At 39.0% G+C, this 144,179-nt stretch overlaps 6 protein-coding genes across 13 annotated transcripts; 4 read left to right on the top strand and 2 right to left on the bottom strand.

Moving 5' to 3' along the window:
- Positions 1-21,121: 21,121 nt before the first annotated feature.
- LOC109040351 (U-Asilidin(1)-Mar3a) lies at positions 21,122-21,932 on the bottom strand. The gene has a single exon (XM_019056255.2). It carries the CDS (start codon positions 21,814-21,816, stop codon positions 21,598-21,600), a length of 219 nt encoding a protein of 72 aa, XP_018911800.2. The 5' UTR covers positions 21,817-21,932; the 3' UTR covers positions 21,122-21,597.
- Positions 21,933-24,970: 3,038 nt separating this feature from the next.
- LOC109040352 (uncharacterized) lies at positions 24,971-136,730 on the bottom strand. Its single transcript, XM_072304469.1, has 12 exons — positions 136,577-136,730; positions 93,511-93,554; positions 81,097-81,160; positions 80,439-80,537; positions 59,505-59,758; positions 55,289-55,438; positions 53,898-53,972; positions 44,809-44,998; positions 43,310-43,465; positions 32,233-32,334; positions 30,613-30,765; positions 24,971-29,500 (listed from the first exon to the last, which is right to left on the bottom strand). The coding sequence occupies exons 1-12, from the start codon at positions 136,674-136,676 to the stop codon at positions 29,358-29,360; spliced, it is 1,530 nt and encodes a 509-aa protein (XP_072160570.1). The 5' UTR covers positions 136,677-136,730; the 3' UTR covers positions 24,971-29,357.
- LOC109040356 (uncharacterized) lies at positions 104,937-110,395 on the top strand. 2 transcript variants are annotated; one of them, XM_019056266.2, is made up of 4 exons: positions 104,937-105,090; positions 105,641-105,904; positions 106,667-106,895; positions 107,856-107,993. In XM_019056266.2, the coding sequence occupies exons 1-3, from the start codon at positions 105,031-105,033 to the stop codon at positions 106,892-106,894; spliced, it is 552 nt and encodes a 183-aa protein (XP_018911811.2). In that variant the 5' UTR covers positions 104,937-105,030; the 3' UTR covers position 106,895; positions 107,856-107,993. The 2 variants fall into 2 exon arrangements, with proteins under 2 accessions (XP_018911811.2, XP_018911810.2); XM_019056265.2 differs by lacking the exons at positions 104,937-105,090; positions 105,641-105,904; positions 106,667-106,895 and adding exons at positions 107,167-107,305; positions 110,114-110,395 and having other exon boundaries at positions 107,856-108,116.
- On the top strand, positions 111,856-118,792 carry LOC109040358 (uncharacterized). Of its 3 annotated transcripts, XM_072303929.1 has the most exons (5): positions 111,856-112,010; positions 112,328-112,588; positions 113,364-113,595; positions 116,689-116,949; positions 117,813-118,792. In XM_072303929.1, the coding sequence occupies exons 3-5, from the start codon at positions 113,590-113,592 to the stop codon at positions 118,032-118,034; spliced, it is 489 nt and encodes a 162-aa protein (XP_072160030.1). In that variant the 5' UTR covers positions 111,856-112,010; positions 112,328-112,588; positions 113,364-113,589; the 3' UTR covers positions 118,035-118,792. The 3 variants fall into 3 exon arrangements, with proteins under 3 accessions (XP_072160030.1, XP_072160032.1, XP_072160029.1); XM_072303931.1 differs by lacking the exons at positions 111,856-112,010; positions 112,328-112,588; positions 113,364-113,595 and adding an exon at positions 115,909-116,049 and having other exon boundaries at positions 116,689-116,887; positions 117,813-117,948; XM_072303928.1 differs by lacking the exons at positions 111,856-112,010; positions 112,328-112,588; positions 113,364-113,595 and adding an exon at positions 115,910-116,049.
- On the top strand, positions 119,194-125,118 carry LOC109040357 (uncharacterized). Of its 2 annotated transcripts, XM_072303927.1 has the most exons (6): positions 119,194-119,336; positions 119,698-119,958; positions 120,710-120,941; positions 122,469-122,587; positions 123,520-123,664; positions 124,523-125,118. In XM_072303927.1, the coding sequence occupies exons 1-4, from the start codon at positions 119,277-119,279 to the stop codon at positions 122,501-122,503; spliced, it is 588 nt and encodes a 195-aa protein (XP_072160028.1). In that variant the 5' UTR covers positions 119,194-119,276; the 3' UTR covers positions 122,504-122,587; positions 123,520-123,664; positions 124,523-125,118. The 2 variants fall into 2 exon arrangements, with proteins under 2 accessions (XP_072160028.1, XP_018911813.2); XM_019056268.2 differs by lacking the exons at positions 119,194-119,336; positions 119,698-119,958; positions 120,710-120,941 and adding an exon at positions 121,206-121,356.
- LOC109040354 (uncharacterized) lies at positions 125,355-130,539 on the top strand. Of its 4 annotated transcripts, none has more exons than XM_019056264.2 (6): positions 125,355-125,509; positions 125,883-126,143; positions 126,580-126,811; positions 128,168-128,245; positions 128,980-129,253; positions 130,198-130,438. In XM_019056264.2, exons 4-6 carry the CDS (start codon positions 128,189-128,191, stop codon positions 130,203-130,205), a joined length of 339 nt encoding a protein of 112 aa, XP_018911809.2. In that variant the 5' UTR covers positions 125,355-125,509; positions 125,883-126,143; positions 126,580-126,811; positions 128,168-128,188; the 3' UTR covers positions 130,206-130,438. The 4 variants fall into 4 exon arrangements, with proteins under 4 accessions (XP_018911809.2, XP_072160027.1, XP_018911806.2 ...); XM_019056261.2 differs by having other exon boundaries at positions 125,356-125,509; positions 128,980-129,321; positions 130,198-130,539; XM_019056262.2 differs by having other exon boundaries at positions 125,358-125,509; positions 128,980-129,315; positions 130,198-130,539.
- Positions 136,731-144,179: the final 7,449 nt, after the last annotated feature.

The following is a 144,179-nucleotide window of genomic DNA, read 5'->3' as shown; positions in this document are numbered from 1 at the left end:
AATTTAAAATATCTGAAAAGTTTAAGGAAAAATATGCATAAATTTCGTCAAAAATATATTTTTTACCAAGGAAAATTTGGCAACTCTCGAATGTTCATACGGCGTTCTTCCTTAGTATGGCAGAATACATAAGCATCTTAAGGTGATTCGATGGACGCCATATTTTGTGTCAGAACGGCATGCGGTATATCGCATCAATTGGTTCCATCTTTTCAGCTACTCGTCATTTTTCTCCAATTTTGAGATCGCAATTCTGTTGTCACACTGAGGCACTCACTTACCAATTTTAACAAATAAATTCAACGTAATAAAGGCGTGGTTTTTTTAGAGAGAAAATATAGCATTCGAGTGCAGTTTCGATAGCAGTATCAAATGCGATGTTTTCTCTCTCTAAAAAAAAAACACGCCTTTATTACGTTGAATTTCTTTGTTAAAATTGGTAATTTAGTGTTTTAGTCTCCTGACAACAGAGCTGCGATCTCAAAATTGGAGAGAAATGACGAGTAGCTGAAAAAATTGAACCAATTGATGCGATATATCGCATGCCGTTCTGACACAAAATATGGCGTCTATTGAATCACCTTACCAGTGGCCAGGCTTGAACGATCGATAATCGATAGTTCTCCATTTGAAGGTAAGGGAAAGAATCGATTAGTAAAGTGTTCGTTGCGAACAGCTTGTTTATCGATCCTTTCGATCCTTTTCCATAGCTTTAAAAGGCAGAACAATCGATATATCGCAAAGCGCGCCACGTCACTGCATCTTAACTCCATACCAGATTTTATTTTATACGTAATTGGACCATGTTGAGCTGGAAGGAATCAAGCCACTTTAGCTGTTGCCACATTGAATTGGGCAATTTAATTATTTATATGAAAACGGCTGTGCGGATTTTTGGGGAAATTACAATGAATTGCTTGCATAGTACGAAGGGAATTCCTTAACATTTTCAAAGGAATCCGCTTAAAAATTCCTCTTTTAAAACATTAAATTTCCCAGTTAAATTTGACAATAGCTGATGTGGCTTAGTTCCTTTCTGCTAAACGTGGTCCAATCGATTGCTAATGTAAGAGAATGCCCGCTTTTTAGATCGCAACGTTGTAAGCCTCCATTAATGCTTCATTATTTGGAGAAAAACTGATCAACAGTTTGTATTGAAATCATCCATGAGTCATCTTCAGTTATCTAAAAAATCACAAAGGAACGGAAAGAAATATCTAGATCATAGTTCTTTTTTTTAGAAAATAAAGCTTTAGTCATCGATATAGATAATGTCTACTGCTCGGAGAAAGAGGATTCGCAGCTCTTACAAGGCTTAACTTGTATGCAAGGTCTATCCTACATTCTCAGAAGTATTACCACAAAAGTAGCATTGTAACTATAAGTAGAAAAGCAAGTTGAACACGAAATTCACCACGAGCATTGTGCGATCAACGTTTTTTTTTTATTTATTTATTTTTCCGTGCTTAAAAAATGTACTACTTAATTGCGTGTTTCACTTTATTGCTCGAGTGTCCAAAGATTACAATACAAAGTCATTCTGAAATTACCGACGACCAATTCATTGAATTTGATGTCAGAAATCTAGGTCTGGATACTTGTTTTCCTAGTTTTATCATCAAATTTGATTGAGTATGGTGAGGCTAACTTCGAGGCTTATGTGGAGGGTTAACCTTTATTTTTGCAAAAAATCCACCGGATGGCATATACCACATGTTGATACTCATTATTTTTTTAAAACTGTAAAAACTTGGCATCCAGATTCACCTTGATAGAATCTTGATTGCTTCACTGCTGCAAGGTCAGATTCGTCACATTTTAAACAAAAAGAGTGTAATTTTTTAAAAAATGCCGTTTGTAGCCATTTTCACACGGATAGCGAGACAAATACGGTGCAATCGTCTATCAGGATATATTTTTACCGAGGGCTGAATGTCCTCTTAATCTTGTGAAGGGGGAACCAGCAGCAATTCTTAAATTCGAGCTATATTGTGTGATAGTCTCTAGCTTCGGCACCTTGATTCACCGGGAAAAAGTTGATTTTTAAAGCGCAAGCACCTTAATTCATTCTAAAATTTTAGAACCCTCAAAAATATTAAAAAATCAATGAATCTATGTTTTTTTCTTTCTTTTTTTTCAGAATTCATCACTAGGTTTCCGAAAGGTGGCCCCTCACTTATAGGTCACTTTAACTTTTTGCACTAATTATATAGCGATCAGAATTTGGAGTTGCCTTTTGGAGACAATTTAATGTGTTAATTGGGCATCACCTAAACTATCAGCAACATTGGTTGGTGAGAGTGTGAAATAGCCTGCCTCATTAGCATTAAATATTTCACCCATTTTTTCACATAAACAACGACACAGAATTTTATTCTAATAAAGACATCTTCAGGTTTTTTACGCAGAAAATTTACCCACGTATAGGTTAGGAGTTCAAAAAACTTATTGAGAAAAACTAACATGTGTGACTGTTCATCAACAAAATCTCTCCGTGTTGTATTGCTCGAATATTATGAATTGCGTATCAATTACATAGGGCTAATAAAGCAGTGTCATGCACCGATAAAGTTAGACTTTTACGCGGTGGAATCGGAAATTACGAGTGTTGTCCCGATGGAGCAAGAATTCCTGAATGCGGTGCAAACTTGTTAGGGCCAAAATATTCAAAAGAAAAGAATGAGATAAGGTTTCTAAAAGGAAAAAATCGTAAGTAGATAGGCCATTTTGGAATGGGCGAAAGTCGAGTTTTTCCAAAACTACTTTTCTTGGATAAATTTTTTTTTAGGGATAGGTAAGTTTTAGCAAGAGAGAATAGGGATGGATTTTCGAAGGAAGTCCTCTAAAATGCGTCTCAACTATAACATTAGAAACATTGAAGTTTTCAAGATTAGTGTGAATAGATACGCCATGAGAAGTTCCAGAAACTTGTCAAGTCGAAGCTGCATCTATATACTTGATGACTACGTAACGTCAGCGTAAAACCTATAAATGTCCACAGATGAAGAGAAATAACGAATAATTTTAATAATAATAAGAGATGTAATAGAAGTGAAAAAAGTGTGACAAATATAATATAATAAATTAAATAGATTCTGTGTTTTTAGTTATTAAATTCTACTAAAAAATTTCATTGCTTCTAGGTAGAGTATACTTTAGGACACTAATACACATTAGCAAAAATAGAGGGTCCGGGAACATTGCCCCTCCCCCACTTCCAGAAATCTACTTTGCCCCTCCAAGAGGAATGGAGGATTTTGCTAAATGAGCGCATGACATATCTTTCATCTTGAAATTAAAATCGGATCGATTTTTCGGTAAGAAAGGGCTGAAAATTACTCCTGTGAATGCTTAATTCTTCCAAATATCCTGGAGAATGACCCCGAGACCCCCCTGTAAAGTTAGGAATTCTTCTTTGGAGCAAGAAAAATTCCACAAACGCAGGCAGACTCACCTTGTTTGAGTGTTTTTTTGAGCCCCTCCTAAACCCCCTCTGATGAGATATACCCTTCTGCCCCCCACAAAAAGTTCCAATTTCCACCCATGCTCACATTCTGAGCGAACGACTGAGCTAGAAATAGGTTCATCTGTGCATTTGTGCATCTAAGCATTTGTTGTATCGTCTGTGGTATTCTCATACCGTGCATCCCAATAATTTTTCACCTATTAGAAATTAGTATCGTTTAGCCGACTTCACACGCTGAAAATGGAGTCCTGAAAATGGTTCATCGGTGTCGACGTTGAATGTTGACCCTCGAGACCCATTTTCAGCTATTGCCCCGATATCTCATCAATTGCTGAAAATCACGTGTTGTGACTGCAACTATACAGCGAGAGTATAGACAGGTTGAAGCTCCCAAAATCCATCAGGCCTTCACCTATGCCTCTACGAACTAACTTAGTGCCATAAAGGGCAGCCAACCAATAAATTCAAATTATTCAGAACGATTTGTAATTATAATTGTCACAACCTGCCGTTTGCAATGCACGTATTTGACTTAGTTTTAGCATAAATTTTCTAATTTTTGCAGAAGAACTCACATTTAGGAACATTCTTAGCCTGATTAGTTTGATTGGAATCCGAAGATTGGCAGTGAAATGTTATGTGTCAAATGGCTGACTACCCTTATGGGCCCTAAGCCTTCCATGAAACAAGCTGTACATACTCACGCTATACAGGTACTCTAGTTTGTTGTGGCCCACTTTTCAGGCATCACTCAACAATGCATCGGTGCCGTCAATTTTTAGCTCCCAATTTCTGCGTGAGATGTGAGCATTTGAATCCAGAGTTTTCGTCCTTTGGGAGCTACTGTTGTGTACCAACTAAATCGGTGTTAACCATAGTTGGTAGTAAATTGGCGGTTAGTCTACGACATCAGCTAGGGTTTAACTAATCGACAATTTTCGCTCTTACTTGAGGGCTACGAAGCGCCTCGTGTTTCAAGCGTTATGCGGCACCTCCATGATTAATACAAGGTGATCCAGGGTTAAACGGCCAGACTGCAGGAGCGTCTTCTATGGGTCAAAATAAAACTTTTTTGTGGTATACAGTTTTTTTTCCCCAAAGTACCCCCAGTCAGAGCTATGGCCCCCCCAAAATTTCGGAATGTAAATAGTTTTTCCTGAATTTTATCAACGGTGGTGAACCAAAATTCATGGAAATCAGGGTTTCCTGTAATTTTACACTCTGCATATTAATTCAGGGGATCACTTATGATTGATCAAAAAAAAAATCGAAATCTCAATTTAAAGGGGGGTTGGGGGGGGGGGGTGTTTCGGCCCCTGCAGCGTGGCCGTGGATCATCCTGTGTTATGGAGTAAGATTTGTTCAGTATAACACTTTCCCCCGAAAAATTGATTGGAGCCAAATCGAAGGTAATGGTAAACATATTTGTGTACTTAAATGCACTGCCGTGCAAAGGAAAAACGCCGTACGTACCTTCAGACGTTGCCAAGTTTCCTTCGATAAAAACCGAAATTTCTGGGAAATTTGTGAATATTTTTCCCCGAAAGAGGGTTATTCAAAATCGGCGATTTTACCCAACGCTTGGATTTTGCCCGAGTTGGATATGTTGTTCCCTATCACAAGACACGCCTTTTTCCGGCATTGGCAAGTTCACCCGAAATTTTTCCCGCGCGCTACAGCGTTGCCAAGTTGAAAACAGGCAAATTCCGTAAGTGGCATCAAAATTGAGCTATGAAGTTGCGGTTTTAACGAAAATTCTCTAAAAATTACGCACTTTTAGGATATGACCATGTTTTTAATGTCGCATTAATTTTAACATGCATTATTGCCAAATTTCCGATTTTTAAATTCGACAAATGCTACATATTCGCAAATACCCAAAAAAGCTATCTTCAAATTTGAATAAAAAGTTGTCTAATCGATAGTTCGTTCGATTCCGCATCCATCGATATATTATAGCTCGCTGGGAAACTTTTGGTTCGCGAGATATCATCATTTTTGTGAACAGCTTTATGGAGCGACGACGCTTTTTGAGTCCGGGCGGATAGAAATTTTAGCCTCCAAAAACACCGGGTAGCATTAATTCCATGGTTTCCTATGTAATTTTTGGCGCTGAATCCGAATTTGACCATTTCATAAAAAAATTGTCACCAAGATGTTGCCAAATTTGGCAAAAATTGCTTAAAATCGGCCTTTTTGGCGGATTGTAGCCTGTGACTTGCCAGGAGTTGATCAGACGACAAAATTGGTTATTTCCACAGTTAAAACTCGTTAAACTATCTACAAGCTGAGTCAAATTCTTTCTGCTCACGGTAAAATTAAACGCGCGACAAGCAGCAAACTGAAAAAAAGACACCAAAATTGGCGCTTTTTGCGGTTTTTGTCGTAAGTTTCTTGTTTTCCGATTAAGAGAATGTTTCTTAGGAAAATCCTAATTACGCCGAGTGTAACGACAAACTATTGTATTGTTACATATATAGATAAAGAGCCGCTTTAACAGCGGTCTCTCGGGCCCCGCGACGCCTAACCGCCATTGTCCCTTGTCCACCCACAGGTCCTCAGTAATTTAGAGCGCCCTTGTTCCTTTTTAAGCCCCTTATTGTCCTTTCCTGGGCGTCTTCTTCAGTTTGGTGTCGTTACTTTTTTCTATTAAACTCCATTATCTCAGAATTATAAAATAAAATTGTATTCTAAATATAGGGTAATGAATAATAACGGTCAAATACCGCCAAAATTCAACGATTTGTACGTAATTTTGGCAATATTGCAATGCGTCTTGTCTTGTTTTAATGAAGTCTGTCTGAGGAGTACATTTTATTCATTAATTTTTAACAGAAAATTTTCCATTATTGTTTCAAAATGTGGTTTATTGACACGATTCGATAAAACTCACTATTTTATGAATTTTTCCTCTCTGAACTAAATACCCTAGTTATTAGTATATATCTAAGTTGAAAATTAAATTATTCTACAGAAGTGTATTATTTTGCAAGAGAGATACATTTATAAAATTTAAAAATAAGAGGTGAACAAAGAATATAGGACAATAATATCGAAAAAACCAGCGAAAATTAAAGTATTTTGTTTAAGCTTGGCAACATTGGATATGTTCGATCTTATTTTATTGTTCAATTTTATTAAATTCTGCTCATGTTGTTCATTAGTATAGTCAAGAAACATTCTCTTAATCGGAAAACAAGAAACTTACGACAAAAACCGCAAAAAGCGCCAATTTTGGTGTCTTTTTTTCAGTTTGCTGCTTGTCGCGCGTTTAATTTTACCGTGAGCAGAAAGAATTTGACTCAGCTTGTAGATAGTTTAACGAGTTTTAACTGTGGAAATAACCAATTTTGTCGTCTGATCAACTCCTGGCAAGTCACAGGCTACAATCCGCCAAAAAGGCCGATTTTAAGCAATTTTTGCCAAATTTGGCAACATCTTGGTGACAATTTTTTTATGAAATGGTCAAATTCGGATTCAGCGCCAAAAATTACATAGGAAACCATGGAATTAATGCTACCCGGTGTTTTTGGAGGCTAAAATTTCTATCCGCCCGGACTCAAAAAGCGTCGTCGCTCCATAAAGCTGTTCACAAAAATGATGATATCTCGCGAACCAAAAGTTTCCCAGCGAGCTATAATATATCGATGGATGCGGAATCGAACGAACTATCGATTAGACAACTTTTTATTCAAATTTGAAGATAGCTTTTTTGGGTATTTGCGAATATGTAGCATTTGTCGAATTTAAAAATCGGAAATTTGGCAATAATGCATGTTAAAATTAATGCGACATTAAAAACATGGTCATATCCTAAAAGTGCGTAATTTTTAGAGAATTTTCGTTAAAACCGCAACTTCATAGCTCAATTTTGATGCCACTTACGGAATTTGCCTGTTTTCAACTTGGCAACGCTGTAGCGCGCGGGAAAAATTTCGGGTGAACTTGCCAATGCCGGAAAAAGGCGTGTCTTGTGATAGGGAACAACATATCCAACTCCGGGCAAAATCCAAGCGTTGGGTAAAATCGCCGATTTTGAATAACCCTCTTTTCAGACAATTTTGTGCGCAATTTAATGTAAATTATCTGAACATTTCAAAGACAAATTTGCATAGATGTCGTCAAAATACATGTTTTATCAGGGGAAATTTGGCAACTCTCAAATGTTCATACGGCGTTCTTCCTTAGGACGGCAGTGTAGTAGTTTCCATTTTGGATGGACCGTATGGACTCTGAGGAGGACTTGTTTAAATAGTTCACAACCGAGCCGACGACGGGCCGGGTTCAAAGAGGTCCCGGCCGGAATGTGCCGCATGGGGGGGGGGGGGGGGGCACGGATCCAGGGGGCGAAAGGGGGGCCCTCTCAATGCTCAATTATTTGGACTGATGTCATTCGCATCCAAGCACTCGCTGTCCAACTCGGCGACTGACCAATCACCACGCTTTGACCATTACTCATCCCCAGTGTTGCCCAGCTCACTGGAAAAAAAACACATTGGATCTAGAGCTCAGACTTTTGAAAACATTGACAAGAAAAAATACTCTTGATTCAGTCGGATTTTTGCTTGAATCAAAACGGAATCCGCTTAAATTAAGAGGCTTGGTTCTTGATTTAAGCTAGATTCTGATTGAATCAAGATTATTTTTTCTTGTCGATGTTTTTAAGAGTCTGGACTCTAGATCCAATGTGTTTTTTTTCCCCCAGTGCTGAGCGGTAAAATGAGACATTGAAAAAGATAGGATAGGATAGGATAGGATAGGATAGGATAGGATAGGATAGGATAGGGATAATAGAGATTCGAATGTTATTCATCCATGAGACTGAGCGTTATGGATAAAATCAAGCAACTTTTCTCGAATTCGAGGTATTTTTTCTTGACTTCGAATCTTTGACAGGAGAAAATACATGATTATTCGAATTCGAAACTATTCCTAACTCATTTTTCTCATGAAGATGAGAAAATGATAATGGTAAATTTCTGTTAAATTTATTCCTAGAGGGCTCCTGGAAAATGGGAGGATTTTAGACCCATCTCTTCGTCTCTTGGATGAAATAACGTAACCACCTTTCAGCGTTGCAATATTTCCACTCATAAATAGAACAATAATGAGAAAACTGATGAACGTTTTGAATTGACAATTTTACTGATTTTCCTCTGATTACTTGCCGGAATAGCAACATTTTTTAGAAAATCTGCACTTTTATACTCTCGTAGAAATTTCAATCGTTTTAGCCAATTTTGAAACCTCACAATGAAATTAAGGTCTTCTCGTCTAAGATATAACGTTTTTTGACCGTCCAGGGGATTAGGAGCTTTAACAAAACAGGAAAATAGAATCAATAAAACCAAGGAATTTAGGAATTTTTACAAACGTTTTGCGACAAGAGCACCAAAAATTTGCAAACTAAAATACAGTAAGGGTGGTGTGAAAATTTCAGTTCGACACGACATCAAATTCTAATTTTTCGGACCAACTCTACAGAAACCTACAAAGTTTTACCAATGTATATTTTAATTACTTAAAACGTAGGCGGCTACATTCAAAAGCATGTATTATTTGACAAGTAATACTACACCGAGAAAAAAGTGAAGTTGATGTAACATTCTGGATTCAGGAAAAGTGTGCGAGAAGTTATAAAATGCTAAATTACCCGCCACAGCAGTTAATTTTACATATTGGCATTGCTAAAGTAACCGCTGTTGCGGGTGATCAGCATTGTATAAGTTCTCGCACACTTTTTTACATCCAGAATGTTCAATCAACTTCACCCTTTTTCCGGTGTATGGTAAAAGCAATTATTCATTAAAAGCCTTAGACTTATCTTTGCACCTTCATTCACTGGATTCAAAACCACCTTCTTGACGTTAGAACCTTCACTCAAAGTGGCAACCCTGCTTTTATATTTAGTCCCATCACTGCGCAAAAAATTCGACTAATTAAAAGGGTAAAACTCTTCCTTAATGTAACAACTGGTCATCATAATTCTTTCATGTAGCTTACTAAGTTGCACCATCATGTTTCTTACAAACTTATATTTGTATCCTCTAGATAGTATCCTATAGAATCCTCAAATCCTTCAAATGTTACAAAAAAATATTAACAATGAGACGTTTTTTCTTTAACCCTCGAGACATCATTAACCGTGCTTTTTTTTGTTATTATGCCCAAAATAACCCAATTCGATGAAGTTTTAACGATTGGACTTATGCTTTTTTACAAAATAAATGTCTTTTAACCAATGCTTTTTCCACAACCATTAGTTTTACAGAAAAGCTTCTATCTTACAAATAATTCTCAAAATTATACATGTTTGTGGTAACATAGGAAGCATCGTTGCCAGATTGGGCTAGAAAATCAGCACTATTCTTCATTTAAACTCATATATGTTAAATATCTAACTTTAATGGTTCAACCTGGCAACTTTGATAGGAAAGAAAAGGACTCATCTTCAGTAGGAATAAATGTGTTCCGGGCTCAGAGCGCGGAGCTCATAACAACATGAAATATGGTGTGTGATGCTGCTTGTCTGATTGATTCTCAGCGTTGGATCCATGAGTGGACTGAGCACTTGAAGTCAGATTGATCGTGAGAATTTTAGTAAATTCATTCTCAAAATAGATCAGAGCTGAGGATGAGTTCAAGCGTCACAGAGAAAAATACCATAAAGTTTGATCTACCTACTACGATAGTTTAAAGCTGGGAGAAATGTCGTAGTTTTAAAGCTGTAAAATGTAACTGATTTTAGCGAGCACGGATGAAATCTACATCGAAAGTTCTCATACGGCCGATATGAGAAAAAGACAGATCATTATAAATAAGACAGCTCTAATAGAATCAGTCTACCTGAATTTCACGTAGGTGTACGCCGCCTTATTTCTCCTATGTTCATGATGGAAAAATGCCAGCGGGACTCAAACAACGTAAAGTGGCGTTCTATCCACTCTGTTCTATCTAGCCAAATGTCATATGGCACTACCCGGTGAGGAGCGCCTTCAACACACTGTGTAAATTCAATGTGAAATCGCGATACCACTATACGTGCTTCGCAACAGTCATTTTGCATAGCCGTCAATTTGAAGGCGCATCTTTGGTTTCCGGTGGACCAGTAGACAAGTTACGAATTTAAGCTTTCTGATACATGATTCTTGATCAAAATGTTATGTAGGATACGATTTGCAGAACGATAATTACTGAAATCAACTCCTAACTGAAGTATTGACGTTTTTAATTCACATTGGTCACGGGAAATTCGAATTCCCCACTCACGAGAGAAACAAAAATCTACTTGAATCAAACCGCGCACTGCAACGGTTTTGAAAGGCTTCTTAATGGAGCAATGCTCTCTCCCCACCTCGTGTTGCTCAAAGTATTAACAATGTGCAACCGCTGAGCCGAAGCGCTGAGATTTAGATTGCCATATATTCATGCCGCAGACACTATTTTGGTTACGTTTAGTGCGCAGTTTGACTCTCGTAGACAATAATTTTTTCATGAGTGGGAGGTTTGAACATACGCGTCAAGAAAGATTCAATATCTTGACTTGGAGGCCTGCGCGAATCCTATAGTACCTCAAACTTCGGTTCGGAAACATGTATCAGTCTGTATGTTGTCTACTGGTCCATTCACCTATGAGTACCACAAAAGGCATACTCAGCCAGATGAAGGCGTTTTAAACTTCCATGTTGAGCAAGAGAAGGCGCGCCAAAAAGGAGACTTACTGAAGTGGTTCTTGTTCGGCGAGGAAGCAAACTTGTTCTTGGATTTTTGTTTTGGTGGTTAGTTCTATCTAAAATTGTGTAACTCAGCGACCTTTAAAACATGCCTAACACCCTTTTTGATGCATTTACTCTCCGCCCTGATTTCAAATGTAACAGACAAAGTTGAAAAATCAATTTTATAATCGTTTGAATATAGACTTATTTTGTGAACTGTACCAAGGACTAAGTACGAGCCACTGGTGTGCCCCAAGGGGATCCTAATCAGACGATTCATACTTGAATCTAACTTTCAAATTCGCAGCTTTATATAGCGTGTGATTTTGAAAAACATAAGAAGTAAGAAAGCTTGTTTCGAAACCTCGCTGTCAGGTAGCTTCCAGTTAAATCGAGTACATACTCGCTTTCTACGCAGTTCTTTAGAAAAAACCTTGATCATGAAATGAATTTTTTTACGCTTTGACGTGCAACACTATTCAAATGGCTTGCGCCAGACTTTTGCGCAGTTTTTGACGTCAACCTATAAAAAATGACAGCTATCCTGGCTGGAAATTTTTCAAGGTTGTGAGACTTTTACGCGAATACGCTTCGAACTCAACCGAACCCCATAAAATAGGCACGTACCTCTCAACGCCACGGAAAAGCGTGATGGGCAATCCTCCATTGTGATGGATGACATGCATGGGCATTTACAATTGAACATATTTATGCAAAAATGAACTACGTCTCACGCAAATTCTATGCACATAGTTCCTTTTAGCACAAATAAGTCCAATATATTGTGGCAGTACCGCAACTCAAGTTGGGATAGCACCGCAACATTTGGGTCTGTACCTACTTAAAGGGGTAATACCACAATTAATTTGAAATGCCCAAGTTGGGTTTTCACCCCTTCCCCCTTTTTTTCCGTTCCATGTATGTAGGTATATGCCATTATTTTGAGGGATTTTATATTATGACATCAAACTTTTAGAGGAAAAACCTTTTGATATCTTTTGAATCTTGACGTATATTAATCGTTGAAACCCCTGCGGACACCCTGTTTATCGATCCAGGTTTAAATGGCAGATCAATCGATATATCGCAAAGCAAACCACGCCACTGATTATCATTTGACGAAAACTAGCGTTGAATCCCGAATTTAACTTTTACCACACTCAATTATACTGCCGTGCTGAGGAAAAACGCCGTATGGATTCTCAAGAGTTGCCAAATTTCCTTCGATAAAATGTTTATTTTTAAGGAAAGCTATGCATTTTTTCCCCTGAAATTTCCAGAAACCTTAGGTGAACTTGCGAACACAATTATATGAAAAATCGGAAGACAAATATTTACAAATTTTCCCGAGAATGCGTGCTATACTAAAGAAAATTTAGCAACAACTGAAGGTTAATACGGCGTTTTTACTTGGCACGACACTATATTACTTAAATTTATTGTCGATGCGAGGTCTTTAAAATATTATCTCTGCTCGAACCCTTCCTCACGAGCCCCCGGAATCAAATCCGGCAACATGGCATGACCTAAAAACAGTGCTGCCAGACAGGAAGAACATAAATCCCTATCAACTATGAGCCCGAGGGAACTCAGATGGGATTTTGCACGGTTTAGCAGGCATGCTCGAGAATCAACAAAGGAGATTGTGCAGGATATCATCAGCACGACACTCGGTGGCTTCCTGTCCAGTGAAACGTGTAAAGGAGCGCGCTGGTGTGTGTAAGTATGCGAGTGTGTGAGAGCACCACTCGACAGGAAAACAGAGGAACTATAGAGCGTTAATGGCCTGATAAATGCCTCCTCCTGGTTTCGGTTCATTCGTCGGTTCCAGTGGCGTGGCGTGCTTTGCGATACATCGATTGTTATGCCATTTTAAGCCTATTGAAAAGGATCGATTAAGAGGGTGTTCGCAGCGAACGCCTTCATAATCGATTCTTTACCATAGGTTTAAATGGCATAACAATCGATACATCGCAATTCACGCCACGCCACTGGTCGGTTCCCGGTGAAGCTCGGAGTGAAAATGGATCCCTGCGAATCGTAGCTTTGCAAATCCCACCGGTGAAAGTACAAAAACGCACTGGAAAAAAAAGCTTGGATCTAGAGCCCAGACCCTTAAAAACATTGAAAAGAAAAAGTACTCTTTATTCAATCGGAGTTTTGCTTTTATCAAAAGGAAATCCTATTAAATCAAGAGGCTTGGCTCTTCGATTCCAGGAAAAATCCGATTGAATTAAGAGTATTTTCTCTTGTGAATGTTATTGAGAGTCTGGACTCCAGATCCAAGTGACTCTTTTTCCAGTGATGTTTCCCCATATGTGATTTTTCAAAAACTTATCGATGGTTATACAGGGCGATTTAGGGTTAAACGGCCAGACTGCAGGAGCCGAAACTCGCCCTCAAACCCCCTTTTCAAATTAAGAGCTCGATTTTTTTTGATCATTTATGAATTCAGGGCATAAAAGTACAGGGGAGTGATAATTTTCATGATATTTGGTTCATAACCGTTGCCAAAATTCAGGAAAAACGATTTACTTTCCGAAATTTTGGGGGGCCGTAGCTTCGACTGGGGGCACTTCTGAAAAAAAACTTTTACAATAAAAAAGTCTTATTGTGACCCATAAAACACGCTCCTGCAGTCTGGCCGTTATACCCTGGATCACCCTGTATGCATATCTGTGTCGCAGCCTTTGTAAATATTCGACTAAGTTTTATTTTTTTGAAAAGGAATCCAACCAAGATATCTATTTTAAATTTTCTTTAAATATTTTGGAGTGAGTTAAAAATATTCAAAGACAATTTAAAGGAAAACTGCTTATTAATTTTCGTTTAAAAAGGAAACATAATCAACGATTTATAGCGTCGCAATTGGAGGAACTGCTTTTTCAATATTAGCTCTCTATGGCTAAAGGCGCAGAATGCATATCTTTGGTTGCAACATTGCAAATCTTCGCTCAGGTTTTAATTTGTTTTACATGAAAACCAAAGAACATTTGGACTACATTTTGCAATTTGGAACTATAGATTCTAGCCCGGTTTTAAAAACAACGCATGTGCCATTAGTTTCCCTATTCACATAAGTGTTTTTCCTGAAGAGCCAGAATTTATAGTTCCAAATTGCAAAATGCAGTCCATTTGGATTTCATTTTGCAAAAAGGAGCCTGAGATTGCAAATATTGCTAAGATTCATCTTTTGCAATAAAATTACTGAAATTATGAATAGATATGAGATTTACATGGTGATTGCTGTCTTACATTTACAGTTTACAGCGAGTAAAATAGAAACTGTTAATGGATAATTAGGTTTTTCTTCCAAGACCAAAGAAGTTCCACAATCTTAGCAACATTGCAATGCTCCTGGTTTCTTTTTGCAAAATGCAATCCAGTTCTACTGCAATTTTTTTGAATTTTTTCCTTTAATGAAATAAGTTCATAAAAAATTTCATAAGATATTCATGTTAGTTTTTTCCACCAAAAATATACAAATTATAATCGGAAATTTTGAACATTGAAACTGTATTTTTCGACTCTTATTTGTCTTTCTAATTGTCATTTTATTCTTCTAAAAGAAAACCGACTTTTTTCCTCAAGTAAGTATAAATTATCTTGAGTTTCACTTCGAGTTCACCTGATTTTGGACCCAAGTCGACTTTTAGTAGGTCATGAAAATCTTGGTATACTCTTGCTTCAGAATAATGAAGTATCTGATTAATTTCATCCAAAAGTTAACCAGGAACATAATGACTAATTTTTTTTTTATTTTTCTAAGTTGAAACACTTTTCAGTGTTTCCACTTGATGAAGTAGAAAGCTGTAAAATTAACATTATTTCATTTTAAAAATACATCCTCCTATAGAGGTTTTTATGCAATCTTCATGCAGAAGACGAGAGTTCTCTTAAAGAGGAGTTTTCTGTAAAAAAAACTAACATTTCAATACTTTGCAAATGTTTGGTTCTGACATCAACAGACTCACATGATCTAAAGCAATCATGCAACTCTGATAACGTGACCATTCTCAGCTTTCCAAGTGCAAGGACCGTAATCGAAACTAAAATCGCCTTCAAACCATCAGGATGTGGACAACTCACTCGATAAACTGTAGCTGTTATTGCCTATTGGAAGGTTTGAAGGAGTTTTTAGTTTTCACTACATAACGTAATGTGAACGTTGTGAATCTCAACTCTCAGTATAGCATGCTCCTTGGAATGGAGTTTCGTTCCTTCGGCCAGGAGACAAAAATATGTCTGGTTGCCAAATTCTAAAGAAACGTAGTTATTACTTTAAATTTTCTTTTCGGTGGTGCTGCTTATATACCAAGAAATATTCAGTTTTCAGTCTGAAATTCTGGATTGAAGTCGAGGGCTATAAACCAAAGTTTCGTAAAATCTGGATTTTCATCATTTGACTCATTCACACTCTTTACGTATCGTGATTCGCATTCCGGTCCAATTGGGTCTTGAAATTATTATTTCAAACTCTTATTCACTTTTTTTCGCCCGATGAAAGAGTGAGTAAATAAGTTTCATGATGCAACCAGATCAAGAAAGTCAAAACATATTATTTTAAACTTCTATTAAACCTAGGTAGTGATTTTGGGAAACCTGAAGGACAGATCAAACATAACGCTGCGTCATCCCTTGTCACTCCTACCACTATCGCACAATGGATCAGTTCAATGGGAGAGGTGGGACAAAATGTGGAAACTTTAAAAGCTTATAACTCCGTTCATACAAAACTTTGAGGTATTAAAAGTGGTTTCGTTGGTTTTCTCGTGAACTTTTCTTTTAGAAACACCTTTTTAAATTTGATAGGACAAATTAAACATCAGAATTAGCAGTTTTCGTCAAAAATTTCATGTCCGACCTCTCTAATTGATTTGATCTACTGTAGTTACATGGTAGCGCTGCTGGACTTCCCCGTTTTATTGAGAACCCCTTACACTGAAAAAAAAAATCTCGGTGTATTTACTAAGAAAAGGGTAAAATTACCAAGAATTCAGGGTTCTATTCGATCCCAGTTTTTTCTCGGTAAAATTAACATTTATGGAATCAGTAATTTCACCGAGAAATCTCTGTAAAATTATTGAACTTTCTTGGTAATTTTACTGGACCTTGGTAAAAACGCCAATATTTTTTATCGACTGTGGTAGAATTACCGAGATAAAATGGCAAAGTTACCGGGACTTTATTACCAACAAAAGTGGTATTCTTACCTGAAAAAAGTAGTAAAAATACCGGTTTTTAGGTAAGCTTACCAGTCTGTCTTGGTAAAATTACCAATAATTGGTAAAAAAAGTGAGATGGTAAAGGTACCAACGGACCTTGGTAAAAACGCCGAGAATTTTTTTCAGTGTACAAAAATTTTAGATGTTTCCGTATTCATGGAGGCCTTCATTAAGTAAAGCACAATCTGCCCTTTAAGAGTATTTTTCTGGCCTTCATTAACCGACCAATCCACGGAAAGCCGGCCCAGAATCTTAACTCTGAATGCTAGTATCTCGAAATAATTGTCGCGGGTCTTCTCTTATACTTGCGAACAGTTGTATCATTTTAGAGAAGTCATGCAAAGTGACGAAGGAGTACGTCGCATGAAGGTTATGATTACAAGGGCACAAGGTCACGTATTCTAACTGCAATAGAACCGGAAAAAATTATACCTTTTCTGTGGAATGACTAATTTTTTTCATCTAAAGCAAAAATTACGGCTCAGGAGTAATCAAGATTAATGATTAATAGATCTAAAAATTTCAAAAGTCTACAGAGTTTAACATATTCTGTTGATTTTTTAGTTGGAAAAAAGTATTTATAAACTTTTGACCGTATCTTTTTCCACCGTTAGTAAACACCATTTGGATATATACTCTATAAATCATAAAGCGTGGCGGTGTAATGCCGAACATTTTTTGGAGGACGTATAAGAAATATGGAATTAATAGCAGGGCCAGATTAAGGGGGTGGCCACATGGGCCGCGGCCCATGGCTGCAAATTTTGCAATTTTTTTAGATGTAGGTATACAAAAAAATCGGATGTAGAAAAAAAAAAATTGCAACCGAGAAAATGCTACAAAATCTATCATTTCCTGAGAGTATAGTAATTTCTAATTTTGTCGTCTTTCAGTGATACAAGAGACAGCACCTTTTATTAGTCGAGTTGAGAGAGAAACCAAACACACAATTTGGCCTGGAACGGCGCGAATTAGGGAGAAATGATGACGAGGACTTGAGATGAAAAGGAGAAGCCCTCGGCGCGGCAATTGGCATGTAACACATATTAGCGCCTACAAGACAGCACGCATACTTCACACATTGCATCAAACACAGTGGGGTTATTGTGGTCAGCGTGAAACGGATAGCGCCTACAAGAATGCATGAATACTTCACGTATTGCGCCAAACACAGTGCGGTCAGCGTGAAACGCATAGCGCCTACAAGACTGCGTGAATACTTCACGCATTGCGTCAATCACAGTGCGGTCTGCGAGGCACGGCGGCGCGGTGGAAGTTAAAATCATTAATCCACATTTATGTTTGTTCTTTCATAATTTTTTCGTTCATTTCTTATGAATGGAAGGCCTTGTCCACACAGAGATAGGTTTACGAAACTTGACTTTCGCGCAAAGTTCCGTGACCTTTTGCTAATAGTTTTGACAGGGCTTTCCCAAAAAATGTGTCCAACACGAGTAAACGCGTCTTATGCACCCCTCCCCCGCGAGCACGTTCACTTAATGGTTTTTATTGATGTTTCAAAACGAATGAGAAGGAGGCGGCAAAATACAAGGGGTCCATGGGCGGCAAGTAAGAAAATCCGACCCTGATTAATAGTACTATAAGAGTCTCAAACTTAACTTTTCGATGAAATCAATTTTTTTAGACCCCAAAAATTTCAAAATTGTGTGGAGTCAATTCCTCCTTAGACCCTCGAGACATAATTGCTTGCTCAATTGTAATAAAGGCAAACCTTTTCTGTATTTCATTCTTGCTATTGTGTTAAACGTAACTACATCAATAGGTGCAAGTTAGTCAATTTTATTCGAACATTAATTTTTGTTAAGAATTCATATGTCAAGCAAAAAACGCTCTTCGCAAAAATACACTGGAAAAAAAAAAAAACCACACATTGGATCTAGAGTCCAGACTCTTAAAAACATCGACAAGAAAAAATACTCTTGATTCAATCGGATTTTTGCTCAAATCAAGAACCAAGCCTCTTAATTTGAGCGGATTTCCTTTTGATTCAAGCAAAAATCCGATTGAATCAAAAGTATTTTTTCTTGTCAATGTTTTCAAGAGTCTGGACTCTAGATCCAATGTGTTTTTTTTCCAGTGCATTGTGTAAATGTGAGGAGCTAAACTTTGTTCATTTAAACTCTAGTTAATTTTCAAATTATTGGCTACTATAATTTTAATGACCAATTATCTCAATATTTTAACAACTATACGAAAATTAATTACAATTTGTGAAAAATTTACGTCCAAATAAGAAAGTGAACTTTAAAATATTGTATTCGTGATTTCCATCTACTCCTCATTTGAGTGAGTACTCTAGAGAAGGCAACAATTAAGATCCAAAATTCTCCCTCCACTTTCTGATCTCCATACCATCCTTTCAAAGTATTTTCCTGAAATCCCTCTCTTTTTCAAAAAAAATTAATCTCCAAATTTAATGTATTCTTTCCTTGCCCTAACTCTTAATTTTGTACAACCTTTTGTGACCCCTACTTTTTAAATTTTTAATTCTGTACTACACCATTTTGATCTCTCCTCTAAGGTGTTAATGGCTCAATTGTTAAAAGCAGCAAATAAACGTATCTACCAACCAACCAACCATCCTCAAATTGTGCACTCGCACAGCCGCAACCTACGCTCCATCAGAATCTCAAGAAGTGGAACTTCCTGACACCATCCAAGACTGGAGAGAGAGGCAAGTGTTAGCATCCTGTTCTGTTCCTAAGTACTCCGTGCCGCAGGAGTGTGTTGTGAAGGCTCCTGCTGTTCAAGTGCTTATCAATGGGAAGGTGTCGACAACTTCAACTAGCCTCTTCTTCCAGCCAGTCATCAACCAGCCTTCTGCCAGTCTTCAGGCAGCCTTTAACCAGCCCTCAGCCAGTCGTCAACCAGTATTCAGCTTTCAACACCCTCAGCCAGCCTTTAAATAGCCGATTTTACCCTAATTGGCATTTCAAAACGGAATTGGCTCTTCTTGCGGTCGTCATCAAAACGGGAAACAACCAGAAGCAAACTCGGCTTTTTTATAAATGGACGGAGCTTAACAGAAAGGAACCAAGCCACATTGGGATCGAACCGAGAAAAAGAGGTTTAAAGTTTGGCTCCTGTATAAGACTCAATGTAAAACATAAACTTCAAGCTCAATTTCTGTAAAATTTGCTCCAACAAAAACTTTGAATTTTTGGCGATAGATAGTAGAGGAGTGGTCGAGTTCAAAACCACTCATAACTCAATTTTTTCCAAAATGTGGGTTGGTTCCTTTCTGCTTAACTCAGTCCAAATAAGAGTTCATAAACTACGTACATTTCTGTGGAGGGGTGGGGGGTGTCACGGAGCTCACTGCTTACGCTGTTCTGTTTTACATGTAATAGGATAAGGACCTACGGTACAAAAGTCTTACAAAAGGTAGCTGGGCGAAGATATCTCAAATGTTGTGTTACGTATTTCGATGAACGGCCCAAAACTGGGGCTTTACGTAGTTAAGTACCTATATGCGCATTTTCTATTCATAGAATTTCTTTAAGTTGATCATCCATTTATATTATAGTTTTTAGTTTTATGGATGTTCTTCTTTTCTTCTTTGTAATTTATAGTAATAAATAACCATCCTGTCGTTGCTTACCCTATACTTAATTCTTAACTTAAGATAATTGTTTATATTTCTGTTATCGGAAGCTAACAATAATAAAACTCTTTAAAAAAAATCATAGAATGGAGGATTTTAGGGGTCTGAAATTGTATTAAGTTCATTTGCACAGTAATTAGAGGATATCAATGTTACGCAAGTGAGTAGTGGTTGCAGAAACACCTAATTAGTAGAACTGCCAGTGTATTCAAGAATTATTTGATAAAGCTTTTATTGACGGATCAGAAAATCGATGATTTCAGCCTTTGAGTAAAAGTTTCAAAATTTGCTGGAGTTAACTTAAGAATAATAGGCACCATTCAATATGAACTGTTACCTTATCCTTCAAACAAAATCCCAACCACACCGAATTACCAAAAAGGAATCAAATGCATGAGGCACGCTTGTAAAGTTATAATTTTTAAAGGAAAATCAATGGCAGATGTGGCATTTCTTAACAATTCAGAAAACTTCGCCTTTTTAAATGAAATCTCGGTTTGATCCAGATGCATTGCTAGCTCGTTCAAAGGTAATCTATAATAAAAATTGTAATTTATACTCCTCAAAAGATTTTACTTTTCATCACATATACTGAATTCCTAGTAAAAATAAGTCGTCTCCAAGGACTAAATCGTCCCTGGAGAACAATTTTTGTCCTTGCAGGACGATTTTTTCATCAGAGAACTTTGAATTTTAACTGGAGATTACTCTTTCTAGGTATTTGTAACCAATATTTAAAAGATTTTGTAAAACTAGTAAACTCATGATTTCATGAAGTGAAGGTCGTTAATTATGAGTTGGCGAAATCACGTTATGTTATTTTGAAGAAAGCAATGTATTTTCTTTGGAAGTTTTAAGAAAGTCTGTATATAAACAAGTATGAGGAAGTTTACCTGTTATATTTACACTGTTTAGGAAAAACATCTGAAGAGCTCACCATTACCTCTCAATATCTACTCTTTTTTTAGAAATGTACCTTACGCAAGGTGATAATACATTGATTTTTTAACATAATCTTTTCCTGTGAATTTTTCGATGTAGGGTGTGCGTGTGCTAAGCACACTGTGCGTTAATGATTAAGACAAATGGATATCATGTAATAATTATTTTATATTGTGGCAGACGAACATGCAAATAATACATATCTAGCTCTTTATTTGGAAAATTTTTAACAACAATTATTAAACAAATTGAAAAAGCCTAGTAAACATCCATGTTGATTTTATTTAGTTTAAAAATTGCGAAACGAATAATTTTAGGTGTACATCTGCAAATGTGAAAAAAGTTATCATGTTGAGGACTGTTACACAGGATGTTTCACAAAAAATTTGTCTAAATTTTGAAAACATATACCTTTGCGATTCATCGCATTTTGTGGAAATCCACTATTCTTTAAAAATCTCGAGGATTGCTTCTCAAGAATAAACTTTCACACAAATGTGTATCAGTTTGTTTTTTTTTTTTAAATTTCAAAAAAATTATTTGTACAGTATTCATCTCCTTTTGTGTAAATTTATCCGGAAGAATGATGGTCTGTTCTTCTTTGTAGTCTGCATAACCTATTGATTAGCCCCGCTTAGTGTAACACTTCAGCTTCTTATCATTATCGAAGCAACCTCCGTAGGCCCTGTAACCCTGCTTCTGACAGCACAGCTCCCGATCAGCTATGGGTTTCTTGCAGATATCATTACACGCTTTCACCTCCTCGGAGGCAGCTTGTGTTTGAGTTATCACAGCACACACGACTAAAAGTAACATGAAGCAAAACTTAATAAAAGCAGCCATTTTGTTAGAGTAAAACACTTTAAAAGGCGATCAGAAAAGAGTCACTTTTGAAATACAGAGAACTGCGGATTCGGATGATCTGTGCTCGGTTTGGACGAACACGATAAATTTCGTGGAGTTGATAATTTTGAAGACGATAGGAGTAATGCGGTTACTTGGCCTTGTTACTGAAGAACGACGTAAGTATATAGATAGTTCTTCGTCTGATACGCGGTTTATAGGGTATGGACTGATAACGCCTCTGTGACCTTTCTAAAGAGAGGAAACGAGGGCAATTTGATAAATTGACGTATTTATTATTGCTTTTTATGTTTCTGATCAAACGATGCTTTCTTTAGCGTATTTGCGTTTCAAACTGGCTACATGATCGTGGACCGATGGTGAAAGTACATAGACTTGAATCTCGATTGCGGTGTTTCCACATCTCAGCTCTTATTTGGATTGCATTTTGCAAAAAGGAACCACTAGCATTGCAATGATGCTAAGATTGTGCAACTTCATCCTTTGCAATACAATTGCGGAAATCGTGAAAAACTATGAAATTTAGATGGTAATTTTTGTCTTAAATTCACAGTTTTTAGCGAGTAAAATAGAAACTGTTAATGGATAATCGGGTTTTTCCTCCAAGACAAAAGAAGTTGCACAATCTCAGCAACATTGCAATGCTAGTGGTTCCTTTTTGCAAAATGCAATCCATTTTATCTTTTCAAGAAACTTTTCTTTTTCTTTCTTTTTTTTTTTCTTTTTTTTTTATCTTTTTTTTTTTTTTTTTTTGCGTGGCGCGTAGTGGATCGAGTTTATCAAAGAGGTCGGACATGAAATTTTGGACTAGAACTGCAAATTTTGATGTTTAATTCGTCACATTTCAAATTTTAAGAGGTATCTCTAAGAGAAAATTTTACAAGAAACCCATTTGGAACCACTTTTAAAACCTCAAAGTTTTGTATGAACGGAGTTGTGAGCTTTCAAAGTTTCCAAATTTCGTCCAAGCTCTCCCATTGACTCGATCCACTGTGTGGCGTTGTGTTTCTACGAGACGTTTTTAGAGCATATTCTTGAATGATTCCAGGGAAACCACTCGCAATTTTATGAAATATCCATAGTAGGAGTCCTAGGCAGATCCAGACACTTTGAACGGGGAGGGGACGGAAGGGGGGTCTAGGACCCCCCTTCCGGGGAGGCTTTAATATATTGTAAAGCTTTATAAAGTATAGCTTCTATCTATGAAAAAGTAACCAGTTTTACTAAAGTTTTGGACTAAATAAAATAGAGTTTGGTGGCTTGAAATTAGTCCACCAATTAAATTTCACTAGAATAAAGAGTTAGTAAAACAGAGAATAATAATAATAGAATACACAGAATAATAATATCTCTCTAGAAAATTTTCGATATTTTAAATGATCTATTATGCAGTTTGAGTCAATTTTGTCATTATTATTTATTAAATATAAGCGTCTTTTCTTCTCTTTTCCTCAATTCCTTCCTGGGTGTCACGCTTCTTTTTTTTTTTTTTTTTTTTTTTTTTTTTTTAATACTACTATAACTTCCTCTGTTCCCCTTTTTATGACAAACCCTGTAACCTAACAACAGAGGTATATCCATGGCCATAGGCTATACTACTACGGCTCAATCTACTTACACGGCTCTTTGATACCACTATTCGTGTTGTACGGATGTGCTTGAAGTATTTTTCTACTTGTGCGAGAGAGCTATCCCCCATTTTCGAATATATCAACGGCATATCTCTTTGCGACGTTGTAGATTTCCTATTGCATTTTTTGATTTTCCGACAGACACTTAACCGTGACGGACACTTACTCCAGTTATTAAATTTTGTGTTTTTATGCGGTTTTGAGAGTGAAACTATTTTTCTCAAATCATATCCGTGAAATCATCCGAATTCTTCCAGTAAATGCATAATTTGAATCTGAAGATTATCTTATTACTAAAATAGCCAGCCATGGTATTAAATGCTATACATTTTAAGAGTATTAACACTAATCAATATCGACGGTGTAAGTCCGCAACCACGGATCTTAGTTTGCGACGCGCCAAACTTCCTGCCATACTTCATTTTTTAAATGGAAAACTACTCGATGGCAATTCCTAAAAACTGCCGTGATTCTTCCTCTGAAAAAAGAAAATTCTGCGAAAACTTGAAGGAATGATGTCGCTTTGTTCTCCTAAAAAAAATGAAATAAGAGCGGAGATTTTCAAATACCGCAAACGAGATACGTCGTTGCGGAATTACAGCGCTGATATGTAATATATTTGGACGTATTTCTGCCAAACGGAACTATGTGCATTTAGACATGAGCCCTGAGGCCCATAAGAATACATGCTCAACAGTGCTCACGGCATAATGCACATAGTTCTGTTTGACAGATAAACCCGTAGGAATGAGTAAAGGGAAATCAAATTCTTATTATTGGGGGGATGCCCCGATTGCCTATTGGGAAGAACATCTCCATAGCCAAACCTGCTGGATTCCCCTCTGTCGAACCGAGAGGTATGCTGTCGTGCTAAGGAAGAACGCCGTATGAACATTCGAGAGTTGCCAAATTTCCGTCGATTAAATGTTTATTTTTGAGAAAAGTTGCGCATATTTTGCCTTGGAATTTTCAGACACTTTACACACGGAGAAAAAAAACTCGTGCGTGGGACCCGAAGTTTAGGTCATATGGATCTCTGAAGTTTTCAGATTGAGCATCTGAACACTTTAGGTCTAGCTGCCGAGGTTCGGATCATACATCTGAAACTTCAGTTCTTACATCTGAAGTACTTCAGATGTGAGAACCGAAGTACTTCGGATGTGAGAATCGAAGTACTTCGGATGTGAGAACCGAAGTACTTCAGATGTAAGAACTGAAGTTTCAGATGTGTGATCCGAACCTCGGCAGCTATACCTAGTGTGTTCAGATGCTCAATCTGAAAACTTCAGAGATCCATATGACCTAAACTTCGGGTCCCACGCACGAGTTTTTTTTCTCCGTGCATCAAATTACAAACAAAAAATTATCTGAGAAATTGGCAGAAAAAAATTAAAAAATTTCCTGAAAATTAGTGATTTGCGAAAGGAGATTTGGCAACACCTGAAGGCTCAAACGGCGTTTTTCCTTACCCAAGAGGGTGAGAATTAAGAGTCAGAAGCCGGTTGGAAATAAAATTACTTTATCTTTAGTTAATATACCTCTTAACATCAACATAACAATGCTTATAAATATCTTAAACCTTGTAACATGTAGAAAATTTACACTTAATACAGAACATTAAAAAAGTTTAAATTAAGTTATTCATCAGAAAAGTCTTCAAACGTAAAATAAATTCGAGATCACACCTCTTCCTTCCCGGTTGAAATCCACCTACAAAAAGTGAGTGAATCAGACATGTCACAGGACTCCAGCCCTACCACCACCAGAAACGGAAGCCTGACATAGAAAAGGTTCTATGAAATTTAGTGTTCGACTTAAAGAGAACAAATAGAAAACCGAACGAAAGCACGGAAAGCAAAAGCTCCACATATGATTTAATTGACCTTACCATTAATCAAGAGACATGTCCGTGTTAGTATTTTATATTAGTCGTGATATAGAATGGTAACTATACTATCAATGGACCTGTTGCAAACTTTTGCTAGAGCAAAAATAAGAGTTGTTTCTTGTAGATAATGCCTCAAAAATCACGATGAGCGCATCGGCAAAGTCTGAAATGCACTCATAACTTCACAATCTGCGTAAGAAATTTGCGTTTTTTTAAGCTTCCCGCTTCAAAAACGATACTACGGCACAGGTGAACATTTTGTTAGAGGAGTCGCTCCATCGTCGGCGATATTCATCATGGCCGACGCTTGCGCGCAGTTCCGCGCGTAATTCGAGGAGAGTTCAAGGTCAATCAATTCGGGCGTGGAAAATATGAAAGTTAACACACCGATTATTATCTGGTCTAATCCAGTTCAGGTGTTATCTCGTCCCATCAAACGTGTTTTGGCGGATTGGCGTCGGCCATGATGATTATTGCCGACGATGGAACGACTCCTCTTACAAAATGTTCACCTGTGCCGTAGTATCGTTTTTGAAGCGGGAAGCTCAAAAAACCGCAAATTTCTTACGCAGACTGTGAAGTTATGAGTGCATTTCAGACTTTGCTGATGCGCTCATCGTGATTTTCGAGGCATTATCTATAAGAAACAACTCTTATTTTTGCTCTAGCAAAAGTTTGCAACAGGCCCATTGTCTTTCTGCCATGATTCATCATGGCAAAATGGTTCTGATGAAATAAGTATAATACATGAATACAATTGTTAAGTGCCTGTTTAATTGTCTTGTAGCAAGAAAGAATCCTGTGACTACTATCGAAATATTTTCCAACTGTACTTGAATGATTTAGGTGAGACATCTCCGAACATTTCTTGCAAAAATTTCTGAAAAAAGTTGATAACTAATTGTTTGTAAGTTTTTTGAGTGAAAAAAAATGGAAAGTGTTCATGTCAAAAATTTACTTCAAAAATATGACACCCATCCCTTTCTACAACCATTAGTGCCAGAATCTCAAATCTAAAATTAGTTTCTTAATCTAAAGAATAGCTTGTTCTTGATGGGAGGATCATATTACGTGTTGTGAATAATTGTCCGGAAGAGAGTTTTTAACGTATGTATTCTAGACAGACATAACGATATTTTACAGTTAGTTGATTTAAAGCTGATGTTAGCTATTGAACTCATTGGAATTTTTTTAGTTCAGCAATAGAGTGCCGTTCTAATGATTTTAACTATCGGTATTTTTAAGATGAATTACACAGAGTAAATTTTTTACCGGTTCGAACGTGCGTTCCTGAACGCGATCACTGGTCGATATATGGACTGCATTTTGCAATTTGGAACTATAAATTCTGGCCCGGTTTAAAAATAACGTGCGTGCCATTAGTTTCCCTATGCACATAAGTGTTATTTTTTCAGATGAGCCAGAATTTATACTTCCAAATTGCAAAATGCAGTCCATATGTAAAGTCAAAAATGCTGCATGATGCATAGAAGAGATAATTGATAAAGTTCTATAAATTTGAAAACGTATTAAAAAGTTGTTCATACATTTTCAGCATGAAATCTACTTACAATCGTGACATAAATATTTCTAGAACTTTCACTCAAGTTGCACCCAGGAAATTTCTGAGAGGTTTCAGCGATTTATATAAGAGAGTGGAAATATATGTAACAGAAAAATCCATAGCTTTAGACCAAATTGTAACGTTAGACAAAGATATTTATTTCCCAAATTTTCGTCGAGAATACGTGGTTTGAGATTGGTCCTGATCTTAATATTATCTGCACGGAGGTCTGAATAAAATAAAAGTCAAATATCGAGGCGTAAAAAAATATCAATCAAGTAATTAAAAATTATATACTTTTCTATTTCCCCATATAATATGCGAGTTCCTCCAAAAATCATTCGCGTCCTTGTTTACTTTACAAATAATTGAGACAACATCGTACCCTGTGCCAGACCATTTGTCACGAAAGAATCACTTTCAATGTTTGGGAAGCTTAATGTGAACAATTGATAGGGATTTCGGTTTCTTGATTGAAAACAATAGCAAAAAAAAAAAAAAAAAAAAAAAATATGTTGGAACCTGATTTTTGGGGAAATTTTGAACAAATTGTCAGTCAAACTAGACTAAATGATATGAGTATTTTTGTTTTATGATCGTGAGTTCATAGTATTAGCACGTATCTTATGAATTCTCTACTTTCTACACAACACTTGGAATAGTGTCTTACACTTTTCATTACTCTTTATCCCGGAGGAAGTAATCTCAATGCCACAAGGTAAAGACAGTAGACGAACTCCTCAACCGATGGATTTCTAATCCACATTTCACCCGATCCTGGAAAAACATTTCTACCGCTCTGCCTGAGAGTTTAATTAGAAACAAAACTTCATTTTTATGCAATCCCTAATGAAGCAACCACCCTAGAAATGTGAATTTTAGGTATACGTCAACTAATAACATTTTCTCTCATGCATTCTTCCACATAAACGGCGATGATTTTTTCTCCCATGTTTAGAATACAAAACAACGTACAAAAATTATCTGTAAGTATTTTAGATTAACGAAATTTGATTTGATAGTTTATATTCGGATGGTAGTTATGGGAGGGGGTTCAAAACTTCACGCTCCTCTCCCAAAATCAGACACACAGTGAGAAAAAAAACGAGGGTTCACCTCCTGACCGCAAAGAGGGTCAACCGACTAGACCAAACGACACTTGGTGCCCTTTGAGGTAGCCTCGTCTTACATCGCACAACTGATAAAAAAAGTTTTCAGATTTTACCATAAAACAGGATAATTTGATTTTTTTTTTAGATTTTGACTCCTGATTCCTCCAACAAAATCAACGCATCGTTTTTGTTCAACACATTTTGGTCTCTATGATTTTTCTGTGGAAAAGGCGATGATCAATTTAACAAATGCAATCCTTCTCTACATAACATGATAAATTAGGTTCGTGAGAAGGGCATAAAAAACTGGTTCGAATTGCATCCTGATCATTTTTGTGATAATGATTAATGTGATCTCATCTACAGTTTTTTGTCTGCCTGTAAATTTTTCATGAACATGGAATTACGAAGTAAAACCAAGTGAAGATTTTTCAGATACATACTACTTGAAAAGTCGAATAGAAAGACCTTCACCGTGACACTATTTGAAATATGTGACAAAATTTCTTGCGGGGAATTTGACATTGGTGTCACCATTTTCCGTGACGTCGCGAATGAAGGTTCTTCCTTCCACACCAGTGGCGTGGCGTGCTGTGCGATATATCGATTGGCCTGCCAATTAAACCTAGAATAAGTATCGATAAACGAGGTGCTCGCAACGAGCACCTCAATAATCGATCCTTTACCACAGTTTCAAATGGGAAACTATCGATAATCGATCATTCACGCCACGCCACTGTTCCGCACGTATATGACTCACTTTAACCACATGTATTTCTGATTAAGAAATCTTCCTTTGGACCAACTGATGCGGTCTGAAACTGAAAAAAAATCTCATCAATGTAAATGCTTCCGGACTTGGATGGAAGGATCAGGAATTATCTTCTTTTAAGGAAAATTAAGCTGTGAGCTATTGCTCCCCCCCCCCCTCTCTGCCCCCTCAAAAACGCATGACTCAAGAAAAATTACAAACAGATGCAAGGCTTCAATTTTAGTCTGATTTTGGGGAGTGGACAATCCGCTAGCGTTGCTCCTTCCGAGAGGCTGCGTCTCTTGAGAGTTTGGCTTCAGTGGCGTGGCGTGCTTTGCGATATATCGATTGATCTGCCTTTTAAACCTATGGGAAAGGATCGATTGACAGCGCAATAAACGAACACCTTAATAATCGATTCTTTACCATAGCTTCCAATGGGAAGATATCGATAATCGAACTTTAACGCCTCGCCACTGTTCGGCTTCTTGTACAAGATCCCATCCAAATCCTGATCATGTAAGAGACAGAGGGAGATAACGATGGATTAGGTTAGAGATCACTAGGGGTGCGTTTACACCTTCTCTCCATCCTCAATGCCGGAAGTGTGGATGTTCCGTTTCTTCATGACCATGTCCAAAGGTTTCTTGGCGCTGGTCTCGTGGACTTTCCCTTTCTGCAAGGATTTCGGACTTTCGGCCAGGCTAGACTTCTCGCCTGAAAATGAACATATTTCAAATTATGAGTTGATGGCAACGAAGGAATATTTATAAAGGGATGATCTCTGTTTATAATCCCTTGAACATACTTCAAATGTTTAATAATGGGTGAACCTTTGCTGCGGCCTGATTGTTAAAATTGATAGACAAAACGATGGACGAAGAAGACATAGGGAACATAAAGCGATCCTATTTGTTGATATGGGTGGTTGTTAGGGATTTAATGGGAAAATGATGGACTAATTATGGGGTCTCCGGCGGGTTGCCGTTATAGTTTGTCTATATTACTTACCTTACTTGTCCATTGCTACCACCCGCTTCTACCAAAACAATTATTTAAATTTAAGTTTTTCTTCTTTATCTATTGCTTTGTCTTTCAATTTTAATAATTCACCCGCTAGGGCAAAAAGAAAGAAAGAAAAAAAATTAAGTTCTATGGAAAATGGCTCACAAATCGATACGAAAATTTGGAGCGCCGAAAATACGAGTAGAAGGCTGTAATTTTTAAAGGCTCCTCAAAATTATTTGTATTTTAAGCTGTAACCTTTAATACCATTCTTCGGTTTACTGTGACATTATGCGCGCTTTTCCTTCTGTGTCCATCACCGTGTGCAGCGCGCAGCGTCGAAAGCTGAATTTTTAGTTTTGTTAGGCCAAAATTCGCCGTGGTCGGTCTAATATATATTTTTGCCAAACATTTTTCGGAGATTTCATAGCTTCTTTTAAGCAAAAACACTTTTTATTGTTTGACTGCGATCAAAAATTTCAGGGTCCCTCGTTATTATCTACGTCGTCCTCCGACACATTGGTGCCGTTAATTTTGGCATATTGATGACACTAGCGTTTAATTGATTTACTTAAACGCATTTGCTCTCAATGAAACTGGATGCAAATTAAGAAGATAGAATGAACGATGATGCAGGAAGGTTTTATGTAGATAGGTTTTTTTCGTTTGATTCATTTGTGCGTAGCTCCTTTTGGCGTGTAAAACGTCCATGCATTAGTGGTATATATTTTTTTAAATCCTGGTCCTCTTGCTACACTGAGCCTGTACTAAAACTATTTTTATCGATATACGTTGTCAAGTGTTTTAAGATTTTGGGAACTTACTTGATTTTGAACTCATACTGTTGCTGTTGCGATAAAATGATTGGTGAGAAAATCCCGAGTCCGGTGAATTGTCTCTTCCAAATCCCTCTCTTGCTGCAGAGGTCAATTCTGGATGTTCGTTCAAAGTGTCAGTCAAAGCAGCGACTAAAACATCTGGGGACAAATTGATGAATTGATTAAAATTGAAATTCATAGATGATGATCGAATAACGCTGTATTGAGAAAATTGCATATTTTTCGCATGGGAAACAATGAGATACCAGACAAAACTGCCATCCACAGGAAAAACGTCGTATCTCTAATTAACACCTGGCATTTTTATTCCGCACATACTGTACTATTACGAGAAAACCTGATCAGTAAGATGCTTTATTTTGTGAATTTGAATTCTCAGTGGTATGACACAGTTATTTCAGAACTGAGAAGGATGCATAATTGTTAATTTTTCGGTAATAAATCATTTTTTCGGTAAAAATCTGAAACAATTTAGAATGGAGTTACGATGATTTTGCTGGGGACGGCAGAAAAGTCCTTCGTCATGCACCCAATATCTCTTCAGAAGCTAACGTAAAAAAATGTTCAAACGATGAGGAGTTCAAAATCAATATCTGGAGAAGGTATAAGAATTTTTAATCAATAGTAATTTAATTCCATAAATACAAATATTTGTACTATGTGCGTATTTTTGGATCAGTATTAAAGATCAGTGTGTATTTTGATATGAACTGATTTCCGAACTTTCTGTTGCGCTAATGACTGTCTACAAGAGCGAGGCATAAATGATCGATTTTCGATAATTTCCCATTTAAATGGTGAAGAATCTATTATTAAGGTGTTCGTTGCGAACACCCAGTTTATCGATACTTTTCAAGGAAAAAGGAAAAAAGAAAAAAGAAAAAAGAGAAAAGAAAAAAGAAAAAAGAAAAAAGAAAAAAGGAAAAAGGTAGTAGTAGTAGTAAAATAATTTTATTTTAAAGCGGTGCTTTAGCATCTAAGGCCATTTCAAAAAGAAAAAAGAAGAAAGAAAAAAGGAAGTAGTAGTAGTAAAATAATTTGGAAAAAGAAACAAGAAAAAAAAGAAAAAAGGAAAAAGAAACAAGGAAAAAGAAACAAGAAAAAAGAAAAAAGGAAAAAGAAACAAGAAAAAGAAAAAAAAATGCAAAATGTAAAAGGAAAAAGAAAAAAGAAAAGAGAGAGAAAAGAAAACAGAAAAAAGAAAAAAGAAAAAAGAAAAAGAAAAAAGAAAAAGGAAAAAGGAAAAAGAAAAAAGAAAAAAGAAAAAGGAAAAAGGAAAAAGGAAAAAGAAAAAAAAAGAAAAAATAAAAAAGAAAAAAGAAAAAAAGAAAAATAAAAAAATAAAAAAGAAAAAGAAAAAACAAATATGCAAAAGGAAAGGAAAGAAAACAATCTGATACGGAGATTATTTAACAAGGCGTCCTGGGAAAATTGTCTCTGTGTGCGGTATAGAAACTTCCTCAGAATGTGTGGAACTGGAGAAAGATGGAAGAAAGACAACCCCCATCAATTTTCCATGATGTTCGGACGTCACCGATTTCAATCATACGTGATCACGAAGAGCCGAGATTCCAATAGAAGCGGAAAACTTTGAGTTGTTCTTACCGAGAACTTTCTTTTCCAGCGTCCGGGAAATCCTGCCCTGCTCCGCTTCGCTTTCCAGGAAGTCCGTGAACTTTTGTAGAGCTTCCTGGGCTTCGGCGCTACCTAAAAAGAGACAAAAACGAAGAAGAAAATCAAACACGACGTTTTACGCCGAAACGAGGGCACGAGGGACGAGCATCCCCCGATCCGAAATGTAAACATTGCGCCAGTTGCGTCCACAGCTTATTATAAAATTAATAGGCAAATCGATAGACATAGCAGAGATCCCATTTTCAAGGAACTAGCTCCGAATTCCGGAACTTTTGAGATTTTTCCGAATGTTTCCCGGAACTTTTGAAATTCTCGAAATGTTCCGGAATGACTATCAATGTCTTGGCGGAACAGATGTTAGAATGTTAGAATACAGCTCAGCATGGGCAGCTGTGGAACGCAAGTGGATAACTCGAGTTTGGAACGCTGTGAGCGAAAGAAAAGGCAAAGCGCCTTCAGTTTTTGCGTAGGCAATATTGGCAAATCCAGGACACGAATAGTTGCATCAAGGCGCTGAAGTTAGAGTGGCGATTATTATAGTCTGCTCCGGTTGCACAGTGCTGTTATTATTCATTCGTGGAACAAACGCAGTACACGCAAGAAAGACAGAATGACCCGTTTTTCATTTTCATTTTTTGTTTATAGCTTTCCCTATTAATTTCAACAGCTAGCCCGCAGGAGGTCAATTCTAAAATCGGAAAAAATATACTTGCAACCAGCTGGAAACATCATAATTATCTACGTGAAAGGAATTTTGTTTTAGATTTAAATCAATCGATATAGACTGATTTAGTGACTACGTCATTCGATATAATATCGAACTCTTGGTTCAAACGAAAACAAACTAAAATAACCTCATGTGCGAAATATTCATACGTTCATTGTGTTAATTTATTACATTATTAAAAACGAGAACATTCGATTTTAAGAAACACCCGGACGCTTTTATCACCATGGTGCAAAGAGCGCGAGTGAGCGCGAATCAGAAACAGGGTTCTGTATTTGTTTACATTTGAACCAAGGGTTCGATATTATATCGAATGACGCAGCCACGAAATCAGTCTGTTGTCTATTCTACCATGCTAAGGAAGAACGCCGTATGAACATCCGAGAGTTGCCAAAGTTCTTTCGATAAAATGTTTATTTTTGAGAAAAGTTGTAAAAATTTGTCCTTGAAAGTTTCAGACACTTAAGATCAAATTACAAACAAAATTATCTGAGAAATTGGCGGAAAAAATTCAAAAATTTTCCTGAAAATTAGTGATTTGCGAGAGGAAATTTGGCAACACCCGAAAGTTCATACGGCGTTCTTCCTTAGCACGGCAGTATTACTTTCGATCATGAGTATCTGCACTTATTTAACATTTATTTATGCAGAAAACCGTAGTATTGCCAATTTGAAGAATTCTCTCAGAGTGTCACCGTTAAGGAATCCATTCGAGCGGAATTTTTGTTGCGATGAGATGTGCTATGTGCATACACCGTGATAACGATAAGAACTTTCTTAAACTTTCCTCCCTTCAAAGAGATCGATTGAAGAAGACAGTGGGCGATGTCTTTTCAAGTCGCAACACGAACTCCTTCATAATGCAACTTCAACTACTGGGACCGCAGGTGTTCGGCAGTCCAACTGAGAACTCAGCCAAAGTTTCTTGGGAAGCGTGCACACTTTTTCAATACTCGCCGCCTGTCCTCTGTGCTCGTTTTCGTCTATTGATTGCCAGGAATAATGACGTTATATTTTCTTTTCGTCGCTTGGTGGAACGATATGGGGAAGTTCACAGCACCGAAAAAAAATTGAAGTTAATTTAACATTCTGGATGTAAAAAAAGTGTGCGAGAACTTACAAAATGCTAAAATACCGGCCACAGCAGTTACTTCAGCAATGCCAAGATGTAACATTAAGTGCTGTGGCGGGTAATTCAGCATTTATAAGTTCTCGCACACTTTTTTTACATTCAGAATGTTAATTTAACTTCCCTTTTTTTTCGGTGAGGTATTGGTCGATAATACGTGACATCCTCAATGTGATGGTCGAATTTTACATTTTCAAAAAACAAATGCCAGCCTTTGGTTTTATCATTTTAATTTTTTGAAGGCAGGAAGGGAGGAGGAACTTCGCAAAACTTTCGCGTACGAAACTTGACTTTGAGGTAAAAATAATTAAAATTTTGCAAATTTCCGAAGTCTCAATCACCAAAATACGACTCCTTGCGCGGCAGCGATTTTCGCAAGTTGGTCGCATTGGATTGATAGCAGTGGCGAGGCGTGAATAATCGATTATCGATATTTCCCCATTTGAAGCTATGGTAAAGAATCGATTATTGGGGCGTTCGCTGCGAACACCCTGTTTATCGATCCTTTTCCATATAGGTTTATATGACAGATCAATCGATATATCGCAAAGCACGCCTCGCCACTGATTGATAGCATATAGCAAAAAGGAACCAGCGCTTAATTACAGTGTTTTCAAAATCGTACAAATTCTTTTTTTCTTTTAAAAATACTAAGTATATGTACAGTATTAAAATTTACACGATTATTTCCCATTAAAATTGACAATTTTCTGGTGGGATGCAGAAACTATTTGCTATTTCGGAAGATTTTTTAGATAATTATGAAGAAGCAACATTTTAACAACATTGTAATTGCCTTTTTCCCACGGGTTGGGGGCGTTACCTAGTGGGCGCGTCAGCAGGTGGCGGATAGCTGGATTCCCTATGTAGGTAGTGCCGTCGTGTAATACTTGTGTAGGGTAGCCTTGAATATACTGAATAAAAGGTCGCGGACCAAACGCTCCAAGCCCCAAATACCCAGCGTGTAAAGCGACCCGTGCGTTGGGAGTATGGCACCAGGGGCAAATGGTGCCTTAACGGAGCCCTGGGATACCGGGCGACCTCCCAGCGTATGTAGCCTTACCCTGGTAAGAGGCTCTGCTAGGGTGGACCACACCACTTCCTCACATCTCGTGGGACTCATACGGATAAAATTCACTCTGAAACACCACAAAACCAGAACATCTCAGGGGAGAGTCGACCAGACTCAGACCTAGAGATGGTACTTCAGGGGAATGAGGAGAAGCAACACACTGCTACATCCTCAGAACTCTGCACAGGCGGGGGGCACGAAAATGCCGCACTGCAAGAATCCGAGGTGATGGAAGTCTCCTCTGAGACGGAGGAGAGGCTTTTGGGAGAACCGAAAAACTCAGCAACCTCAGAGGAAACTACCGGGGTGGCGGAAGCCAGAACCGGAGAGACCGAGCCAAAGGACAAAACGAAAAAGAGGAAACTTTCTGGAGCCCAAATCAAAAAGCGAAGAAGGGAAAGAAAACTGAGGGAGGAGCAGGAGAAGGCAGCGGAGGGAAAGTCAGCAATGACAACCAACCCGCAGACTTCAGCCGGCACCCCCACAGCCACCACGGGGGAGCAGGAAAAGGGAAAACCCCCCTTTAAACCTGCAAACTCGAATAAGAAATCTGGAGCGGCAAAGCGGAAACAGAAAAAAGCTGGTTCCTCGCAGCCGCAAACAGATAGGTTAAGGGAGCTGCAGCTGAAAGGCCAAACCTCCAAGAGAGGGAGATCGGACAGCAGCACACCGGACTCCGCCAAGAACACTGTGCCAAACAAACGCTGGAAAGACCAACCAGGACCTTCGTTCTCTGGCGTAGTCACCAGCATTAAAATGGCAGTGGTACCGAAGGACTATCCAAAGAGCAGGCTCAGCGAAAAAGAAATGGAGCTGGTACAGCAGGCTCTTCTAGCATGGATAGAACCAGACTCAGAAACTAAGCCACAATTTCAGGGAACCAAATTCGAGCAGGGAGCACTGATGCTGTACTGCAGAAACTTGGTTACCAAAATTTGGCTGCAGGATAAGACGGCTACTCTGGTACCCTGGGAAGGGGCAGAGCTGAAGGCGGTCCTTGCAAAGGACCTCATCGTAAGCTGCAGGGTCATCTTCGAAGCACCAGCAGAGTTGAAGAAGGCAAAGCCGTCCGAGATCTTGGAAAAGATCGAGGGACAGAACGGTGGACTTCTTACCAAAGACTGGAAAGTTATACACTCAAAGGAGACCACGAAAGGTCAAACTTTGGTGTGCTTAGTGGACATGGCTTCGTTGGCAGTCCTGGAGGCGAGGAAGATGGTTATCTACGTCGGATTCAACTCAGTGAGGCTAACGAACTTGGACAAAAAGAAAGCAGGGAATGAAGATCGTGCAGATCAATCTGCATAAAAGCAAGGCTGCGACAGCAAACCTTGTGAAAAACTTCCTCACTAAGAAACTGGACATTGCACTCATCCAGGAACCCTGGACCATCAAAGGGAAACCTGCAGGATTCGGTGGGGCTGGCGCTGACTTAGTCTATGACCTGTCAGGGGAAAACAGACCCAGAACCTGCATATTAGTGAGGAAGGGAATAAACTCTATGCCGCTAAGAAACCTCATAACTGCAGATCTAACAGCGGTGAAGGTGAATGTAAAAAGAGAAGGGGAGGACAGGGCGAGGGAGTTTATACTTGCATCGTCCTACCTCCCCTACGAATTAGAACCACCAACAGCGGAACTTCAGAGGCTGGTAGACTATGCAACGAGAGGGAGGAGCAGACTGATAGTAGGAACAGACGCAAACTCCCACCACGTCGCATGGGGCAGCACAGACACAAATGGTAGGGGTAACCAACTTCTTGAATTTATAAGCAGCCTTAATTTAAATGTTTTGAATTTAGGTAACGAACCAACCTTTGTGACTAGAAACAGGAGTGAGGTCATAGACATCACAATTGCATCTAGCAACGCAGAGGATTGGGTAAAAGACTGGAGGGTGGCTAAGGAGCTGGTCTCCTTGTCAGACCACCGGTATATCACCTTCAAGCTGAATGTAGAGGCCAAAAGCACATACTTCTACAGGAATCCTAGACGTACTGACTGGGACCTTTATCGAAAAGAGCTCATCAGGAGACTAGGAGAAGTAGAATTGAGGTACGGCAACATTCAGGAGCTAAATGCAGCAGCCCTCGCCTTAGAGGGGGTCATCACATCAGCATATCACAACAGCTGTCCAGAGATCAAGAGAAGGGAACCAACACTGGAATGGTGGAGCCCTAAATTGGGCGAACTAAGACAGGAAACGAGGAAACTCTGGAATAAAGCGAGAAGAGATGGAAGTTGGGACGAATACTACACATCACTAAACGCTTACAACAGAGAGTTAAGAAGGGCGAAAAAAGAGTCCTGGCGGAAGTTCTGCGAAGAGATAGATACATACTCAGACGGAGCTAAACTCATGAGACTCTTAGCAAAAGACCCAGCGTTTAAAGGAGGCAACCTTATGAAACCAGATGGATCGCTAACGGAGACGGAGGCGGAAACACTGGAGGTGCTCCTGCAAACACACTTCCCCGAATGCGAACCGTTACAGGACGAAAACTCGAATGAGGCCAGGGGGACCCAGACCTTCGTAAGGAGGACGGGCAGACTGGACTGGCACGAGGCGAGGGAAACTGTCACGGTCAACAGACTAAAGTGGGCGGTGAAATCTTTCAAACCATACAAGGCACCTGGACCTGACGGAATACTGCCAGCACTATTACAACAGGGAGCTGAAATATTGCAACCTGCGCTTATCAGGATCCTAAGAGCCAGCCTTGCATTTGGTTACATACCTCAAGGGTGGAGGGAGGTCAGAGTGGTCTTTCTGCCCAAGCATGGCCGGAAGAACTTCGACCACGCCAAGGCATATAGGCCTATCTGTCTTTCTTCATTCATAACTAAAACACTGGAAAGGCTAGTTGACAGAAGGATGTGTGAGGGGCTACTGAGGGTAGCACCATTGCACAGCCACCAACATGCCTACCAGATTGGGAAGTCCACGGAGACAGCACTGAATTCCCTTGTTGAGCAAATCGAACGAGCTATGAAGAGCAAGGAAGTAGCATTAGCTGTTTTTCTCGACATCGAAGGAGCGTTCGACAACACATCCATTGATGCGATATTAAACTCTGCCAGGACAAAAGGGCTGAACAACACCACATACAGATGGGTAGAGGCCCTCCTTAGAGGTCGTCATGTAAATGCAGACTTGTTCGGAGAATCGAGAAGGGTTCGCGCAACCAGGGGCTGCCCACAAGGGGGAGTCATCTCTCCCAAATTGTGGAACCTGGTAGCAGATGAACTTCTGGTTCGTCTAAATGAGGCTGGATACTATGCGCAAGCATATGCAGATGACTTCGTTATACTGATAAGAGGAAAACACTGCAACGACCTCTCAGACCTAATGAGCGGAGCTCTCAGGATCGTGGAGGAGTGGTGCAGAGATAAGAACCTCAGGGTGAATCCTACGAAGACGACATTGGTCCCATTCACAAGGAAATACAACCTAGGTAACATCCAAGCTCCAAGCATTTTTGGAAGTGAAATTAAGGTGGCTGACACAGTCAAATATCTAGGTGTCTACCTAGATAAAAGAATGAACTGGAACCAGCACCTAGAGCACATCATAAACCGAGCAAAAAGGGCTATGAATTTGGCCAGAAGGTCGGTTGGTAAGAGGTGGGGGCTGAAACCGGCGATAACCAAATGGGTCTATACGTCGATAGTAAGACCCATCATAACATATGCAGCATGCATATGGTGGGAAAAAACGGAGCAAAAGGGAGCTCGGAATAAGCTGGACTCGCTGCAAAGACTGGCATGCTTGTACACGACAGGAGCAGTGAGAACAACTCCAACAGCGGCAATGGAGGTGATGCTGGGCCTGCCACCCCTGCACCTAGCAGTGAAGGGGGAGGCAGTAGCAGGAGCCTTTAGGCTGAAAACCAACAGCTTAGATGGCAAACTGCGGCCAAGACACCAGTCACTCTGTGAGAGTCCAAGCTTCCCTCCGGCTTTACACATGGTCTCTGATCAAATGAAAACAACGTACAACTTCGACATTCCATACAGGCTCCGCATCAGCGAAGGCGAGGGGAACCAGAAAATGGTAGACGATGCCCTGGCTGCCTCGGAAGTTAGCTACTTCACTGACGGATCTAAGTCAGGAGATAAGACAGGAGCAGCGGTGTACGGAAACAAAAACTGCAAACTGAAGGCGAGTCTCGGCAGGAGCACCACGGTGAACCAGGCGGAGCTATACGCCATAATGATGGCAGCGAATAACGCTATAGACAAAGGCTGGAGAGACAAAAGGATCACCTTTTTCTCGGACAGCCAAGCAACTTTAAAAGCGGTATCAAACTTCAAGGTCAATTCAAAATTGACCATGGAGGGCATACAGAGGCTCACAAGACTGGCCAACGACAACCACGTCACATTGGTGTGGGTTCGTGGGCACACAGGTGTGAGGGGGAACGAAACTGCTGACCGCTTAGCTAAGGAGGCATCAGAGGAAAATTACATCGGACCAGAACCAGTGTTTGGACTGACCAAAAAAGGATTCAGAACAACAGTGAGGGACTGGGTGATGGAAGAGGCGAACAAAGAGTGGCAGAATGCCGAAGGCATGAGACATTCCAAGCAAATGCTGGAAGGCTACTCAAGGAAAATGACTGCAAACCTGTTGCATCGTAGCAGGGAGCAGCTAGGTATACTGTCGGGATTACTGACAGGACACAATCTCCTGCGGAAACACATGCACAGGATGGGTATCTTCAAGGATGAACCAAAGTGTAGGCTGTGTGAGGTAGAAGAGGAAACTGCAGAGCATATCATCTTCGACTGTGAAGCTCTGGAAAAGAAAAGACAGGACATCCGAGGAGATAACTCCTGGGATGACTGTCTAGCACCTGAGTTAGTTGCGGGCACTCTCCTCCAACTTGTTGAAGGGGAGGGCTTCTGGGACTAACCAGGAACCAACAACTGGGCACAATAGATCGAGAGGTCGCAGTGCATGGGGCAACCCACCAGAAAAAGGAAAAAAAAAAAAAAAAAAAAATTGCCTTTTTGCTAAATGCGGTCCAATTTATGTTTGCAATAATCAAATAATCAAGGGTTATAGAGAGAGTTATGACAACACAGCTCATGGATTTCACAAACGGGAATAAAGATTACACAAATCGGACGTTTCTGGTAATCTTTGATCAGCCCATTCCCGAATTCCTATCTCTGTTCCCTCTCTCATTCCATTTGTTCCTTGCCGTACCCTAGGGTGTGCCTTATTTTTGAGTTTTGCGAAAATCAAGTTGGTCAACCCCTAAAAAGTTTCTATGTAGTCTCTAAATGAACCCCCTAAAAGGAAAAAATTTTAAAAAAATTTTAACCCGTGCCTCAAAGGGCCTAAAGGGCCTAAACCCAAAATTCAAAAATTTTGGCAAGCGACACATCAATTCTGAAGGAAAATGGCAAGTTACGGCCCTTTTAGGGCAGAAATTTTGTCCGTTTTGCCGTATCTTGAAGCGTAAGGTCACAAACGGCCCAATGACGACGTGAGGCTATGGGCTGGCGGGGCGCGCCGCGGCCGGCCCGCCGCTGAGCGTGCGCGCGCGGCAGGGTTGCGCATCGCCGCTTTACACCGGCGTAGAGGAACGAACGGTGGGGTGGGAGGGGGATATCCGGTGGAAAAGCATCCACATTTTCTATCCATAATGAAAATGCATTATACTTTTTCAATATAGATGAGGAAATATGAGCCATACAAGGAAGTGATGAAAAGAGTGACAAATACATATATAGTTTGTACGGTTAGGGGTGTAAGTGGGGAAAATTTGCCGTAACTACAGAACAGCCCTGAAAATCTCCGGGAAATAAAAGCTGCTATTGATGAGAGGTTTGCATGAGAGGTTTAATTAAGGACTAATTAAAAAGATAGGTGCGATGTTGTCGAATCGTAAGCCCTTTACGCGATCAAAAGCGATTAGTGTAAATTTAATTGGAAAAGTTTAAGAAAAATTTGATGAAAGAAAATTGCCCCAAATTCGGGAAGTGCTTAAAGTGTTTTTCTATCATGTGAAGTTTTCGCACATTAATGTCAATGGCGGTGCGTCGAAAACCTCTGATCTTGTAATTCCAATATGGAATGAAAAATGTAGAATCCCTGTGATACATAGTGTCCATGTTTTTAAAAATGTTTGCATTTTTATGAGGAGTGGAGGCGCGTATCAAAAAATACTAGCCGTCGATTGCTGGTTCAAGAGAATTTGGAGACTGATTTTACGGCAAAAATCGACATGTTATTCGACATTGCTTTATGCAATACTCTTGGTATCATGGAAAATGAAGAGGATAAAGCATTTTTAATTCTTCAGCGAAAACCTGAATGAGAATGCATAATAATATCCACAGTGAAGGATACTATCCTTGCAGCAGAGGTGAGGAGAGCAGACAAGAAGAAACCTCGCGCCCAGGAGAGAGTTTCTCGACAGGAAAAATTCACACTCGCTTATGAGTCCCGCCAAACGGAAGAAAATAAGTTTTTTCATTTCCTATGAAATCACTGAAGGTTTGATACATCAATAAGACTTTGTTTACCCTCCTTTTCATTGGTGTATTTGACGCGGCATCAATTAGAAAGTTTTATTCAATCGGTTCAATCTGGCTTCGCCAACTTACAGCTGATGTTGATTGCCTGGCCTCACCCAGGGGGCTAGCTAAATGACACATTAGCCTCATTTACTCAAATCTTCCCCAGTAGCCGAGTGGTCAAGGGCATTGCCCACGGTTATAAAGAGTGGGGTTCAAATCCTAAATTAAATCATATTTTTTCGAGAAACTAATATTACATTTTTGATTATAGCAAGTAACTGTGGCGGGGGGGGGGGGGGTGTTCAGTACCAGAAAATGTAAGTGGGTAAGCCATATTGAACCTCTCGTATAAAACCTTCTAATTGATGTCACGTTAAATGCGCTAATGAAAAGGAGGGTAAACATAGACACTATGTATCACAGGGATTCTACATTTTTCATTCCATATTGGAATTACTGTTACATTCATGTGCGAACACTTCACATGATAGAAAAACACTTTAAGCACTTCCCGAATTTGGGGCAATTTTCTTTCATCAAATTTTTCTTAAACTTTTCCAATTAAATTTACACTAATCGCTTTTGATCGCGTAAAGGGCTTACGATTCGACAACATCGCACCTATCTTTTTAATTAGTCCTTAATTAAACCTCTCATGCAAACCTCTCATCAATAGCAGCTTTTATTTCCCGGAGATTTTCAGGGCTGTTCTGTAGTTACGGCAAATTTTCCCCACTTACACCCCTAACCGTACAAACTATATATGTATTTGTCACTCTTTTCATCACTTCCTTGTATGGCTCATATTTCCTCATCTATATTGAAAAAGTATAATGCATTTTCATTATGGATAGAAAATGTGGATGCTTTTCCACCGGATATCCCCCTCCCACCCCACCGTTCGTTCCTCTACGCCGGTGTAAAGCGGCGATGCGCAACCCTGCCGCGCGCGCACGCTCAGCGGCGGGCCGGCCGCGGCGCGCCCCGCCAGCCCATAGCCTCACGTCGTCATTGGGCCGTTTGTGACCTTACGCTTCAAGATACGGCAAAACGGACAAAATTTCTGCCCTAAAAGGGCCGTAACTTGCCATTTTCCTTCAGAATTGATGTGTCGCTTGCCAAAATTTTTGAATTTTGGGTTTAGGCCCTTTAGGCCCTTTGAGGCACGGGTTAAAATTTTTTTAAAATTTTTTCCTTTTAGGGGGTTCATTTAGAGACTACATAGAAACTTTTTAGGGGTTGACCAACTTGATTTTCGCAAAACTCAAAAATAAGGCACACCCTACCGTACCCCCAATGCCCCGGTCCATTAGTTTATAATCTTTGCGATTGGTGGAACTGTAATCTTTATTCCCGTTTGCGACACTGTAAAGACCTAAAATACGGGAACCAATCAGAAATGGATTCGCATCGTCTTAACTCTCGGTATAAAGGGACTTCAATCAAGGGAAATTGCTTCTCTTTAAATCGATTATTTATGGTGTTAAATGGAGGGGAACTACGTTACTAACTGGCAAAATTCATCATTGTCGTTGCCGCGCAAAGTCGACTCATCGCTAAGGCATATATTGAAGGAAGTTATACTTACTTCGTCGGAGAGTCTGAGTGAACATGACTTTGGCTAACTGGTAGACCATATCCTCCATCGAGTACTCGTTGTACAGGAAGTCGGCAACTTTAAGCTTTTCCAATACTTCCTCGTAGTCTTCATCCGACGTCGGTGCTGCTTGTTTGGTTCGCGGATCTGTACAGAAAGTTCAGAAGTTGATGCTTTTAATCAGTATGTTCGACTCACATTTATATGCAAAATAATAAAAAAAGCGACAGCGTGTAATTACAAGATGTAGATAACACTAGTGTATGGTGCTGCGGGAATGTAACGATATTATATTGGGGCATTTGCCGAAAGCAAATTGAAGTGTAATTCTTTCTTTTTTTTGCGTAAGAGTGCAAGTCCATGAAATATTTTGAAACTGTCACAGAGTGAACAGCCAAGAATACTTTGACAAAAACGGAAATATTAGGACACTTTAAAGAAAATTTTTGGAAATTTTCCTTCTGGCGATTCCATGAAAATTGGCAAAAAGTTTATATTCGATCTAAATTCATTGTACCGCTTCTAGGTGAGACAGATTGCCTCAATTTGAATGATAATCGATTGTTTAACATTCACATAAATGGAAGAAAAATAGTACTACCAACTTGCAAGAATGGCCACAGAATTTTACTAAACGCGGTTGGTCGTAAAGGTAACATTTTCCTAACCATGGAATTTTCCCACTTGTCTGTTCATGTATTAATAAACTTTCCCTGGTAATAACTTGGAAATATTGCAAGGAAACGATGCTCTTATGCAAAAAAGCGATTCGATTTTCAATCAATTCCATTAGACAATAGTATTATTGATTAATTGCAAGCGCTTTCATTTTTCTACTTCCTACATAAAATAAGGTTTCTTCCTCCATAGATCAACCCTCACAAGTCTTTAGAAAATGATTCCCCCTTTCACTGAATATAACTAACACTAGAACTGCATTTAATAACCCCGGGGGATTTCGTTTCCCGCAACGCTGCGCTGTGTGACATCCTCAGAGCAAAAAAAAACCATTCATTCCCCTCCCCCTTTGCACACACAACGGTCTATCCTACTTTTTGTTTTTAAGTCAAAAGCTTCACCTACAAAACTAAATCCTCTCTGACGTGAATGGCAAACACTATTAGTGTCATCGAAATGCGTGGTGTGAAGATTGAAAAATGCCAAATTTCCTGCTGAAATCTGGGTTTTCGTACACTTTCAAGTTATAGATAAATGATTCACAGATCAGCACGTTGTCATGTCAAGTCAATGTACCCAACCCCTTAATTGTATGAGAAAAGGCTTTACGATGCTCCGTAAGGAGTAGAGGGGGTTTGATGCAAGTTTTTCGAGTACATAGTGTGCGTTAAAAGCGTGAATGTGAATTTTTCTTGATGGAGAAAAAACTTATCAGGTCACCCCCCTCCCCCGGCTTTACCCCAAAATGCCCTATCTCAAAAAATCAGGAAGGTCAAATAGACCAAACTACGGTATTGGATGATAGTTCTTACCATTTATGAAAGAAGAGTAGTCGCTTTTCTTCTCATAGTTCTGGAGTCGCATCTGTGCTCTGATATCTTTTAGATCTGCTGAGGAATGTGGACTCTGCAGTTCTTCTCTGTACCTCTCGGCAAGCCCTAAAATTTTCTCTAGTTGTCGGTTCTTCTCCTGAAGAAAAAAAGAAAGAAAGAAGTGTTTAGAGAGAGAGTTTTAAAGAAGTGAGAAGAAAATGAAACGCTCCAACGTAAACGTTGTTGATAAATCGCCGATAATCGTTGATGAACCGAATAAACCTCTATAGTTGCCTCAGTTGAAGGCTCTTAGATTTTTCCTGTGTACGATGAGTATCTTGATTTATTTTGCGAGGAAAGATCTGTAATTTTAAAGGATGCCTGTCATTCTTAATACGTTCAATTTCGTATAATACTGTGCAACACCTCTGTTGTGAAATAGTTGCTGCAGGCGCCGCCGCACGGCGGGTGAGCGGCCAGCTCGAAACGGGCATTGGCGCCTGCAAACCTAAGTGGATACTTCAAGCATTGTGCAATGCGTGAAGTATCCACTTAGGTTTGTAGGCGCCAGTGACCCTCTCGCGCTGGCAGCACACCGCTCCGCTCTGTTCGGCTTTAATATTTATACTCGCATAGTCAGCGTTTTTTAACTTATGATTTTGAAATGTTAGCACACTCTGCATTGATTATTCTCATTTAAATTGATTGGAAAAAAATATGTATCAATTTATCAAAACAGAATAATAATATAATATGTTTGTTTTTTAAATATTGGTGGTTCTAGGAAAGTTTTGGATTTTTTCTTCCAATTTTCAGAAAATTGCATTTGCAAATTATTGTGTAGTGTCTGAACATTTCAATGGAAAAAAATTATTAACTTTCGTCGGAAATAAATATTTGAAGAAGGGAAACTGTGGCAATGACAAAATGTTGATTCGAAGTTTTTACTCGGCGCGACGCTAAGATTCCCCGTTCAAAACGAGCTGCTCGGAATGGAATCAGGCAAAGCAGCTGTCAAAATCCGGTGGCCTCTCGTTATAATGCCGTGAAAGGGGGAATTTTCCGTCGATGAAAAGCATCGGATATAGCCGTGAGGCACGTTCCACGCCGAAATACTGCGCAATGATGGTTTTATGACTGACTCCTTCTCACCGCGACCCCCGAGGATAAACCTAGCGTGGGAGTCCCTTCCGAACCCCCCTTCGTCCCCCACCACCCCCCTTTTCGTCCCCCATCACCCCCCCTTTCGTCCCCCACCGTCCCCCCTGATATTATCACTCGTTATTATCTGTAACACGCTCGTTATGACCTTCCGATCGTTCCGCCGTCGCGTCGCACAATGGGGTCGATTCAATAAGGGAGGTCGGACGAAATTTGGAAACTATTAACGCTGATAACTCCGTTTATACACAACCTTGAGGTTCTCAAAGTGGTGCCATTGGTTTTCTCGTAAAATTCTCTGCTGGAAGCACCCCTTGAAGTTTAAAATGTGACGAAATGAACGTTAAAATTTGCAGTTTTAGTCAAGAATTTCATGTCCGAACTCTCTCACTGACTCGATCCACTGTGCGACGGCGGGAAATCTGGAGCGCCAGTCACTCGCCGCCCCGTTTTCACTTTCAGCAGAATGACTTCCTATCCGAACCTGTACAAGTGATTCCCCCTTTTCCGGTTTCCTTCTAGATAGAACACCTTAACAACGAGAGGCTAAGTAACATTTTTTAACGGAAAAATTGCGATAATTTGATATTAAATTGAGACTTTTAACGATATTTTGGCGATAAAGTCACTAGGATCATCAGCATCTGAGCATCGGGCTTTTTGAAACGAAAAAGATGTGCTTTTTGGAAATTAAGTTGCAATTTTTAAACGATTTTCTGGCGATGAAATCGCGACGATCATCAACATCTGAGCATCTGGCATTCATCAACGGAAATATTGCGATATTTTGAAATTAAGTTGCTAATTTTTAACGATATGATGGTGGTCAAGTCGCTGGAGTCATCAACATCGAAGCGATTATCTTCGATCTTGTCGCATTGAATCCCCTAGAAAATCGATAAAATCGAAATTTTATTTCGATTTATCTCGATTTTTGTTCGTTAATATTACGATATATCGTCAATAGAATCGCGATCTTTTTGCATATTTTTGCGATGAAATCGCAAATTTTTACTCGATAAACGTACAATGAATCGCCGTCGGTAAAATCGCAATCAATTATCCGATCAAATCTCAATTTATCGCGATCGCCGCTACTTCGGAGTATGGATACTTCTGCCGTATTAGCGATGAGAGCAGTGAGTAAAAAATTAAGTGTTGAAGAAGAAACCTATTACTGATCGAACGAAAAATTGAATCAAAGTAGCCCTCCGTTTTTCGTAGATTTTTCATTTATCATCCGAAACATCATTATTTGTCATCTGAGTGGTACAAAATCGGCGAATTTCACCTTCTGTTGTATTAAAGAAAGATCTTATTCATTTTAAGTTCGGCAAACTATGTCTCATCTGCATCTTGCTCACATATTTTTTCAATAAATAACGTACAATTGGACGTATTTCTATAACGGAACTATGTGCATTATGACGTGAGCCCTGTTATGCGAGTATTCTTATGGGTCTTAGAGCTCATGCCTCAATGCACATAGTCTCATTTGATAGAAGTACGGCTAATTGTAAGTGTAGACGTTGGCAAAGTGAACAAAAGAGTTAGGAGAAGAGGTTTTACGGCCAATTGTAAGTGTAGACGTTGGCAAAGTGAACAAAAGAGTTAGGAGGAGAGGATAAACCAATAACAAACGAATTAAATAAATGAAAAAAACTGAATGAATAAGAAATAAATACTGGTTTTATTGTAATAAGTATATTTACATAAAAAAGTGGGATTAAAAAGTGTCTTAAATTAAGCCGTATCTAAAATTAGAGTTATTAATATTGGGGTACGATGGTATATATATTAAAGAGCTTGGGTGCATCACAGAGGCTTAAATGTAGGACAAACGGGAGTAATTCCAAGACTTTTGAAATCCCAAAGGAAGGCAGGACGTGGAATGAAAAAGTTGTCATAAATTTTGGCATCTACAGGGCAAATAAAGGCTGTGGGGGAACAGAAGTTGTAACATGCATTAAACATAATAAAATAAAATAAAACTTATATTCATAAAAGGAAATGACTGGGCAAGAAAAAAAATTTCAAGGATGAAATTTCATCCAGTCTTTACTTTTGATATTGCAAATATGGATAAAAAATACTAATAAAATGGATTCGTTCTGCTGCCCATAGTTACATATTTAGGTAGAGAGTTAAGTATGATTTGCAATTAAAAACATGCGTTTCCGCTATGACAATGTGCAGCTCTTGTATTTGTCTAAGTCGCGCGCACATTACACCCAGAATCAATGCATTCTTACTAGATCCGTTTAAATTTTCGTATTCTACTGAAGAAAAAAATCCAACCATCAGGCGTTGTGATTTGAAATCTCCTTTAAAAATCCCTGATTTGTGAAAACACAACAAGGAATCCCCGTCACGCTTTAACAAAAATATATATACGACCAAGGGACCACTAGACAAGGTACAAATCGAAGCATTCTGATACACGTCCCTTAACCAGAATTTCACGTGGAACGCGATTCTTGCATCCAAAATTACTGAAATCAACTCCTACTAAGATATCAATGTTTTTTTTTTTTACATTGGTCACGGGAATTTTGAAATGCCCGGTCACTAGAAACTCAATACTCTACGTGAGTCGAATCGCGTACCACAGAGGCTTCGACAGGCTTCTTAATCGAACACTTTTCATTTCCCACCCTCTATAGTTTAAACTATATATTTTTTGGTATATTGCCGATTAAAAGCGAAAAGATTGAGGTTGCCAGATTTTTACATCGCAAAGACTGTCATGGGTAACATTTTGTGCGCGATTTGACTCACGTAGACCATTGAGTATTCATGAGCGGGAAGTTTGAATTCACGCGTCAAGACGAAACATGAAATATCTTTGTTAGGTGTTAATTTCAGTAATTTTTGTTGCGCAAATCGTGTTCTGCGTGAAATTTTAAGTAGGAAACATGTATTGAAATGCTTCACTTTGTATCCTGTCTAGTGGTCCATTAAAGATCATCGCGATATTTGGTTTGTTCACTTATTATTTCATGATCCATCATGCCCTCTAATGCACGTCAACATTTAAGTTTCGTTACATTTACATTGAGCCTGGTGTTTAAAATCGTCAGAGGTTTGCAATTTGTTTGACTGAACTTTTCTCGGGTTTTTGTAAGCACCAGAGAGAAAAGAACACAAAAAGACGACAATACGCTCTCGCACCAGAGAGAAACCGATTTTCCGAAGCTATTTGCATTCGTAAATGGGCCTTATCTCGTCTTCTTTTCTTCCATTTCCTCATTCACAGCTTCTCAAAGGATGCTAAAGACTTGCTATTCCGACGTTAAAAAGTGCATTTATGTACCCTGCAACAGTTTCATGACCGCAATAACGAAAAGTTGTGAGAGGAATCGTCGCTCCTTTGACAAAAGGACGCATCTCAATTTCCACGTGAACCCTGTTTTCCATATAACTCCACGCTTTCCACGGCTCATGTGAAAATCACGTCACGTCCTTACGTCAGAGGAGAGGCGAAATGAGGATCGAGGGAGAAGAGAAAAAGCATAAAAGTTACAGGGAGTTGCCACACGATAAGGAACCGTTTTATAAATTCTCTTTATTGAGTAACCATTTTTGCATGTTTTTTACGTCACGTTCTGTGCCGGTTTTAAACACATTTTTTCTATCCTTTTCTTTTAGTTCAATGATTTTCTCTGTGTTGGACTGAAAGTCACCTATTGCGTGTATTTTCATGTCCGTAGACAACAGAACATTTTCAGAAGTGGAAAGTATTTTCAGTGCTTTACACACATTCCCCCAAGTAACACTTGTCAATGGAAAAATCGCTATATATTGCGATTTCATCGGCGATAAAATCGCCAGGATCATCAAGATCTATGAGCGATTATCCTCGATCTTATCGCGATAAATTTGCGCTTTTATCGCCCGACAATTCATCGTGCTATTTTCGAAATAAAAATCGGGATAATTGGCGATTCCTTGACAAAAATTGATCACGAATTTATCGAACCAAAAATTGCGATTTGTAGCGATTTAATCGCCATATATCGCGATTTTTATTGCGATAATATCTCGATATATTGCCACCGATATAATCGCAATAACCAACCAAAAAAATCGCTATTTATCGCGATCACTGCTAATTGGGCCACTGGCTTCCAAAATAGAAATGAAGGACGAGTGATATTGTTTCAGCAGGCACGTTCGTCTTAGTTTTGTGAAAATCTGCCACCACATGAGAAAAAAGCTGTATTTTTCTTGCAACAATAACTTTTAAGGGCAAAAGAGGTAATTTTATGGTACTTATCAAAAATTTTAAAAAAAAGCCATAGAGAAAAAAAGGAGGTGGACGCATTGCCAGCATCTTGGATTTTATCCATGACGTTGGTACATTAGGCACAGACGCTTTTTGTCATCGATTTTTGTGAATTTCATGGAAAAAGTCATTCTATAAAGTGTTTGAAATTATAATTTGAGTTGAAATGAGCAAAATAAACTGAGGTTTTGGTCCGTTTTTCATACTTGAATTTTGGATTCTGCTGAAAAATCGACGCCATATTGTACCTACTTACGTTACGGGGTAACAAACCCTCAAAATGTGCGACCACCTCCTTCTGTTTCTATAAATCAGAGCGCGATTTTCTGACAGTGAATAGACCCATTGTAACCACATCATATCAATCAGTGTCTCGATGCGTTTCTAGACTCTGATTAGAATATCTTAAGGATTATCCTGGGTTTTTACTTGTAAATAATGCAACATAGAATAAAAAGAGGTCAAGTTGTTCTTTACTGTAAGCGGCATAGGATGCGATGGAGTGGAAAACCTTTCGTCTGTTTTAAGTTGCACTTTTACATTTACTCAACACCCCATTCCCGCTAACAGGTTTCTGCATTTGTAAGTTTTGCGTTCAAGTCGTATTTATTAATTCAATTTACGACGCGAACAATGAAAACAATTTAAACGGTTTTAAAGCAAGCTCGGGAAGCATTTTAGGAAGCTGCACGAAAGTTCGCAGCGCACTTTATGCTCACTATCCGACGGTCTTTTTAAGGGCTCTCCATTTTCACTCGGCTGAAACATCAAGCGATTCTATAAATATTTATATTCCGCGAATAAAGTATTTCAACTTCATACAAAAAGTTATCAACCAACTTTCTTCATTTAGTCCAAGAGTTAGACCGGTACACCAGAACATAGGCTGAAACCTGATTTGAATCGGACATTTTAACCCCCTCATAAAAAATAAGTGATCAAGAATGAAAAATTCAGATATTTTAGAATTTTTTCCAGAAATTTTAAGATATTTTTGATTAAATTGCGTACGAAATTGTCTGAAAATTTTGGGGAACAGTATTCACAATTTTCCCTGTAAATTCGGTCTTTATCGAAGGAACTTTATCAACGTCTGAAGGCTCATACGGCGTTCTTCCTTAGCACGGCAGAAAAGCTTAGTATGAAGGTCTATTTGACAGTACACGAACGAGGCTCATCAAAAAAAGTCACAACCACCAGTCACTTTCAATTATTCACCTACGCCGATTCGAACCATCAATCAACGAAATACACAATCCGCGATCTTCACCGGTCATCGCGTCCATATTGAGGTATTTTCGGAAATAATCCCTCCGTAATAAATTCCATGGAACCATTCACATCTCGATTATTCCAACTCTTTGTCTCTGTGCGGACAAATAACTGCACTGATGAAACCGACCCCAAGCTTTCGAACGTGATGGGCACGGTGTCTCACGGATTGAGAGCCCGATTGATGGAGTTTTATTTTTTACCCCGACGCACAATGGGAAAGTTTGGACAGGTTACGAACCGGACATTTTGAGAGTTGAGGTCGCTCTCTCACCAGCCGACTGATTATTGCAATGGAGAATTTGCATGCAACTCTTTTATTGCTTCGTCTGAAAGTGCTTAAAGAGCTGATTTCGCAGCATCTTTTATGATTTTTTTCTGAAATGGGAAATTGTATAAAAATAGATTTAAAAGTGAAAAAATGCACCGCCTAGTGACGTCATCTGGCGGCATTTCCCATTTAAAAACACGAATTTTAGCAGATTGGAGCATTTTGTCATATCTTCTGCAATACTTGTTCAGTTCATGAACCGAGAGTATCCTCGTGTTCAGTTCACTCAGTAGTTTCCACTAAATTCATCAAATTTCAGACATCTGCAAATTCTCTATTAATAGACAAAGCGACAGACAAAGAAGACTGAGGGAATATGGAGCTATCCTATTGATTGAAGAGGGTGGTTCCTGTAGACTAAGGGAGAAACTGATGGAATAACCATCGGTTCTCTCGTGGGTTGCTGTTAGTTAGTCTATTACTCATCTGTCCGTTGCGGTCTCAATAACTACTCATTATGAGACGAGCCAGAAAAAACATTGAATTGTATGGAGGACAGGGTTCATTGCAGAGTGTAGTTACGCCCTTATGTCAGGAAGGCGCCGAAATGATAGACTAACTACTATAGGGCATCTCGTGGGTTGCTGTTAGTTAGTCTACTACTTATCTCCTATGTCCATTACAACCACCCACTTCCACCAATAGAATCCCTCCATATCCCTTATGTCATCTTTGTCTATAGCTTTGCCCATCAATTGCAACAAACAGCCCGCAGTTTTGGACTAAATTTTCATGTACGACTTCTCACATTGGCTTTTTCCACTGTGCGACCCGACAGAGGAAAGAGGATCAAGGTTTTATCTATTATTATCATCGATTATAACCATGCGGTCATCCCTGAATTGATGCGTCATTCTTGTTCGTCGCATTTTCCGTAATTAAATCCCTGGGACTGTAGGGGTCGGGCGCGGGGTCGGCAATGACTAGAAGTTGGATTATGACGGTTTTGTCTCGGGGGGGGGGGCGCCCGGGGTCGTTGCCGGGTCGGTCGGGGCGCGGGGGGGGGGGGGGGGGGGTCCCCGTGTGGGGGGGAGGGCGGGTCGGTGCGTCGGGGGGGGGGGTCCGCAGTTCTCTTCGGGGGCACAGTCACGCCAGCGTTGTTTTTTTTAAGTCAAATGTGGGGGTTGATGGAGATGGGGGGGGTGCTCCGGGGGGGGAGATGGGGGGGGGGGGAGGGGGGGGGAGACGAGCGGTTTCTGGAAGTGGTGTTTGGGAGTGGGATACTATTTCTTGTTGAATGTTGAGTGTTTTTTATGGGTGTATGTGTATGATACGAGTAGGGGGGTTTTTTATAGGACGTGTATTTTGGTTTTATTTGTGGGGGGGTTTGGGGTTTTGGAGGGTTAATATTGATAGGGGAAAGGTAAAGATTTTTTATGGTGGAAGGGGGTGGGGGAGGAGTGTAGGGTGGGTAAGGGTTAATGTTTGGGGATAGGTAAGTTTATGGGGAATCTATATATAGTGGGGATATAGTGTAGTGGTGAGAAGGAAGTGGGGGGGGTTGGGGTGGGATTTTAGGTGTGTGGGGGGGTGGTTGGGTGGGGGGGGGGTGGGTGTGGGGGTGTGGGGGGGGGTTGGTTGTTTGTGTTGTTTGGGGGGTGTGGGTGGGTTGGGGGGGGGGTTGGGGGTTTATAGGTTGGGGGTTGGTGTGGGGGGTGGGGTGTGGTGTGGGTTGGGGGGGTGGGGGGTTGGTGTGGGGTGGTGGTGGGTGGGGTGGGGGGGGGTTGTTTGGGGTGGGGGTGGGGGGTGGGTGTGTGGGTGGGGGTGGGGTGGGGGTTTTGGGGTGTTGGGGGGTGTGTTGGGTGGGGGGGTGTGTTGGGGGGTGTGGGGGGGGGGGTTGGTGGGGGGGGGGGGTGGGGGGGGGTTGGGGGGGGGGGTTGTGTGGGGTGGGGGGGGTGGGTTGGGTGGTTGTGTGTTGGGGTTGTTGGGGGGGGGGGGTGGGGTTTGGTGGAGGTAGGGATGTGTGTGTTTTGTTTTATTTTTGTTGGGATGATTTGTGTAGGTAGAGGGGGGAGAGAAGATGGGGGTTAGGTGGGTAGCATTGTAATGAAGCTGAAGGTAATCTAGATTGAATTGAATATCTTGCAAAAACGAGATTGCCTCCTCTCGCGTCATCTGTAAATAGAACAACAAAATTGACTCCATTAATCTACAGGAATAGATGAAATTCGTTTCAAGACCATGCCAACATTGAAAAATAAGAAAAATGAAGAAAAATAAGGAAAATTAGGAAAACTAATAAATATAAGAAAAATAAAGGAAAATAAGGAAAATTAAGAAAAAGAGTAATAATAAAGAACAAGCAGTTCCAACGCCAAAGCGTTGGAGGGCGCTTCTTTAACACTGCGCATGCGAGGAACGTTTTCATACGGCCAAGCGAGAGTATTGCGGACGGACGATGTATAACAAATTGCCTACGTGAAGGTGGTCCGGCAGCAACATACCCGCCGCTAGTCTCTGGAAAACAATAGAAAAAATAGTAGTTGCGTACGTTGTCAGCGAGCGCGCTGCGAGCGCATCTGTTTCAATTACCTAGCATAGAGTCGGGCCTCTAGCTTTCTATTCTCTCTGACATAACCTTAAACCTTCAACCCAGAGCCGCAAACAGCTGACGCTTGACGATGCTGCGCCGAGAAAATGAACCAATCACAAAATAGCACAGTAATACGTCACTAAAATGAAGAGATCACGTGACTGTTCGTGATTTTTTCGAATCAATCTGAAACTAAAACCTCGGATATGAGGCATTTAAGCATAACGAAGCCCCAAAATAGTTTAACCAGGTAATACGTCCGTGCGAGATTGTTATGCTTAAAAGCAAAACATTTCACGAAAACTTTTACGAATACCAGATGCAGAAAAAAATCAAATTTTCCCGGGTGTACCAGAATGGCGTCATTACCCATAAGGCAAAACGGTATGTAGTATAGTACATGTTACATCGGGGGAGTCGAACGGTTGGAAAGGGAGCATCTGGTACCCAGAAGCGCCCAAAAGGAGTAAAAATAAAGAAAAAAGTAATAATAAAGAAAAAGAGTAATAATAAAGAAAAAGAGTAAAAATAAAGAAAAATAGTAAACACAAAGAAAAAGATTAAAAGTAATAAAGAAAAAGAGTAAAAATAAAGAAAAAGAGTAAAAATAAAGAAAAAGAGTAAAAATAAAGAAAAAGAGTAAAAATAAAGAAAAAGAGTAAAAATAAAGAAAAAGAGTAAAAATAAAGAAAAAGAGTAAAAATAAAGAAAAAGAGTAAAAATAAAGAAAAAGAGTAAAAATAAAGAAAAAGAGTAAAACTAAAGAAAAAGAGTAAAAATAAAGAAAAAGAAGGAGGAAAAAAGGGGGAGATTATGGAGAGGAAAATGAGAAAAGCAAAAATTTGAAGAAAAATAAGAAGAGGACGTAAAAAACATGCGAAGGGTCACTCTAACTTACCAATCCTTGTTTTAGGTACTCTTCAACAGCCATTGTGACTCCTTTCTCATCGCCTGTCCAGAATACATACTCAGCAACATCCAGAGGTGAGTATTGTGCATTCAAAGGTAGTGGAGTCTTCGTAAAACCATCCATTTGTGACAGAGGGAACTAAAACAAACAAATTAGAAAAATATACATTAGAGTTTACAAGGGACGAATAACACTCCTCGCTCTAACGAGAGGGTGTCTAAAACTGGAAAGTAAAGATGCCCCTGTTGTTCTCAGATTTGGTTCGCCAGTTTTAAGCTCTCTTGAGCTGTTTGCAAATACGAATACGGTCCTGAAAGGATTGACACAACTTGTGGCGTGCTTTGCGATATATCGATTAATCTACCATTTAAACATATGGAATAAGATCGATAGACAGGATGCTCGCAACGAACACTTTAAGAATCGATTCTTCACCACAGTTTCAAATGGAGAAATATCGATAGTCGATCATTCACGCCTCGCAGCTATCTTCTAACGTAGGTTATACTTTAGCTCTAACAATGGCGGAATGTAAGTTCTCTAGTCGCAACTCAAGTTCAATTAAAGTGCTGCCGTGAAGAACGCCGTATGAACATTTGGGAGTTGCCAAATTTCCCATCAAATTGCCGAAAAAAATCCCAAATTGCCAGATTTGACAACATTCATGCATATTTTCCTTGAAATGGAGGTGTTGCATGTGTGAGGAATTTGCGATTTGACCACTGATTCTTATGTAAAAGTTCGCGAGAAACATGATAGTGCTACTGGTTTTCCCTGAAATTCACTCCCAAACTCAAAAAAAGCTCTCAAAGTTGAGGGCGTAATGGAGGGGATATCCCACGCTATCCTGAGAGTCCACCTCTACATCAAGACAAACTCTCCATGCAAAGATAGGGAGCAAATACATTGACAGGGCTGCCACCTCATTTGAGGATTCTAAAACTGAAAACACGGCAATTCTGCTAATGTATTTGCTCCCTATTTTTGCAAAGAGAGTTGCTCATGATGTAGAGGTGGACTCTCAGGATAGCGTTGGATACCCCCGCCATTTTGGCCTCAACTTTGAGAGCGTTTATTGAACTTGGAAGTTGATTTCTGGAAAAACCAGTGGCACCATCGTGTTTCTCGCGAACATTTACATGTGAATCAATAGTCAAATTGCAAATTCCTTACACATGCAACATCTCTATTCTCAGATATTTTAGATTACATTACGTACAAAATTGTCTGAAAGTTTTGAAAAATGATATTCACAATTATCCCAGGAAATTCGGTTTTTATCGAAGGAAACTTGGCTACGTTCGAAGGCTCATACTTTGATGTTCTTCCTTAGCACGCCAGAGTAGGTATCAGTCGTAGCAGTGGCGTGGCGTGAATGTATCGATTGTTATGCCATTTAAATCTATGGTAAAGAATCGATTATCAAGGTGTTTTCGCTGCAAACAACCTATTTATCGATCCTTTTCCATAGGTTTAAATGGCATAACAATCGATAGATCGCAATTCACGCCACGCCACTGAGTAGTAGGTTCCCAACGGAGGAGTAAATGTCGGAGAAGTAACGGGTAGGACGATCACTCTTGAACTTCATTGACCAAAGTCGAAAGAAAAACGGTCGTCCGTTTCGGTGAGCTGTAATCCCTTCTCTCGAAGCTTAACTACATCGAGGGAATCGCGGAGTGCGCGAGGTGTCTGAAGGTGGCGGCCGATAAGTATCCTTCAAACACCGACTCCACTCAGACCACTCGTGGGTTTTACTTTCTGGATTTCTCGACAGATGCCCGACGATTGAGCTTCAGCGGAATTTTCCTTACTTCGCGATTGATTCACTTCGGCTCTCCGAATTTTGGCACTTCGGACCGAGAATCTTGGCTCCAGCTCCAGAGATCACCGGAATTTCGTCGCTTTTGCGAAAAGTTGGTAAAAAATAAATATAAGCGATTGAAATAGGCCTCTTGCATACTTCAGCTAGAGCAGAAAGTTGAGTTGTTTCGTTTAGAAAATGGCTCAAAAATCACAATGAACGCATCGAGATTATGAAGTCAGGAGTATATTTCAGACTTTCTTGATGCACTCTTTGTGATTTTTGAGCCATTTTCTGTTAGGAACAACTCTTCTTTGTTGCTCTAAATGAAGTTTGCAACAGGCTCATTTTGATAGTTGGGACCTATTGCCTTAATTGGCCCCAGCTCCGGAGATCACCGGAATTTTGCCAGATATTGCCAATTTTTCTCCGAGTCTGATGATCTCTTTTGAGTTGATGTCTCTTTTACGACCGTCAAGCAAAATTACATATATTAAACAATTAAGAAAAATGATTGGAATTTAACCTCACGAAGGCCGTAAATTGAACTACATTTTGCAATTTGGAACTATTAATTCTAGCCGGTTTAAAAACAACGTATGTGCCATTAGTTTCCTTATGCACTTAACTGTTTTTCCAGAAGAGCCAGAATTTATAGTCCCAAATTGCAAAATGTAGTCCAATTGGACGCATTTATGGTAAAAGGAATTAAATTGCACGCAAACCACGTGTAGTTGCGCACGAAGTTTCTTTTAGCCTAAAGACGTTCAATTGAAACCTGCAGGAAACAAGCCTCCAATAAGAATTCCTCTTTAATGACCCTGGTGATATCCGTTCACTGCTTCACTAAAGCTGAAATCTTACGCGCGAGTGGCAAGAAAATCAGAGAAAAAAAGGGGGTGGCGCTAGTCAGGGTGGGGGTGGAAAACCCCTGCCGGAAAGGCTCAATCTTCGATGAAAATAATATCCGGGAGCCGCTGAGATAGATTATCTGAGGACAGAACCCATCACCATTAAAATTCCACTCCGCGCCGCGCTCGGTAGGCAACCTGCCGGGTCTCGCTATTCATGAAATTTCGGCCCTTCATTGTACTGAGGCCCCGGATCAGTTTAATGACCTCCTGAGCTCAGTTTAAAAGGCTCGACGTGAGAGCGTGAGGTGAAGATTGTAAGGAGCTGTGTTGGCGTGGATTTAGCCCTAATGGTATGCTACTTTATCTATACACCGGTGCGCGGTTAAGCTATCGTTCATTTCCCCAGTTATGCCATGTAAACGGCATTTTTCTGAAAATAGGTACACGGAGAAAAATTGAATGTTGCTTCAGCATTTATAGTGTTGAAAAACTATGCGACAAGTACAAATGCAGATTTTACAATTAAAAAAATGCTAGGTTAACTACTTCCACGGTTAAATAAACAAATTCAATGTTGAGTTAGGAATTTTTTTTTATGTAAAATCAGCATTATTTTGATACTTGTCGCACATTTTTTAACAGTATAAATGCTAGATCAATATTCAATTTTTTCCGTGTAACACAGTTTTTTGACTTGTTTTAAAAGCCAAGTATCGACTACTAACCTTGCCGTTTGGATAAAAGAAATAAGAATGAACAGAGTTACTTTCTCAAGAAAAATAAGTTATAAGAGATTTTAAACTAGACAAGTGTACCACGTACTCCTGCCAAAAATCAGTGCCCATAAATAATTTATAGTGTTCTAATTATGGACCTTTAGACAATTTTTCATTGAGTAGAGGAATGATCTCTGTTTTTATTTTAACTGAATGTGGCTAAGATCCACTTTTCTTTAAAAAAGTCGACGTTGCGTTATGTGTGGGTAATAATGTCACGAGAGAGAATCATGCCTAACTAGGTAAATTATACGTCGCTAAAAACATGCGTAAACAAGGCTAAACTTTCGAAAAAACACCATGAAGGCAAACTTGGTCAGTCTTACTATTTCCTTGTTGGAAAATTACCTTACTTTTGTTTTACATGCATCTCAACCAATCTAAGCCACTTTTTTGCACATTTTGGACCCGTGCGGAAAAGAGGTGGGTTCAGAAAAACCCACTTTTCTAGAGTTCTATCAAGTCAACTTTAAAAATCTATAGCGCGTTAGAGAGCTCATTGTAGTGAATTTTCAAAGTTTATTACTTATTTTCTCTATCCATCGTAGGAGATATTGAACATGTAAACTTACTAACTGGACGACCCTCGTACAGCCCGGCGATAGGAACTATAGCCCGGCTGTATGATTTTTTATCGCATTCCACAGCCGGCTATACAAATTCCTATGGTATTTTGAAACACAGCTCCTATGGCCAATTTTTACCAGGGGAGTTTTTTCTTTATTTTATTTATTTACTTATTTTTAACTTTCCAGTGATATCCATCTTACCTGTGTGTCGTCACCCTCGAATCTGTTGAGGGTCGCGGGCGAGATGACCCGTCGTTTAGTGGTGGTGGCCTTAGCGGGGAGGTTGGCCAAGTTGAGGTTCTTCTCTCCGGGCTCCGAGCTGAAGACCCTGTGGATCCCTTTCGAAGGGATGTCCACCGCGGTGAGGACGTGCGTGTTCGGGGACCCCGCCTTTGGGTCCTCCTTTGCGTCCACCTTCTGCTCCACCTTCGCGAACATCTCACCATTCTTGTTCACTGCAACATCAAAGAAACCGTTCCGTGAGGATTAAGGCATAGAGATATGGAGGAATGTCATATCGATGACCAAGTGCGAAACCGCCTATCTCAATGGAGAATTTGCAGACAAAAATTTTATTGTTTTATCTTAGAGTGCCTAATGAGTTAAGTTCGCAGTATTTCTCAAAATTTTTTTCTAACATTTGAAATTGGAGAAAAATAGATTTACAAGTGAAAAAGTGCATGTGCCGCCTAATGACGTCATCTGGCGGCATTTTCCATTTAAACACAAGTATTCCTCCGATAATTTTCCAATGTAGAAACCAAAGATATCCTCGTGCCCAGTTTTTCCAGCAGTATCATTTTGAAGATGAAATTCATAAAATTTCAGAAACCTGCAAATTCTCTACATATATTACGGTGTTTCAAAATCACTGCCTCTATTTAATTTTTAGAGGAGGAGCAAGCTGGGAGCTATACATCTATGGCTAAAGTGCAAAACCACGTATCTCCATTGCGGTGTCTCAAAATTACCGCTTCTATATATTCAATTTTAAAAAAGAAGAATTTGGATTATAGGGCTGGTAGAGTGGGAAAGAAGGGACAGTCGGTGCTAAGAACCGAAAGTGATAGCCCTTATAGTGGTTTGCCCTCGGTTTGCAACATTGTAGAAATCCTGTCAGGCTCTATTTTTAAATGGAAAACTACATAACGGCGATTTTTAAAATCTGCCTTGATTTTCTCCTCTGCCCGAAAAAAAATTATGTGAAAAATTCAAGGCATGATGTCAATTTGTTCACTTGTATAAAAAAATAAAATTGGAGCGGAGATTTTTAAGCACCGCAAAACAGATATGTGGTTCGGGAGTTTCACCATCGATATTCTAAGGAGAATCCCCTCTCTAAAGAATAGAGGAACAAACAAACCACACGATATTTTCCCCGATCCATCAGTTCACGGGAATATCTATCGGGTGGTTCATTACCCTTGGGCGGCTCCGATGCACGCGCCGAACAGTGGATCGAGACAGTTAAAGAGGTCGGACAAAATTTGGAAACTTTAAGCGCTTATAACTCCGTTTATGAAAATCTTTGAGGTTCTGAAAGTGGTTTCATTGGTTCTCTCGTAAAATGTTCTTCAAGTAGCACCTCTTGGACTTTAAAATGTGACGGAATAAACATCAAAATTCGCAGTGTTTGTCAAAAATTTCATGTTCGACCTCTCTGATTCACTCGACCCATGTGCGACGCATGCATACATAAAAAATAAGCTGCCCGTCATACGTCACGCGTCATGCACGAAGTAAAATAGCCCCCTCAATCACGTTGAATGAATCGAGACGCTAGCCAATCCAAGCAGTTCGAGCTGGAAGGATCGAAGCACAGAACGCGGAAATCTCACGGCTCAATGCTCCGCTCTATCATATTTCTTCCTCGCATTGAAAAAAGAGAAACATCAGCGGCGTGGCGTGAAATGCGATGTATCGATTGATATGCCATTTAAACCTACGGTAAAGAATCGATTATGAAGGTATTCGCTGCGAACACCCTGTTTATCGATCTTTTTTCGTAGGTTTAAATGGCATAACAATCGATATCGCAGTTCACGCCACGCCACTGAGAAATATGTCAGGAAAATCGATACGGAATTATGCGCGGGGTAAATCCAGCGTGGGACGCTATACGCTGGAAAATAGGAGCAGTGGATCCGGGGATAAGCTCCTTATGACGTCACACAATAGATGGTGGTGGCCGCGCCCTTGCAGCCGGCGAAGTGACGAGTCAGCGATTCTATAACTGCGTTTCCGGTCGGGTATGTCAAGGATAGTACTGCCGTACTAAGGAAGAACGCCGTATGAACATTCGAGAGTTGCCATATTTCCTTCGATAGAATGTTTATTTTTTAGGGAAGTTATAAATATTTTTCCTTTGAATTTTCAGAATCTTTAGGTAAAATTGCGAACTAAATTATCTGAAAAAATTGGGAGGAAAATATGCATAAATTTACCAGGGAATTCGCGTTTTATCAAAGCAAATTTGGCAACGCCTGAGGGTTTATACGGCGTTTTTTCTTAGCACGGTAGAGTAGTGCTGTCATACACAGTAAAAACGCCGTAACTTGACCATTTACGTCATTTTTATGTTATATTATTACTCCCCATATACTGCTCCATTACAAGAAAACCGAATGTTCACAAGGCTTCATTCTCTCATTTTGAGCTCCCAACAAACAGCATTTTCCAGTAAAAAATTGATTAATTTTGAATAGAGATTACGGCGTTTTTAGTTTAAACGGCAGTGTCAGTGTTGACAAACCCAGAAAAATGCAGCAAACTTTTTAGAATCTTCCCTCGGGATTTTTTCGGCTGGGATAAAACTTCGCGCGAATGCCCCTTCTTTTACATTTTTGGACATGCATAGGATTGCGCGAATTTTTCTGGTACTGAAAACTCACATATTTGCGCGAATATTCATTATTCAACGAGGAAGCGTTAATCTGGCAACCTTGGTAGTTTGTGGCAGATAGCTACATCGCGGAAGACTGTTCATTTCCTATTCATTTACGGGCAGGTCTCTCTTCGATGGATAGCCCTCGCAAAACGAATGGCCCCTTCCCAGAGAGCTTTTGTAAACATTTAAAAAGTGAACTAGGGGCCTCTGGCCACCAACTACTGAGAAAAAAAACCACACGTAAAAAATCGTAGAACAACCATGTCCAAGTTTTTTAAGAGATGGATGGCTTCAAAACACGACAGGTACACCCGAAAGAAAGCGTATATTTATCTCTGATAGCAACGTTATGCACCACATTCATGTTTTATGTCGTAGATGGAATGCTATGAGCGCACGAAAAGGCAAAACGCCTTCAATTTTTGAATAGGCAATATGGGCAGCCTAGGAACACGCATAATTGTATCAAGGCGCTACATGAGGCTTTGTCTATTGAAAACCATCACTCTAACGATAAGGTCGTTCCATTCTTCCTTTGTCTTCTTTGCCTATAGCTTTGTCTATTAATTTCAATAATCAGTCTACAGTTGAAAGCCCTGCCGTCTAGTTTTTTATTTGATCCTACAGCGCAGAAAGACCAGTCCCTTGAGATCGCGGTTATTCATTTAAGCTCAGAATTTCCCGGAATACTACCATGCTAAGAAGGAACACCGTATGGACATTCGAGAGTTGCCAAATTTCCTTCGATAAAACGTTTATTTTTGAGGAAAGTTGTGGATATTTTTCCTAGAAATGTTCAGGAACTACTGGTGAAATTGCGATCAAAATTTTCGGAAAAATTGATAGAAAAATATTAATAAATTTACCAGAAAATTCGATTTTAATCAAAGGCAATTTGGCAACGCCTTAAGGTTCATACGGCGTTTTTCTTTTTCCGCAGCACGGCAGAATAGAGGGATAACGTTTCTGCTTCCTCGGACGCCTCGCGGCAGTTCGACGGTGAAAGAATCGCTGCGTTTGAGGCGATTAAATCTTGCCCTCGGGACGCGGCTATTTAAAGCCGAAACAAAATACATCCTTTAAATTGTTATTAAAAAGAGGGAAACCTGGAAAGAAACGCGGAAAAAGGCGAACGGAGTAAAAGGGTGGGAGTCAGCTGAATACGGAGCGGGGTAGGAGGGGGGGGGGGGGTGGGAGGGACGTTAAAAAGAAGCAGGCTCAGCCTCTTGGGTTGCCTTTTTACCCTTTTTTAATTAAATTGAAGGCGGGCGAACTCCGTTGCCTCGCTGAGTTAGGAATCGCCGATTTAAAACTGGGATACGCTCCGGTTGAAAGTTCGGACTGGTAAATCGAAATTAAACGGAGTTAGGAATCACCTAGTTTTATTTTATTCTATTTATTTTTTTTTTTTTTTGGATTTGTGTGTGTCGCACAAGGTGGTTTTAAAATTGTCAAGGAAACACGCAGATGCCTTATGCAGCGTCAAAATACAACACGGGCCTTTTAAGTTCTATTATTCGATGCCGCGATTATTGTAACAGGAGTTCGGATAATCGCGCCAAACAGTGCAGCCTGCACTAAACGTATAATAGCGCCTGCAAGACTGTAGGAATACCTCGCGCACTGCGCCAAACAGTACGGTCGGCGTCAAGCCCATATTAGCGCCTACAAGACTGCCTGAATACTTCTCGCATTACGACAAACGCAATGCAGTCGGTCAGTTGGCCTGGAACGCATATCAGCGCCTACAAGAATGTATAGGAATGCTGTTGGACTGCAAGTCATCATTTTTGACTTTCTGCTCAAGTTTTTACCATAATTAAATGGGAAATATGTATCCTCATTGTAACGATTCATAAATTTAGATGAGATTTAATTTTGTTTTGGTTACACTAAAAGAAAATAGTGCGAACGAAAACATCGCGTCGAAATTTTCGATACTTTTATTTGAGATAATCTAGGTAAATTCACGGAAACTTTTCAGAAAAACTGTGTGTAGTTTTTTAAAAACATATATGAAAAATAAAACATGAAAGTGGTGCATAACGTAGCAATCAGACAATCAGAGATAAATATACGCTCTCTTTCGGGTGTACCCCTGCACCCGTCGTGTTTTGAAGCCATCCATCTCTTAAAAAACTTGAACATGGCTGTTCTACGATTTTTCTACTTTCTTTCCGCCTTAAGGATCCAAGTAATTTCGAAACTTCAAACACGTACTTTTCAAAATATCGAAAACTGCACTTATGCGCCTTGTCCTCCAAGCTCCTCATGTGTAGTGTTCCAAAATGGACTCTTTCATTTTCGCACTAATAGTTATGAAGAAAGAAAACTCTAAACCTCTCTCCGTTATAGTTTATTCGTATAAGGAACCGTTCTGTTTTATTCAGTCCAATTAGATCACGTGTAATACATTACGTGTATTGATCGTCTCACGCTACGACCAGTGGTGTGGCGTGAATATAATCGATTATCGATATTCTCCCATTTGAAGCTATAGAAAAGAATCGATTATTAAGGTGTTCGTTACGAACACCTTATTTTATCGATTCTATTCCATAGGTTTAAATGGCAGATCAATCGATACATCGCAAAGCATGCCACGCCACTGGCTACGACTAGGCGCCAACATTTCTTGATGACCAAAACTATAATCTGAGCTTTTATGACTGGCGCCGACGACCTCGTCAAAACGAAATTTGAGGAAATCGTAGCTTAATGAAAAAATAAAACTTTCAACTGCTTTTCCTTAGTTTCGACATAATTTGACTTGAATCTTTCCTCCTAGGCTTAATCCGATTGAGAAAGATTGTTAAACACCGAAAAGGGGAAAATTACAAAATTTTTCGAAGGGAAGAGATAATCGCACGCCGCCTTTTGTCGAAAAACTTAGGAAAATCGAGAGAATGCTCTTCTTTCGGATTGCTGCAGAAATTTTGATAGTTCATCAATCTAAATTCCATTTTCAGCCGTGTAGTCCATGGAAAAATCTAAATTGCAGTGCGATCAACAGTCCGGCTCTTAAGCCTCCTTCAGTATTTACTTTCCTGGAACTCATTATAGACGGGTCGATTTCTTCGAAATATACTCGTATCCTGAAGGTTGGTTTTCAACCGTTGCGTGGCGTGTTTTGCAATTTATCGATTGATCTGCCAATTAAACCTGTGGAGAGGGATCGATTATCAGGGTGTTCTCAACGAACACCTTAATAATCGATTCTGTATCATTGCTTCAAGTAAGGAAATATCGATATACATCGAAACACGCCACGCCACTGATTTTCAATCCAAATTTTGCATCAAGTCATTGGTAAAGTTTTCAGTGCAAACAAGAACAGCAGGGCGTTTCTTCACAAAACTACAAAGTTTGATCTGAAATACATTATGCCAATCTGCTCGTGAATCTGCTATTTCCCAGGAAATAAACATTTACTTTTAGTAAGCGTTGGTTTTTTTAACACCCAGTCCTGAAGATTTTGACAAGTCTCATATTTTGATTAATTCGCAAGGGTAAAAGTGACAACACAACGGATAAATCAGGGTTGATTTTAAGGTTGCATGTTAATAACTACTGAAAACATACGCTCAGCGTCATTTTACTTCAACGCCTAATCCCGTAAGATTTAATAACGTCCATACAAAACTCGAATATTTTTATTCATTCGCGAGTGTAAAAGCGACAACAGGGGTGGATATATCTAGGGTTGATGTTAAGATTGTATAGTAGCAACGCCCTGAAGAACTGGGTCAGAAATATAGAGGGATGATGCCGCAAGGAAATTGCACTCCGTGGATGGTCGGAGGGATTGAATTTTTCCCACGACGAAAGTGCAGGGTTTGTTCTTACCTCTTTTCAAAGAAACTTCAATGATTATAAATATTCTAGCTTCAACTCCATGCAGGGAGCACATTCAATTCAAGGCAGAATTCTCGGTCAATCTCCTCGCAGATCTAAAGCTGCAGCGGACCGATGATTGAGATTGGTAGACAAAAGCTCTAGACAAGGAATACAAAAGGGATATGAAGGGATCCTATAGGTAGAAGCGGGTCGTTGCAATGGACAAAGGAGGTAAGTAATAGAAAGACTAACGGTGACCTACGACAGATCCTATAGTTAGTCCATCATTTCCTCCCTTAGTCTGTGGGAACCATCCATTTCAACCGATACGATCGCTGCATACTCCCTATGCCTCCTTTGTCTATAGATTTATCTATCAATTTCAATGATCAGCCCGCAAGTTTCATAAAAATGTATACATGCATCGGTGTAGGTTTCTAGGCTGCTGTAGTGAGGAAGAAAGCCATATGAGCTATCAGATATTGCCAAATATCTCTTGTTAAAGAAATGATTTCCATAAATACATGTTTATCTCTAATTTTCCTTTAATTTTCCAGGGCATTTTATCCGTACATTAATCTACAGAATCTGCAAATCTCAAAGAGAAATATTCATCCTCCCTTAAGATTAAAAAGTTTATCGGGGGAAATTTTGACAATGTCTGAAGGTCTATATGCCGTTTTCGCTCAGCAAGACAGTGTAGAGGTACGATATTAATAATTCTGAATGATTCAGTTTGCGATCTGACGTACGTAGACCATCGTGATTTCATGAGCGGGAGGTTTGAATTCACACGTCAAGAAACGTTGAATACCTTGGTCTTGGTTAGGAGTAAATTTCAGTAAATTCCGTTGCATGAATAGTGTTCTACGTTACATTTTGGTTAAGAAACATGTATCAGAAAGCATAACTTCGTACCCTGTCCAGTGGTCCATTGTAAAATGGATGGTTTAAAATCCTTTGAAATACATATATTGGGCGCTGTTATTTGTGTTCTTATTCCTGTGTTATATAAATAATCCTTTATTCTCATGCAACAATGTTGAGTGGTTGAGCTGTCGGGAGCTAAGATCATCGCGATTGCGAAAAGGGTCAAGTCTCACCGGGGAGCAAGGACTCACCGTCACAAACAATCTTTTTCCATTACTTCACGTCTCCAGAGCTAAAGAACCCAACTAGGAACCTCTACAAATAACTCCTCTGTAAATAATGAAAGATTATCGTGCTGTCTGAATCAAATTCAACGGTGTATGAAGTCTATTCTCATTATAGGTTTCACGTATTGAGCTTATAGTTTGGCTGTTCCTTTAGGCTCTAAAATCTCCATGACTTAATCGAACCCAACTTCAGAAATTACCCATGTTCATACTCTCCCGATCTGGATCCATTACTTAGAAATGCTGGATAATACCCGGTAGAGTGTTTCACTTCGGACCAATTTTGCTTCGAGAGAACCGGAGTAATATGAAATCGGAGCGAAATAAAAATTTTACGGTGTTGATTCCGCTCTTAGGGGACTGTTCTCACCTCTTCTATATTGACCACATTTAGCAAAAAGGAACCAGCGCGATAAAATTTGTTTTAAAAACTGTGCAACTTTTTTTTTTTTTTAAAAAAAAAACTTAATATATGCACAATATTAAAATTTACACAATGATTCTCCTATGAAATGAACAATTTTTATTTGGAAGCAAATACTATTTGATATTCTGGGAAATTTTTTAGATAATAATGAGGAGGCAACCTTTTTTTACAACACTGTAATCGCGCTGGTTTCTTCTTGCTGAATGCGATCCATATATTCATCGAGTTTTTTTTTTTTTTTTTGGGGGGGGGGGGGGCATAAAGTGCATCCGGGGTTAAATACACTCTCGGCTTTATCTTCAGTTTCTAACGATATACATTCTACAACAATGAGCAAATGGACTACATTTTACAACTCGGATCCACAATTTCGGGGGGTGCCGGGGGGAGGGGTATGCATCCGGAGTTAGATACACTCTGTACTTTATCTTCGATTTCTAACGATATAACGATATACATTCTACAACAATCAGCAAAAGGACTACATTTTACAATTCGGATCTACAATTTCGAGCTTACTTTAGAAACAACGCATGTAGCATTAATTTTCTTTTGCATATAAGTATTTTCACGAATAGACTAGAAATTGTAGTTCCTAATTGCAAAATAAAGTCCAAATGCAAACGCTCATGGTACGAAACGTGTCGCTCTCAGTGTGTGAGTCATTAGTTCTACATCGTCGGTATGGCCCTGAGCTTTTATCTTTGCAATGCTCAAAGTAACTACGCAGAGCAAACAAAGAACTCAGTGAATGAGTTATCCGTTTGAGAGGGGTATTTTAGACCTGCACGGAAACATCCACCCACTGCCCGAAGGGAATTGCGCTTTCCCTTTGAGAGAGATCCGGGGTAACTAGCATCCAAGTTTCTCTGGAAAACTTGTAAATGATGAGTCCGAAGCTCTCGAGACCAGCTTTTCAATTCCTCATCGAGAATTAAAACGGGATCTTTGAATAAGGATCTACACTCCCTCTCGCGAAAGTTTCATTTCAACTTTGTCCACTCAGTCTCTCCTCTCGGAAAAGGAAATTGATTTCGACAGAGAACTAAAAAACATTTTCACGTTGAAGATTCTCATCTCCTGTAATTTACCGACAACGAGTATTTCCTACATCAATTAATTTTTCGTTTTAGACCTGCGACGGAGTAAACGCGAAATAAAAGGTTATCTACTTTGACCCATATTACAATACTGCCGTGCTAAGTGAGAACGTCTTATGAGCCCTGAGACGTTGCCATATTCCCTTCGATAAAAAAAATTACGGGGAAAATTATGGATATTTTTCTTAAAAATGTTCGAACAATTTTGCTTGCGACTTGATCTAAAATATTTGAAAATTTCAAGGAAAAATATGCATAATAATTCTCCTCAAAACACTTGTTTTATCCGGGGGAATTTGGCAACTCTTGAATTCCCATGCGACTTTCTTCCTTAGCAAGGCGGAATATATTGTGTTAGACGTTAGACTGACGCACGGTAAAAGCACAAAATCAAATATTGCCACTTTGATCCGTATTATTAAAAAATTGTACTTTTCTTAAAATTGAAATTAGTCTGGGAAAACAAATATGAAACTCCTCGACTTCAGATCTCTTACCAGAATGTACGGAGAAAGGTTCAAGAGTGTTGAAATTTATTCATTTCTCGCCAGAGCGAGAGAAAATGAAATTGTCTTTTGTTTCCCTTTCCTGCGTTTTATTACGTCATGCAAATTTTTCTCCCAGCAGCTTTGATGATGGCCGTGAAACAGACTGAAAGAGAATGGGAATGGTGCTGCGCATAATAACTATGAAGGAAGGAAGGTGTGGACGACAAGATGGGAACTTTAAGTTTTCTGAAGAGAATATGGGTAATTCCACAACACAGCTGCCAGCTTTTTCAAAAAAAAGAAACATGGTACGTTTCTCATTGAAAAAAAGAGGAAGAAAAAAAGTTCGTGCTTGGAGCCCGAAGTTGAAAAGTTTTCGGACTGAACTTACAAAAACTTGAGGCCAAGCTGCCGATGTTTGTGTCACACGTCTGAAGTACTTCAGCACTTCGCTTGAATCCATAGAAGTTGTTCTTGTTTTGATATGCCTCGGAGAGCAAATCTTATGTGTTTCACAAAAAGAGTTAAAGGAAGGTTACAGATGTGATTTCAGGCAAAAATTATTCACTTTTTGAGTTTTCTCTTCCTCCTACTTTCCTGTGAGCTTTTGAAGAAATTGAGGAAAATCTCTTCGTTTTCCGGACAAGAGGACGTAACTCTATTCTATGGTTGCAAAATCGACTTAGCAATTCAAATTTCACATGAATTCGTACCGATGCAATTTTCGTCCAAATTTGTCTATTTTTGCATGAGATCAGAGGGAAAACCAGCGGAATTTTCAGTTAGAAATGCCCAAGATTTTTTTGGGTAAAAATGCAGTTTTTGAGAAGAAATTTGGTAATATCGAATTTCAGTTACGTTCTTTCCGGAGGGGAACGACAAATTGGGTCAAGTATGACAAAAACGCACCAAATCACATTAAGTTTCATTAGAGAAAAAGAGTTAAAAGTTTTACTCCTCCACAAGACTTAATTTTAAAGACAGATTTATACGCCCTTTTTTATGTTCAAAATATATTTTCTCTACTTAGAGTTGGACTGTTGGAACTGTTGGAAGAGTTGGACTGTTGGAATTTTGAAATTTGGAACTATAAATTCTGGCCCGGTTAAAAACAACGTATGTGCCATTAGTTTCCCTATGCACACAAGTGTTTTTCCAGATGAGCCAGAATTTATCGGTCCAAATTGCAAAGTTCAGTCCAGTTTTCGACAGGAGAATTTTTCCGACTAATCGAAGCCAAAACTGTTCCAAACTCATTATTTCTTTCAAGTGTGCGATTTAGTCCGTTTCTATTGAAATGGGTCTAATTTATGAACGATCGCAATATGTTGTTCCCTATACTATGTGACTCGATAAGCAACTATCCCTGGCAAAGCTCAGGGATTAAGGGTTCATTTTTCCTCGAATTCAAAGTACTTGACTTGAAGCTGAAGCTCCTCATTTTCAACCAGGTGGTACTGAAATATAAATGTATGTAGATGTAAACATCCCGCATGAAATTCCCCGATGCTCCACATCAAATTCACTCTCTCCGCCGCTGCGGAAAGGTATCTCAGGAAAAAAACGGCCGCTTTCCGAAACCTCTCTACGATAATCCCTCGTAGGTTATCAAGAAATATCCAGAATTCTCTCGGAACCGGCTATTTTATTCATAGTTATGTCTCCCGTTGCCAAGGGAACTACCGTACCAATTGATTCTATGAAAGAATCAAAAGCAGGTTTGCCGTGCCGTGAGCTAAAAAAAGAAAAAAAAGAGCGGAGCATTTCGTCGTCTCCCTCACTGATAAATGTAACTACATAGCAATATTGCCAAATTTCCCCTCACAAATTTCTCTTTCACCTAGAGAATAGTGGGTATTTCTAACTGCAAATTTCACTGATTTTTCCTCTGATCTCATGCAAAAATCAGAAAAATTCTGGACGAAAATTGCATAGGTACATTCTTGGAAAAAATCAAATTAATTGAGTCGACTTTGCAACCTTGGAATGGAGTTATTTTCTTTCGTCGGGAAGCGACGAATTGCAGGTGTCGAAAATGAAGCATGTAGAATCAAGAGGGTAAAAGTAGTTTTCTCTTCTTTTCAGAGAATCGCAATTTAAACAAGGACTGTTTTTGACATTATGAATTGTTTCTGTTAAATTTCCTCTCACAAAATAGTATGACGAGTAAAATTAGAGTTGATAAAAGCAAAGCAACCAATCCTCCTAGCTGGTTAGGAATCGAAAGTAAAATCGCGTAGAATGAAAGTAAAGTATACGCGATTTTAAGTCCAATTTCTATAATATTAGGAGGAAACGTTGCATTATTTTATCAATTCTAATTTGATTAGTCATATTATTTTGTGTAGCAAATTCAACAGACTACATGAACCATATTTCCCAATAAGGAGCCACATTCCTTTACTCGTCCATGAAAGCATCTACCCGCATTGGGGAAATAATGGCAATATACGTTGTTTCTCAAATGAGCTAGAAATAGCAGCTCCCTTTTGCAAAATTAAGTTCAAATTATTATCCTATCTTGGAACTATTTTATTTCATTTACATTATACACATTTTTCAGCGGTCCTGCGATCATTGAAAAAACTAAGTATCATTAAAACAGAGTCCATAATTCAGTTGTTAAACTGGCAACGTCGATGAAAGTTGTAGGCGCGTGGGCGCTCAACGACCCCTACACCACCCCGTTAAGCAGAAACCGTGTACGGGCAGTAAGTTTCCGATGAAATTACGCTTTCCCCGGTTAAAAGGGCATCGCGCCGGTCGTATCAACAGGTGACCTGTTTTCATTTGGAATTACCTGTTGTTTTCCCCGTATAATCGATTTCACGCCCAACAAGAGGGTGCGGTGGGCACGGGGATCTCCCGAATGTTTTCCCGTCGAAACATCCTTTTCGATGCTTCACCGATGAAACAGCGTAAGTCGATTTTCGGAGTGATCCTCTTCGCGGATAAATCTCGGTGCCTTTCATGGTTCAAGCGAGGATTGAGTAACGTCGTTTTATCCAGGGTCCAGGGGGGGGGGGGGGATATCCAGGGTTCGTAGACAACGGATCATCCCCGAACAATGTGCGGCTTTGGTATTAAACTTTTATGCTCGGGTCGTGATAGCCTTATATTTCTATTCCCGGTCAAAGTCGATTAATTAATTTTATGCCGGTATCAAAGGCACTTCCAGGGATTGAATGCTCGAATTTTTAGTGCCAGTGCATTGACTCACAGATGAGAACACCCTCACTCACACACACACACACACACACCATATAAAGACCAGAAAAAGAGAAGCTTTGACAAGAGAACATAGAGAAAGAAGCGCAAAAAATAAGAGTGGGAATCGATTAGTCGATTTTTCTTCCCATATGAAAATGAATACTGCCGTGCTGAGGAGAAACGTCGTATGAACCCTCAGGCGTTGCCTTTCTGTTGGTAAATCACAAATTTTCGGGAAAATTTGGAAAACATATTTTTCTTCCTATTTTTCAGATAATTTTGTTCACGATTTTCCGTAAAGTTCTTAAAGGAACAATGTTCATAATTCTCCTCATAAATAAACATTTTATCGGAGGAAATTTGGCGACTCTCGAATGTTCATACGGCGTTCTTCCTCAGCATGGCAGAATACCACAAGCGTCTTTTTTACTGAAATGAACACACACACTCATACGAACCCTAAAAAACACAGAAAAAGAGAAGCTCGGACAAGAGAACATAGAGGAGGAAAAGCACAAAAAGAGAGGGATCGATCATTCTTTCCCTTTGAAAAAGAATATTAAAAGCGTCTTTTTTATTGAAATGGAATTTTCATTGTTCTTAAATCGCTAAAAAAATGTTTCTTGCATAGATGATAGAAGTTGACTTATCTATCCGTAATGGTACATATATGTTTTATCTTCCTAAAATATTTATGTACATATTCATATGTAGCAGGCAATTAGTCAAATCAGGCGTTTTATCAAATACCTAGGACCTAGGTAGATAGTCAAATTTTGACGGTTTACGAGATGTTGCAAATATATGACGAAGAGCTCTTTGATTGTCAATATTTTGGAAGGAATTAATGGTCAATTCCACAAAATCTCCGTATTTTTTTCTCTTCAAATGCTCCTCATTTATTAAAACGTAAATATTTCAAAACTTCTGTGCTGTTTTAGCACTTACGATGTTAAAAATGTGTCTGGTGATCCGAAGTTGCCGTCTTTACTGTCCTCGCAGTTAACTTTACATCCCGTGAATGCGAATTTAACTGTGTCGGCAGTTAAGGCAGCATCTTGGGATCACCAGACACATATTAACATCCTAGGTGCTAAAACGGCATATTATTTTTTTCTGCGTGTATAATTAATTTTCAACGGTTATTATTGAACAATAATGATACGTTGCTGTTATTCATATTTCAGTGTACCTGACGCACATCACAGACACGTGTCGTGACACGTGAGCATTTAAGCTTAGGGAAAACCAGAAATATGAGCTTTCCCCAAGGATCACATGAAATATAAGAAGTAACCTTCGCGGTTATTATTTCCGCGACGTGGGATGAGGAAGTATTAGCGAAAGAAACCGCGCTGCTCACCCCCTAGATCAAAAGAAAATTTCAAGGATGGGACGTGGTGTGACGACAGCATTTGCAACCCTGGATGCAATAATTTGACAGATAGTCCAGGCATTATAGGAAAAATAGAAAAAAAAATTTATATATAAGGTTTTATGTGCCCAAGTTGTTCATTGGGGTGCCAGGGACTCCCAGCAAAAAGTCCCCAAGAATCCCCTGTACGCTCGACCCCCCGCCCCCCCAAAACCCCCAAAAAATCGACCTTTCCTCGGTTTTTCGTAAATATCTCAAAAAGAATTGGTTTTAGCGAAAAATGAGTTATCTAGTGAATAAAAGTTCATAAAATTTCCAATAAAAATGAATTCTGTGAATTTTTTTGTAAAACGACTTTGAACCCCTCAAAATGGCCGCCGAAAAAACGGGCATTTACGGAAATTTCAGTTTTTTCCCGAAAATGCCCATTTTTCTTTGAAACGGCTGCTCTCATGTAAAAGTTAATGGCAGATTCTGAAAGAGCGTTGAATTTCACATCAGAAATGATTAACATCGATCATTAGACTCACAGTCGATCTACGGAAATACGATATATCGAAGCTCTTCCGCCCGAGCCTAACAAATCAAGTGCTGGGTAGTTACTCATTTAAGTTTACGGTTCTGCTGGAGCAAGGAAGCGTTCAATTATCGCGTAATGCATCTGAAGAGGGAGGAGAGTCGGGATTCTCCCAGCCAGAAAACAGAAATTGTGCATTGAGTGTTGGGGGGGGGGGGGGGGGGGGGCTGAAAAATAGAAATAGAGCATTACTTTATAATTAAATGATTCCTCTTTTTCACTTCGATATGTCTCTAGTAAAGCAATAAAGCAATAAAACACATTTTTAAATGTTCATTTTTTTCACTTCGATACCTCCAGCTCCAGTACAGATGGTTGTAAGCGGGGGGGGGGGGGGACTCAGATCTTTTAAATGATTATCTTTTTAAGCGTAAGGTGTTCATGTACTACTTGAGCTTGAATAGAGTCAATTATAAAAACCGTGCTAAAGAACAAATGATCAGTATATTAATCACAAATAATATTTTCGATTTGTTTCACTTAATAATCATTGTAAAGCAGTGTATTCTAATTAATTACAATTACTTATTCGAGAGCAAGTGGTTGCCCAATAACTTTTTTGAAGGAATGTCCAGCTGTAAAACTTAGAGAAAAGTCTTAGAATAATCGTCGTCTTTTTGGCCTAAGTGCGTAATTGCTTACAACTTTTTCTCTCTTCTTTTCCATCTCTTTTTCTTGTTTATCCTCTTCCTCCTTCTTCTTCCGCCTTATTGCCGCTCAATTCTAGCGTTGCCCTCGCGTCATCCATATTGACCTTTTCTTCTTCTTCTTACTCGTCTGTATTAAGCAGAAGCGAGTTATCACACGAGATGCCGTTGCAATGCAAGCAAACGTTTGAACATTTCAGGCCTGTTTTTCTACAAACCGCACGATTTTCTGCAACCCTTAACACAGCCACAGAAAATTGCGTCCAAAACTTGTTTAGGTGCAGGCCCTAAAGTGGTTCGTACAGGAGTAAGCTGCGGATCCAACTTCCACCCCCAATTTAAAGACGGGAGTGCATTACCGAGCCACGTTTGAATTTGAAGGAATGCTCTAAAACCGTGCAATTTGGCGGCATCTTCTGTCGGTGGTAGAATTTCGAGACTACTTGTTTTAGCCGTGACTGCACCTTTTTTAAACCTGATGAAACGATGTTCGTTCAAACTTTCGATATTTTTATTTGCATGATAAAGTCCGATATATATTAATCGGACGCTGCCTATTAATAATATGATAATAAATATGCAGATATATAATATGCTTGGAGTAAGAATGCACACAGCCACAACGCGGATCGAGGGTGGAAGTCCGTGCAACTGCTAGAGATCAGTTCTCACACTAATCGCAAATCGCAAAACATAAGAAGGAGCCCGACGAGATAAATTCGATGGGGGGCAACGAGAGGCGAAAGGGGAATTTTTATGAAACCGAAGCCCCTGAACGAGCTACATATAAGCCCCCCCGAGTTCTAGAAAAGAAGGGCTCGTCCAGTGTTGCTAGGTATAATGTCCCTCCACTCCTCGGGCCATGTATTTCAGCATTAATCATTTTTCTGTCATTTGGCAGCTACGATTCCTCCCAAAATGCGACAATGCGAAGACAAAAACAAAAAACCGTGGCCTCATCCTTTCACATCGACGTCTTCGCAGGCTTGGACCATGCTTATCGTTCCTGTATGTTAGGTTAGGTTAGTTGTGCGGCTAAGCGGAGGAAGGGTAATGGGTGACACACCCCCCCCCCCCCCACAATCACTACTCCCTTCCCTCCGATAATGGCCTTAAAAAGGCGTAAAAAGGCTAATACAAACGACCCCCGAGTGAAAAAAGTATGACTTTAGTGTCATTAGAACCCTGGCCGCAAATGTTTAACTACCTAGTACTTGATTTGTTAGGCCCGGGCGGAAGAGCTTCGATATATCGTATTTCCGTAGATCGACTGTGAGTCTAATGATCGATGTTAATCATTTCTGATGTGAAATTCAACGCTCTTTCAGAATCTGCCATTAACTTTTACATGAGAGCAGCCGTTTCAAAGAAAAATGGGCATTTTCGGGAAAAAACTGAAATTTCCGTAAATGCCCGTTTTTTTCGGCGGCCATTTTGAGGGGTTCAAAGTCGTTTTACAAAAAAATTCACAGAATTCATTTTTATTGGAAATTTTATGAACTTTTATTCACTAGATAACTCATTTTTCGCTAAAACCAATTCTTTTTGAGATATTTACGAAAAACCGAGGAAAGGTCGATTTTTTGGGGGTTTTGGGGGGGCGGGGGGTCGAGCGTACAGGGGATTCTTGGGGACTTTTTGCTGGGAGTCCCTGGCACCCCAATGAACAACTTGGGCACATAAAACCTTATATATAAATTTTTTTTTCTAATCGCCGATTTTTGATCTAATATGCCTGGACTAAGAGTGTTGCTTCATTTTCTCATTTCCCGCTCTCTTTCCTCCCCTCATTGCCACCCCCTCGGCTCGCCGGACGCCCACGAGCTACTTCCGTATCTGCGAGTATGCCAAATCGTATCGAAAATCCTCCATTTTCCCACACTGAAAAAAAAATCTCGGTGTATTCACTGAGAAAAGGGTAAAATTACCAAGAATTCAGGGTTCTATTTGATCCCAGTTTTTCCTTGGTAAAATTACCATTTATGGGACTGGTAATTTTACCGAGAAATCTCGGTAACATTATTGAACTTTCTCGGTAATTTTACTGGACCTTGGTAAAAACGCCAATATTTTTTATCGACTGTGGTAGAATTACCGAGATAAAATGGCAAAGTTACCGGGAATTGATTACCAATAAAAGTGGTATCCTTACCTGAAAGAACAGTAAAAATACAGGTTTTTAGGTAAACTTACCAGTCTGTCCTGGTAAAATTACCAATAATTGGTAAAAAAGTGAGATGGAAAAGGTACCAACGGACCTTGGTAAAAACGCCGAGAATTTTTTTTCAGTGAAGAGCATGTTGCATCTAAAACTCCATCTTTCTTTTAAATCTCACCATTTTGATTGTAAGTGTACTCCTTGAACCAGTGGCGTGGCGTGAATTGCGATATATCGATTGACATGTAATTTAAAGCTATGGTAAAGAATCGATTATTAAGGTGTTCGCTGCGAACACCCTGTTTATCGATCCTTTTCCATAGGTTTAAATGACATAACAATCGATATATCGCAAAGCACGCCACGCCACTGCCTTGAACCACTCTATTATTATCCCCGGCCGAGAATTTTTAGTGTATTTTCCGAAGGAAATACACTATTTTTTTTCAGTGCGCACCACGCAAAAAAATGAATCGAATTAAGTGGTAAATCTGGCAGCATGCGTGTCTGCTTCGAGTGTTCCCTCCCGAGAAGAAAAACACGCGCACCTGCGCCACGACCCGTAGAAATAACAATTCGTCGCGATGCCATTAAGATGCCACGATTCGGATCATATGATGATACTTTTTTAGGATATATCGCCATACTCCTCAAGGCTCACGTTAATAATGCGCTTACGACATTTTTGTGACAGAGGCTCGAGTGGTGAGTGAGAAATTTTCCATTCTTTCCGAATGGGACACTCGGCAAGAGGTGACATTGGCCTTCGTGGTCTCGTCAAGGGCGGCCACCGCGTAATTAGATCTGTAGCCGTGCAAAAAGGGGCTGAAGTTCAAAAGCTCATGAGCCCTGGTTTTCGTTGTTCTTCAGGAAAGTTAGGGCTCGTGAATTTTTAAACTTCCGTCCTTTTTACATGAGCCGATTCAATTGACGCGCAGTGGACAGGGGCGGATCCAGCAATTTGGCAACAACGGATTCCCTCCATTTAAACCCATGTTAAATAATCGATTCTGGTCGGGGCACCTGGCCCCTCCAAGAATCGATACATTTACATAGGTTTAAATGGAGAAAAACAGTGTTGCCAATTTGCTGGATCCGCCAATGGCAGTGGATCGAGTGAATTACAAGGTCGGTCGGACATGACATTTTTGACTAAAAATGCGAATTTTGATGTTTATCTCGTCACAATTTAAATTTAAGGAGTGCTTCTAGAAGGAAATTGTCCACGAAAACTAACGGAACCATTTTTAGAACCTCTAAGTTTTGTTTAACGAACTCACACGTACATATAGGTCGCTTTATAGCACTCCCTCGCGCTCTACGACACCTAACCGGCTTATAAGCCTTAAAAGTTTCCAAATTTTGTCCGAGTTTTCCATTGACTCGATCCACTGTGTGATGTGTAGAAAATTTGTTCGAGCGGAAAAGTTTTCAGTATGTTAGAAATGAGCTGATCATTAGTCGGCATTAAACTCGGTAGTTAAAAAAAAAAGTAAAGCTTATGACTGTGTGCTGAAGTAACTCATTCGTACATCTGGGAAATACTCTAAACTTGAGGAAAGCTGAGGGTTATAAGATTATGATAGGATACTAAACAATTAGACATCTAGCCACGATTATTATTCTCAGAAATTAAAATGGATATTATCGCAGGCATGTCATTTTCCAAACGGATTTTCCGCATGCGACGCAACGCTGCTAGGCAAAGACGATGTCTCCAGAGACGAGGTAAAGCAAGATTTTAATTAGGTACAATGTTTGCTCTTGAGCCATAAATGTGTAATTAATCCTAACAAGGTTGTCAGATTGAGGGTCCTCTCTCTCATTATTTTCAATTGTTTTTGTTTGCTTCATTTCTCTCATTTTCTGTTTCCCTACGTCTAGAATTTAAAGCAAAAGAATAGTCATTGAGACCTTTTTCAGAATCCAACATTCTGATTACAACGCCTCACTCAAATGTATAAACTTCAGGATTTATTTAACGTTAATTATTGCTTTTCTAAATCGGCACGCACACCATCAGGTTGTAAATGAACAACACTAAACATAAGGATTTACTGCAAAGTCCTGGCAGTGCATACAATTGGGTGGATACCACTATTCGTACTCGTAGGATTCGTTTTGCCTACTCGTTCAATTGAAGGCGTTTTCAGAAGGCATCGGCATTCCATAGATTGAAGCGCTTATTGAAGAGTAATTGTCTCTTTTTTCACGTTTCCACCGTGGGACTCAAGAGTATTTCTACTCACACTTACGGACACGCCCTAACGTGTCCTGATGGACATTTTTTATATTTAACCTTTTGGGATTTTTGGACATTCTGGGTTTGGAACTTTTGACTTTCGGCACCAGCATTTAATCCGTTTTTTTAAGATTCGACTTTTTTAAATTTACGAGTTTTTCACATGTTTCTTAACAGTCGTTTTACCAGGTATCCAAAAAAGTGAAGGGACGATGCTAATTTATCCATTGCGAAAGGGCACGAGCAAATTAGAATACCGTAGAAATGAAGAGGCGGTCTCAGCTCTCAGGTCGCGACCTAAAAATGTTAAGCGGGATTTGCTGAATCGGAGCACGTCTAAATAACTCCGTTTCCAACTGGTATCCAGAGGAATTGACACGATTTTAGTTTCGAACGGTATTAGTATTCCATCGGTCTCCCGATGCGACTGATTTGGTCTGCAATTTTTACATACGAACCTCGACTCTACCGTGTTAAGGAAGAACCCCGTACGAACAATCGAGGATTGCCAAATTTCCTTCGATGGGCGTTCATTTTTGAGGAAATCGATTAATGAATATTTTTTGTCCTTGAAATTTTCAGGAACTTTGGATAAAATTGAGAACTCAATAATCTGAAAAATTAGAAGGAAAATATCCATCAACGCGTGAAGATTCATACGGCGTTTCTCCTCAGCACGGTAAAACTGAGAAAGAGGTGCTTCAACTAGGTCTCCAGTTCTTTATAACGGATCTCAAAAGTATTTGTGACGTCATCAGAGGATGCAAAATACAGACTGAAATTGAACTGAGTTTATCAGAAATTCACTAAGTAGCATCAGGAGGTTTGGAGGACGATTTCTTCACGAGCTTTAGTATTGAGGACAAAGTTTAACGACTGATTTCACGTAATAAAATTTTTTTCTCGACTTTGACATTTTGACGAGAGAATATTTACCAACTAGTTAGGATGATAGGTTGATTGCTTGAATCTCTTCGTATTCGAGGAGAAAATTAAAAGTCTCTAGTAAAAGGATTAAAGAAGAACTCACCTTGCTCTTTCATTTCTGCATGCCCCTCTTGTTTCCCGTTCATATTCGTGAAGACAGCGGAGTGGGTTTTAACGACGGAGATCGATCCGCCATTGCCTGCTGTGGAAAAAATAAATCGGAATTAATTTCGTGTCGTTCATGTATGAAATGCAACATTTCCAAATTTAACATCGACGTGCTCAAACACTCGTTTCATTTATTTAATTCGACTAATTTGTTAGAAATAGGTGGCATGAAAATAGTCCTCAAAAAAAAGGACGAGTTTCAGTCAGTGGTAGGTCAATAAAAAGAAACGCATTATTTGCGATGCTACTTAGATTATGCAACGTGGTGATCATTTGCAATTGCACCATCAATGATTTTTCCTAAATATCGTTTCCGATTTTACACTTATTCCTATTCAAGGGCGAGTAATTTGTGTGCGTTTTTTTTTTTCGTATAAATAGTGAGAACAAACTTGCACAATCTTTACAGTATCCCATATAAATACTTTGACGGAATGAGGAGGGAATAAAAATATTCGTAAACAAGGCTATAAACATTAAAAACTCCAAGAGGCAGGAAGCATTGAGCGGTAAATCGTTGAAATCTATGAAAATTACAAAAATACAAAAATCGAACACCCAAAAAGTTGCTTTTTTAAATGAGAAAATCTTACTTGAATCAGATGTTAGTGCATTTCCTTTCAAATGCCGCAGCTCTTCAACAGCTTCGTCGTTTATCTGTAACAAAAAAGAAAATCGAGATTAATCTTGATTAAGGATTTGACTGTTTTATCAATTATCAATTATCATTTATCAAATTATCACCTGCCCTCATCCCCCAAATTGAATAATGAGTTTGTATAAATTCATACTTTCCACTCAATAAAAAAACAATAATCTATTAGAGTTAAATCATGCAGTAAACGTTACTATAACAGTCTTTGCAGTATGAGATATGGCAACCTCAATATCGACGTTTTGGCTAAACTATCCCACGTTATTTAAACTTTGAATGACATGACGACGGTGAAAGTACCAAACCTCGTATCTCGGCTTGTGATGCTGCAGACCTCCTGTCATACTTTATTCTTTAGAACAAATATCTACTCAACGTCAATTCTTGAAAACTTCCTTATTATTTTTTCTCCAAGCGAGAAAATCTTTGTGTAAACTTAAGGAATGATATTGATTTGCCCTCCTTCAAAATTTATAAAAAAAAAGATATTTTTAAACAACGCAAACGAGATACGTGGTCTGGTAGCTCCACCGTCGATGTATCAGAAGCCTTAAGTTCATCTTTTTTTTTAGGTCTCTGTTTAATACTAAATATCTGACAAATTTTTAAAAAAAGCACAACTTTCTTCAAGAATAAGTATTTATCGAAAGAAATTTGGTAATGTTTGCAGGTTTATACGACGATTTCCTTCGTGCGACAGGGTAGCAATCTCCACTTCTGCCGTGCTACAAAAGAACGCCGTATGAACCTTTAGACGTTGCCAGGTTCCCTCCGATAAAAACCGAAATCACTGGGAAAATTGTGAATATTATTTTCTCAAATTTTCAGACAATTTTTTACACAATTTGATCTAATATATCTGAAAACTTCAAGGAAAACTGAATCAGTGAGGTCGAAAACACACCAACTCGGGGTTTTTTCGATTTTTACTTTTTTACGGTTTAGTAACACTTATGGATAGCAGCATCTGCACGCAAAAGGAAATCTCGAAATTGCAATCGGAAGTGCTCGAAACAGCGACGGGAAAAGGGCAATATCGAAGTATTTCATTGGAAATACCAATTTTTGGCAATTTCAAGGGAAACGGGTGACCATCCGATTTTGCGGTTTTCTTTTTTCGGTTCAGTATACCTTGGGCCAACAAGTTATATAAATATTCAAGCGTTATTCAGGTCGAAAAATATAAATTTTTCAGGGCAGACTATGAAAAAAAAATCGGTATCTGAAAGTCGGAGAGAACGAAAACACACCAACTCGGAAATTTTTAAACGCTTAATTATCTGTCATCAAACATGGTGTATCGATTCCAACTTGGTGCTTTACAAAGTCTCTGAGTACTTGTCCTTTGGCACCAAAAAGGTTTTTCTTTAACTAACTTCTTCGCCCGTTGCGCAGTTTTAGGTGTTTCCTGAACAATTTTTTTTCGGAGTTGGTGTGTTTTCGAACTCACTAATTCAAATGAGGGTATGCCCTTACGTCAGGGAGGCGACGCACGGTGGATCAAGTCCATAGGAACGGTCGGACAAAATTTGGAAACTTTAAACGCTTATGACTCCGTTCATATTAAACTTTGAGGTCTTGAAAGTGATTTAATTGGTTTCCTCGTGAAATTTTCCATCTTGAGCACCACTTGAAATGTAAAATGAGACGAAATAAAAACCAAAATTTCCAGTTTTAGTCAAAAATGTCATGTCCGACCTCTCTGATTGACTTGATCCTCTGTGCGACGATATGAGGGAACTGGGGATCGAGTCAATAGAATGGGTCATTTGCACAAACGAGATACACCCAATGAATGCCTCTCAACACAACACTGATTCAAATATGCATCAATTTTGTCAAAAATACAGGTTTCATAAAGGGAAATTTGGCAACTCCCAAATGTTCATAGCACGTTCTTCCTTAGAACGGCGGAATGGACGCCTGACACAAGGAAGAGAGCTGCACGATCTCGTTTGACTTCAGGTGTCAGGTTTTGAGAGGCACCACGTCACGTTGGCAAATCCGAGCTTTGCAGGGATATCATTCTGCGCAAAAAGTATCTCGCTGCCCTCGCATGTCATCTCGACTATAGTCTGTCCCAGATACGAAGAGCCCTGGAAAATCAGAATAATTTGCACTATGTAGAAGCAAGGTATCGTTCGTTCTATTGTGCCCAACTAATCACCGAGCAAACCCCGCACCGTACAGAGGGTTGGTTATGAGCTCCGCGGCGCGTCGGCGTCTTACGCCGGGAATCCGCTCCTGGGCCTCGGGGAAAACCACCGCGGAAAGATGCAAAGGGAGTATGCGTTGCCTCAAGGTGGCTTGCGACCCTCTGTGCGACGCATGTGAGAGGCGACGAGATGACAGGTGACGAGGGTCGAGGCACCCCAACCCGCCAAATAGTGCTAATTACTCTGATTTTCCAGGGCTCTTCGTATCTGGGACAGACTATAAGCTGTCGCGGATTTTCTACACCTTTCATATGTAGTTTACCTCATGATTTAACAAAGTTTCTCGGCTCGTTGTCGGTGGATTTACTTCGCTCCAACTTGGGCGGGATCAAGTTGTGATGTGACCCTCTTTTGCAGATTTTCCCTTTTTTCCTCGTCACGTTCGTCGTTTCTCTGACGGCAAAACGTTTTTTTCATTTCAGGAATGCAAAATCCATTACACAATGGGGCAGTGGCCCGATTTTTTTCATTCATTCCCGGATAGTTCTTAAATGAAAAGAATGCCTGAATTTGTTTGGTTTTCATTTAATCAATTTCTAGTCGAGGAAAAAGGCTTTCAAAGTCACCAAAAAGCCAATTCCGTTTCGAACATAAACATTTTTGCAATAATAAACTCCGTGACGTCCCAAAAAGATCTGGACTACACTTTGCAAATTGTAACTTTCAATTTCTGACTGAGTTTAGAAACAACGCATGTATTATTAATTTCACCATGCGCACATACGTGTTTTTACGGATGAGCCAGAAATTGCAGTTCCTAATTGCAAAATGAAGACCGGCTGCCTGTTGTGTATCTTTTCACCCGCGCTTTCTCAGGTCGAAATTTTACCAAGAGGTTATGTACCTTGATATTGGTTATACATATTATTAATATGAGATATTAAACAGATTTGGACCTGGTATTTTAATTCATTCAAGGCAGGCGTAATGATACAACTATTCGACCACGGATGTAGGCATGTTGCAGCCAGCCGGATTGAAGTCGCGTCAAACTGCGAAGATTACGCAGCCGTGTTCCTTTCCCTGGCTGTCGAAACGCTAAAATCCCCGCAAACCTAAGTCATTATTTTCACTTTTTGCCCAGTTTTACTATCATTTAAATTGAAATATGTATTTCAACTATAACAATTCAAAAAATTTAACTGTATTTGATTCGTTTTTTGATTGTAGCAAATAAATTAACGAGAGTATCGCGTCGAAACTTTCTGTGATTTTTATTTTTAAATCATTTCAGAAAATTTCCGGAAAACCTTCAGAAAACGACAGGAAGCATTGTCAAAAACATCGATTAAAAATAAAACATCAGTAGATGTATGCAACGTTACGATCGGAGATAAATACGATTTTTTTCGCGTGCAGCCGTTGGTATTTCAATTCACTTACGTCAGGCGTAATGATACAACTATTCGACCACGGATGTAGGCATGTTGCAGCCAGCCGGATTGAAGGCGCGTCAAACTGCGAAGATCACGCAGCCGTGTTCCTTTCCCTGGCTGTCGCAACGCTGAAATCCCCGCAAACCTAAGAATACGCGTCATTATTTTCACTTTTTGCCCAGTTTTACTATCATTTAAATTGAAATATGTATTTAAACTACAACGATTCAAAAAACTTAACTGTATTTGATTCGTTTTTTGATTGAAGCAAATGAAAAAACGAGAGTAACGCGTCGAAACTTTCTGTGATTTTTATTTTTAAATCATTTCAGAAAATTTCCGGAAAACCTTCAGAAAACGACAGAAAGCATTGTCAAAACATTGAATCACATCGATTAAAAATAAAACATCAGTAGATGTGTGCAACGTTACAATCGGAGATAAATACGCTTTTTTTCGCGTGCAGCCGTTGCCCACGGTTTGCAATGGACCACTAGACAAGGTACGAATTTAAGCAATCTTATACATGTTTCTGAACCAGAATTTCACGGAGAACACGATTAGCGCAACAAATATCACTGAAACTAACTCCTAAAGAAGACTCCAACGTTTTTATTTCACATTGGTTACGAGGAATTTGAACTGCCCGCTCACAAGAAACTCAAAGCTCTACGCGAGTCAAATAGCGTACTACAGCGGTTTCAGCAAGCTTCTCAATCGAGCAATGTTCATTTCCTACCATGTGTGTTCAAACTATGAGCAATTTGCTATAGCTGAGCCAAAGCGTCAAAATCGAGGCTGCCAGATTTTTAAATCGCAGATACTGTCATGATAACTTTTAGCGCACAATGTAAATCACGTAGAGCATTGAGTTTTCATGAGCGGGTGGTTTGAATTTACGCATCAAGAATCATTAAATATCTTCGTAAGGGGCTGATTTCGATAATTTTCGGCGTGCGCAACGTGTTTTACGTGAAATTTTAGCTAAAAAACATGAATCAGAATGCTGAAATTCGTACCTTGTCTAGTGGTCCATTTGGAGCTTTCAATTTCTGGTTGAGTTAAGAAACAACGTATGTACCATTGATTTCACTTCACACACACGTGTTTTTATAGATGTGCCAGACGTTGTAGTTCCTAATTGCAAAAAGAATACTAGCTGCCCGTTGTGTATCCTTTCACCCGTGCTTTCTCAGGTCGAGGTTTTACCAAGAGGTTATGTACCTCGATATTGGTTGAAATATTATTAGTATGAAATATTAAGAAGATTTAGACAACGTCTTGCAATTTGGAACTTTCAATTTCTGGCTGAGTTTAAAAACAATGCATGTACCATTCATTTCACTATGCGCATAGTGTTTTTACAGATGTGCCAGAAGTAGTAGTTCCTAATTGCAAAATGAAGACCAACTGCTCGTTGTGTATCCTTTCACCCGTGCTTTCGCAGGTCGAGGTTTTACCGAGAGGTTATGCATCCTGATATTGCTTGAAATATGATAGCAGTGTCCGAGATTTAACGATCACGGTTGTGTAATCTCTTCCGTTTACAAACCCTAGCACAGCTCGCAGTGTTTACTCAAAGAGGAAAGACATAAAAGAGGCCGCGAGGTCGAAACCGCCCATCAACAGGTGGTGTCTCTGAAAGCTCGGTTCCCACCAAAGTGATGGAGTGAGCTTGTTACGTCCCTCTATCGATTTGCATTCATAACCCTTCTGACTAAGCAGGAAAACTTTTCCATTTTGCAGCAACATGTACCGTTCTACATAATAATGAGTTTTTTATGTTGAAAATTCTCAGTATAAAATAATTGAATCAGTGAGTTCGAAAACACACCAACTCGGGTTTTTTTCCGATTTTCACTTTTTTACGATTAGTAACACTTATGGATAGAAGCATCTGCACGCAAAAGAAACTTTTGAAATTGCAATCGAAACAGCGACAGAAAAGGGAAAAATCTAAGTATTCCATTGGAAATACTCATTTTTGGCCATTTCAAGGGGAAACGAGTGACCATCCGATTTTGCGGTTTTCTTTTTTCGGTTCAGTTTACCTTGTGCCAACAAGTTATATAAATATTCAAGCGTTATTCAGGTCGAAAAATATAAATTTATCAGGGCAGACTATGAAAATTGGAGAAAAATGACGAGTGACTGAAAAAATGGAACCAATTGATGCGATACATCGCATACCGTTCTGACACAAAATATGGCGTCCATCGAATCACCTGAATGCCCACGAGCTTGAGATGGGCGAGCCTTTGCTGTCCATAATTTCATCCCGCGAGGCGTTCTGAGAATGCGAGGGAAAATTGCGGCACCGTGAGAGCTCCGCGGAGCACGGAAGAGGAAATTGCTACCCGGAAATTACGAAGTCAAGCTCCGTAGCTTCCGGGTGCGTTCTTGCCGTACGCTGGCCATGACGTCATAGGCAAAAATAACGTCTCTTCGTATGCGTTCTTTTGCAGTTGCGGGCTTTTGATAGCGCGATGGTGTTCAAGCGAGAAGCAGGATTGCGGACAATATTGTCGCGGTTTCCGTTGGATTAATTCTAATAGCAGAGCTATTTTCGTATTTTCGAGAAAATATAAAAATGAATATGTGGCGGTTTTATATGAAAATGTTCTATTTTCACGCATTTGTACCTTGAAAATGTGCATGGTGCACACTAAATAAGAAACTAGGCCATTCAGCTAGCTTTGACGTTAGAAAACGTTGAAAGGGGAGAAATATGGAGTATTCAGAGGTAATGTAAAAGTAATTATTAACTGCATTATGATTTCTTTTTGAGAAACCAATTTTTTGTAAAATTAAATTTTATTAATCTGTTCAGTTTTGAAATATTCTTATACATGGGGTATTTTGTCAGCTCAAAAAAAGTTACATCGCTTGTTACATTCACTTATTTATTAATTTATTTTTTTTTTCAATGCACACCTTGGTTGACAACACTTTGCATCAGCTATTTTTTAAGAAAAGGCTGGAGGAAAAAAGAATCTTTAAATCCTATAATTGAAATGTATGAATTCGAGACTTCATACTTATGAAGTCTTAGAATTCATACTCAACAAGGTCTAAACTGAGAAGTATAGTCACATGTGTTTTCCTCAAAATCTTACGTGGAATAAACTATTCGCACAACAAGGAGTTCAGAAATCAACTTGTACACGAGAAATTAACGAGCAATTTTGACATTACTTAAATGGAAGTTAAATTGTACTAATTCCGTCGTTTTTGGCCATTTACCTAATGTCAATTGTAAGCAATTCATTCTTGTTCTGGAGTTGATTTCCAGACTTCCAGTAGTATGACACGTTCCTCGCGAAAGTTGGAACAAAAATAAGAAGCAAAGTACTTTATTACCTGGGTGGTCGATTGATTAATATCTTGGCCACCGCGAACAAAAAGCTAAAACACAGGCTACAAAAGCTGAAAAGTGAAAGTGAAAGTCTTCTACAAAATATACCATTTTTAAGGTTTTTTTTAAAGCGTTTTCTTATATATTCAATAATTGATTATCCGGTTATTGCTCCCTATCCTGTGACTTTGAAAAAATGTTTTCTCGCTAGTGCGGTGCGTGGCGCGAGGCGTGTTTGCCAGTGTATTAGTGCCATGCACAGGCACGTGTGCCAGGAGCTATCGATCCACCACCTCCACCACAAATAAGCCGTGATGACCTGTCTCCGCACCCCCTCCTTCGGCCCCCTCATCGCCCCCTTCATCCCCCGTTCGGATGCAGTCGTTTTTCAATGCCAAGAAAACGCTGCCGCCGAGATTAGCCAGCATTGAGCCGCCTTCGGTCCGACCCCCCCCCCCCCCCCCCCGTCTCCACGCGATGTTTTCAGTTCCCTAAATTGTTTTTTTTTTCACTCGGATTAAATCCCCCCACTGACGGGGGGGTTGCTCCGGCGAGGAGCGGAGATACGGGTGTCAAGGGGGCGTTTTGATTTCTGAGAGCTCAGAGGCGTTGAAATGTTGACGTGGAGGAATGACAGTTTGGGGATGAAAAACGTTCTGTTTTGACGCATGAAGTAACATTCTGTGTTTTTTGTGGGGTGAACAAGTTGCCCTTTAACGGGAGCATTTGTAAATTACATAACGCGTTTTTTCGGCATTTTTGACCCCCCTCCGTCTTCCCCTTTTAACGCTTCGTAACGCAACTCTGGTGTGACAAAATTACGTCGAAGAAGTGAGGATGGTACATTCCGGATTTTGAGTGTTTTTTAACAATAGAGAGGGTTTCATAACGCTGGCACAGATTTCCCCTTCCCCTTGTAACGCGCAACAAAAAGTGTAGTTGATTTAACATTCTGGATTCAAAAAAAGTGTGCAAGAACTTACATCATGCTAAATTAACCGCTACATAAGCTACTTTAACAAATTCAAGATGTAAAACTAACTGCTGAAGCGAGTAATCCAGCATTTTCGGAGTTTTTGCACACTTTTTTTACATCCAGAATGTTAAATCAATTTCACTTTTTTTAGTGCAACGTAACGCAGGCTCATACCGCCTCCCTTTCTCCAGAGCCTTTCGTAATTTATGAAAAATTCCGAAGTGTCTATCCTTTTGACGACGATTTTACGGTAAAATACATTCATTGCCACGACTCAAATGCGCCGATCGCAAATTCGTATATTAATGGTGAAACTGAGATATTCTGAAAATTTGCGTGCAAACTCCTTATTTCAATGCAAATAATATCAACGATGAATCTGATTGCAATTGCCGTCATACCTCGTGGATGTAAGTTATACCGTAAAGTTTCTCCCCATCCTATTTTCACTCGAAGGAGAGAATGCGGTATGTCAAACCACAACTGAACCAATTCAACTCAAATCCGACAACCTTCCTTACTTCCTAACAACCCCACAAAGGAGCTGCAAATTGAGACATTTCTCGCTTGGGAGACGAGCATTCCAGGAGCTGTAAATATCCTTAGTCACACATTACAGAGTAGCATCGCTTTTGCAGAGCGGAAATTCATACTATCGATTCACCAGTGCAAATAACTCCGTAATTTCAGCACATTTTCCCGCAAAATTCAATTACAAACTTATTCCGTGCACGCAATGCAAATGCGCAAATTTTATTGACAAAATTCGGCAGCAATGTTGGAAGCATCGCCACTCTTTTAAGCCACGGGACTTATGACGTCATGAAAGAGCATCCTCTTTGCAAAGCGGAAACCCGTCGCACCAATGAACCAGTGCAGCCAACGGTGCAAATCTAGCACATTCTCCCCATGAACACTGTGTGAAATAGGCGAATTTTGCGCAAAATTTGGTATCCCTGTTGTAAAGACCGTCTCGAAGGCACGCTTTTAAGTCGCAGGATTTATGACGTAAGCGGAGGAGTACGACTATGTGAGAAGAAATACCGCAGATCCCTTCGGGCCCTGTGGTTCCTTACCGTTTAAAGCTCTGACATTCCGTTGCCTCTGCGGGTGTGTTTTCCTCATATGGGTAGTTATTTTCTGTCGTAAATACTTCCCTGCTACGACCTGTTGACTGAGATGTTTGCTATCTGTATCTAAACATCGCGCGATGGTTTTTCGCAGGTTTCGGGTTTCACCGTATTTCACTCTCGAGCAAAATGCACTCCACTCAGAGGAGAGTCTCTTCGTCTTGTGCGGAAAATGATTAGACTTGTGCAAAACTGAGAAACATATGTTCTCTAGAAATCATGCGCTACTCAAGTATAGCACAGATTGCAATAAATTGCAAGTAGATGGTAAAAGTATTGCAACTGAATTAGAGTGTTGTGTAATGTTGACTATCAACGCCATTTGCCTATAAGCATTTATGCAGTACACCACTCAATGTTAAAAATCAATGATTTCTTGAGTGAATAGCCGGCTTGAAACAAAAAAAAATCCAGCGCGAATTTCGCGCCGTACTCTGACGTGAATATGATCAGAGGTAATATCACAACGACGGTCGGAATTAGTTGAGGTACCTCACAAGTAGCGTAAATTCGTTTTACGTGATACGAGCGCCGAATGGCGATGAGTGGTAGCGCACTCGTTTACCATCGCCGCGACTCGGAATTTGAATCCATGCTGCGGCAGTTCCGTTTTACGTTTTGCCTGTCAGGATTTTCATCTGGCCACAGCGCAAATTCGCGGCCGAGTTATTTCGCGCCGGATCCATACATTCAGAGTTCCAGTGGTCAATATCGCAATCTGAGTAAGCGTTGACTTTCGCGCCGGGGTTTTGATGTGTATAAACATTGCATGCAAACATCTCCAATGGAGAATTTGCATGTTTTAGTATAGGTGAGGTGGAACTTATGCTACCATTCGGTCACATAGAAGATTTCTCTCGCAGTTTTCGGCACGATATGGCGGCTGCGATCTTAAGCCACCCCCGTCTGAGCGAAGCAAATTGATTTCGGTCGTTTGACGCTTGACGCTTGAGCGGACAATTATTCCAGCGCGTCTCTGTCCGGCGTCGGACTCCGCTCCGTCGCGACGCCTCCTGTCCTTGAATTTTCAGACGCCCCCCTCCCCCCTGTCCTGGCTGCCACGTCACCCCTCAAGGCACAGCCTTCCCTTCGACATCATCCAGAGAAAATCGTTGAAGAATTTTACAGATTAGCCAAGAATAAGCAGATAGATTCGAATAGTATTCATCTCTAGCTTGTTTTGCTTACTCTTTATTCTTCGATCCTGATTTTTTTTATTTATAAGATGACGATAATCATTTCGGACCTTTTAGGTCATCCTCAGGTCACACTTGGCACTCGCAAACTCGCGAACTTGTCAAAACATAAAAATGCGTTCTCGAGTGCCAAGTGTGACCTGAGGATGGACCAAAAAGGTCCGAAATGATCATTGTCATCTTATAAATACAAAAAATCAGGACCGAAGAATAAAAAGTAAGCAAAACAAGTTAACGTATTCACCTGATAAAGAAATGAACCCAGCCAACTATTTATCTCTAGCATGAATGGATATTGTGCCTGTGAGGAGCATCGGAGTGATATATCACCAGCATTTAGTTTTGCGGTGTACACATAGCCATGCAACAAGTCCAAGACACGACAAAACGCCTTCAACTTTTTGTTAGGCCATACGCGCATCTATAGAGCACGAATAGTTGCATCAAGGTGTTATTATTAATTGCGTCGTGTTCGCTCTGGACTAGACTAATGGCGGCTTGTTACATTTCCATATTAGCAGTTTTCATTAAACCATTGGGAAATCTCACAGATGAGCAGATTTTGAATAGGTTTTCATAAGTAGCCTGAATGGATATTCCCTAAAGAGGAGCATCGGAGTGATATCTTGCGAGCAAACAGTAGTTTTAATGTGTGTAACCGTCAAGTCAGAGACAACAAAACGCCTTCAGGTTTTTGTATAGGCCACACGCGTATCCATTGAGTGTACAAATAGTTTCATCAAGGCGTTATTATGAATTGCGTCGTGTTTACTCAGGGTTTGACTAATGCTAGCCTGTTTCCATCTGTAAATGATGTGTTGTGCTTTTGTCCTCTGTATATTTTTAATTAAACATTGGGATTAAATACTAAGGCAGTTTTTAAGGAATACTGTTAAAGTTTGGTTTTTTAATTAATCGGGGCACATTACTTGCATCAAGGCGTTACTTCAAATAAAGTAACTTAGAAATTGACTAACGTCTAATTTTTGTTTTTATACAATTACATCGTGATTGCTCTGTGTCTGTCTAATTAAAAATCGGGTTTAATTAACAATAGAGAGAAGACAACAGCACTGCGTATCATTTACACATCGTGATGTGGAAATGAAAGAAGCCGCCGCTATTCAACTGCAGAGCGAACACGGCGAAATTGATGATAAACGCCATGATACAACTATTCGTGCTCTGTGGACGCGCAAGTGGCCTATACAAAAAGTTGAAGGCGTTTTTTTTTACCTGGCGGCTGTGTGTGCATCCGCGAACAAAACAGATCAAAGAAAACCGATGATTCATATTGATCAAATTCCATCATATTCAATTTTTTGATGGCCGAGATAGTTCGTCAAGCTGCAACGATGTGAGATTTCTATCACACAGACAAAAAAGTTTTGAGTGATTTTTCTCTTCTTGACGTTGACTGAATTTACCCTACCGTAAAATCCGCGGTGAGAAAATCGCTCGATCTCTTGGCAACGTTGCATCGGTAAGTTTAGAATCTAATCAAGAGAATGCTCGACGAGCGTCGACGGGTCTATATTTATCTTAAAGCTGCAATTTTTTATTCAGGAAGACGGTCCTACATAAATTTCCCGCATCATCCTAAATTCTACCACTTGGTCCTGAGGGACTTTAAACGATCAGAAATTGAGGTAACCTCCATCTCATCTTTCATGGAATTTCGTATCAAGGGACTGCAAGGCAAGATTGGATCTCACAAACCAAAATAGAAGTAACCCCCTCGATTTTTCATGTGGAACATGCCAAATACGTGAAACACTTCCAAAATCAATTAAATGTTAAAAAAGTCACTCAAAACTCCCATCAATATGAATCCCTGATTTTTAAAGAACTTTCGTCTCATTGAGTCGAATTTGCGTCCTTCAAAAACAAATTACGAGATTTAAACTCCGAAACTTCAAACTTTAGTGTCGTCCATCGCACCTTTAACTTTGGTGATCGTGCGCACAATATTTGAATGATGTGAAAAACTTGAGCAAACGTAAATCTATTGTGTATACTTTACCTAAAACATCTACAACACAGATTATTAAGCTCAATTACCTCAATTAATTAAAGTTCTATGTAAAGCTTTAGGGTACTTACAATGGATCCAGACCGAGATGGCTCGAAGCTCTGTTTGTCATTATCTGGAACAGAAAAATAAATATCTTAGTATTTTACGTTACGTATTATCCATAGCACAAAGAGTCTGTAACATCAAAGAATTAAATTGATTAAATTTTGCGATAGGGAATCATACTAACTCTATCTTATACATGTACGTTAACTGTATGTTAACCGTATGTTAACTCAGCTTGAATGTTCTCACTTCATCATATGGAAATGGAACCAGCCGTCATAAGCAGATACAGAGCGCATTCAATGGATATGGTGAAAACGTCTTGATGCAACTTTTCGTTCTTAATGGATGCGTGTGTGGCATATACGAAAAAACAGTAGACATTTTGTCATTTTGTCATGGGAACGGAGTTCCCCATGATATTACAATCGTTCCGTTGCTATCGCTATGGGATTCCCTATGCCTCTGCGACCTTGAGCGTTTCGCCCAGTCTTCGATTTTTGGTTGATTTTCCGATGTATCAAAAACCGTTGTATTTTTTAGCCAATCATGTCTCTACGTCAAGTTGTGTTGATTTCTAAAATTCGCTTTCAGCGAGTTTTTTTCCACCTTGAGATGTCGTGTCTGACTGGTAAATCTGCGCAGAACCACGAAGTTCCGATTTTGGGCAAATTCTTTTTTTTGGGAGGTTCTGATTGGTTATTTTTCGCCATCAGTTTTCTGTTCGTTGGTGCAAAAGATCGCCTACCTCGGTGCTCTTGAGAAGCCGCCATTATCCCACCTCAAATTTGAAAAATAGAAGTAAAGAAATAATAACCATCGTACAAGGTGGAAAATTGTTCTGGAGGACTCGTTACGGACAAAGAAGTCAAAATCAGAGCTCGATTGATTGATTTAATTCATGGATAAACAAATATTGCCTCAGCTTACTGCCGCGATGGCAAATGCATGCTGAGATGAACCCTGAGAGACATGAAAACAGTGCGAACCATGGCTCCTACAGCAATGCGCTTAGCTCATTTCTCTCATATCCCAAAAGCGTCAAGGTCTCTTGTGATAAGTCCCGCCCATTGCCCGAGTCTTTTGTATGCTATTTTTACTCTCCTACACGCCGATTCGTTATAGCCTAGTTGACTAAACCGCCTCATATTTTTGATTAGGTGCGGGCAATAGGCGATCGGGAGTTCGATACCCGACGATGGGTGTTACTTTTTAATGGTTGTATTGAATGTTTTAGACTAATCATCAAAAAATAATTAATACTAGATGATAAATGTACGAACATTTTCTCGTGAGTTAATATGTTAAACAAAAATACTGGAATATACCTCCTTCATATAATCAGCCACATGTTCCCCCAAATTAATGACGTTATTTTCTTTTTTCAATAAAGTTAATTTGCATTCAACGTTCGTAAGTTAAGCAAAAAGTACCTATTGATACAAATAGAAAGACATGAAAATAGTATGTCTAACATTTCAGTTGTTTTTTTTTTTTATTTATTTTTTGTTTTTTTGTTTTTTTCAATAAAACAAATTGACTGGGACTAGAATCATTGTATCTCTGAAGACAAAAGCTAAGTTTTTTGATACAGAAATACTAATATATTCATCCTTTATATAATCAGGGAGATGTTGACCCAAATATTGATGTATATTTTCTCTGTTCGCCCAAATTAATGATGGTATTTTCTTTTTTCAATAAAATTAATTTACATTCCACGTTCTTAAAGCAATATTTTCTCCAAAATTCAGCAAAAAAATAACAATTTATACCTACGCAAAAAGTAAATAAATAAATAAATAAATAAATAAATAAAGCAATGACATGAAAGTAGTATAGGTAGTACACATCTAACATTTCAGTTACATCTATTTGAATGAAAAAAATGGCAACTTAGGAAGCACATAGGTCACTTATGATGCGTATTCGGGCATATGCGTAGAGTAAAAATATCATACTTTACGCCGAAAAAACGAAACTGAAAGTTAAATGCGTTAACTTCCAAAAACCATACATAATCCAACGAAAATAAATAATTGGTAAATAACAGCTTTCTTGTATGCAAAGAAAAAAAATTAAAAATGTTAAAAAAGAGATGTCGACACAAAATTACATAGCCCCTTCAATTCTGAAGATACTACAACGAACTGTACCTTAACATTTTCATATCCCAGAAGCAAAAGTTCCCATGACGAATATTGCTATCGCTAGCGATTGCAAAAACCAACTTGTTTTATTTTACTTCTGATTTACAAGCGTTTCTTAAATGAGCGACAAATATTGGTTCTTGATTTCAAAATGTTTCCGAAACATTGGTATGGGTGTTTGTGACCGTGTCCATGGAAAAAGGAACCCCCGTCCACATTGACTTACCGTTTCTCTGTAAAAAAGTAAAATGGCGGCGGAAATTTCGAAACGTCGCATGGCGCTTGTGATACTATGACCGGAAGGTGACGAAATCTCGTTACGTTCCTTGGTCCGGGAAACGACGTATTGTCTCTGAGTTCTTTTCCTTGGACAGTCGCCGACAAAATACAGGAAAAATTTATTATTCACCCCTCGTGAGAGCATCCGAGTCAGGAGGGAAAAAGAAAAAACGAGCGGAAAATAACCGAGTCAGGTGGGCCGGCTATGAAATTTCGAGAAGGCGAGAGGCCAAAGTCCTTCACGAAGGGGTCAAAAGAGTAGAGGTTCCGGAGTAAAAATAGAGCAAACGGGGGGGGGAGGGGGCCAGGTCAGCGCTCCAGTCTTGCCGCGGCTGGACGGAAGAGATACAGCCATATGATCCGAGGGATCGGCTCCTGTCCCTCCCTTGGCCGTCCCGATGATTGAAGGCGCTTCATATTTTTAGCCCCTGTCAAATGACAGGCTCCGCTTCCTCCTTCGACGGACGCCGTCGCCGTTGACATATTTATCCGGGAAGCGTCCGTGCGAGGAATAGCAATCCGAAGTCCGGTGAAATTTGGTAGTCTAATGGAGAATTTGCATGCAATTTTTTATTGCTTCATCTGAAAGTGCTTTTTTCTGATATGGGAAATACGAGTAGTATAAAAACAAGTGTAAATGTAAGAAAATGCACCGCCTGGTGACGTCATCTGGCGACATTTTCCATTTAAACACATGAATTTAAGCAGATCAGATCATTTTGTCATATCTTCTCCAATAATCGTTCGATCCATGAACCAAAGGTATCTCGAGTTCAGTTCACTCAGTAGTTTCCACTTTAACACGAAGTTCATCAAATTTCAGACACCTACAAACTCTCTACTGATATGGGGAAAAAAAAAAAAAAAAAAACCTAAGAAGTGGCCCGAACTGTATGTAACAAAGGTGTAGAAATCGTGCTGGGTTCACACCATTTCGCGGGGAATACGAAGCCAAGAAGTTCCAAAAATTATAATTAGAGTCAAAATTAATTTTTTTTTTTTTAATTCTAATGCTCTAATGCGTCTGGGATTCTAATTCCAGTACGAAACAAAGGTTGGGAGGAGTGTTCAGCTCAGGCAGTTTGCATTGGAATATGTCTCTATTGATATGTTATTTAGAATAACAGTCTCCTTCAAAATTCGCCTTATCTCTATTTCCATAGGTTTATTAAAAATAGAGAGAACACAAAATTACTACATATGATTGACACATCATAATTTGGTAATGGAACAAGCTACCAGTAGTCAAACCCTGAGCAAGCACGTCGCAATTGATAATAACGCCTTGATGCGACTATTCGTGCTCTCTGGATACGCGTGTGGCCTACACAAAAAACTGAAGGCGTTTTTTCGTCCCTCTCACTTGAGGTGTGCAGTCCATCAGGCCTTCATCGATGCCTCCGCGAATAAAGTTAGGGCCCCAGAGGGCAGCCAACATATGGATTTCAAATTGTCCAGAACGATTTATTATTACAATTGTCTACGACCCGCCGTTTAAAAAGCATGCATTGGACCTGCGATTTGTTTTTGCATAAATTTACTCATTTTGACGGAGGAACGGTTCATTTATGAACATTCTTGGTCATCTTGGTTTGATATTGGAATTTGAAAATTAGCAGTGACATTTTTTGTGTTATGAGGTTGGCTGCCTTTTGGGCCCTCCATGAAACGATCTGCCCATATACTCACTGTATACATACTTTAGAAGAAACTAGCATTAGTCAAAGCTTGAGCGAACACGACGCGAATCGATAATACGCCTTCATGCAACTATTCGTGCTCAGTGGATGAGCGTGTAGCCTATACAAAAATCTGAAGGCGTTTTGTCGTTTCTTTCACTTTGCGGCTGTATGTGCTGACTTTAATAGGAACGCACTAATTTGGAAACAAAAAAATGAGTTTGGGTCAGTTTTGAATAGAACTAGTCGTGAATTGTCTCCTCTTAATAGCTCGAAGTCATTTTGAACGTGAAAATAGTTGGTCAAACTGTATCCTTAAACTCAGTCTTGAGGAGGAATAAAATTTGAAACCTTTTTTCAGTTCAACTTGATGCACCTTAGTGCGTTCCTCACTACAGTCACGGTTCATTTGATGACGGTTCATAGCACGGTTCATAGCGGTCAACATTTTAAGAATATCCCCAGTATTAGCATTTATCTGATGGGGAATGACGGTGTGATAACTACTAGGTGATAGATATAGAATATTTAAAATGTTGGGAATAATATCACTGTGTCATTCAGTGTATCAATGTTTTTCCACAATGAAAAGTCAAGATATTATTCCTGCATTATAGTAACTGGACTTCAGTGACATTTAAGCCGAGCTCGAGCTAAGCTATAAAAGTCGCATGTCAAGAATTCAATCCCTTTAGTTGAATGCAATCAATTTCAATTCTTAGAAAAAGTAAAACCTTTCAAGAAAGGTTTGAAGAGCTCTTCAGGAACGAAGGCAATACTCCGTGGAAATGCTTCGCAAAATTATTTGCAAATCAAATTTATGTTTAAAACTTCGTCTCTCTTCATTACTTCCTTATTTATAATTCATCTCTGCCGCTAGACTGTCATCCAGGGCTCTGAACTTTCACTTTAAAAATCCTTACTTTCAACCCAACGTCACAACAAGGTCTTGCTTTGATTTTCCGGATCTCCACTCCTCGAGGAGTTCCCCCTCCTTACATTTTTTCACTGATAAAAATGGAGCTTTCCTTCTCTCGGCAGTTTTTTTTTCGTATTAATCTCCTCAGGCTTGATTTCGGAGAGGATTAGGTTCGGAAGCAGCTCAAAGTTTTATTTACTCGACGACTTTTATTTATCTCCGAATTGACCGAGGGGCACTGGAAGCTCACATGTCTGTTTGAAAAAGTGTGCAAATTACCCCCGGAACATACGGCAAAATAGAAATGGATGATATCAGCGGAATGGGATTCTCCGAGTGAAAAATTGATGAAGGCTTCATTTGTTTTAGCTAAGGTTATTATTCGAATTGCATTTAAAGAAAACACGTTACCTCAAACGTTATATTCCAATGGGAGTTTCATTCTGTTGGAAATTACAGAAAAATTGTGTTTTGAAGCAAATACAACACTTATCTGTTGCTACTGACTTAGTAAGAGATAGTATCCTCGCACTGTATGTGTACGGTATCCAAAGTATGTTAAAAACAATGGTGGTATGCTGCCGTCTGCCGTACGGTATTTGGTGTAAAATCGTGTATAAAAATGTGGAAAAAAATTCTAAAGCCCTGGATAGACGATCAAATTCCCGAACCAATTCCGATCAAAGTAGCATCAAAGTGTCGGGAGTCATCAGTCTTAAACTCATTAATTTGCTTAATTTTAAAATGAAAACTCGGCAGAAATGTTTCCTGTGGCAGGAAATGATGAATGGTGGCACTCCATTCTGATCTTACTTTGAACAAATAACGTCGCTCCTCTGACGTAAGGGCGTAACTTGATTTCTACGTGACCCCTGTGCTCCGTATAACTCTATGCTTTCTAAGGCTCATGCAAAAATCTAGATACGCCCTTTACGTCAGAGGAGCGACGATAAGTGCGGCCCGTCAAAATTTGATGGTAGATGGTGACCATCAGTCATCAGTATGTCTACTTCGGTCGGAATTGATTCGGAATTTGATCGTCTATTCAGGGCTTAAAGGTAAACATTCTAAAGAATTTCTGCCCATACCTGTCGCTAAAACTCTTGGGAAAAGATGATACTCACAATTTGGGGAAGGTCAGTAGATTTAGCTTCTGAAGGGGGAAAAGTGTTTTCTTTAACGTAGGAAATATCGATGGCTAAAGTGTAGAACCACGTACATCTTATAAGTTTGTAACGTTGCATACATCCGGTTAAACTCTATTTTTTCTGCTGAAAACTAGCCAACGTAATTTTTTGAAAACACCCTTGATTTTTTTTCTCAGTAGGCAGAATATTCCGTAAAAATTTCAAGATCTATAGGTTGACTTGTTCTTCCTCGAAAAAATAAAATAGAGTAGAGATTTTGAAACTTTGCGACGAACATACGTGGTCTCGCACTTTGGCGACGATACGCTCATGCTTAAGGGTAGTTTAACCTTAAGCCACCCTTTATGGATACTCTAGTTCTATCTCAATATGAGCGCTTGTGATATCTGAATAATTTTAAATGTCACGGTTGCTTACTCCGCAGTGAAATTTGAGAGGTCCGATTGAACAAACGCGCAAAAGCCACGCGATTCCTGTAGCACTTACGACCTTCAAAAAATCCGTTCGATGGTCGGGGGGATCAGCCCGGAATAAATTTTCGAGATGCGACACTAGCGCCACGACACGACGCGGTAACGGCGTGAACGCGAAGCTAAATTGGATTCCCACGCATAATTAGATTCGACTCCAGCCACCCCGTCAATGCTTGTGCGGGAGGGAGGAGGGGGCACCTTGAATTTTCCCGCGCATCGAATTTCGCGTCCCCATAAATCGTCGCTCTCCTGGCGTAAAGACGTATCTCGATTCCAGCTTGAGCCTTGGAAAGCAAGGGTCATATGCGCTGTAAGGCTCATCTCTTAAGCGCACTTGATGGTCTTGCGTTAGAGAAGCGAAGAAATTACCCTCTTTTACTGTCATGCGACACGCTGTTTCCTTGGCCGGTGCAGCAAGCCTCCTTAGACACCGTCGTGGATTTTTTTTTTTTTTTTTTTTTTTTTTTTTTTAGATTGTTATTAAACGGGTCCCTTGAAAATCGAGATGATTGAGACGTTAGAATTACGTCATAGCTATCGGAGCTATTTTCTGTTGAGGGCATTTTCTCGTTCAGGGTAAAAGTCTCATTAAGTGCCCCATTTCTTTCATTACAACGTCACCTTCCGGTCAAAGTATCACAAGCGCCATGCCACAGTTCAGAATTTCCGCCGCCGTTTTATTTTTTTAACGAGAAATTTTCAACGAAGCTGTTTGAAAATTTCACTGAATTTTCTTTGCGATTTCTTGTAATTTTCTTCTATCACAAAAAGAAAAAAAAAAAACTGCTATCATCTGATCAGATAGGAGGATTAGGAGGGTGAACTTATCTGAACAAAGCTCTGACATCAGGGGAGGGATAGTGAGAGTGGCGCATGTTTTTGGACATTCCGCACTGAATCGCTTGAAATTTAAGGTGAATTTATTACATAGAAGTACAAAAAAATCTCGACGTTCATTATAAATCTCTAAAAATGAGTTCTTTTTTAATTTTTAGGACATAAAAACACATTTTAGCTGGATGTTTTCTAAAAAATATGTCTCGAAACAGGAATGTTGAAGCTTAAAGTATCTTAACGAAAACGCGCATTTATGAAATCTTCTCGACGATAATAAGTCGAATTTTCAACAGATTTTTTTCTTATAAAATACAATTCTAAGGTTTGCTATTAGATGTAATAATTTCATTGAACCCTTGACTCTCCCCACCTTCTTTTCCTGGAATACTTTAATGAAGAATGGGAGGAAGTTATGAGCGACGAAGGATTTTTTCTGTCTACCCTCGTTAACCCTATACAAGTAAAATAAACACGACTAAATTTATGTGCCGTTACTTGAATGGATGCGCTGCAGTAATAATAGCGAAATTAAGTGCGCTCCACTGGATTAAGTCTCTTGAGATTGACACGACTTTAATGAGAAATTACTTCCTTTGATGCCACGGTGACGTCAGAAACTTTTAATTTTGTTTGATTCGATTAACCGTTACGTTTAATTTAAAGCGTTAATTTAATTGGCTTTACCACTAATCGTTGATTCGTCACCTTTGTACCAATGAATCACAAGCGCCATGCGACGTTTAAAAAATTCCGCAATCATTTTATTTTTTGGCAGATAAATTGTTCAACGAAGCTGATGGAGGACAAATTCAATTCTAATTTTTTTCTCTTTTCTTTGTGCTTAAATTGCAAATGAGTGAAAGGCGAGTTGCTAAGGCATCTCTTTAAAGTAAATATATTCTAATACCTATATATTCTAATCGGTTTATTTTCTCAGGTATACATTAGGTGATTCGATATGGGCGCCATATTTTGTATCAGAATGACATGCGGTATCAATTAGTTCCATGTTTCAGGTACTCGTCTCTCTCATCGAATTTCGAGATCGCAATCCTGATGTCACGAGACGAAAGAATTCACTTACCGAATTTGAGAAACTAATTCAGCGCAATAAAGGCAGGGTACGGTTTCAATATCAGTATCGAATGCGATATTTTTCCTCTAAAAACCATGTCTTTATTGCGTTGAATTTCTTTCTCAAAGGAAAACGAATTCTTTAGTCGCGTGACAAAAGAATCGCGATCTCAAAATTCGATGAGCATGACAATTAGCTGAAACTATGGAACTAATCGATGAGATATATAAGTTAGTTAGTTAATATATTTAAGACATTTAACTTCACAGGCTATTAACGTCTTTACAGAGAATTTTGAAAATGGGAGTATATACGAAAATTTAGATTTTTAAATTAAGAGAGGTGAAGAGTTTCAGAATTTTGGTAGTAATATTGGGTTCATCGCATGTAAGTGGGTTTGTATTTCTGTTGATTGTAGGGGAGTAGATCTGTGATTGGAGATATCTGGAGGGCAATCGCATTTCATTATGACACAAAATATATAGCGTCCATCAAATCGCCTTAATTTAATGAAGTATGCAAAATAGCATACTTAGTGAAGCACGACGTATACCTATCACTCGTAAATATATGAGATTGAAAAGTATATGCTTATTGGACTGCTCCCATCGTGGCATTCATTGGAGATAATGTTGATATTGATGATGCTTGTCATTCGGATGACCACCATTTAAACCTCGTTCATCAAGCATTAATCAGGAGGAAAAAGGGTACATTTCCGCCACCGACAACCTATGAGTCTAGGAGTAATTAATGCATGACACGTGAAATTTCTCTCGGCTGTCTCGGCTCGCGAACGCGGGGAACTTTCCCACTTAGGGTTCCAGCTTTCAGTTTAGTTAATTGACTGTGTGGGTAGACCGTTCGTGACGAAAGCTCCCGGATTAAAATTGAATGGCGCAGCTGCCACTTACGTCAGAATTTCGGGGGATGACAGTCGGACGTATTTATGCTGAAAGGAGCTATGTGCATAGGGATTGGGTGTGACATAGTTCCTTTTAGCATAAATACGTCCAGTTTCGATTTGTGGTGTGGAAGCGAGGATGTGGTATAGGGAATTCGACTGTCCGCTCGCGGCAACTTCAAATAAAATATGCATCGGAACAGACACTATAGTGGACGGTCGTTTAATATGTTTTAGAAAATGATAGGGGAGAAATAGACTGAAAGTACAGACTAGACAGATTTAAGTTAGAGAGATGCATCTGTATTCGACATTTCGAAGACAGATTTATTTAAATGGTGCTCCTACATTAAATAAATATGTGTGGAATAAATTATTGATACTACATCGCAGTGTTGCGTATGTTGCTTACTCACTGATTGAAGGGGCGCCTTTTATTGAGATCCATTCCCAATAAGCTGGGGCTGATATAAATAAACTAGGAGGTCATGCCCCCTGGTCGCTACGCGGCCCAACCCCCAGAGGGCGCTTCACCCTCTCTTAGGCCCGCTCCGACGAAAGAACGGCCCAAAAGAATGAAAAGATTTTTATACCCGACTCTCATTTGTCCAATTTCCCTCTGGCCGGGAACAATTGGACCAATAAAAATCAAATAAGAAAACCGCCATTTATTTCCAACTCCAGGCCAAGACTGAAACCAAACGGAACGAATGGAACGGAGTGTTTCGTTACTTTTGGATAGTCCGTAGTAAAGAAGCATACCTTCGGTTCTTTTACCTTACCCTTCTAACAGGGTTAGGTATCGTAGAGCGCGAGCGAGTGCTTTAAAATGACCTATGTATGTACGGTTGGTTGGTAGATACGCTTATTTAAAGGTGCTATTAACTTGTATATATGGTTGGTTGGTTGGTAGATACGTTTTTTGGTGCTTTTGTATGTATGGTTGGTTGGTCGATACGTTATTTGGTGCTTTTAACATCTGAGCCATTGACACCTTAGAGGAGAGATCAAAATAGTGTAGTGCAGATGTGTGTGTAATAGTGTGTATGGTTGGTCGGTAGATACGTTTATTTGGTGCTTTTAACATCTGAGAAATTAACGCATTAGAGAAGAGATCAAATTAGTTTAGTACAGAATTTAAAAAAATTAAAAAGTAGGGTCACGAAAGGGTAGTACACAAAATTAAAAGATTACGTATGTATGTGTGTATGTTTGTATGTAAAAAGAAGTTTTATTAAAACGCACGCATTGAACACCCATTTCTTCCTTAACAACGCACTTCCACGCAGGGCCGGATTTACGGGGTGGCCACATGGGCCGCGGTCCATGGTGGCAAATTTTGCGATTTTTTTTAAGTTTGGTTTAAAGAAAATCGGATTCAGAAAAACAATTACCAACGAGAAAGGCGACAGAATCTCTCTTTCCCGAGAGTATAGTTTTTGTCTAATTCTAATTCTCTGTATCTAATTTTGTCGTCTTTCGGTGATACAAGAGACAGCACCTTTAATTAGTCGAGTTAAAAGAGAAACCAAACACGCCATTTAATTGGCCTGGAGCGGCGCGGCATAGAGAGGAATGATGACCAGGACTTGAGATGAGAAGGAGAAGCCCTCTGCGCGGCGGTCGGCATGTAACACAAAATAGCGCCTACAAGACTGCATGAATACTTCACGCATTGCGTCAAGCACAGTGCGGTCAAGAGCGGTCGGCGCGTGAAACGCATAGCGCCTTCAAGATTGCACGTTACTTCACGCATTGCGCCAAACAGTGCGGTCAGCGCGAAATGCATAGCGCCTACAAGACTGTATGAATACTTCACGCATTGCGTCGAACACAGTGCGTTCAGCAGTGGTCGGCGTGAAACGCATAACGCCTACAAGACTGTAGGATTACTTCAAGCATTTCTCCAAACACAGCGCGGTCAACGCGGCGCGGCAGCGGAAGTTATTTTTTAAACTAATGTGCAACTACACTGTTCCTCTTCTACGTCTTTTTGCTCGTATAAGATCGTCTTGATAATGTCGAGAAATTTTCAGGTCTAATGGAATTACTTCCTACAGCAATGCGTTCATTGAAAGTATGCTTTTAACTTCGGTGTCATTTGTTGTGTTGACCCTTACACCTTTCATCAAGGCCTCTGTAAGTTATACATAGTTTTACATACGTAATACATAGTTTTTAATTCTGTGAAATAAAAGATGTGGATGACTGATAAGACAGAAAATAATAGAAATACTTAAACTAGTTTAAAATTGACGATTAAAAACAAGAATGTGGTCATGTTTCCTTTCTTTTCTTTATTCACGGACAAAAGAGCACGAGGTTGTTAGATTATGTGAACATTTCCAATTAATCGTGGTAATGCCCCAATTAATTGTTACCCCAATAAATTAGGTTACTAACCCAAATATTGCAGTACTACCACAATTAATTAGGAAATGTCCGTATCATCCAACGAATTGGGGCAGTACCACAAATTTAGATGATAACCCTTGACCCTTTTTTCCCCTCTGTTATTGTAATTTTCGTCTGCTGGACATGAATATAAAATTTGTTATTGCAAAAGTACATTCAAGTTAAGGCAAAAAAAATCTTTTATGGTGAAATTTGGAGCGTAGAAAACTTAAATAGATGCAAAAATTAGCATGATCATTTAAACTAAGCAGGTTTGAATTTCAATTTTTTGCAGCCACCTTCAATAACGCCATTAGGTATAAGTTTTGACAAATTGCGAGATTCATTCATAGCCTTGGAAAACAACCGATTGGACGTCATAAGGAGGGCCGTAGAGGTGGCCACGAACCGGCGAAGCAACGTGACGCTCAAATTTTTGGATGTTGTAGGACACGCGGATTATGCCCTCGAAAACATACGACGCTATTTCGATGCCGGTAAAATCAGACTGGACTTCGAGAGAGTAGAATCAAACCTTCCAATGGAGGATGTAATTGCGGTGAGATGAAATTCTTTCACTTTGTTTCGATGATTTCGTTGAAACCTGCATAGCTTATGATAGCCAGACACCGAGACAAAATTTAAGAATTTTAAACTGGATATGCAACAAGCTTATCATGCCCGTCACTGTTTTGGATATTTTGTACCGTTTACGTTCGTGTATTACGGGGTTAAACTGTCATGTACACACATACACATAGATGAATATAGACGGTGAAATTACCAGACAACGTATCTCATTTGCGGTATTTAAAAAACTCCACGTTCGTTCCACAAAGAAGAAAAATCTCGTAAGTTTTCAAGAGAGGACGTTGGGTAGTTTTCCATCCAAAAAAAAATTATGACAGGAAGTCTGCAATGTCGCAAACCGTGATACATGGTCTGGTAGTTATACACCACCGATATGTTGCATGCAATGCAATCTCTCTTATCAGCATCGCAATTATAATGGATAAGTAAAAACAGGGACACAAGGGAAGCTCACAAGACGTTTTTTGAATTTCATGTCTGGAATTTTAAAATTTGTAGTTTAATGTTTAGTTTTATCAAAAATTCTATAGCTCCAGTCGAACTCAAACCCCTGCCCAAGAATAATAAGACCCAGTAGATGAAGCGCCGATCCCTCCCCTATAACTGATCCTGGACAAAGAGGACGATTGGTTGGTTTGTTTCGAGGAAATTTGAGAAACCTCCATTTTTCGTGGAGATGTATGGTCCGGTATTTCACTATTGAATGACGTGAAAATCATCTTCGTTCCAGAAAACACATATCCTAGAAGATGAGAATTACTTGAGTGTGCAAATGCATAAGCTGGCCGAAATTATCAAAGATTTAGAGGCGAGGGAAGAAGATCTGCCAGAGGACTTGTTGGACATGCTGAGGCCAATAATGGACAACATCAAACAGAGTGAACAGACCGTGGCTCCTCTTGAAAAACACCTACACATCGATATAGAGGAGGCCAAAAGAAGATTACATTTCTTATGAGGTCAGTGAATTTTTAGCCTACTGAAGGCACAAACATGGCGGATAACGTCTTACCAACAAAAGCGTTTATCATTAATATTTCGGGTTTGAATAGCGTGTTATCTTCAGATCATAACAATGACAATATCCGGAGGATTTGCAAGGAGGGTCAAGGAAAAAAATTAGAGCCAGGGAAATTTTATTTAAAAAACACCTTGATTGTTATTACAGAAAATTCAACTCGGCCGTAGTCGGTCTAGTTGGAAACAAAAACTCGCCTTAAAAACTGTGATTAGATCGCTTTTGATAACCTCAAACTGTACACACATTTCATTTTGATTGTTTCTCTCATTAATGTGTGCGTGCACTGAAAGTATGGTTTTAACTTTGTCGTACTCTATAGCGATAATACTTGCATTTATTGAGGCCTCGGTGAGTATGACATTGGGACCAATACGGAATTAATTTTAGGGGAATAGTTAGTTAGTTAGTATATTTTAAGACATTTAGCGTCACATGCTATTAACGTCTTTACAGAGAATTTTATTAATGGGAGTATATACGAAAATTTAGATTTTTAAATGAAGAGAGGTGAAGCGTTTCAGAATTTCGGTAGGGGGATAAATATATTATTAAGAGATGGTAAATATATTTAATATGAGTCAAAATAGCATTATTTGAGGCAGTTTAATTTGGGCACCTGAAAATCAAAGTATTAGGGTTATGTTTGGTTCCTCCCCATTACATTGCCTCTTTTTTTGACCATTCGTGCTGATCGTCAAAAATTTCGTATTCACATTAAATTGTTAAGTTTTTCAAAGAAAAAAAAATAGCATTTTTTCATCGAGTTGCATCGCACTCAAGAGGAACTTGCATTGTGAAACCTGCGTTATTCCTGGGGCATACTTAGTTTGAAAAATGCAAGTAATGTTTCATTCATACTTATTTGAGATAATGATCTGAAATTCTAACTTGTTTTCAGCCAACTTCAATACCGTTGAGCGAGAGCTATGACGATTTATTAGTTGCATTCATAGCTGAAGAACCCATCCGAGAGGCCGTCATAAATGAAGCAATAAAGTGGGCCACGAAGGAAAACAGCAAAGAGGCGCTTAAATTCCTAAAGGTGGTGCGAGAAGCAGATGACGTACTCAAGAAAATAAGACACTACTTTGATGCTGGGAAAGTCTTGTTCGACTTTAATTCTGGAAAGTCGAACCTTACAGTACAAGATATGCTAGCGGTAAGAATCATAATATTTCTGTTGCTTCAAATGAATGAGTTTAGATGAGTATGTTAAAAATTTGCATAGCGTGTGTTTGGACAAATCACTTTCAAATGTCAAACAAAGCTGAAATTGTGGTGGTTTGACGTGAAGTCCCATAAATCGACGATGTAAGTCGGCAAGACTTCCTGTCAGACTTTGTTTTTTAAACGGAAAACTACTCAACAGCAATTCGTTAGACTGACGTGATTTTTCTTCCTTGTGCGAGGAAAATATGCAAAAACTTCAAGAAATGATGTCAATTTCTTACATACATACGAGTCGCTGTTATAGCGCTCTTTGGCGCTTTGCGACACCTAATCGCCACAAAGCTCGGTCTTCCCACAGGTTATCAGGGAGTTGACACTCCCTCATCTCACTTAACACCCCCTGTCGCCAACCTCTCACTGGGCGTCCCCTACGCCTCCTCCCAGGAGGAACCCAATCAAGCATCTTTTTTGGCAGCCTCTCTTCCGTCATCCTATTGACATGACCATACCAAACAAGTTGTTTGGTCATGACGTCGAACACGATGTCATTTTCGACTTCCATTATCTGACGCACTCTATCATTACGGACCCGATCTCACCTAGAAATTCCTGCCGACCTTCTCCAGAAATCCATCTCCGTTGCTCTTAGCATATCCTGTGTCCGTTTCTTCAGCTGCCAAACTTCACATCCGTATGTTAATATACTTTTTACTACAGCGTTGTATATCCTCCTCTTGTTATCTTTGGAAATCCGCTGATCCCAGAGGATTCCATTTAACATCGCTATAGCCTTCCTTGCTAAGGTGTTCCTTTCCCTGATAGCTTGATCCGTCCTTCCATCCTGGGTCAACCGCACTCCCAAGTACTTTAAGTGCTCGCAGCATTTGATCTGCTGCCCATCCTCCAACTCAATGCTTTGCTGATCACCACCAAAAGTCATCTTCTCAGATTTGGATATGCTGACTTCCAAACCCCACTTCCGATATTCTTCTACTAACTTGCGCATCATGTACTCCGCGTCTTCTTGATCTTGAGCAACCACCACCTGTCAATTTCTTCTCCTTTTAAAAAAAAAATTAACATAGAGGCGGAGATTTTTTAGACACCGCAAATGAGATATGTGATTGCGGACGTACCCTGTCGAAACGTTGTTTCAATGAAAAATTACTAAAAATTTTGATCACATAAGTTTGGGATTGAAATTGCCGAATCACAATGTAACACCACGTACTCTCTCTAAACATAATAATTAACTTAATCAATCGCAAATTCTTTTCAGGACACTATACAAAGCGTTCTTTTTGAAATCCGATCATTCACCCCAACTCGGCAAAAATCGCTGTACAGAAAAATTTGCCCCCATGAATTAATGTCCACTGCCCCTTGGTGGTCACGTGTATTTTAAATTCTTCATTAGAGTTTATGATTTATCCTCTGATTTTGTTTTTAAATGTTTACACTTTGTCCCTACATCCAACCTATTGTCTCTGCATCCAACTATGCATGCAGTTGAGTGAGCTCCTAAACAAAGTTATAAATTATAGCACTATGCAACATGTTATCGCTTCAAAATTTTACGAAGAAAACAAATTACACGACTGGAGGTCTGCAAATCACCTTAACAAGATACAAGTGCTCACAATTAACAGTGGTAAAATGGCAAAAATACAAATCACGTATTTTGAATAACCCAACTTCCAATCGGTCTGTGTTTAAAATACTTGTTCGTGCCCTATTTAGAAGTTTATGAGTTCTTAAGTTTTGATATTCGCGTTATGTGAATCGTTTTCAACGTAAGAAAATTCTAGAAAGAAATAGTGAACTTTTTTCTGCTTCTGGCTTTGTTTATTTTACCCCATTTGGAGCTGAAGAAACATCAGAGTGCAGAAATACAAAAGACAAGAAACCCATTTTATTTCCATAAAAATGTGTTCTTTAAAATCTCAAAGCTCAATTAGTGTTTAACTGCGATTCATCTTGTTTCAGAAAACCATGATCATGCGAAATGAGACATATCTAAATGATCAGCTACAAAGGTTGGCCGCATCCTCAAAAGAAATGCAAACTGAAGTGGCAAAAGTGCCAACGGATTTTTACAGCATGCTGCTACCTGTAATTGAGGCAATGAAGAAGAGTGAACAGGCACTGATTCCACTTGGAAATCAATTCAAAATCGATATGGATGTGACCATGACCAAACCGATGTCCGGGTAAAACCATAAAATGAAAAAATGTATCCGCGACTAAAAAGGAGAAATTAAGCCTGAATCACCAAGATGAGTCTTGGTCCAAGACTCATCACAGTTGATATTTTTTGGTTTTCTTGATAGCGTATAATTTTATCAACTAAATATGCGTTACATCGCTTCAACGGTGATGAGCTCATTCATTTGTCTGCATTTGATCTGTGTAAAGAACCCAAGAAAAAGATTACAAGACCAAGATGTGACCACAACACATTTTGGGGTAAATGAGTAAGGATTCTGTGAAGCAGGGAAGTGAATGGAAATGGAGTACTTGGCATCTCAGCTTCAGGGATGCGATACTTTAGAACCAGACCCAAATTGGCAGCCGGAAAAGTACCTCACAACGCAATATTACCAACAACTTCTGCGTCGGAATTTTCCCTAGTTTCAAATAAAATATGCATTGGAACAGATACTAAAGTGGCCGGTGATTGAATCTGTTTTAGAGAATGATGTATGGTAGAAATAGACTTGAAAGTACCAACTAGACAGATTTAAGTTAGAGAGTTGTATCTACATTGGATGTTTTGAACAAAGACTTATTTAAATGGTATGCTCCTTTAAATAATATGTGTGATATTATATCACACACTGTATCGATATTGATGTACTATTATAAGTTATATAAGTTATAAGTTATTATAAGTTACTATATGTACTATATACACTCTATACTATTCTGCCGTGATAAGGAAGAAAGCCGTAGAAACCTTGAGGCGTTGCCAAATTTCCTCAGGTAAATCATGAATTTTCGGGAAAATTTGTAAATATTTTTCTTCCAATTTTTCAGATAATTTTGCTCGCAATTTTACTTATAGTTCTTGAAGGTGTTTTTTCTACGGCACGGCAGTGCTACTTTGATACTATTATACCGCAAAGTTGTGTATGTTGCTTACTTACTGATTGAAGGGGCACCTTTTATTGTTGACATCCATTCCAATTGAGCTGAGACTTAGATAATTTAGAATTTTTTTTTGAATTGCTGGTTGCGTACTTTTCTAAATTGAACTCATCTTACTGTTTGTTTAAAATTGACAATTATTGACCAAATTTTGTAAACATATTGCAATTATATGCTAAAAAATTTTAGTCCCATTCTATTTAATAGTAACTTTATTTCAATATTTCTTACACTGTCCTCCTTGTATGATCAGCGCATCAACTAAAACAAATCACCAGCCCTAATTTGAGTCTAGCACCGATAATTTTTAGAGTTAAATATCAGCCAATTAAACGTTCTTGTGTGCTATCAATTTTCTTTATTCGTGGAAATAATTTCCCAAATGAGAGAATGTTTTCAACATTTTCGGAATGCAATCAATCGATTTAAAACCACCTATACGATCTATTGGTCGTCGCTGATGAAGCTTACTAGGCTTCCATCCCGGTAAAGTGGTCTAAATGAACCAGTAAAAATGGAATGAATAAAATTCTCAGCGGCAATTTGAAGTTAGGTAATGTACCCATAGTAGGTTTGTCATGTATGACTGTCTGCACGTACAGATTGTCTTTGATAAGCTCAAACCACACTCGCGTTTGATTGAATTGTTTTCTACATTAATACGTGCATGAAAAGTATGATTTTAACTTCAGTGTCAACCGTTGTGCTGATCCTTACATTTTCCATTGAGCCCTCGGTAAGTATAGATAATTACTCATAGCAAAGAATGAAATTCAAACTAAAATATAAGGGTCGAAGAATTAAACTAAGAGTCAAACCTAAATCAGCAGAGCTTAAAAAGTTTAAATTGACGACTGAAAATTAAAGATGAGGTATAATTTTTACACGCTCTCTTTTTTATTTTACGTTCTTTCTGGTAGATAGGAATAAAAATGTGTCATCACCACGATATTTTCAGGTTTAGGTAAACAAAATATTTCTATTATGAACAGTAAAAAAAAGGCTTTTTACTGGAACTTAAAAATTGTGCAAGTATATTTCAACTTCTTACAGCCTACTTCAATGCCGTCGAACCAAACCTTTAGCGAATTACTAGATTCTTTCATAGCCGTGGAAATGAACCGAACGAACGCCACAAAAACAGCAGAAGAGGTGGCTGCTAACCGGAAAAGCAAGGTGACGCTGAAATTCTTGAAGGACGTAGGATACGCGAATTATGTACTTGAAAATATACGACGCTATTTTGTCGCTGGTGAGATGTGGCTGGATTTTGTCGAAGGAGAATCACAACTTCCGAAAGAAACAGTACTTTTGGTAAGAAGGAACATTATATTTTTTGCGATTATAGATGATATTTTTAGAACTTGCATGCAAAATTGATACCCCTTCTCTGAGGTCTTGATGGCTTAGTTTTGTCACGGCACCCTCAAATAAATGGACGAGTATTTATCAACCAACCAATCACTGAGAAAGAGAGCTTCAAACTTTTCTGATAGAGAAGACCACGGGGTTGTGGGATGATATGGACATTTCCGAATAATTGTGGTAGTACCTTCATAAATTAGGTTACTAACCCAAATGTTGCGACACTACCGCAATTAATTGGAAATGTCCATATCATCCAACTAATTTGAGTAGTACCACAATTTCAGCGATTAACATTTAACGCTTTTTTTCGGTGAAGGATGTATTAATTCGTATTTTCCGAGCAATACGTTGCATGCAAAATACTTTTCTCACGTTAGCATTAACAGCACGCCTATAATGAGCAGGTAAAAAATTATGGAAGAGGATAGGACTCAGACGCTTATGAAATTTCAAGACTAGAATTTTAAAACTTACACCAAAGGCTTCTGATCTTCAAATATTTACTAGAGTAACTAAAAAGCTTAACTATGATTTTTATTTTTATTTTTTGAATTTTAACTTTTAATATACTTTAGTAGCTCCATCGAACTGCAATTTAATCGAGATTGACGCAATGCAGAGGAAGTAAAAAATCCAAGGAATATTTCATTTTGACGGGAACGTGTTCTCTCATATCCCATTCAATGACTTTCAAACTTCATGAAATATATATTTGTTTTAGAAAACTTATCTCCTGAGAGTGGAAAATTATTTGAATAAACAAATGTTTCTGCTTGCTGATATCTGCAAAAAAATAGAGAGTGAAAAGAAAAATCTGCCAGAGGATATGTTGAATATGCTGCGACCAGTGATGGACTCCATCAAACAAAGTGAACAGGCGGTAATTCCTCTTGAAGAACAGTTACAAATTAATTTGGAAAATACAAAAAAAAAGGAAAACACAATTGATGAAGGTATGTAATTTAAATTTCAATTCACGGCTTAGACATACAGTTAATTAGTTAGTTATTTTATTCATTGACATTCAGCACCCCAGGCTATTAACGTCTTTACAAAGAATTTGGGAGATGGGTGTATACAGGGTGTCTCACGAAAAAGGAGCCACCTTGAATATCTGGCGAACGGGTTGGAATTTCGAAAAACGGTAAAAGACGTGTTCGTTTATATCGAGGGGGACACCTTTTGGCGTATTTGACATTTTCTCAAACCGCGGGGGGGGCGCGGGGCGGGGGGTGCCCCCCCCGTAAATCGAAATTTTCAAATGGCACCCCTACTTTTTTATTTCAGAAATCAATTCTACGCAAAAAAACAAGCCACCCTATCCAAACCGGATGTAAATCGGACAATTTTTCAGCGATTGGCAGAGGTTCAAACATTTTTTTCATGCTCTTTTCAAAAATTCCCTACGCTCAATGGAATTGCCGTATCAAACCAAACTCTCCGCCAAAAAAATTCTTAAACATTGCACTTTCAATTAAAAATAAGAAAAAGAAAGGATACACCCCCAAAAAACCAAAAAAAAACCCCCCCAAAAAAAAAAAAAAAAAAAAAAAAAAAAAAAAAAAAAAAAAAATCTGTACTTGAAAACTTGAGCACGCGGAGCCCTTTTTTGCGATATTGAAATGCGTTTGACCGAACATATCCGAGGGGCGCTCATCGGGAGGGAGTGGTAAGTGTTTGACACGAATTATTATTTTTGTTTCTGAAGCATAAGAAACCATGTCCGTGAAGAAACAGCTAAGTAGAAATACAAATGAATTACCTTTTTTTAAGTGAGTTTCAATGATTTGAGTATGATGATTTCAATTGATCCAGATTTTCAATGATATGAGATTAGTAAACTAATCAGAAGTTGTAAGTGGAAGCTTTCATTTTCAACAAAGGAGGAGGGTAAACTCTCCGTTCATTCTTCGTGGGTCATCCAAAATGAACTTCGGAAAATTGCCACGCACCGCAGAAAAGTAGCGTCCTCAGAAGTATCAAGGTCCAGCTCAAATCATTGAAACTCACTTAAAAAAAGGTAATTCATTTGTATTTCTACTTAGCTGTTTCTTCACGGACATGGTTCCTTATGCTTCAGAAACAAAAATAATAATTCGTGTCAAACACTTACCACTCCCTCCCGATGAGCGCCCCTCGGATATGTTCGGTCAAACGCATTTCAATATCGCAAAAAAGGGCTCCGCGTGCTCAAGTTTTCAAGTACAGATTTTTTTTTTTTTTTTTTTTTTTTTTTTTTTTTTTTTTTTTTTTTTTTTTGGGGGGGGGGTTTTTTTTTGGTTTTTTGGGGGTGTATCCTTTCTTTTTCTTATTTTTAATTGAAAGTGCAATGTTTAAGAATTTTTTTGGCGGAGAGTTTGGTTTGATACGGCAATTCCATTGAGCGTAGGGAATTTTTGAAAAGAGCATGAAAAAAATGTTTGAACCTCTGCCAATCGCTGAAAAATTGTCCGATTTACATCCGGTTTGGATAGGGTGGCTTGTTTTTTTGCGTAGAATTGATTTCTGAAATAAAAAAGTAGGGGTGCCATTTGAAAATTTCGATTTACGGGGGGGGCACCCCCCGCCCCGCCCCCCCCCCCCCCCGCGGTTTGAGAAAATGTCAAATACGCCAAAAGGTGTCCCCCTCGATATAAACGAACACGTCTTTTACCGTTTTTCGAAATTCCAACCCGTTCGCCAGATATTCAAGGTGGCTCCTTTTTCGTGAGACACCCTGTATACAAAAATTTAGATATTTAAATTACGGGAGGCATAGAGTTTCAGTAGTTTGGTGTTTAGCATCTCGCTGAGACTCGTTCATGTATGGTTATTATTTTCGAATATTGCCCCTCTCTCACTCCATAAAATTCACCCATATGGTTAAAAAACGATGTTTCAGAAGATTCAAATGAGAAAAAGGGATGAAAGAACATTTGAGGGGCTTGGAGGACAAGGCTCACGAGTGCATTTTTTGCTATTTTGAAAAATATGTATTTGAAGTTTCGAAATTACTTGGATACCTTTGGCGGAAAGAAAGTTAAAACTGACTTTTTGATGCTTAAAAACTAGAATTTGGGAGCGAATTTTTCGCAGAGAATGCATCAAGATTAGTTTTATTTGAAATCTTTGATAAATCAATTTCTTTAAAATCTGTACTTATGTGCCTTGTCCTCCAAGCCCTTCATTTTTTTTTTTTTTTTTTTTTTTTTTTGATAAAAATACGCTAAATGTTGAAATGACGGTGTCGAACCTTTGACTGCTCAGCTTGTCGTCCGAGACTATGTAAGCGTATTAGATCGTATTTGATAAGCTCAAAAAGTGCAAGTTTCATTTTCACTGTTCTTCATATTTTTACGTGCGTTAAAATTATGATTTTAACTTTATTATGCTCTAAAGTGTTGATCTTTGCATCAATTGAGGCCTCGGTAAGTGTAAAAGTTTGCGATAGATGGAATATAAGATTAAGGTACAAAAATCACTAAAATTTACTCAGTCATTGGTAAACATCTCAGCAGCAACAATTACATGAGTTAAAAGTTGGCACCTGAGTACCAAGTATTAGGTTATGTTCAGTGCTCTTTTTTCATTTTTTTGAATGATATGGCTCGAAGTGCGGTCAAGCACATTTGGCCTACAAAATAGTTTAAAATTGTGTGATAAAAACAACACTTGCATTTTTTTCGGGGGAGGGGGGGGGGGGGGAGGTTGTGTAGCACTGAACGTGGACACGTGGACACTACAAAACTTAGATTTTCACTGGAGCACATCGTCATCTTTTGGGGAAAAAGAACTTAACTATGTATTTTAACGTCGTTGAATTTTTGTTTGCAAATTTCATTTATGCTTGGAAGTAGTTCAGTGTTTCTGACTGAAAGTTTCCCTGCATTTACCACTGACACTCGCCAAAATCAGCAACATGCTGGGCAAAAATAAAATCGTGCAATTCAGTTTCCTGACCTTAAAGCGATGTTATGTTCTCTCGTCTAACATAGGAAATGAAAAATGCAAATAATGTTACTTTCGTACTTAATTGAGTCAATAAACTAGAATCCAACTTCTTGCAGCCAACTTTCACGACGCCGAGCAAAAGCTTTGATGAATTATTGGATGAATTCATGGTCATAGAAAACAACCGAAAGACCGCCATTAAGATAGCTGAAGAGGTGGCTACAGGGGCTGAAAGCAACGCAACACTCAACTTTCTGAAGGTTGTGCGAGAGGCAGATGAAGTGCTCGAGAATATACGACGCTACTTTGATGCTGGTAAAGTCATGTTCGATAAGAATAAAGGAAAATCGAAACTCAATGAAACAGATTTACATGCGGTGAGAGTAAGACTACATATTCTTTACTCTATCCCTAGTTTGCAGACCCATTAAGTTCGCAGTATTCCTAGCCTACGATGGATGAGAGCGCATTAGAAATCGGAAGACAGAAGAAAGGAGATACAAAGAAAGACATTAGGAGGAATAAGAGAATAAGCGCCAAGAGAAGAAGAAGAAGAAAAGAATGTAGAAAGAGAAGAAGTAGAATTAGGAGCAGAAGAGGAAGAAGAGAAACATGAAGAATTTATACTTCTTCTTATTGATCTTCCTCTTTCAATTCTTCTACCTTTACTTTTCCTTCTTCTTTCCTCCCTTTTTTGTCCCTTGGCGTATTTTTCTGCGCGTGTCCTTTTTCTTTAGTTTATTTCTCTGTCTTGCACCATTTACTCCTCCACGCCTTCCTTCTCTTCTTTGCTTTTACACTGATTATTTGTTTCCCTCCATAGGTAAGCTCTTATTACAAAATTTTATCTACACTTTGGTTTAAAAGAATCAAATTGGCGAGACAAAGGTTGAAGATATCACGTTTGGATTAGTTCATTGGAACTAGCACAGCTTTAATTGCTTGTACTCAGCAAAAAAAAGAAAGGAAACGAAACCAAATAGTGAACTCCGACACAATGTGTTGAAAAGGCGCGTCACTGACTCGTATATAGCAACCTAATTTGTTTTCATTAACAGACATTTTAATACAGGTGAGCAGCAGATGAAAGGAAACAATGATCCAACAATTGCACCGACATTTAAATTAGGAATGCAGAAAATAGTTCTGAACGCAAGAACACTAACTTATTTTCGAAAATTTTTCCGTTAATACCTCAGTGCCTCATTAAATTAAGTTTGAAATTTCAACTCTGTTACAGAAAACTGAGCTGTTGCGGAAGGAGACATATTTGAATGATCAACTGACTAAGTTATCCGCAACTTACAAAACAATAGAGTCTCAAGTGCCTAATCTGCCTAAAGACATGTATAGGGTTCTGGGGGCAGTTATCAAGTTTATCAAACAAAGTGAACTTGCATTAATTCTACTTGCAAAAAAATCCCAAGAGGAATTGGAGAAGTCCAAACCAATATCCACATAAGACTGCAATATACGAATTTTAGATCATGACTTGAAGAATAGATATCGACTATAATCGAAGCTTTCCGTGTCCTATCGTAAAGATTTTAAAAAAAAAGAGTGACAACCAATCCTTTGACCATACGGTCGGTCACGAATAGTTTATATTCAGTTCCAGGGAGGTTCGAGCAGGAAGCTTCCAACATAGCAACAAAGAATGACCCATATTTAAGAATTTCGAGTAATATTCAAGACTACGTAATAGTCTTGCCAGGAGTTGCAGCGTTTTGTTACAAAAAAATGAAGAGGGACAAAATGAATGCACGAAGTGAGGAAAAAACCTACCTGACTCAAATTGTCTTTAAAAGTTTTATCTTTTGCAGTATTTTACGAGCATCTTTTTTCAGATCAGAGGGTTGAATTTCACGTGAATTTTGTAAATTTTGCACAATTTTTATAACGCTACGTAAAAAAGTACTCTAAGCATCTTTGTCTTTTATTACACATCCCCCCCCCCCAAAAAAAAACTTGCATACAACACATCGCAGTGATGTATATGTTGCATACCTACTGGTTGAAGGGGCACCTGCAATTGAGATCTATTCCAAATCAACCATGTCATAAGTAGCGATTTGTTTTTGAATTGCTGGTTGCCTACTTTTCTGATCAATTAAACTCATCTTATCGTTTGTTTAAAATTAACGATTACTGACCAAATTTTGTAAAAGTATTGCAATTTCAATGGCTATAAAAAAATACAGTTTCATTTATATAATTAAATCGCAACTTTATTTCAATACTTTTCTTGCACTGTGCTACGTAAGCGAATGGTGCATCAACTGCAACAAATCACCAGCCCTAATTTGCGTCTAGCACTGGTAATTGTTTGTATTAAATATCAGCCAACCGTTTTTGTGCGACATCAATTTTCTTTTCTTTTCTTATCCAGTAGAAATGATGCCGCAAGTAGTTACAAAAATGTATCACGATTCTCGGAATGCGATCAAAGGAATCTAGACCCCACCCATACGATTTATTGATCATCGCTGATGTGATACTTACATGACTTTCATCCTGGTAAAGTGGTCTAAATGAACTAGTAAAAATGGAGTGAATAATTCTCAGCGGCAATTTTAAGTTAGGTAATGCTCCCAGTCGGTTTGTCATCCATGACTGTCCGCGCGTACGGATTGTTTTTGATAAGATTAACCTATACTGCAGTTTAGTTGATTTTTTCCCCCACTTTTATACATACGCTAAAAGTATGATTTTAACACCAGTGTCATCTGTTGTACTGATTCTTGCATCTTTCCTTGAGGCCTCGGTAAGTGTAGATCACGGTATGGATTCATGGGAAGGAATGAAGTTCAAAATAAAAACTAATAAAGAGAGCATTAAACTAAGGGTCTAAAATGAAGCAGCAGAGCTTAAAAGGTTTAAATTGACGATTGAAAATCAAGGATGTGGTTAAATCAATTTTTTACACTCTTTCTTTTTTATTTTTCCTCTTTTCTAATAAAAACAGATCAGGATAAGGTATGCGCCATCACCATTATATTTTCAGGTTTAAGTAAACACAAATCTACCATTGTAAAAGGTAAGAATAATACAATTTAAAAACATGCGGATATTGTAACATTTATACTTATTCGAACTTAAAAAAATTATATTTTATCTTCTTGCAGCCTACCGCAGTACCGTCAAGTCTAAGCTTTGACAAAATACTAGATTCTTTCATAGCCTTGGAAATTATGCGAACAGATGCCATAAATAAGGCAAAAAAGGTGGCCACGAACCAGAAAAGCAGCGGGGCGCTGAATTTTTTGGAGGCTATAGGGCACGCAAACACTGTACTCGAAAACATACGACACTATTTTGACGCTGGTAAGGTAAAGCTGGACTTCGAAAAGGGAGAATCGAACCTCCTGGAGGAAGATGTAAATTTGGTAAGAAGAACTCTCATCTTTTTTGCTTTAAATTAATCAAAACTATCTTAGGTGATATCGTTAGAACTTGCATAGTTTATTATAGCCAGAATCAATACCATTTTTTCAAGGTGCTGATGACTTAGTTTTATCAAGGCACCCTCAAATAGATGGATTGACCGATTAACCAATCATAGAGAGAAAGAGAGGGAGCGAGAGGGGGGGAGGGGGGAGAGCGGGAGAGAGAGAGAGAGAGGCGATTTTAACATTTTCTAATCTATATGAAATGTGCTCATTGGCTCATCCATCGTGTTACTGTAAGATATTTTGTAAGTTGCAAGGCTAGATTCATGTGTGTCTTCTGAGACTAAAGTTTGGCACAAACAAGTATAAATCATACGTTGCATGGAACTTACTTCTCACTTATCGACATTAGCAGCGTGTCTGTAAGGGACAGGTAAAAAATAAGAGAAAATAATGTAAATCGGACATTTTTGAAATTTCAAGACTGAAATTTTAAAACTTAGACCAGAGGCCCCGTCTTTAAATATTTACTTGAGAGTCTAAACGATTTTAACTAAGATTTTAATTTTCTTCTTTTAGTTTTGACTATTTAAATACTTCCATACCTCCATTAAACTGCGAATTCTCTTACATTTACGCAATGCCGAAGAAAAAAATCCAAGAAAGGATTTTTTTTGGTGGAAACGTGTTCTTGCATACCTCACTACTTATTAACGCCAAGATTTCATAAAATATATCTTTGTTTTAGAAAACTTATCTCCTGAGAGAGGAAAATTACTTGAAAGGGCAAATGCGTAGGCTGGCAAAAATAAAAGAAAATTTACAGTCTGGTGAGGGATGTCTTCCACAGGACATGTTGAGCGTGCTGCGACCTGTGATGGACATCATCAAACAAAGTGAACAGGTGGTGACTCCTCTTGAAGAACAATTAAAAGTTGAGTTGGAAAAGGCCAAAAATAAAGAAAACCCTATTAAAGAAGGTATGTAATGTAAAGATCGATTTACGGTTGAAACGTAGAGTAAAGCATCTCACAGAGACTAGTTTATGCATGATTCCTATGTTTTCAACCGAAGATAGAGTGCTCCTGTCTCAGGCCATAAGATTCACCTATTCGATTAAAAGGCGATGTCTCAGAATATCCGGGGGAGAAAAGGGGATGGAGGAACATTTGTTTTTGATGAAAATATGGTAAATTTTGAAATGATGGTGTCAAACCTATGTGACTGCTCAGCTTGTCGTGTAAGACTATTGAATCATATCAGATCGTATTTGATAAGCTCAAATCAAGTACACGTTTTATTTGAATTGTTCCTTGAATTTATACGTGCGTCCAAAGTATGATTTTAACGTTAGTGTGCCCTGTAGCGCTGATTCTTGTATCTCTTGAGGCATCAGTAAGTATGGACGGTTTGATTTGATTGGGGAAAAAAATCATGCGAATGAATGAGTTGAGAAAAGAAATAATCTTATAGATTAATAGCCCAAAAATAAGTAGCAATATTTCAAACAGTTTGAAATTGGTGAGTGCATTTGAAACCAAGAATTGTTTTTAGCCTCTTTCTTTCGTTCTTATTTGAATCTATTTGTTCGCACATAGAAAATACATCACTTTCGCAAGAAAAATTACAAACTGAAGACTCATATAAAAATTACATTGCCACAATTATGATTTTCTTTTTATAAACATCTTTTGCTGCAATGAAAGAAAAGCTCTCTACATTTATAATTGGAATCCTTGTTATAATAAAATCATACTTGACAGGAAAAAAACACTGATGTGATTGTGAAATTCTATTTTTGAATAATACTTTCATCTACTTATTTATGACAAGGACACTTTTACGTGCGATAGTGAATTATTTTTTTCCGTGCACCGAACATGTATCGAATTCATAGCTTCAATAAAATTTCGGTGGCATGTTATGTTTCCTAAATAGAATTTTCCCATCGCAAGTTTTCCTAACACTTCTTTCCTATTCTTTTTTTTCTCGCTACAGTGCGTCCTACGAGTATATCTTACTGAGTTATTTCCTTAAGGTATTTGTCCTAAATTCAATTGAGCTATCAGTAAATCCAAAAAAATATACTTTAAAATAGTGGGAGGGTGTGTCTCCTAGAAACCGATCTAAGTACGTGTGGAAGGTTAGGTCGCAAACTCTTTCCTCTAAACTCCCCATGTTAAAGTTCCAATTACAATTAGGACAAATATCCTTAGAGAAAAAGCGACCAGCAGAAAATCTCACTCGTGGGATTTACTGTAGAGTACCTAATTTACTGTAATGGGACAAAAAAACGAGCAGTAAAAGGTATCAGGAAAACTTGTGGTAAGAAAGACAATTTTAGGACAAATGACCCAGCACCAATAATTTTAGGTCTTGCAGTAAAAAAAATTAAATCGTTATTCTTTCGTGTTGCTTCACAGTGCAGTTCGGAAAATTCAAACAGGGTATATAATAGCATTTACACTTATTTGAGCTTAATTAATTGACATCCTAACTCCTTGCAGCCGACTTCAACAGCCACACCGATTCGAAGCTATGATGAATTACTAGCCGGCCTTATGACCGTCGAAACCAGCCGAAAAGCTGCTATAAAGAGGGTGGTAGGGCTGGCTGCAAACCTAAACAAGCAGTTCCAACGCCCAAGCGTTGAAGGGCGCTTCTTTGTCAAAGCATATTATTACCAACTTATGTACCCGAAGACTGACGAAGCTGGAATTTAAAGTGGGATTCTTTTACCGCAAAACCCTTCAAAACTTCAGATCGACCGCGAAGTCCTGAAACTTTCCACAAGCATTTTGTGATGAATTTTAGTCAGTGGTGAATGGAAACATAAAGGATTCACTGTAAATCAGACGACGGGAAAGAGCGGCGGAACCTCTAAAGCTGGTGCGTCAACGCGATCTAGCGGACAGCGGCGTCGCGACGCCGCGAGGTAGGGCGCGCAGGTCGCGGGGCCGCGTGAAGAGGAGTTCAGCAATGGGGAGGGGAAGCGCGGGTCGCGGGGAAGAGAGGGACCGGCCGGCCGGCGGTGACATCGGCGCTGGCTGGACCCATATTCACGGCGTGAACGCAGGCAGCGCTAATGTCTCCGCTAACTGGAGTTGGGGGTCCTTATTCATTCTCTTGGTCCATGACATAACCTTAAACCTTCCGCTCAATGCCGCAAACAGCTGACGTGTCGATGCTGCGCCAAGAAAATGAACCAATCACAAAGTAGCACAGTAATACGTCACTAAAATGAAGAGATCACGTGACTGTTCGTAATATTTTCAAATCGATCTGAAAGTACTGCCTCGGATATAAGTATTTAAAGCATAAGGAGGCCCTAAAATACTTTAACCAGGTAAAACGTCCGTGCGAGATTGTTATGCTTAAAAGCAAAACATTTCACGAAAACTTTTACGAATACCAGATGCAGAAAAAAATCCAATTTTTCCCGGGTGTACCAGAATGGCGTCATTACCCATAAGGCAAAAGGGCATGTAGTATAGTACATGTTACATCGGGGGAGTCGAACGGTTGGAAAGGGCGCATCTGGTACCCAGAAGCGCCCAAAAGCAACGTCACGGGCGAATTCCTGGAGTTCGTGAGAGTGGCAGATGAATCTCTCGAGAACCTACGGCGTTACTTCGATGCTGGTAAAGTCCTGTTTGACATGAATAAAGGAATATTGAATCCTGGAGATCCAGGTTTCATTGCGGTAAGATCAATACTTCTTTTTTTGCATTCGATAACTTAATCAGGGCAAAGGAAGTTTGTTAGTGTCTGCGCGAATATTTAAAAAATCCTAATGTTTCAAATTCCTGGTGAATTATTTTCGATCAACTTTGCAGGTTATTTCCCAACAAATTTACATTTCATCCTAACTAACTAGCATGTCGCTCTTACAGCGCGCTTCTGTGCGCTCTGCGACATCCAACCGCCACTGATACCGAGCCTCCGGCAGATCGCATCTCTTCATTTTCTGCCTTATTCCTAACTTTGAAATAAAATTCGCTTTGGTTTAAAATACGCACTGCTTGTAAAACAATTTATTAGCCCCCTTTGGGACCCCAGCCTTTTGCCTTAGAGCCTAGAGACTCGAAGGCAGAGGAATGATTTAAAGGAGGTAATATTAGCATTTCTCCCATTAAAATGCATGATGAAGCTCCATATTAAGGTGAGCTGTCTTGTTTGCAATTGATTTTTAGTTACAGCTTTAAATGGAGGATATAAGTTACAGTCACCAATTATTAGAATCGCCGCCGCTTGTGAAATATTGCATATGATCGCCGTGCTACGACTGTATTGATGGGTGCTATCATTTCTTACACTTTTATTGGCTTGGAATGCAAGCCAAAAAAAAATTGGTAAAATCCAACACTATGATCCAGACAGGTGCATATTTGGTGTCAAACGAAAAAAAAATAAATAAAAAAAATTAACCACATTTCATGTAATTTTTGCTCTCGGTTTTACGTCTTTCAGGGAAGACATCATCTCTTTCGTGAAAATTTCTTTCCATTCAAACCTCAACATTCTATTACAGTAAGACCTCAACTTAATATCCATGTTCCAGAAAACTGAGCTTCTGCGAAATGCAACATTCTTGAAAGATGAACTGCATAGGTTGGCCGCCACCTACAAAACTTTAGAGGCTCGAATTGTGGATTTACCTAGAGAACATTATGAAATGATGCGGCCAGTGATCCTAAGTATTAAGCTGAGTGAACAGGCACTTATTCCGCTGGGGAAAAAATTTCAAGTTGATATGGATGGTATCAAACCAAGACCGAGGACCGATATAACTTAAAATTCATCTTTAACACTCGACGTTAACACTCGACGAAAATAATAGATACTGAGCATCGCTGAGACTTTTCGAACATCTTCCGTGAGGATTTTTATCCGAAAATATCATCCCGTGATTGGTGAAAAATCCAAAGCGGGAGCAATCGGAGTACCCTGGGGGACTGCCTGCCAACCCTTCACTTTTTTCCGGAGACCATTCTCTCCAAAACTCTCCAGTATTCTAGTATGTATACTTCCTTCTGTTATTGCTTTTGTTATTTTTGTGTAAGATTTGTGTGAAATGTGATATTATTTTGTATAAAATCTTTCATTTCCTGAAATGTAAAAAACGTAATACATGAAAATACATGAGTGCCTAATCAATTTTCTTTGTTCATTTTTTTCCGGTGGTGTAAATAATACCACAAGTGAGAAAATAATTTCAACATTTTTGGAATGTAATCAAAGGGATTAAAACCACCCATACGATCTATTGGTCATTGCTGATGATACTTACATGACTTTTATCCTGATAAAGTGGTCTGACTGCACTAGTAAAAATGGAGAGAATAATTCCCAGCGGCAATTTTAAGTTAGGTAATGTACCGTCGGTTTGTCATCTATGATTGTCCGCGCGTATAGATTGATTTTGATAAGCTTAAGCTGCTTTCTCGTTTAATTGATTTTTTTCCACATTTATACGTGCGCTAAAAGTATGATTTTAACATTAGTGTCATCTGTTGTATTGATCCTTGCATCTTTCATTGAGGCCTCGGTATGTATAGATTGTAAACGATATATTATAATTATAGACTCAAGTTAAGGAATGAAACTCAAGACAAAAGAAATAAGGGTGGAAGTATTAAGCTATAGGAATCAAAACTAAAGCAACAGAGCTCAAAAGGTTTAAATTGATGACTGAAAATCAAGAATGAGGTTGTAAAAATTTTTACACTCAATCTTTTTTATTTTAGCTCCTTTTTGGTAGATAAGGATGAAAAATGCGTTATAACTACGATATTTTTAGGTTTAGGTGAACAAATATATTCTATTGTGAAAAGTAGAAAAACAGCAGTTTGAAAAAAATGCAAATAATGTATCATCAATACTCACTCAAACTGAAAATTGTATATTTTAACTTTTCGCAGCCTACCTCAGTCCCGTCGAGTCAAAGCTTTGACAAATTGCTAGATTCTTTCATAGCATTGGAAATCAAGCGAACGGACGCCATAAAAAAAGCGGAGAAGGCGGCCACGAACCAGAAAAGCAACGTGACACTGAAATTTGTAGAGGTCGCTGGCTACGCGAATTATGTACTTGAAAACATACAACGCTATTTTAATGCTAGTAAGGTAATGCTGGACTTTGAAAAAGGAGAATCAAACCTTTCGGAAGAAACCGTAAATTTGGTAAGAACATTATCCTTTTCGCTGTACATTAATCAAGCTTAAATGATATAATTAGATCTTGCATGGCTTAACATGACCAGAATCAATCTCCCTCTTCTCAATAATAAGCAGGTAAATAATTATTATGGGAAATAAAATTAGATTATAACTCTAACGTTTTTGAAATTTCATGATTGGAATATTAAAGCTTACACCAGATAGTCTAATCTTTAAATATATATACTGGGGCATCTAAAATATTTTAAGAATTACTTTATTTATTATTTTCTTGGGTTTTGATTTTTTATATACTTCCATACCTCCCTTAAACTGCAATGTGATTGCGATTCACGAGATGCCGTAGAAAAAATTCATGAGACATTTCTTTTTGGTGAAAATGACTTATTTAATACCCCATTGTTTAATAAAACTCAGACACTACATATATTTTTTCTAGAAAACTCTTCCACTGAGGACGGAAAATTACTTGAATAGACAAATGCGTAGGCTAGCCTCAATCTACAAAAATTTAGAGGCTGGTCAGGGAGGTCTCCCTCAGGACATGTTGAGCAAGCTGCGACCTGTGATGGACATTATCAAACAAAGTGAACGAGCGGTGACTCCTCTTGAGGAACGATTACGAGTTGAATTGAAAAAGGCCAAAAAAAAGGAAAACACTGTTAATTAAGGTATGTAATTCAAAATTCAATTTACGGCTAAGACGTAGAGTATATCGTCTACCCGAGATTAGTTTATGTTAGAGTACCTTTATAGACAGAGTATGGCCATTCGTATCTTTTTACTGCAGGAAAACTGTTCCGCTTTTTGATTGGTCAACGAAATCTTAGGCTTTATGATGCTCTTAGGGCCGTAAATGAACAAACAAGATGGCGACTCACCGTAACATCGATAAGAAGCTAAAATTTGACAAAAATTTCAATTATGCGGCAGTAACAATTTAAACGAGCATATCTGCGAATAACACACGAAAAACACATGAAAACATTGTTAACTCGCCTTTCACCTTTATCACAGGAGGATGTAAGATGTGCATAACCTCAATCTTGCTTGCTGATAACAGCCATTTTGTTTGTTTATTTACGGCCCTAAGAGCATCGTGTCAGCCTATTTTCACGCGACCAATGAAACATCGGAACAGAAATGGCCATACTCTGCCTATGAAGGTACTCTAGTTTATGTGTAAAAGTAAATAAGTGTCAGTTTATCAGTAAAAGTGAGTCAGCCTGACGTCAGGCTTTGTTCCATTAACTACCCTGAGTCTGACTGATTCAGGCTGACATCAGTCTGACTGATTCCGGCTGACATCAATCTGACATCAGCCTGCATCAGTCTGGCTTAGGGTAGTTTATGAAACATAGCCTGACGTCAGGTCGATTAACTTTTACATCCCTAATTTCAACCGAGACTAGTTCCGACTCTCAACTATACGATTGACGATTACACTGACTAACTAACAATACACTAACTACATTAAACTAACACTAACTATACTAGCTAACACTTATTTACTTTTACTCATAAATATACGAATATACGAACCATCTCCGACTAAACGATTCACCTATATGGTTAAAAGGCGATGTCTCAGAAGATCCGAGGAGGGAAAAGCGATAGATGAACATTTGAGAGGCTTATAGTGGACAAGGCGCATGAGTGCAGTTCTTACTATTTTGAGAGATACGTGTTTGAAGTTTCAAAAGTACATGGATCCTTATGGCGAAAAGAAAGTTCAAACTGTCTTTATGATGCTTAAAAACTGGAATTCGGGAGCGATTTTTTCACAGAATATGCATTAAGATTAGTTTGACTTGAAATCATTAAAATCTTTTTTTTTTTCAAAATCTGCACTTATGTGCCTTGTCCTCCAAGCCCCTTGTTTTTTTTCGATAAAAATACTGTGAATGTTGAATTAACGGCGTCAAACATATCTGACTGCTCGGTTTGTCGTTCAAGACTATCAATCATATCAGATTTTATTTGATAAGCTCAAAGCTAGTACACGTTTCATTTTTACTGTTCCTTAGACGTATACGTGCATTAAAAGTATGGCTTTAACTTTGCTGTGCTCTATATCGTTGATCTTTGGATCTATTGAGGCCACGGTAAGTGTAAAAGTTCGACATATTTAATATGTAAAACCAAGGTGAAGATATCACTAAAAATTACTAGGGCATTAGTTGACATTAGCAGCAACGATTTCGACTAAACTATGGTCAAACACATTCTATCTATATAAGGTAATTTAAGCTTTTGTCATAAACAATGCTTTCATAATTTTCGTTGGGTAGGTTGTGCAGCACTGAACGCGTGCGTGGACACTTACGCTAGTAAACTAAAATCGTCCCAGGAACACATCGTCAATTTTTGGGGAAAAAATAACTCAACCATGCATTTTAACGTCGTTGAATTATTTTCACCCGCAAATTGCATCCATGCGGGGAAGCGGTGCTGTTTCTGGCCGGTGAGGTGGCGTGGTTTGCGATATATAGATCGATCTACTCTTTAAACCTATGGAAAAATATCGATATTCAGGGTGTTCACAACGAACACCTTAATAATCGATTCTTTACGATAGCTTCAAATGGAGAAAAAGCGATAATCGACCATTCACCCCTCGCCACTGTTTCTGACTGAAAATTTTACTGCATTTACCTCTAATTCTTGCCAAAATCAACAAAATGCTGGACAGACTTCAACTCGTTCCATTCAATTTTCTAACCTTAAAGCGACGTTACGTTCTTTTATCTGACGAAACAAAATATGTACTTCGAAAAATGCAAATAATGTTGAATTTAAACTTAATTGAGTCAATAAAGTAGAATGCAACTTCTTGCAGCCAACTTCAACACCATCAACCTCAACACTACCAACTTCAACACCTCCAACTTCAACACCTCCAACTTCAATACCACCAACTTCAACACCGCCGAGCAAAAGCTTTGATGAATTATTGGATGCATTCATGGTCGTGGAAAACGACCGAAAGGCCGCTATTAAAATAGCAGAAGAGGCGGCTAAAGAGGCAGGAAGCAACACAACACTCAACTTTTTGAAGGTTGTGCGAGAGGCAGATAAAGTGCTCGAGAATCTACGACGCTACTTCGATGCTGGTAAAGTCATGTTCGATATGAATAAGGGAAAATTGAAACTCTCAGAAGCAGATTTACTTGCGGTAATAGTAAGACTACATCCTTTACTTTATCCCTATAGTTTGTAGACCCATTAGGTTCGTTGGACTCCTAACCTACGATGGATGAGAGCGCATCAGAAATCGGAAGATTGAGAAAAGGGGATGAAGACGAGACAGACGAAAGGGAGCAAAGAAAGACCTTAGGAGGAATAAGAGAATAAGTGGCAAGAGAAGAAGAAAAAGAAAAGAATGCGGGGAAAAGAAAAAGCAGAATTAGAAACAGAAGAGAAATAAGAGGAACAAGAGGAATTTATACCTCTTTGTATAGGTCTTCCTCTTTCACTTTCTCATATCTTTTTTTCACCTTTCCCTTTCTCCCCTTTTCTCTTTTTTCGTATTTTTCTCCGCGTCTCCTTGTTTATCCTACGATTTCTAATGCGTCCGTATATCTGACGTGTGTCACGACTTAAGCTTTTGCCCTGCTATTTTTTTTCTTCCCATAAGTAAGCTCTCATTACACAATTGTATCCACGCTTGCATTTAAAAGAACTAAATTGGTCAGATATAGGTGAAAGCAATCACATTTGGATTATTTAGTTGGAACTAGCATAGCTTTGATCGACCGATCGACGTGATTCGATCGACAACCATAAATTGATCGGCAAATCCGTAAAATCCATGAATACTGCATAACATAACGTCTTGAACAGAAAATTTTTTACAAAATTGTAGTACACTTTATCAGATCAGTAGGTTTTGAAATTAAACTGCTTTGTGGCTTACAAAAAAGAGAAGAAAAAAGGAAAAAAGGGAAAAAATTGGACATGGACTGGACATGGTTCTTAATTCAAGAAATCTAACTTATTTTCCTTTAGAGCCTCACTATCTAATTAAATGAAGTTTGAAATTTCATCTCTGTTACAGAAAACTGAGCTGTTGCGGAAGAATACTTATTTGAATGATGAACTGATTAAATTATCCGCATACTACAAATCAATAGAAGCTCATGTGCCTGATCTGCCTAAAGGCATGAATAGGGTTATGCGGCCAGTAATCGAACTTATCAAACAAAGTGAACATGCACTAATTCCACTTGGAACAAAATTCCGAGATGACCTGGAGAGGACCAAACCGACATCCGCATAAGACTGCAATATACGAATTTTAGATCATGACTTAAAGAATTGATTTCAATTATCATCGAGACTTTCCGTCTTCTATTGTAGAAATTTTTAAAAAAGAGTAACAACAAATCCTTCGGCCATACCCCTAATAGAATTTTCCAACTGAAAAATCGCGATAACTCAAATTTAATCGCGATTTTTCCAATTTTTTGGCAATAAAATCGTAAATCCTTACGATTTTACGATTTTTTCCTTTTTTCGGATCATCGACATCCGAGCGATTATCCTCGATTTTGTCACTATTCACTATTTACACTATGTTTCACTTTTTATCTCTAAAAATTGCGTGAAATAAAATCGAAATTTTATCTCAATTTATCTCTATTTTTTGTTTGATAACATTTCGATGAATCGCCATCGATAAAATCGCGATTTTATTGGAAAGTTATGCATATAAAATTGAAATCCATCGCAATTTTGTTTCCGATAATATTGCAATAAATCGACGGCGATATAATCGCGATACCTCTCCGATCAAATCGCAACTTATCGCGATCACTGCTACTTGGACGATCGGTTTAAATCGGTCGCAAATAGTTTATACTCAGTTCCAAGGAGTTTCACGCAGGAAGCCTTAACATCCCAACGTAAAATGGCCCATATCGACAATGAAACTGAAAAAAAAGTATGTACCTCGGTTGCGGTGGTTTAAAAATTCTCCACCACTCTTCCATGTTTCAAAAGGAGACCAAAGCAACATCATGGCTTGAAATATTTTCTGAATATTATTGACTTTTTTTTTTTTTTTTTTTTTTTTTTTTTTTTTTTACCACTACTACTTCAAGTAGCCCACAAGAGGTAATCTTGCGCTTCTGTCCCGTCCTCCCTCCGTCCCTAACAACCAGTCCCAGGCAACCGTTGTTTGAGACCATCAAACTCGGGTCGCCTGGCCGGGAATCAAACCCGGGATCTCTTGATCATAGAACTAGAACAGTCAAATTACCGAAATGTTAAAGGAATGACAATCGGTAGTTTTCCACGTCGAAAATAATGTATGAAAGAAAATCTACAAAGTCGCAAACCGAGATACTCATTCCTGCAGTTCCATCGATACTAGGTCATCTCCAGTAATATTCAAGACTACGGTGATGGTAACAGTCTTGCTGGGGGTTGCAATGCTTTGTTACCATAAAAACTGAATAAAGACGAAATCAATATTCATGGTTAGGCACAAAGTAATGAAAAACTGTACCTAATTCAAAATTTACAGGAGTCATTTTTTTTTCTTTTTAATTTTTCATTATTTGAAGTGTCTTACAAGGATCTTTTTCCATAGCAAATATGTTAACTTTAACGTAAATTTTGTAATTTTTTTCATTCGACGAGTCATTTTTTTCTTTTGAATTTTTCATTCTTTGCAGTATTTTACAAGGATCTTTTTCCAGAGCACATTAATGTGTATTTTGTAAACTTTTTCATTTTTATGACGCTACGTTTTAGAGTCTTCTAAACATCTTCGTATTTTACATATATTAATCTGCCAAAAATGAAGAGCTGATAAAGATTAAGGAGCAACTACGTAGAAATCTCATACTCCTTCATTGACACTTCGTGTGAAGCGCAAATATCACAAACTTGATACGAAATAAGCAAAATACACAACAGATACCTTCAACCTTTGATATTGACTTGAGAGGGAGGGCTTGAGGGAAATTCTGTGAAGCAGGGAAGTGAATGGAAAACGGGGTACTTAGCATCCCAGCCTCAGGGATGCGATACGTCAGACGCAGACCCAAATTGGCAGCCAGAGAAGTACCTCGCAACGCAATATCACCAACTTCTGCGTCGGATTTCACCCAGAGGCGTGGCGTGCTTTGAGATATATCGATTGTTCTGCCATTTAAACCTATGGTAAAAATCGATTGTTAAGGTGTTCGCTGCGAACACCCTGATTATCGATCCCTTCCATAGGTTTAAATGGCATAACAATCGATATATCGCAAAGCACGCAACGCCACTGATTTCGCCCCCGATTTTCCCCGATCCGACCTGACAGGTTTCGGAAAATTGACCAACACGTGGAAAATTTCGCTCTCATTTTACTGAGTGCAGCATCAGCTCTTTCCGGCATGTCACCTCGCGGGACTTCCTTATTTTCCTCTTTTCCTCGTGCGAAAGGTAATTTTTTCGCCGTAGGGATCGGTGTATGATATTGTCCCTCTTCTGACGTAATCTTGATTTCAACGTGAGCCCTGTTCTCCATGTAACTTCATGCTTTTCAGAGCTCATATGGAAATGGAGAGACGATCTAACGTTAGAGGAGCGACGATATGTCGTGTTGTGTTGCGTAATAATTGGCCTTTGGCGTGCAAAAAAAGAACACCCGTTGCAAGATCTTTCCTGGATATCGTGCGGGACCACGTATTTTCGTTTGCGAAGTTGCAGACTTCCAGTTGGAATTTATTCTTTCTCTGAAAAACTAGACAACTTAATTCCTTGAAAACCACCTTGATTTTCATTTTCTGTTAGCAGAATATTCTGAATAAGGAGTTGCCTTGTTTTCCTCCAGAAAAATAAAATAGGAGCAGAAATTTTGAGATATCGCCATGGAAATCCTGCCGTTTTCTTCACGAAACAAACACAATTCAACGTTGCAAAATTTCCCTGCGCGAACTGCGTTTTTACCGGGATAATCTTAAGAATTTGTAGCTGAAAATTTCACCGAATTTTCTTTAAATCTTACACAACAGTCAGGAAAATACTTTCAACAAAAATGCAGATGTTGCAGGTATGAGGAATTTGCGATTTGACTACTGATTCTTACGTAAAAGATCTCGAGAAACACGATGGTGCCACTGGTTTTGTCTTAAATTAACTCCCAAGCTCAAAAAAGCTCTCAAGTTGAGGCCGAAATGGAGGGATATCCCACGCTATCCTGAGAGTCCACCACTACATCAAGACAAACTCTCCATGCAAAGATAGGGAGCAAATACATTAGCAGGGCTGCCACTTTATTTGGGGACTCCAAAACTGAAAACGCGGCAGCCCTGCTACTGCATTTGCTCCCTATCTTTGCACGGAGAGTTTGTCTTGATGTGGAGGTGGACTCTTAGGGTAGGTGGGATATCCCCTCCATTTTGGCCTCAACTTGATAGCTTTTTTTGAGCTTGGAGATTGATTTCAGAGAAAACCAGTGGCACCATCGTGTTTCTCGCGAACTTTTACTTAAGAATCAACAGTCAAATCGCAAATCCCTCACACATGCAACATCTCCATTTGGCCTTGAGTTTTATCTCCAGTAAGCAACAGGCCCATGACTGGACGTTATTCATCCAAAGCAGGTGCCTACTATTCTCCCCCGTCGCCCGGTCCACAAATCCCCGAGGTTAGCAGCCAAGAATGGAGTTATCTCCGAGGGTTTTTTTGAAGGGGTGAATAATGTAACGGCCGTTTGCGCGGGTCGCGGTTAGGGCGTGAAAAGAGTCTACCGAGGCTATCACAATGGCAGTCGCGTTCGGCAGGTCGTTATTTTTCGCGTTTAATTTGATTGCCGCCTCATAAAACCCTTCGTCGCCTAGCGTTGCCGCGCCCCCCGGTTTCAGCCCCGTTTGGAGTGCCGCACAGTGGATCGAGTCAATAGGAGAGGTCGGACAAAATTTGGAAACGTTAACGCTTATAACTCCGTCTATACGAAACTTTGAGGCTCTAAAAGTGGTTTCATTGGTTTCCTCGAGACATTTTCTTCCAAAACACCCCTTGAAATTTAAAACGTGACGAATAACATTAAATTTTGGAGTGTTAGTCAAATATTTCATGTCCAACCTCTCTAATTGACTCGATCCACTGTGCGCCGTATGATCATTCGAGAGTTGCCAAATTTACTTTGATAAAAAGTTTGTTTGGAGGAAAGCTATGAACAGTTTTCCTTTAAATTTTCAGAATCTGTAGGTGAAATTGCGAACAAAATTATCCGAAAAAGTGGGAGGAGAATATTCGTAAGTTTACCAGAAATTGTGCGATTTATAAAAGGGAAGTTGGCAACGCCTGAAGGTTCATACGGCGTTTTTCCTCAGCACGGCAGACATAGGAGAGGTCGAACAATTTTTGGGAACTTTAAACGCTTATAACTTCGTTCATATACAACTTTGAAGTTCTAAAAGTATTGGTTCCCTTGTGAAATTTTCTCTTAAAGCAACCCTTGAAATGTAAAATGTGACCAAATAAACACGAAAATTTGCAGTTTTAGTCAAAAATTTCTCGTCCGACCTCTCTAATTGACTCGTTCCACTGTGTGCCGCTGAATTTCTTGGTTGCAGTGTCTCAAATCTCCGCTAAACTCGCTAGCGTTGCCGCTCCCCCAGTTTGATTATTGCTTTTGAAAAAATACGTCCAATTATTTTTGCAAAAAAATTGTTTGTGATTTTTCTTCGCGTAATCAAGAATTTATCCTCTAAAAATTTCATGAAAATAAGTCTAGTAATAATACGATCGGACAGTGAGGGTGGGCAGAAATGTTGAATCACAACCAAGCCTACACATCTCTGCAGTGTCATTGTCACCATACTGAATGCTATACGAGTTTAAACGATTGGCTGTGTGCGTGAGGTAAAATTTCGTCACCGCACTGTCAACGAAAAACTTATTCGCGTCTTTTCAGGTTAGTTTAACGCTGATTCATCCAACCGCGCGTTCTCACCGGAAAACTTGAGCAAACGCGATCAAGGTTTGCCAAATTCAACTTCAAATCCATTCCTCATAAGGACAAAATCGGTAAAATTAGTCACAAATTGGCAGCGCCGAACGTGGTCAATGAGCTATAACACACGGCAGCTCATAAAACCCCAAGACGGCCGGAACTTTCCACGAACCTTCTTGTCGAGTTTCGAGCTTTGACATCAAAAGTTCCGACGAAAGTTGGTGAAAGGCTTCGTGTCTTCGCGTTCGGGTGTTTTGCCCGCGGCGAGATATCGAGCGGCGGCGCAGAAGGGGCGAAAAGGGCTCATTAAATATTAAGCTCGTAAAATAATAATTACATGCGCGCTGGGAGCTTTACAGCACTCGCTTCTCAATGGGAATTTTCAGTTAATTAATTAAGCAGCTCTTAACGCATGAAAGCTGATAAATTTTCAGCTGAAACGTGGTATTACTCGGAAAAGAGTTTGCGAGGACATTTATTATCGTGCTCTCTTTGAGAACCTACAAGTATTTAACTGCGAAAAACAAATCCTCATCGGTTGAAAAAGCATTTCGGGTCTACATGATGAGGGAGAATACGGTTATTATGTGGTTACCGGGTTTTAATATCACACGAGAATTCACGAAGTGCCGTGGAATTTAGGTTCTGAAAGTTAAACTGTGGGTTAACTGCAATTAAGTTAGCAATTTCGGTAAACCCTGGTAAAAATTGTCGATAAGAGCTGCGTTTCAAAATATCATAAGCATTCTTATAGCCGGCTAAAGAAGGCTACAGAAAATCATATGCTGTAGAATGCGGAGAAAATTATACGGCCGGGCTATACGAAGCGATAAAAAATTATGCAGCCGGGCTATAGTTCCTATCGCCGGGCCTTACACTTTATCGCCTGGCTGTTGTTTTTTCGCCATCGATTATAAAAGCCTATAAGAAATTGTGTAGAAATTCGTGTGCTTTGGAAATCATTAAGTTAGTTTGATACGGAACCACCTTAATATTTACAAAACACACATTATATTTTCCTTTAATACATATTTATTTTCATCAATTAAAGAAGAGAATGATCCATACAGGACGTGCAAACGTTTCAAAATCATGAGTTGAATACCGCTGACTCCGCCAGATTAAATATTAGAGCCTAACACAAAGCGGAGCGGCGACGCACTGGCGCCTACAAACCTAACAGGGATACTTCACGCATTGCGCAACGCGTGAAGTATCCCTGTTAGGTTCGTAGGCGCCGATGCGTGTTTCGCGCTGGCTGCCCGCCTGCCCCGGCGCTTGAAGCAACTATTTCACACCAGAGGTATTGTACAGTATCATACGAAACTGAAGGCGCTCTAATATATTAGTAATGACAGGCATCCATCAAAAGTACGGAGCTTTCCTCGCAAAATAAATCAAGATACTACGGCCCAAAAAGAGAGCAGTATTAGCTTCTTATAAAAGCGTGCCGTAAAAAAATTGTTTAAAGAAAGAATCTTACCGGAGACTGCGTCAAGAGGTGCGGTCTGAACGAAGCTGCGTTGTCTGTTGTTCCCGACGATGCAAACAGCTAAAACGAGGATGGTTGGGTAACTCCTCATAGCTCGATTTGGGTCAGCCGAGATGGCAGTCGTATCGGCCTTGCCCCTTCAAATCTGGAAAAGAAAATAAAACGAAGACGTGTCAAAAATGCTTCAGAGATTTGCCACGAGAGGACAGAATTCATCAGCGTATTTTTCCCCCCGACGAATCGCTGACGGCCTCGAACATCGGCAGTCATTCTTCTTTTAATACTCTTCAAATTGGCAGAATCTGATTTCGGTCACGCTCGCGTGCCCTCATTTCCATGCGGAAAATTTCGAGGACAATTTAGGCGTTTTCTTATCAAATTGGAGGATTTGGACCTTCAATAGGATACGAGACAGGGTGAAAAGCGAAACATTTTAAGATAAGTTTTCTCATCAAAATTTGACAAATTATGAGGCCTTATCTGTAACAATGGCGGATGTGAAAAATTACCTTTTCGAAACACGCTTAAAAAACTGTTTTGTTCACACAAAAATGTAATATGTTTGGCTCTGGCATAATGCACAGATCTCGAAGATCACATCTCAAGTATTTTCTCAAAATTTTCTCGATGCCAAAACAGTTTTTTGAATGTAATTCGGAAAGGTAATTTTTCACATCCACCATTCTTACATATAAGTCCTCATATAATACATCAAACTCCTTAAAAATAGTTAAAAATCTGCTTGAATGAAAAATTAGTGTTAACAGGTTAAACTACAATCAGTAAATTTAAACTTCCCGCTCACGTAAAAACTACAGTCAGCGAAACTCAAATCGACGATTGGAAACAATTTATATCACCCAAAAGAGGACGAAAAGTAAAAAGAAAAGATGAGAAGAATACGAAAAAAGAGGAAGGAGAAGAAGACGAAATAAAGAAAAACGGAAGAAGAAAAAGGGAAACATAGGAGGAGGAGGAAAAAAAGTAATAAATAATGATAAAAGGGAAAAAAATTCGAGGAGAGAAGCAAGGACACCAGAAGGAAAATAAAAAGGGGAAGAAATAGATAAATGAGAAAAGAGGGAAAACAAAAGAGGTGTAAAAAGAAAAGAGAAAGAAGAGTAATTTATTTATTTTTCTCTTTCTTCGTCTCTACTTTCCCGTTTTCTTTTCTCTCCTAGGTATTTATTTTTTGTACATCTCCCAAGTCAGAAATCGAGGACTCGGGTATAGAAGACCCAAGTAAACGAAACTTGGGTCAAAAGCAATTTACGGGTTTCAATCGCTGATTTTGAAACTTCGGCCGTTTCTCCGAAAATTCGCGAAGGTCACATCCACGAAAACCGGGGGAGGATAAAAACTTGGGGAATGTTAGGTCCGCGTTCCCGGAAATGAGAGCGACCCCATCAACTTAATTCAGTGGCGTGGCGTGCTTTGCGATATATCGATTGATTCGCCATTTAAACCTATGGAAAAAGATCGATTATCAGGGCGTTCGCAGCGAACACCTTAATAATCGATTCTTTACCATAGCTTCAAATGGCGATATATCGATAATCGATCCTTCACGCCACGCCACTGACTTAATTATCCCGGAGCCCCGAAAGCAACCGCTAAAAGTTGCTGAAAACTTCCGCATCGGCGAGGGACAGGAAATTGGTGACCGGATATTTCTAGAGCGACTGACCTAATTTGGGGATTACCGATCACATCCGCTTCACCTCAATTAGGCCAAAATTAGCTTGCTCATACGCGCGCCTATTAAAGTTTTTAATCGTGGTGGCATTTTGTAAATTCCCCTAGAACAATTTGCGACCATTATTTCCATTCACACAATAGCTCTATGAAAATAATACTCTGCCGTATAAAGGAAGAACGCCATATGAGCAAATAGACGCTGCCCAATTTTTCCGGATCAAACACTAATTTTCAAGAAAACTTTAGACGATATTCTGCCGTGCTAAGGAAGAACGCTGTACGAGCCTTCAGACATTGTCAAGTTTCCTCCAATAAAAACCCTAATTACTGGGAAAATCGTGAATATTATATTCCAAAATTTTCAGACAATTTTGTACGCAATTTAATCCAAAATATCTGAGACTTTCAAGGAAACATATGCATGAATGTTGTCAAAAATACATTTTTATCAAGGGAAATTTGGCAATTCTTGAATGTTCATACGGCGTTCTTCATTAGCCCGGCAGATAAACTTTCAGATAATATACTTCGCAACTCATAGTAGCACAAATGAAAACTTCAGGGGTTAAAATATACGACTTCTAAAAAAATGAACATTTCATCTAGATATTTGGCAACGTCTGACACACACGGCGTTCATCTTCAACACGGTAAAGTTCCTAGTGAATGTAGGTGAGTGACATTAGTCATTGAAAACTACATTAAGAGGTCAAAATGAATGATACAACTATATTAACTTCGAAGCAGCACAAATTGCATAGCCCCTAATTGTAGGCGTTTCTAGTTTCCACGTTTGTTCAGATGCAAGAGCGATGAACTAAGGATGAGGCCGTTCGCTGAAATTAATCAAGAGCTAGGTAACGAGTTTCCGTGCTTATTAGGAGGACATTGATGTAATTCATATTTTTCCTCGAAATTAGTTTATTTTTCTTCAACGAGAAGAAAAAAAATCACTATTTTTCTTTATACGAAAGTCATGAGCATATTTTCTCACAAATTCAAAAGTGCTAAATTACAGAGAAAAGACCTCAATTCAAAAAAGTCAAGATTGATTGATTCAAATCACAGTTTAAACAAATGGTTGTTGAATATTAAGGGAACAAAACCGCCCGATAATGTTGTGCAAAACCAAAGTTACGATTCAAGTTTTTCAGGTCCAAAAATGTGCGTTTAAGAAAATAATTCTGAAGTTTTTATCTACGTAGAAGTATGCTGGTAGTATCTCTGATAGCATGCAACCAGAGAGATTAAAAGGGGATCCTTTTGTGCTTTAAATTGTTTTTAACTACATCAAATAAATTCAGTTTAAAGCTACTTACAGCGATATGATACAGAGTTTAATGGAGAGAGCAGATTCACAAAAGCAATATTAAATCCGAGCTCACTGGAGCTTTTCAAGCTACAAAACAAACCGCAGAAGTTTAATTACATTAAAACTAACCTAAAACATACATCCCACAGAGAAGTTTTACTAAAGCAGAATGAAATGTTGGAAAGTTTGGGCAGTTGAAAGAAACTAATGGTTGCCAAGTTTCAATTTTAATCATTAGTTTAAGTTGGACTGACCGCAAATTTTCTGCGATTTATAATAATAAATTAAAAATGTCACTCTTTTTTTGATGACTTGGATGATCTTAATCACTAGCTTTTATGATTCGTTTTCTTTCAAAACTTTTATAATTGGAAGCAAATTTATCAACTTTAAAAAAAAAAGAGATAAGTAGAGGTACCCGCAAAATACGAAAGACCAATAGAAAGCCACGTCAGTCTTCGCGCTATTCATCATCATCTCTTTACTACGTTATGCTCCTGGAACAGCTGACAACCAAAACTAGATATTGTTATTTTGTTGTTATTTTCGTGTGCATAAGTGTTAGTGTATATTATGACGTAGCTGACAAGCAGTATCGAGCTGAGAGAGCAGCTGGTGCATTCTTGCATTATTCGCCTTCCCCTTTATCATAATAGTCGATACCCACGATGAAGATGTATTTTTACTTTAAATAATAGTTGATATGTAAGACCAACTGGACTTTAAGCTGAACGCGCGATCGTAAAATTGAAAAAAAAAACGGAAAGTTGACATGTATTGAATGCATGAAAGGGATCTCATGCGGGTTTTATAAAATATAAGTTCAAGAGGGCCAAAATGTAAACTGTTTGATTTTTCCTTTGCGTAAATCCGATTTACATAAGTATGGGACTTATTTTAGGTATAAATTTGACCCGATTTGAAGATAACGTTCAAAAAAAAAATCAAGATGAAGGTATTTAAATTTTAGACACCTATTTTCAGAATTCAGTATTGACGAATCAAACATTCTCGTTTCATTCTTTGCGATACATTCAGTTTAACATCCCTCGTCAACTTGAATTTCGTTTTTATGACGTCTTTCGCTGCAATTCCTAGCTCTTGTTAGAAAGAGCGTTCCCATAAAGTTGCCATTTTCCTGGGCATTCGAGGATATCAAGGGCATATATATGATTGAAGTGAATGTATTTGTTATACAGCTGTGCAAAGTTACTGTTTTTAGCATCGATAAAGGCATTATTTAATACCAAAAAATACACACGTTGCAACGCTGTGACACTAAAACCAGACCTCAACTCAAGCCTAAAGTTTCACAGAGGGCTTGTCTCGTCCAAGGATTTCATTTATTTAGTAACAAAGTAACCATGGAATTTTCGAGCCCTGGGAAAAAGGGCATAAAGGCCGTGTGTTGAGGGAGATTATTTGCTTGAGTGCATTAAGACCTCAATTCCCATTAAAGATCAAAAATTGACCGAGTTCAACGGGGAGGAACCAAACCAAACCAAATCAAATCGAAATCGAACTGAGACAAATGAATTAGAAGTTGTATGCCTTAGTAAAGTTCAGCATGCAGTTTAGATTTTTATTCCCGTTTCCTGTGTTACGAGAGCAGGCAAACTTTTGCCTCCTCTTTTGCGTCAAAATCTAAATTTTAATCGATACGTTTTTAGTTGACTGTATACGTTGGATGAAAGAATAAGTCTCCAGTATGAGAATGGAATATTAATATTTTTTTTTTTGACTGCAGTGTGTGAGAGCTAAAGTTCTTAAGCTAAAACAATATTTCTTAGTCTAATAGCTCTATCGAATTTCATGGAGCGATATATATCGACGATGAAACATCCAACCACGTATATCCTTGTCGGAGTTTTAAAATCTCCGGATCCAGTTAATTTTTTTGAAGAGCAAATCAATATCATTCCTTGAAATTTCCAAAGAATTTTCTTCATAAAGAGAGGAAAAATCACGGAATATTAAACAAAGGAACATTAAGTAGCTTCCGATATGAAATAACTTATGACAGGGAGTCTCTAACGTCGCGAACCGAAATTAGTTGTTTGGTAGTTTCACCTTTCATATGTCTTTTTAACAACTAACTATTCGCACTTTCTGTTGTGTTTGTTGCCTATATGGCAAAATTGAAGGTGCACCTCAAAAGGAAGATATATCCCAATAGGTTTACGCATTGTTTAGTGGCCTCATCAAAGTGTATGGAGCTAAATATATCGACAGTGTAAGTCCACAACCATGAATCTCAGTTTGCGACGTTGCAGAATTACTGTTATACTTTATTTTTTAAATAGAAAGCTACTCAACGGCAATTTTGCGAAAACTTTAAGAAATGATTTCGATTTGTTCACATTGACAAAAATAAAATAGGTGAGGAGACTTTCAAACACCGCAGACGAGATACATGGTCGCGGACTTACACCGTCGACACGTGCGTTTGTCATTTCATGAGGCAATTTTGCCTTGCTAAGGAAAAACGCCGTATGAACATTCGAGAGTTGCCAAATCTCCCCGAATAAAACATGTATGTTTGAAGAAAGCTCTGCATATTTTTCTTTGAAATTTTCAGATAATTTAGATTAAATTGCGAACAAAATTGTCTGAAAAATTGGAGGAAAAATATTCAGAGTTTTCCTAGGGAATTCGTTTTTTATTGAAGAAAATATGGCAAGTCTGAATGCTGTTACGGCGTTTTTCCTTAGCACGGCAGAATAAGCCGCTTAAGCAACGCAGTTTTTTACCAAAATGCGCTTTGGCAAACGCCTATTTGGATGTTTGTCTATCAGACAAAACTATCTGCATTAAGACATGAGCCCTGCAACCCATAAGAATATATGTATAACAGAGCTCACGTCAAAATGCATATAGTTCTGTTTGATAGAAACACGTCCATATAATCCAGTCCCCAAATGAAGGGACGAATAAAAAATTAAAAAAGGCAAAAGAAAAAATCAACAGATAAGATCCCATTTAATGGTCCCACTGGGCTACTGGGAGTTTATAAATAGACTTCACGGAGTAAATCAGTTCCGACGAGGGGTACCAACCCTGCGGGGAGAAGAAAATTGATCCGGATTTCATTTCGCGGAGGGATTCCACTTAAACTCACCGACAAATCATGTAACTGGGTCAGTATATCAGATGGAGACGAGGCTGCCGCGAAATCCCGACGTCTCGCGATGCGGGGGTGGTAAACGTCGGAATAAAACAAATTTCGTGCCCATAATAAAACAACCCCCTTCTCCCCGTCCGCCCCCACCCCTTTTCTCCGACGCTTTTTTTTGTTCTCTCGACAGACCCATCGGGTACAACGGGTGCGGAGCAGTGGCGTGGCGTGAATTGCGATGTATCGATTGTTCTGCCATTTAAACCTATGATAAAGAATCGATTATTAAGAACACCCTGTTTATCGATCCTTTTTCCATAGGTTTAAATGGCATAACAATCGATATATCGCGAAGCGCGCCACGCCGCTGGTGTGGAGTCGGAGGAAAAGTCAAGCGTTTCGGCCTTGGAATCTGCTTTTTTACGCCGAGTTCGTTCGGTGTTGACTTTTCGTCGCCCGCATCCCAATTTACATCTGAGCCCTGCTTTACGTATACTTCCATGCTTTCTAGGGCTCATTCTGAAAGCGAGTTACGCCCTTACGTCAGAGAAGCGACGTTTTGTGATAAATAAACTGCGCATTTTTATTTTCAGCGTAGTGAAGAGCCTCCGCAAAAATCGATGTTTGATTACGATCAGTGGCGAGACGTGAATGGCCGATTGTCGATATAGCTCATTTGAAGCTATGGTAAAGAATCGATTATTGAGGTGTTCGTTGCAAACACCCTGTTTATCGATCCTTTTCCATAGGTTTAAATGGTAGACCAATCGATACATCGCAGAGCACGCCACGCCACTGATTACGATATTGCAGCAGCGAGTTGATTATTGAAATTTATAGAGAAAAAAAGCGATAGACAAAGGGAACATTAAGCGATCTTTTTGGTGGAAGCAGATGGTTGCAATGGACAAATGAGATAAGTTAACGACAACCCACAGGAGTCCCGATAATCAGTACATAATTTTCCCCCGTAGTCCGTGACAACCACTCGTTTGAACCAGCAGGATTGCTCCATTTTCCCTGTGTTTGTTTTGTCTTGATCGCTTACCTATCAATTTTAATAATCAGCTCGCAGGCAAAATACTGTGTTCGTTCGATAAAAAAGGAACTTGACAGTAAGAAACCAGTATTTCTGAGCTAATTCTTAAAGGCAACTAATTTCATAGGGAAATTAATGGCACTTGGTTGTTTCTGCGGAAATGAGGCAGAAATAGTAATTCCTCGTGGCAAATGTAGTCAAATGGACCATTAGACAAGATGCGAATCTGAGCATTCTGGTACATGATTCTTCTCAAAATTTCACGCAGGACACGGTTTGCACGGCAAAAATCACTAAATAAAACAAAAGTCTACGAGAGTGGAAGTACGCATTTCAAAATAAGAACTCGGCAATGCTGTGGAGCATGAGTGATATGCCGCTTATAGGTGAAATACCCGGAAGTTAGCTTTTTCATTATCTTTTATTTGAG

Source organism: Bemisia tabaci, chromosome 9 (assembly GCF_918797505.1).
Source record: "Bemisia tabaci chromosome 9, PGI_BMITA_v3".
NCBI classification, from domain to species: Eukaryota; Metazoa; Arthropoda; class Insecta; order Hemiptera; family Aleyrodidae; genus Bemisia; species Bemisia tabaci.
Note: the sequence above shows the minus strand (reverse complement) of the source record. Positions and strands in the feature narration are given on the sequence as shown.

Bases quoted from the DNA above. Each gene is read 5' to 3' on its own strand.
- LOC109040357 (XM_072303927.1), top strand. From the start codon at position 119,277: ATGATTTTAACACCAGTGTCATCTGTTGTACTGATTCTTGCATCTTTC. The intron at 119,959-120,709 runs GTAAGAAGAACT...TCTTTGTTTTAG, and splicing joins TGGAGGAAGATGTAAATTTG to AAAACTTATCTCCTGAGAGA. The intron at 120,942-122,468 runs GTATGTAATGTA...AACTCCTTGCAG, and splicing joins AGAAAACCCTATTAAAGAAG to CCGACTTCAACAGCCACACC.
- LOC109040356 (XM_019056265.2), top strand. From the start codon at position 107,228: ATGTGTGCGTGCACTGAAAGTATGGTTTTAACTTTGTCGTACTCTATA. The intron at 107,306-107,855 runs GTGAGTATGACA...ACTTGTTTTCAG, and splicing joins TTGCATTTATTGAGGCCTCG to CCAACTTCAATACCGTTGAG. The intron at 108,117-110,113 runs GTAAGAATCATA...ATCTTGTTTCAG, and splicing joins CAGTACAAGATATGCTAGCG to AAAACCATGATCATGCGAAA.
- LOC109040358 (XM_072303928.1), top strand. From the start codon at position 115,993: ATGATTTTAACTTTATTATGCTCTAAAGTGTTGATCTTTGCATCAATT. The intron at 116,050-116,688 runs GTAAGTGTAAAA...AACTTCTTGCAG, and splicing joins TTGCATCAATTGAGGCCTCG to CCAACTTTCACGACGCCGAG. The intron at 116,950-117,812 runs GTGAGAGTAAGA...ACTCTGTTACAG, and splicing joins ATGAAACAGATTTACATGCG to AAAACTGAGCTGTTGCGGAA.
- LOC109040354 (XM_019056261.2), top strand. From the start codon at position 128,189: ATGGCTTTAACTTTGCTGTGCTCTATATCGTTGATCTTTGGATCTATT. The intron at 128,246-128,979 runs GTAAGTGTAAAA...AACTTCTTGCAG, and splicing joins TTGGATCTATTGAGGCCACG to CCAACTTCAACACCATCAAC. The intron at 129,322-130,197 runs GTAAGACTACAT...TCTCTGTTACAG, and splicing joins CAGATTTACTTGCGGTAATA to AAAACTGAGCTGTTGCGGAA.
- LOC109040351 (XM_019056255.2), bottom strand. From the start codon at position 21,816: ATGGCTGCTTTTATTAAGTTTTGCTTCATGTTACTTTTAGTCGTGTGT.
- LOC109040352 (XM_072304469.1), bottom strand. From the start codon at position 136,676: ATGAGGAGTTACCCAACCATCCTCGTTTTAGCTGTTTGCATCGTCGGG. The intron at 59,759-80,438 runs GTGAGTTCTTCT...TTGATGTTGCAG, and splicing joins TGCAGAAATGAAAGAGCAAG to TGAACAAGAATGGTGAGATG. The intron at 29,501-30,612 runs GTAAGTTCCCAA...GTTCATTTTCAG, and splicing joins CAGTATGAGTTCAAAATCAA to GCGAGAAGTCTAGCCTGGCC.